General features: G+C 44.1%; 6 protein-coding genes across 8 annotated transcripts in view; 2 read left to right on the forward strand and 4 right to left on the reverse strand.

Annotated features, from left to right (window-relative positions):
* Positions 1 to 6081: 6081 nt before the first annotated feature.
* gpr158a (G protein-coupled receptor 158a) lies at positions 6082 to 67394 on the reverse strand. Of its 2 annotated transcripts, XM_069696462.1 has the most exons (12): positions 66007 to 67394; positions 53181 to 53286; positions 36703 to 36805; positions 34006 to 34232; positions 31759 to 31827; positions 16923 to 17032; positions 15314 to 15552; positions 13602 to 13740; positions 10669 to 10774; positions 10001 to 10147; positions 9797 to 9880; positions 6082 to 9355 (listed from the first exon to the last, which is right to left on the reverse strand). In XM_069696462.1, the coding sequence occupies exons 1-12, from the start codon at positions 66882 to 66884 to the stop codon at positions 7493 to 7495; spliced, it is 4071 nt and encodes a 1356-aa protein (XP_069552563.1). In that variant the 5' UTR covers positions 66885 to 67394; the 3' UTR covers positions 6082 to 7492. The 2 variants fall into 2 exon arrangements, with proteins under 2 accessions (XP_069552563.1, XP_069552564.1); XM_069696463.1 differs by lacking the exon at positions 9797 to 9880.
* A 3176-nt stretch (positions 67395 to 70570) lies between these two features.
* Positions 70571 to 75624, reverse strand: LOC138619756 (patched domain-containing protein 3-like). Its single transcript, XM_069696483.1, has 4 exons — positions 74905 to 75624; positions 73739 to 73860; positions 72386 to 72531; positions 70571 to 72235 (listed from the first exon to the last, which is right to left on the reverse strand). The coding sequence occupies exons 1-4, from the start codon at positions 75622 to 75624 to the stop codon at positions 70665 to 70667; spliced, it is 2559 nt and encodes an 852-aa protein (XP_069552584.1). The 3' UTR covers positions 70571 to 70664.
* Positions 75625 to 79687: 4063 nt separating this feature from the next.
* Positions 79688 to 84125, reverse strand: LOC138619758 (threonine synthase-like 1). Its single transcript, XM_069696485.1, has 3 exons — positions 84101 to 84125; positions 81776 to 83182; positions 79688 to 81454 (listed from the first exon to the last, which is right to left on the reverse strand). The coding sequence occupies exons 2-3, from the start codon at positions 83147 to 83149 to the stop codon at positions 80651 to 80653; spliced, it is 2178 nt and encodes a 725-aa protein (XP_069552586.1). The 5' UTR covers positions 83150 to 83182; positions 84101 to 84125; the 3' UTR covers positions 79688 to 80650.
* On the forward strand, positions 83877 to 87780 carry enkur (enkurin, TRPC channel interacting protein). 2 transcript variants are annotated; one of them, XM_069696555.1, is made up of 5 exons: positions 83877 to 83973; positions 85499 to 85644; positions 85740 to 85969; positions 86145 to 86291; positions 86859 to 87780. In XM_069696555.1, exons 2-5 carry the CDS (start codon positions 85566 to 85568, stop codon positions 87030 to 87032), a joined length of 630 nt encoding a protein of 209 aa, XP_069552656.1. In that variant the 5' UTR covers positions 83877 to 83973; positions 85499 to 85565; the 3' UTR covers positions 87033 to 87780. The 2 variants fall into 2 exon arrangements, with proteins under 2 accessions (XP_069552656.1, XP_069552655.1); XM_069696554.1 differs by lacking the exon at positions 83877 to 83973 and adding an exon at positions 84629 to 84841.
* Positions 87781 to 87886: 106 nt separating this feature from the next.
* On the forward strand, positions 87887 to 98176 carry prtfdc1a (phosphoribosyl transferase domain containing 1a). Its single transcript, XM_069696559.1, has 10 exons — positions 87887 to 87982; positions 88160 to 88264; positions 89298 to 89404; positions 89497 to 89680; positions 91672 to 91737; positions 94705 to 94722; positions 95372 to 95454; positions 95837 to 95883; positions 96491 to 96567; positions 97848 to 98176. Exons 2-10 carry the CDS (start codon positions 88232 to 88234, stop codon positions 97893 to 97895), a joined length of 663 nt encoding a protein of 220 aa, XP_069552660.1. The 5' UTR covers positions 87887 to 87982; positions 88160 to 88231; the 3' UTR covers positions 97896 to 98176.
* A 2267-nt stretch (positions 98177 to 100443) lies between these two features.
* The window catches only part of cops9 (COP9 signalosome subunit 9), a 202300-nt gene continuing 200822 nt past the window's right edge, over positions 100444 to 101921 (reverse strand). Inside the window, exon 4 of the mRNA XM_069696567.1 lies at positions 100444 to 100457. The gene's annotated coding sequence lies outside the window, so the exon portion shown is untranslated. The remainder of the gene's footprint in view (positions 100458 to 101921) is intronic.

A 101921-nucleotide genomic window follows, 5' to 3' on the forward strand; every position in this document is an offset into this window, starting at 1 on the left:
GAAAAGAAGTAAATGGAATTTTACGTAAGAAAAAAAACAGGCATTAAATTGTTAAACCGGAGAAATTGTTGTGTCTTTCGTTTTCCGGGCAAACTGGAACCAGATGTAAAAACCTGCAAATTGAACCAGAACCACCAACAAGTTTTTAAATCTGAAAAACGCGTCCTTTTTGTCAGCAGCGTGTGAACGTTTCCTCAAACCGAACGCTCAAAACGATCCCTGTTACCGTTTTCTGATCTGCTGCCTCTGCTTCGGTGTTTTAAACGAAATGACTCAGTCTGACGTCACCTGAACTTTAAGAAGTTCGTATGTTAACGTCAGCGTTCGACACCGTTTGAACTTTTTAAAGAGTAACGGTTTGTGCGGTAAATTTGCAGAAATAATGAAAGCTGTTTCAATTTCATGTCTTCAACTGTGAAAGCCAAAAGCCGAGTAACACCACGCGTAAACTGGTGTCGAAGGGAAGTTTGTGTTTGAGTTTTGTCGACAGATTCTTAACTGTAGTCTGGAAAGAGTCAACATATCAGACGGATATCAGTCTGCAAATCAAGGTACCAGACTTTTGCTATTTTTCTTATTAACTTATCAAACAATCCTTTTTTTCCCTTCAAAACGATTAAAACGTCCCGAAATTGACGTGAGACGTTGGGTGCGGTGAAAGATAAATCGAAAGCTTTTCGGCATAAAAGAAAACGACAGGACTTCTGGGTATTAAAGGTTCCTTCGGTGGTTTTCAGGGACGATGGAAGGAACCCGAATGGAAGTTAATGATGTCGTCGTGAACGCGTGCGTCGGCTCGCGTCTCCCACTCTGTTCACCCCCACACATCTCTGTGAGTCACGGGTCCACCACGACACATGAGACATCCTCACCCCTCTCTCCCCCCCTCCCCCTCCACCACCACCACCACCACCCCTCCCCTCCCGCATCAGAAAGACAGATGAGTCAGCGGCGGAGCATGCCGGCGATCAGCTTCCTCTCATCTTCCCCCGTCCCTCCTCCTCCTCCTCCTCCTCCTCCTCGCGGCCGCCGTCCACCTCTACCCACCCGGCTCCTGCCATAAAAAAAAAAAAAAAAAAAAGGCTGTGATTCTTTCGCCGATCACCGTCTGAGGTATTAAAAAAAAAAAAAAAAAAAAGTCCTGCCGAGCCGGACCGCGCGTCCCGCTGTCCCGTGAAGACAGCCAAAAGAGACACGGCGCCGTCCGGGTGTGATTCTCACGAGCGCCGCGGGACGTCCCACTGGGTCGTCCCACTGGGTCGTCGGCGTGTTTTGCGGCCGCGGCAAAAAGCAGCAACATCTGAACATAATGGAGGTTCAGTTGAAACGAAGTGACTGGACGTGAAAAGCTTTGTTTTTTTTCTTTATTTGGTACGAATGAAAACTTGAGGGAAGGGTTTCAGATTGACTTCACGGCGATAACAAACCAGAGATGCGGTAAAGTCTGCCTACGACGGAGGTGAAACGAAAGGAGAAATTCACCGGTGGTTTTTAATAGGATTTAAAAGCTTCTCCAGTTTAGTGAAACTTCACATCAGATCAATAAGTAGCGACGAAACACAGTCGTCCAATTAGAAAGGATTCGATTTGCAGGAGTTCAGTCAATGAGTCTTTTCTTTAGTATATTTTTTGAGGGCCAAATTTGATTTTAAAGTAGCATCAGTTGATTTTTTGGGGGGTTTTTTTGGGGGCCACTTGGGGGCAGTTGAGACATGTTAGCAAATACTCGCCTGTTTCATCCAGCAGCCACTTTAGCATTGACAAACTTTAGAGGAAAAAAAGTAGCGAAATGCTAAATAGTATTTTTTTCATTCGTTTTTTTAATTTAATTTAATTTTTTTGATGCGAGCCTCGTGTTACCGTGCGTCTGTGGAAACTCCACAGGGAATTGCCCCCTACTGGGCTCACACGTCAGGTTTACTGAAAAAAAAACGATCGGAGGCAGCTTCAACCGATCGGTTGTTTGCCGAAACTCTACGACCGCTGCAGCCGCATTCAGAAAAAAAGAAAATCACTAGACTTCGGCGTCGAAGCGGCTGAGCGACCGTTAATGCGGGCGGCGTTTCCAGAGTAAATTCACGGCGAAGAAAAAGTGCCAAACTGCCTCGTCATCATTATTAATATCATTATATTATTCGTGCACTACATTTCTACACGTTTGATGTACGACTTATTATCATTATTATTATTATTTTACCGTCAAACCTACTTTCTCCAGCCCCTCGGAAACCTCCCGCCTTTCCCCATTTTTCTCCGTCGCTCATGAACGCACCACATGGTCACCAGCCGCTTTGCTGAACTCTTGCCTTCATTTTTGGATGACGCTGAATCAGCGGACCTTGGACTCCCACACGGAGCGCATCCGTCGCAACACTCCACGTTACCCATCGCGGGTAAACTGTTTTCCGCTCTAACGTTTCTCTATTTTAGTTCGCTGCAGCGGTATCGATCTTCTATTTATTAGAAAGGCTCGGAAAGTGCTCCGTAAACAGGGATCGATGCTAATACGTTGGCTTTACCCTTTTCTGCGCTGCTGTTCGGCTGCATCTCCGCCTCCGCGTTCAGAGACGCGTCGGTGACGTTTTATCGCGCGAACGCTCGCCGTGCGGGACTTATGGGGGCCGAAGTGGTATTAATAGCGCAGGTAACAATCTTCCCTCTGGCTCAGGAAAGACATAATTTCACCTTGGCCGATGATTATTTTGGAATCGGAGATTTAACGGCGCTTGGAGTTTTTTGGTTGTTTTTTTTTTTTCCCCGCAGGGGTCCGGAGTCAGCATTTGATACCGTCTTCTACCTCCGGCTTCCTGCGGAGCGTCCATCGATCTCGGCCCAAAACACCGCAACGTCGCCGGGGAAGCGTTTCAGGACGGTCGCCAAGACTGTTCCAAAGTGGCGGTGACGCACGAGGCCGGCGGAGGCCGGCGGAGGCCGGCGGGTTCGCTCCCGGCTGCGCGGCTGCACGAGCAGAAAAAAGGGAAATAAACCCGAGACGGCACAAAATGCATCACGGGAGCGTCTCGCATCGCCTTCCCGCGGGATCGTGGTTGAAGCGGGGCAACAAAAAACAACAAACCACTTGCGGCGTCTTCGTTTCCAGGAGGCGACGTCTTTCAGTCGGAGCAAAAAACAAACAAACAGTGAACGCGGTTAGTTTTCATATAAATATTTATTGCAGAGGAGGTATCTTTTATGTACATGCTATCACAATATAACACAATATAAATCTACCAAATATTCCCATATATTGATGCTATAAGCTTGTCATAGAGCAATAGTTATAACAAGCACATAATACAGTGGGTTAGGGACAGTAGCACTCACTATACAACTCGTAACAGTCCATTAAAAGATCCATTTTTTTAAATTTTTTGTTCTATCAAGGGCAGTGAAACATCGGTCCTACTAATTTCTTGAATTCATGCAGAAGCCACAAGAGCAAGATTTACGACGTTACAGCATTGAATAGTAGTAGTAGTAGCGATATTAGTGGTATTTTGCCACGGCGTGGCTCGGTTCGGTCACAAGAGACGAGGGTTGAAAAAAATGAAACGCACCGATGGTGAAGACGCGATTTTGGTGGACAGGAAGTCACGGGGACACGTTTTTTGTTTTTTTGTTTTTTTCTATCTAGATGTCAAAGATGGTACGCGAAACAACGGTCTCGATTTTTTTTTTTTTGCTTGAGGTTTAAACTTCCACCGATTCTTTGGATGGTCGGGATAAATTACAATGATCATCTCCAGAGAAACAAGACGGTTATGTGTCACACGATTTTAATACACGGACGAGCTGCGGACTGACTGAACTGGGAGATCCTACAAGCAAGCGCGTTATCTGACATGAAACGGCGACAGTAGATTCACTGTTCGTTTAATGGCGAGCTGTTGCGCTGATGCTATGTTCGTTTGAAATATTTCTTTAAATCCGGAAATGGGCCGAGTATTTTTAAAAGTTTAAAATGAATAAAAAAATGTCTTTTTGACACCAGAAAAATACCTTCTTTGCTTGAAAATGCCATAAAATATTTCTTCTTTTTTTTAACAAATGACTTCAAATTTACCCCCCCCCCCAAAAAAAAAAAAAAAAAAAAAAAATCTTTGAGCCTGGGTGAGAAACATTTCCACTTTCAAAACGAATGAAACAAACATATCCTTGTTTTTCAAAATAGGTTTCCTACAAGGACGAGAGGCAGCGTGTGATTCATCAGCCAGGGCAGTAAAATCTGATGCGGCAGTGACTCCGGACACTAAAGTCAGTTTTAAAATAGAAAGGGGGGGGCCTTTGAAATGTCGCCGTTCTCATATACCAAAAGGGAGGTGGTGTGGGGGTGGGTTGGGGGGGAGTCAGGATTCCCCGTATAATAAGACCCTGCATCCCAGATGCAGATGATGGATGACGCCCAACATCTGGCTCACAAATGATCGCATAGATCCAACGAAGAATTACAATCAGTCCGCGCGCGGCGACAGCTCCTCTGACCGATTTCTAAAGGAGCTCACGAAAAGCAGAGGTGACGACAAATCTGAACACCGCAAGGCAAACACTCCACGTCTTAAATATTTCAGACGAGCGGAGCTAATTTCTCGGCAGGTTGGGAGGACAAATAGAAGATCGCGCGGAACCGTGCGGGAGCGTGGAACGAAAAGACAAGAAAATAGTTTGAAAAAAAAAAAATGAAATCAGACACAGGTGTTTGTTTGGGTTGTTTTCATTTGAGGCTGAAATTGTGTTCAATCAAAGGAGGAAGAAAAAATGTCACCGACAAGCACTGGTTTCAATCACGATTAGTAAAGGACCCCTACGGAGCTCGGATATTTTGCCATGAGGAATTTGATTACATCGATTACAGAGAGTTACAATCAGTGACGACATTCAGGAATTCTCACGAGATACCATAAAGCACTGCAGATGCAATATTGATACAGGTTTCCTCACATATTGTTTAAGGTGTTCAACAGTTACTAGTTTAAATATAAGTGGGTGAGTCTCTTTTTTTGTCTTTTTTGTCTTTAACTTTTAAGTCCAGGACGGATAGTGCAAGATGGATATTTTGATACAAAACACAGAACAACTCAAAGCCTTCAAAAGGTTAAGTCAGAATATTAACCGACGACCACAACAAGGAAACTGACTTGTGAAAGGATCATCTTGACGAATCGATTGGGCTTCAGCCTACTTTGAATTAAACTGGGAAGAACTTTTAGTACAGAGTCCCGAAGGGAAAAAAAAAAAAAATGACGGCAGCAGTAGAGAGCCCAACCTTTGATAGTTCAACACATCGAAGACCATAAAATGGACAAGTCGTGATTGTTATTTCAAAATACCAAAAGATAAGACTTGGTCAATAAATAATTGGGTTTCATTTTTGCAGCTATAAACCGCCGTTGACTGACTACGATTAAAAAGAGTCACCGCAAAAGTAAACGCAAAGATCTGAGAACAAGGCGACATCGAAACACGACCGGTCACGTGATCGCACAGGTTGGAAACAAACCAGCTGACTTTACGACGGACTGCCGACGTCACGCTACTGCTGCTTTTGTTTTGGGCGAACTCTCGCCGTGAAAGGGTCGGCGTGTCGGAGGGAGACGGGCGGGCGCAGAGAGAAGCAACTTTTTAATGTTTAAAAATGGACGACGCAGCTGCAGCTGCAACTGCTCCTCCTCCTCCAATCACGGAAGAGAATCCATGCGGCGCAACCTGGTGGCAAGAGGCCCCGCCCCCTACGTAGATATGAATGGCTCGTTCTAACGTCACCAAAAACAACAACTCTTAGTTCGAGGTGATTTTACATGCATGAAAACATAATTGTATTCCGTTTCTGCCAATGCATCCTCCTAAATCCTAAACACCGGCCGAACCATTCATTTCTGAGATCACTGTGTGTAAATGGTTCGACCCGACTTCCCCCGAGTAACCCACCTGGAGGTTTGTTCAAAACCTGCGTGTCCAGAGTCTGATGGTCACAACTATGGAATAAAACCCAATTATTGTTTTAGTTGTTATTAAATAGAATTATTAACCTGCTCGATATACATATATATATATATATTTGTTGTTGTTGTTGTTGTTGTTGCATTTATTGAGGCAGTGGGACTGTAAACAGGAAGGCAGGACTTGTTCGTACGTTTTTTGTTGTTGTTGTTGTTTTTTGTTTTGTTACTGCATCACATTTATCCTTTAAATTGATGATACCGTGTCCGAAGACACACACACACACACACACACACACACACACACACACACACACACACACACACACACACACACACACACACACACACTTAGTGCAACACAAAATATCCATGCTGGACTCATAAACAAAGCTGGTGCAAAAATGTATTTCCCCCTCCGTCATATTTCCTTTTCCTACTTTTGTTACACTCGTGAACATATTCGCGTTCAACGCTGACGCGGCTCTCGTGTCGTCTTCGCCACCCTGTCGCGCTTTTGGAAACACAAACGCACGGGGGGGGCGTGAGCGTCTCTGGTATTAAACTTAAAAGCACATTTATACACCTGTCAACATGCTTCAGTTGACAAACCGGTGGGGTCCAACGACTCTCGACACCCGGCTCCGCATGCCGTTTGTAACAATTTACCGTCACGAAATGCCGAAAGAAGAAGCCACTCGCTTTCCCTTCAGACCGATACAAGACAACGCTATTTAAGTTAGGCACATACAGTACATCTCCGCAGACTTGGAAGCGTTTTAATCTGCCGAGAACTACAATTAAATAGATCTAGGCGGAAGTAAAAAAAAAAAAAAAAGGTCTGAGTTTGGTTGGAGTGTGGTATCCTGTGTGATATCATGCCATGGAGTTGAAAATAAAGAGGACAACGTGTACAAGAAGGACAGAGTCTGTCCTCAGTTGGGTCATTTATGGAGTTGGCTAAAGTGCTACAGACTGATTTTCTTCCCTCTGTGCCAAGGACACAAACTAATAAATGAAAGTTTACAGCCTCAAGACCGACATCCCTCTGTTTTTGCGAATGTTGCCTTATTCTTTGGCTTTCACTTTTGCTGTTTCATACTCCAACCATAATTTCATACTTCCGTATTCAAATGCGCCGGTATTTTTCTCGACGTCGTGTTGCGTTGCATCCAAAGAGTCAGAGAACTGACGACGAACACAGTTGACGCAATACAGAACCCGATGAACGCGGATGTTCAACATTGCTCGTGAAGTGAGAAGGCTGAATCAAAAGTTGCATAATTAGACGACGATTAATCTTCAGGATTTTCCTGTAATAATCTGGAATGCTCATCATGACTTCGTTTTTTTTTTTTTTATTTTATTTTTTACATTTTACTTATTTCAAAAAAAGGTAAAACAGGAACAGAAACCTCGGAAAGGAAGGCAACTTGTGGATCAACTTTGCTTCCAAGTCACCATACTAATAGTAAAAGGTAATATTGAACGATCTCAGAGTGAAAAAAAAGTATACATCAATAACTATAATTTCAGTGGTCCATTAAGGTTGAGTGTCATGCCTTCTTGCTCGATGTGCTATCCTCGAAGTCCCAGGGACAAACGTTTGCCTTTTTAGCAGCGCTTACAGGCTCACCTTTAGAATTCGGGCTGCTCTGTTTCACTACAGGAGCACTTTTGTCTGCAGCTTTTTTATCCGACGTATCCTCAAAATCCCACGGGCACACTTCAGCCGGCTTTGCTTTGGCCGCCCCAACGTTAGCGCTTTTCCTTTTTTCTACCGGCGGCACCTCCTGCTGACCCTCCACATCCCACGGGCAAACCTCCGTCAGTTTTTGCTGACTAGCGTGTTCCTCCGAAGATTTACTCTTGTCCTTAGCTTTCGTTCTACTTTTCTCATCGTCTTTCGATTTCTCCTTTTCAACTGTTCTTGCGGGAGGCGTTCCTTTCTTTTTCGTGGGGGACTCCTTGGTTTTGGACGCTGGCGAGGGACTAGGTGATGTCTCGGAGTTCGGAGACACTGCGGTGCTCTCGTAGTCCCAGGGACACACATCAACTTTGGATGTTGGTGGCTGGAGTGACGCTCCTACTTTGGGCGCATCTGAAAGGGTGCTTCTTCCTCTCCCATCCACGGGGGAAGTGCCCTTTTTCTGCTTTGTCACATCTGTGGAGCGAGCCGACTCTGTCGTCTCTTGTGCCTCTTCAAAGTCCCAGGGACAAACATCTGCCTGCTGTGTTTTGGAGCTTTCTACTGCAGAGTGATGCTGCTGGGCCTTAGACTGACTGGATGTTTGTTGCTTTGACCCTTCACCTTGACTGGCTTGACTCTCACCTACCTCCTCCCACGGACATATCTCAGCTTGAACAGCCATCGTCTTCTGAAGCTCCTTTGAGTGCCGGCCACCGGATGGAGACTGATCCGAAGCCTTCTGCTTCTGCTGCTGAGATTTGCCTCCTTTGGTGCTTCCTCCGTGGACTGTTGTCGTTTCGTTTGGCGCTATGGATACGTGCTTTTGGATCTTGTTTTCAGACGGAGTTGGGAGATCTTCCACTTCCCAGGGACACACCTCTGAGAGATCGTAGAGATCTTTTCCTTTGACTGGATCGGAGCAGATTGTTGGCTGGCTGCCACTCACCGGCTGTTTCATGATCCGGCCTTTGGTCGTGCTTTGTTTGTACTCGACCGACTGGCTGATGATCATCTTGGGTTGGCAATCGTTCTCCAGGTCTGCATTCGCCTTTGTGTCTTTGCTCTTTGGCTGACTCTTCTTATTGCTGTCCTCCGTGCTCTGGGTCTTTCCCGTCAAGCCCAAAGTCTTCTCTTTGGCACTGGCGATGACGCTGAGGGACTTCTGCAGCATGGAGGCCCGAGGATGAATCGGTTTCTTGTCTGCCGTGAGGTTGTGGGCACTCGCCGACTTGCAGACCAAAGGAACTGATTCTGTGGATTCACTGGGGACGCTTATATTATCACTGGACTTCTTCTTGACCAGTTTCTTGCCCATCAGTGTATCCAGGAGGGACCCTTCAGCTGAGGTCACCTCCATCTTGTCTGTCGCCGAGCTGTTGGAGTCTTCACTCTGGTCACGGACGTGGTCATAGCTGCTGTGGGACTTCTTCAAGGAGAAAACCTTGTTCTTCAGCGTCTCCTCCTTTGCTGGTTTTACTGTGTGAGTTGGCTCTAAGGGGATCTTCCTCAACATGCAGATGCTGTTACGATTGCTCCCGTGCTCTCCCGCCTCCTTGTCCTCGCGGCTGCACTGCCGATGCACGGACTCGGGGATCTCCGTGATGCGCCTCATCAGCGAGCGCCCCAGCCCTTTCTTAGAGCTGCGCTTTTTCTGCAGATGGGGGTTATTCGCCAGCATCTTCTTCCTCTTGTAAATCTCCAGCTGGGAGTACAGTTTCTTCAGCTCTTCCTACACATGAATGAAAAGCACAAGATGCAAAGTGATAAGTCTTGTTAGTGACAGCAAACTGCTTCAAAGAAAAGGAACTTTGCGATCAACGCAGTGTTACGAAAAGAAAAGCAGACGTTCTACTGCACAGAGAACATGCAATACGACTTCATGACACGTGACTACGAACAGCTGTTGCACTACGGAAGATCACATGCGTGCTGAAAACAAAGCAAAGACAGGACAGTCTTGGACAGCATCAACTAAGGAAACGGAGTGTGCTTTAGTGTTAGGGCTGAAACAGCCTCTAAGCTCAGGTCCTGAATTAGTTGTATCCATCTGAGACAATGAAGCAAGTGTCTTCATAAAACCCTCTTTCCTCTCGACAATAGCCACGAGGTACCCAAATCTTTTGGTAGAGACTTCTTCAGCTCTAACAGACAAACAGAAATCTCTGCTCACGTTGGTACGTTTTTCCCAAAGATTGTCGCAAGACCTTACGCCACAGCCATTAATAGAACTGATATGGCCCATTTCGTCTGGTGTCTGAAATAAAAAACTGCCATGGCTCAGTATGTTTGGGGGATTCAGAAGGTGTCACCAGGTTATGCAAAAAAAAAAAAAAAAAAAAAAGAGGCAGAGAGGTGCGTGGAAAACACTGCTCACCCGGATATCCTCGGGGTCCAGGCTGTGTTCGCTCCACGCCGATGTGATGCTGCTGTTGAGGTATGACCCAGACCGACCCATGTCCAGCTCGTCCTCGTAGGCCTCGGAGGCGATGTCGTCTCTCATGTGGGTGCCGGCGAACAGGAACTGATAGAAGGGCAAAAAAACTTTCCTAGCAATGGAATTTCTCAAGTTTATTGTAGTACAGCTCTCAGTGACTACATCTCCCAATATAGTAACATGATATAAATAATAACAACAAGATTATAATCTTCATCAAATATCTTATAAGTTGTGTCAATGTTTCTCTCTAACTTCCCCGATCTGTCTGTGCTATTTGACTGCTTAAACAAAACTCACAAATATACGCTGAAGCTTTGATTTTCTTTTTTTAAAGGATATATGCATTTCTTAAACAACTGAATACCCGAGGTGGGACTAACATTATTCAAAAAGAGGTAAATATCAAATAGTGAATTTGTGACAGGCTATTTTCAGTATTAAGTATTTATAGAGCACAAATAAAGCTTTAAGATCCATATATTGGATAAAAGATTTGTCTGAAAATTGACAAATAAAACCAAATTTTGCATTTTTAAACTCCAGCGGAGTACTTATTCTTAATTTTTTTTTTTAGAAACCTGTAACGCAAGAATTGCGACGTTTACCTTGGGAATGAGGAGCAGACCCAACGTTACAGTTACGGTGAGGTGCGTGTGGGTGAAGAACAGCAACAGCATCCAGTCCGGATGGAGCTCGGGAGCGAGAGTGAACCTGTGAAACGACACAAAGGGGAGATAAAGAAAAACGAAGCGGGAAAGAGAAAAGAAGAGCCTGAATCCACAGAGAACAAAACACAAGAGCCCCGCCGACATCCAGATGTCGGGCTGACGTTAATGGAAAATATTTTCCTGGCGGCAGAAAGCGTGACTGCATCGCCGCACTGTGGAATATCTGTAATTTTATGCGGCGTCGTTTGTCGAGCCGCACGGCGAGAAAGTATTTAAACACATCTTTAACATCTTGTGATACCTGATTATCACATTCAAAAATGTACATTCGGTAACTGCAGTGAAGTGTGATTAAATGATCATGTTGTGATATTCATACGCGCGCGCGCACACGCACACACACACACACACACACACGGCTCCGTCTGCACTAAAACCTCTTCGGTGCAGACGGAGAGACGGAGACCAGCGACCAAAGCAGATTTATACACTCGTCTGTCTCGTCGTCGATCCCACCGCCTCGTATATATACACACCGTTCCACTCGGGTGATCCTTTTGCCAGCAAGGACACAATATTTTCCTCATTCTTTCAATTGAATTTGCAATAAAAAAAAAAAAAAAAATGTAAAAAAAGGGGGAGGGGGGGAGTGACCCTGATCTAGCCAATAGACTTGGGTCTATTAATACATCCTGGGCAGTTGGTAGAAAATGAGATAATTACTGGCAGAAACAACAGTGGAGTAGCTTCAGCCTTTTTTTTTTTTTTTTTTTTTTTTTAAATGAACCAGCAGGCTTTCAGCACAGCGAGACCTCGCGCGCGCCGAGGACATGAAGGCATGTCCCTATCAGATGCTAATTCAACCGCTGGACAGCCTCTATCCAAGCAAATGTCATCTCGCAGCCTCATTACGTCGTTGAAGCTGGCAAATGGCTAATTAACGGAACGGTTAGTGTGGTGATAGCTCAGAGGCACCAATGAAGGCAAAGGTCCAGCATATGAAATGTCCCAAAGCTTTGAAGTCTTCCCTCTTTCATGTTTTGTGAGGAGTTTTCTGTGCAGATGAGGATTTAATAACCTTGGCATGCCAACCTCCCTGCATTTTTTTTTTTTTTTTGCTCGCACCTGGACCCGACGACGATCCCAGCCAACGTTGGAAGTTCGCTTCTTAACTGGTCAACGTGGGATCAAATAGGATTTTCTGCGAGCAACACAATAGGAACGCTGGATGCCTCTCTAACAAGCCCCAGCGTACACAAACGCGAGGCCCCAAGCGGCAGCCGGTCAGAATCAAACCGCCACGCCAGGTAACTGTCCAATTTATTAGAGGGGAGGGGGGGTCTCGTCTGGCCATTTTTTGCAGAGAAAAGCCTCACAAACAAGGCTTAAGAGGCCCATTAAAGGAGTTGGCAGAGCAATCGAAAGAAGCCAGATGTTCAGAAAGCATTAAAAAAAAAAAAACTTTTTCTTCCAAGAAACTATCAATGATACACTATTTATTGGAAATGGATGTTAATTTCTAACTAGAATATGGCTGCCAATAATTCCAGCTATTTATTCTGACTTGGGGAGAAAAAAAAAAACATAAATCATTCTGACATGGTTCATTAGTAAATAATGTGATGGAGCTGAGCTCTCAATTAGGGGGACTCCAGCTAGGAATGGCTGAAACATCTCATTTAGAAAACTGCACGGTGCAGCTATATGACATGCAGACCCGAGGGAGGGGTGGGGGGGGGGGTGGGGCGATTTCACGTCAAATAAAAGAAAAAAACCAACAAAATAACGACTCCCACATGAACGGAGCGGTTGAGCTTCGTGCTTTCGGGCCTACGTGTGAAAGAAAGGAGACAATAGGCTTTAAAAAATGACAACGGAGAGAGAAATCAGCATGAAACTAAATGGTGGACATTCTGCGAATCTGCACTCCAAATACAAGGTATTTGTTTTTTTTTTTTCTCCTCGGAGCGCCAAATGGATGGTGCCATGAAATTATATTTAAACATTTCCTGAAAGGTCAGGTCAAACAAAAAGCATACAGCCATATAGATGTTTTTTTTTTTTTTCTTATGTATTTATTTATTTCTGCAGAGCTCTGGAAATACTTGTCTCTGAGATTTCTGCTTCGACTGTAACACAATGAAGATCAATGGAATCTAATTTATGGTGCTCGCAGCACAGAAAGATGATAAACCGTCTGTGGATCTTCCAGAATAAACCTGGACACTGTTTGTGGAAGTGCCTCAAACTGTTTTCACCGTTACAATCCAACAAACAAAGCGCTTCAGTTTTTTTGTTTTTGTTGTCTTTGTTCGTAAAACACGGACTTGAATTTGAACCAATTTAAAGGCAATCTGTTTTAAACCTTTACTGAGCCATTGTATGAAATAAGGAGGGTAATCGGCGACTGTGACAGTGAAGGACACTTGAGTGAAGACTGCGTCCTGGAATAACGGAAAAAAAACAAAACACCGACAACATCCAGTCAGTGCAGCTGACGTCAGTACTGAGATGAATTTTATGTCATTTCCAATGTAACTTTTTAATGTGAGCGCCACAAACAAAACTCCGTTGAGCTCCAGAAATCTCAGCGGCGACGCATCCATCTCAAAATACAGACAAATGGAAGCAGCGAGACCGGTGGGTCGCAACCTTTTTAGTCGTGATCATTTCAACTGCAGTGATTTTTCTGAGCTGTAAAAAAAAAAAAGGGCCTCGAAGCCGCTCGGTTCTTCACATCGTGAATGAATGATAAACCGTCATTTTTAATTCACACACACACACACACACACACACACACACACACACACACACACACACACACACACACACCGAGGAAGGCTGACGAGCGGGAGCGGGGGAGGCGTTACCTGATGACGTAGAATATCGCCGTCAGGACGAGCTCGTTGTGAACGGCGATGGCCATGTAGCGAGGCTCGTGGTAGGCCGACGGCACGTTCCTCACGGCGTAAACCAGGTACACCGCCCACAGCAGGAAGAGGAACTCGGCTGGGAACGAGACGGAAATGGTGAACGCACTCACGGGCCCGACGGGTCATTTCTGCGGCTCCACAGGCCGAGGAGTCATTTCTGTGCCACCGGGCAGCCGCCGCACAGTTCAGCGCCCTCGTGCAGCCGCGGGAAAACGCACCGCTCGACAACATCGTGTATAACAGCTGGGGGTTGTAATTCTCAGGACAATAAATGCGCCTCCGTGGCCGTTTCCACGGTATCCGGCTCGGCGGCAGTAAACAGGCCTGCTGTCGCCCGCGCGAGCGGCGCGGCTGAATCACATCGTCCTCGCGACAGGAACAGCAGTCAGCGCGCATCAGTAGAAACGTCTATCTGTGTCAGGCCGTTTCTATAATCAGACCTCAAAACCTCGCGTTTCTATATATCAGCCAGTTTGAAACAGAAATGAACTCTCTTATGTGTCTGTAGCTCGAAAAAGAAAAAGGGAAAATCAAAAAGCTTTCTTAATGGTTTATGGACTGATTCAGAGAGCATTAGTGAATTAATTTGTTATCCATTATGTCATGAGTTACTGCAAACCTTCACAACAGGCACCATAATTAAAAAATTTTTTTTTAAAAAGAGACACAAAATATTGTTAGAAGTTCATCGGGATTCTTTGAAATGGAGGTTTTTACAGCGACAAACTAAAAGTCACGCGACGGTCCAGCAGCTTGGGTAAAAATTCCGCTGGATCAGCAACAAAGTGAAATACGATGAAATCAAACGCACCGTTTGGGATGAAATGAGCACATGGTTGCACTGCTGAAAGCGCAGTTTCACTGTGCATATGTACAGTTAATTTTTTATTTGCTGGGTGGGTGATATATATATATATATATATATATAAAAAAGCAAAGCAAACTGTGTTTTTTATTTGAAAGATTTATTGGATCTTTGTGTCTAAATTATGACCTGTATGTCCACACATCCTATTTTCACCTCCTGATAACCAGAATGAAAGTCAGTCGTCTCTGCTGGGAGTCCGTCTGTTTCCCTAGAAGTCATAAAAAGGGCTGCGTCTCTCTCTCTCTCTCTCTCTCTCTCTCATGAAGCCTGAGTCAGCAGACATAAAACCAGCATGCAGATTTGCTCGACGCGAGATGCCGCTTTCCCCCCCTCCGAGCATCCTTTGATTCCTCGTCTGCCTTCATCTGCCCTCTCCTACACGTGCGACACGGGAAGGAAAGAAAACGTCCACAAAAAAAAAAAGCGAAGCAGCAACCAGCGAAAGAGGAAATAATGTCTTCTTTCGGGAAAACTTGAGGGCAACGGCCCAAAAATGTACACGGAGGCAAACCCGTCTTACTCATCACTCAAATCTTCGTCCCTCATCTGTCTCGCTCCCCTTTTCGTCTGCCGGTTGCATCACGCCTGACAAATCACTTCTTGATTTTATGCCACGAATCCATTAACTAACCCTTGTTTTTTTTTTTTGTCCTCACCGTTGGCGTTCGCAGGCACGCCGAGTGCTCGAAACGTATTCACGGCTCCCTTTGCGGAGGCGGAGGGCGGCGCGGGAGGGGAGGGAATGGGGGAGAGGGGAGGGAGGGAGGGGGGGTGAGCTTACCGACAGCCATCATGTAGTCCCAGCGATCCAGGAGGCACATGCTGAACTGCAGCCCGTCGGGCGTGTAGCCCACGTCGATGAGCGCCAACTTCCTGTCCGGGTTCTGACAGACGGCAGATGTCCACGCCACCAGGAACCAGCAGACGATGAGCAGGATGATGCCCAGCAGACGCAACACTCGCCAGCTGGTCATGTAGGGGATCCTCTGGGCGGTGCGGGACAGGAACACCTTCAGCACCCTGCGGCGAGAAAAAAATAAAACGTCACCGCTGCAGATCATCACCGATAAGAGATTTATGATTTAATTCTTTATTCAACACAATTTCCCTTCAGCCTGCCTTAAGAGTGTTTCTCTTTCCATTTCACAGAATTTCCGTTCCCGTACCTCGAACCCTGTAACTGTATTTTTATATTTTGACTCTGATTGTGTTATGGTTTTATGTATTTTATCTATTCTCGTGGATTATATTTCTTTTCTACAGTTTCCAAATGTTCCTTTATATCTGTTCTCGTGTGAAACACTGCGTTTCATTTTCTTGCCGTGAAGCACTGTGAGCTGCATTTTCTTGAATGAAATGGTGCTGCACAAACAAAGTTGATCGTTATTTATTATTATTATTATCATCATTACATCTGGAAAACGCTTCATAAACATAACTGTCGCTCGTACGGAATAAAACGGTAAAACGGACGACCAATTACGTCATTTAGTTTTGAGGTCTTGGAAAAGTCTTTGATAAACGTGTACACATCCTACTTGGATCGACTTTCACCCTGTTAGCTCCTGTGTTTTTTACACAGTGGGCCCAGAAGTCCAGGTCACGTGACATTTTTCTGTGTAACAGGAATTAAACCGCTCAAACAAATGACCAGGGCATCGCTATTATTAGGCTCTGCCCTTCACGCACATTGATGAAGTGTCCACTGCGCTCTCCACTAATGAGCCGCCCCCCCCCCCACCTATCAAAAATTGATCTGTGTAATATGTTAACGTGAGCCTCGAAGGCATTACTCGGTTGCCGTTCGCCATTCGCCACATCCTCTTAATCAGTATCTCCATTAGGGCATTTTGACAGATTCGCCCGACAGAAAAAAGGCCCACAGATGAACAATTTGAAGAGCATCACTTTAAATACATCAGCCCCCCCCCCCCTATCCCATTAACAGCTATTCACTGCTGGATAACCCCCACCACCACCTCGCTGCATCCTGCGGCAGTCAATTCTCTTCCTCGCACATTCATCTCTCACGTTACCTCCGGGCCCGCCATCATTCGTTACACATGTAGATCATCCGGGGACCAAAGTATCCCGTGTTTTTCTTAATTACTTTTAAGTCTCCTCCACTTAACGAAGCGGCGGATCCAACTCCTAAACACGTACGGCAGCGACGGAGTAGCTGAGAACCAAAAACAAAAGTGCTGCCTCGACACTTCATAAGGCTCCGGCATTTACAGGGAATTAAGACGCAAGACGCAGCGTAATTGCACTTCGAGAGGTCGATGTAATTCAATAGCCCTGCCCCCCCCCCCTCCCCCTCTCCTCCCTCAACCCCTCACCCACCTCCCAGGATGGATAACGATGTCGGGGGAGCGTGCGAGGTGCAGTACCTGTACAGCTTGAGGGTCAGCGTCCCGTAGACGGTAGCGAAGCCCAGCAGTCGAACCCAGCGCAGCAGGATGCAGCGGAAAACGCTGGGCTGGAAGTAGAGAATCCCGACCTGGAAGAGGACAGAAGAGGCCTTCAGATGACGAAAGGTTTGCGACAAAACAGGAAACGAAAGGAAGCATAAAGCGAGCGAGCCACCCGACTGAGAGTGTTTTTCCATCTAAATGATAATGGGCCCCGTGTCCGCGGGAAATTAAATTCGAAGTCATGGGAAGTGTGTTGCCTCGTCGTGCTGTGGGCGGACGGCTCTATAAACAGTGGAGTGATCTTATTTAAATTTTGCCTCGTTTCCAACTGTTATCTTTGAGCATCTTTCCAGCGCATTGAGTGGCTTCACACTGTTTCGTCCTATATCCCTCATTACCTGCTTCGTTACTCGTGTGTATTTTTATGCTCTTCCTCGAAGCCTGCTTAGAAAGCAGTTTCTCCCGCAGATTATATAAACATTTTTACTTTCCGTGCCGAGTTTTACCAATCAAACAGAATATTTTAAACATGTTCTTGACCTTGGGGTAAAAAACAAAAACGGTTTGCCTATCAAACTAAATATCTTTTTGGGGCTTTCAACTTCATCAAACAGTCTTTATCAGCAGATGGAGTTTGCTCAGCTTACATGGATCCTGTTGACATGCAATATCAATAACTATAATATTAACAATTCTAGGATCTTTTCCTTTCTGTTGGCCCAAATTTTTTTTTCCCAATCCCAGAAACAACAGCTCAACCCCCCCCACCCCTCCCGAAGACGACCACATAAAATGGTTGAAATTTCTGAGCAGGGCTTCTGGCCGCTTGAGTTTGGTTTACTTGTCAGGCTGCTGCGGTCCAGCCGACTATTTGCTCACATTGAGGTTCACTCAGCCGCTCTGAAGAGGCCGACCAATCAGCGACCAGTTTATGTGTCTGACACGAAGACGACGGAGGAGTTACAACAATGCCGGAGACGCACAGAAAACGGTATTTGGTGGTCGGTGTAGGTTGGGTATAAGCTGCTCCAGTAGTTCTACGCCCAGTGGGACGCAACGACTGCCAACGATGTCGAACAGAGCGACAGTAGACCCATTCACGCAGCAAATTTGGAGCCTCGGGTACCAGGCCAGCAGGACAAAAAGTGCCGTGGATACCCAGTAACTGAGCGTGCCTGTCATCAAAACTGAAAAAAAAAAAAGTTTGCAGTTTTAATATTTTTAAGGGAAACAATACAGCTTACACTTTACTGCAGTTCTTATTATCCATCCGATGGGGCTGGAAGAAATCATCCACCATCTATATCAACATACACCATCTTATTTATCTCAACACCGATAAATGCAACGATTAGTATTGGTAGTATATTTCTTTCCTTAGTTTTTGTCTATGTCTGGATTATTATAAATGAAGAAACTTGAAAAAAACCCAGTACATTTAGGCCAGTAGGAAATTCACTGTGTAGATTTGACAAAATCGGTTTAGTCTTCCAGTCACTCCAGGTAAACAGAATCAGACCCATCCGGGACACCCGAGGATTATAAATCAGCAGTTCATCAAGTCAAGCATGAAGGTGCACAGTTGCATTGCACGGTTCGTTTTCTGAACTCAAACGTGCAGCGACACACAGCTCCAAACAAATCTGTCGCACAAACTTACTGTTAACAGACAGAGTGATGACGTACTGCCGCTCACCGCTGCTCTGCTAAACTCACTCAGACACATCGCCTAGGTCCAGCCAGTGCTTTGATGTCCTCGCAAGCACACACGATTGCATAATGCAGCACTGTACTGTGACATCTCAGACGTGAAGTCCAAAAAAAGAAACGGATGAAGATTTCTCTTTATTTGCATGAATTGTATTCATGCTCCTACTATTAAAATCGTTACTGTATTCCCTTTAAGGCAACAGATACTGCTGTTAGTACTGCATATATTACAACTATGACAACCATGAATGCTGGTAAAACTCTTTGTGGAGCCATTTTCTCCAAGAAATTCGCCCCTGAAACCTCAGAGAAAATTTGTGAACTGCATTAGTCAACACAGTTCAAACGAGATATGACAGTGAAGTGCAGTGACATTTTCGAGCCATCCTTGGCATTACTCAAATAATAATAATAAAAAAAAAAGTACATCTGAGCCTGCTAACATCACAGAAAGCTTGCCCTTGAGACAAGGAAGAGGGCATCCACCCATGTTTGCTCCAAAGCCCCGGGAACACGCTGAAGCGGCGCCCGTCCGTGTCGCCAAAAAAACCTTGATGGTCTTCCAAAGACATAAAAAAAAAGAGCCAGAAACAAACACACACCAAAAAAATAAAAAGGAAACAAACAAACATCTGAGGCAACGTAGTAATCTGTCCGTTGCAGATGTGCAGCGATTTCCCCTGTGGGATTGTTAATGTTAATCGGATTAGCTGAGGCATTAATACGTTCCCTCAGGCGAGCAGCGAAGACGCAGGCATGTGGATATTTTCGCCCACTAGGTTGGAGATAGTTGAGGGACACGGAGGACCCCCACGGGAGAAGACGGTGGCCCACATCCTCATCTGCTCGCAGTCGCCGGCCCGCCGACCGAACGGAGGAACTTCTGACTGGAACAAAGAGCGCTCCGGTTGACTCAGCTCTGCGAAGGGGAACGCGGTGCAGAGCCGGCAATGAACAGAAGAGTGCTGAGTTGTTCATCCACATTTGTACTCTTGGCAAGGAAGGAAAAGAGCTTCTAGACCATAACCGGGGGAAAAACGAAAACTCACCTCAAATGGGGGCAGGTTTAAGGTAAATATCGAAATAACAACGTGTCGCTGCTGTTTTTGTTGTTTTGTTTTTTTTGAACGAATGAAGAGCAGACGCACGGGAGCTGATTAAAAGATAGCAGGCCGAACGGACGCTGAGCAACTGGCTGACGCACATTTGGGTCCACGGGGACCGAAGAGGGCGCAGGAAGATGAGTTAAAAATGCACCGGGGGGGAAAACACAGCTCACGACTCCTTTTGAGATAAACTGGTAAATAGCAACTGGATCTTGATCACGTGCCCGTTTAAGGCTGGTGTTGTTATCAGCGGCGTTCCTCCCTCGAGGCCCGACTCCGAATGATCCGAGTGAGACAGCAAAAGTTGTTGTTGTTTTTTTTTTATCACGTTTAGCAGTTTGAGCTTCTCTTTTAATGGTGCGATCTCACCTGCTGCTTATTTTAACTGGACAAAACCACAGTGGAAAAGTTTCATATTCATTTATTTGAGGTTCACATTTGCCAACAAACAAGCCCAGCGAGGGTCAGTAAAAGTTGGTTATTACAAAAAGTTTTGTTTATCATCCCAAAAGAAACATTTAGACTTTTTTGTCAGAATTCGATATCTAGCAGTGTCACTTTTTGTTCCTTCTTTTTAACATTTCTGAGCTGAGCTTTTTGGCAAACTAAGGATTAATCCTGATGTCCTCAGGTGATCCTCTGACTTTATCTCTAACACAAGCGCAAGGTTTCTACTTTTGGGTTCCAAGTGACACTATTAGGTAGATTACCATGACAGCAGGCAGCCTTCAGGAAATGCAACTTAATCTATACCTACCAAATGTTAGCATGGGAATTGAAAGATGGTGAACGTTAAACCTGCTGAATGCCAGTGAGTTGGCAATGCCATCGGGAGCATGTCAAAACGCTGCCTAAACATTTGTACTCAACAATTGGTAAGTTGTTTGGGGTCTTTTGAAACTCCTGAAATTATGTGTGATGTTTCACTAGTCAATAGTTTGGACACAAACTAATACTGTTAGATAAAGTCTGCCCTGTGATTCAGAACCACCTCAAAATTTACAGGGTCTATCTTTGACCTATGCTACAGCCTTCCACCAAATTTGATGAAAATTGATCAAACAGTTTTTCTGTAAACCGCACTGACATCTGACCTGCTTGGCGGAGGTAAATATCGGACAACAAATGATTGAGAAACGCTGCTACACCCTTAACAATGATATAATATAACTGAAACAACAGAAAAGTTCACTTGGAAGGAATTTTGACTGTGTTTCCAATTTGCCACGAAGCAAACCAAACATTCTCTGTTGTCCGTGCAGCTCGCGACACCGGCAAAGTCTCTGGTGAGCTTTTACTTTTTGTCAATGAATATTACAGAATATGACGAGGCTCGAATCCTATTTCCAGCGTTCACTGCAACACAAAACCAACAATCCGTTCCCCCCACTGGACTCTCAGCTCTCGCCAGTTCATCTGATACAACGAGGTGCACCCCCCCCCCCCGCTTCCTCACCGACTCTCTCGCCACAATATCAATACTTCAGAGCAAAAATAAGCAAAGTCATTGTCCTCAAACACGGCCGTGACCCTCGTATCTCGCGACGCTGAGCAGAAATACATGACGCGAGCCACTCGCTCTCCGCCAGCGGAGGTTTCTGGGAAGCGTCTGGCCCTCGATCCTCAGATAGGTTTCTCTTAACGCCGGCGTGCATAAAGGGTAAGATCAGTTCCTGCCCTCCGTCCCTTCTGAAACCTTCCATTAATAATCAATGTTAAGTGCTGGGAATCTTGGATTCAGCACTGTGGGAAAGGAAGGGGATCGAGTGTTGCCCGCCAGTGTGTGCGTACGCGCACGCCAGAGTGCACGTGAAGGGATTGAGAGGATCTGGGTTGCGTATACCTATCTAATGGACATCAATATCCAAGGAGACAATAATCAACTAATCTCGAGCCGCCACCCCCTCCGAGCCTGTTTGTCTCGTCTCAGTTACAGCATAGTAAAGGCTTCTGGAAACGCAGAGTGCAGCCCTCTCACCACCTCATATTTAAAATGTTGATTCGTTCGGGTTTTTATCAACAGCTGCGATTTCGATGACGCTCCAGATTTCAAATCTGCTCGTGAGGACCTTTTTCAGGAGATATTGTAGGGTTATATTTTGGTTTCAGGTAGTCAGGTGAACACGTCCCAGCTGCATTCTACCTTAATGATGAAGTTTCCTCTGCTGGCCAAGTCTCCAGGCTCTCCAGACAACCTGACTCAACACAACCTGGCTCTGCATCTGCCCTCTGGAAAAAAAAAAAGGAAAGAAGTCCTATCGTATCGAACAACAGAACAGAGCGCGATGTTCTACGGACACGCTCCCGATGAGAGTAATACTGAGCTGATTAAACTTTTGGAAGTTTTAGAAGTGCGCAATGGCACATTTAGAGGAGGGCTGGATGGTTAAGTGGCTGACGGAAGCACTCCTTTATGGCTTATTTCACCCTTGAGTCTTTGGTTTTTTTTATTAATATGAAATTATTTATCCCCAACCTTCTTCTCAGGGCAAACTTCTCCCTACTTGTCTCAAAGGAGAGAAAATTAAAACCACATGTTTGCAGCAAGTCCTTTAAACCTATAAAAGAAGAAATTTAAATACGCTTTAAATACCTGCAGCCAGTTAGCTTAACATTAAGCCCGAAAACAAGAGTAAAGGGAAGAAAATACTCTCACAAGCACCTCTAAAGCTTTCTAATTAACACTATAACTATTTTTTTTCTTCTTCTTCAACTGAAAACCAAAGTTTGCCATTTTACAAGATATTATGTGTCAAAATCAGTTGCCAGGAAGTGACGAAACCAGTATGGAATAACAATACAATTAAATATAACATGTTCATTTAGTGAGCTTGTAAGTAGTGGTTAGGCAGAGTCTGCTTCTTTCTAGATGCTCTTTATGCTAAGCTATGCTAATCTTCTCCTGGCTGAAGCTGTATATTTACTGCTGAAATAAGACAGTAGTATCTATATTTTCAGTTTTGGCAAGAAACCAAATAAGTATATTATCCAATTAAAAGCAATATATAGTTTCTTTCGCTTTATCAGGTGGAGGATCATTGCGAAGGCATTATTGGATTTTTACCAAGCAAACACCAAAAGAGCAATAACATAATGGTGACTAGATATTTAAAATGATCCCCTTTTATATGAGCATTTAGTGGTTCTTGCATAGGATGAGTTTTCAAAAAACTGTTAACGGGGTAACTGTGTGTGTTGTCAGGATACTTTGTGCAGGGTGATATATATTCACATTAAGGTTCTCGTTATCTAAACTGGCATTAACGGGACGCATTAGTTTGTGTTTTGTTTTATCCGAGTTGCCATTTTGTTGAGGACGCACGCGTCCGGAGATATTAAACCTGACAGGAGATGTTATAACACATTATTATTGCCTTTGCTAATGCTCTTATCGAGGGTGACTCGCCGGGCCGTGAGTAAGCAGGTGGGGGAAATCAGTGACATGACATGCAGGGCGTTGATGGGAATAACAGATGTTGTCGGGGTTTTTAAATCCTGTGACAGTTGAACATATTTTCTACTGGGATGTTGCTTCTCTACTCAAGTAATAAAAATTTTTTTAAAAAGGAGAGAAAGAAAGAAAAAAAGAGAGGGCGTGAGTGAGTGAGTGTGTGTCTGAGAGAGCTATTTGAATCTTATTTACTCAAAGCAAATGCTTTAATTCTGTGACATTTAGCACATGTCACCAAACAGCTTATTTAAATAACAAGGATTAAACAGGAAAATGCTGAAGGGCTGAGAATAACAACAGGTATAGTGCTAAAATCTCAGAACATTTACATATTAACACGCCGCAGATTAATCTTTTTTTAAAATATATATATATATATGTCTGAGGATATTTAACGACGATCGAGGCGAAAAAACGAGGAGTGACGGGAGCCCGAAAATGGCGGTCAAACGCGTCGAGATTCACTCGCTCACCCAATTACTCATTCAATCAACACTCAGTCTCTTAATTTGCGGTTATCTCTCATTCCTAATCATCTCTTATTTCAGCACCCACCAGCTGGCTCCGCACGCGCAGATTCAGCGGGTTGGTTACCCACTAGAAAGTGTCCCTGTTGGTAATGACGGTGACGCAGGCCAGACAGCTGTGGTGCGAGGAAGCGAGCAGGGAGCTGTCGTGAAGCCGGCCGCCTCGACGTCCGCAAAGTTTCGTAGTCGGTCGAACATTTTGACAAAGACTGTGCACGGTCAGCTCCACTCATTGCTACTTTTTTTTTTTTTTTTACACTGTAGATGAAGACGAAAACACTGAAAGAACCTGACGCACCAGCGTGTGAAGCCAATACCGTATTAGTTAGCTTCATATCGAACAGTTTGTTTCAAGACTGAAATATAAAGCAACCCATGCAACACTTTTTGGAAAAAAAAAACCCCTCATAGAACTGCGGTTACGTTCAGTAACTACTTTCTGTTCATGTAGTTCCTGTGCAGTCGCTTCATTTCAGCTGCGTGTGAGAGTTGCGTGTGCATTTTTTTACTCGAGTAACTAAAGTACTAAAATTAAGCTTTCATCGGACAAAACTTCGAGCTCAAGCTGCAAGAAAAAACAGATGATCAGCTTCTTTCTTTTTTTTTAAACGCACCCTACCTGTATCTGAGGAAACTATACAGCACCGGGCAGCATTGCCCCCATCCAGCCCCCCAAAACTGTCTACCTATAGGGGAAACACTGGAGACCTTAAGTGTGACCTCAGCCGGTTTTGAAACAGAGCCAGCGATAGCAACTACAAACTGTACGGTCCCCGAAGGCTTCATGTTGAGGACGGTAACACGCCCACAACCCAAATATCACAGCCAACTGGATGCGCCACGGAGCATATCCCAAATCATTTAGTGCTAGGACGCTCTCGATAATTAGCTCTCGCTGTAGGGCAACAAGGAGACATTCAACGAATACTTTTTTTTTTATAATAAAAGTCAGAAAAGGAAGTGGGTGGATTCTTTTATTAGAATAATGCAGTTAGCAGGAGAGCACCAACAAGCGGCAGTGTGTAATTAACTTGTAATGTGTAGACAGTAGAGATGCCAATGTGTAAGTGCAGGGGGGCTGGTGGGGGGTTCAATGCAAAGTGTAAAGGCTTCAGGGATTGATCCCACGTCCCATGAAGGTCAGGAACCTTACAGGATACTGATCACATGGGTTGTCAGAGCTCTCTCAGAGTATACGGCTCTCAGGAGAAAGTAGAAATACTAAACTGTGTTCTGTTTTCTTGCGTATTTAAATGTTTAACTGCTGGCCGGTTAAATGTTAAAGCTTTGACCGTCTCCCAAACCTAAGACCCGCGTGTATTTAATGCCTTTTCTACCCTGGAAGTCCCTGCACACCAGATCGGATACATTTTTTTTTATGGTTTCCGAGCGTAGTGCTACGATGTGATTCCTTTCTGTTGCTTTAGATTTGGTAGAGTTGGACTAGGTGGATGTAAAAAAAAAGAAAATGTCAATTCCACATCAAATCAAACAGCCTTGGGCTTAAGGATTTAAATTGTGCCAGCAGAAATTCGAAATGATTCGAATGGTGAATTATATTCAGGGTTGGCAGCAATGACAGGTAGAAGAGCAACTTCATACTAATGGAGCACTTACTGAAATGAAAATGCCACAATAAAACATCACATATTAGTCATCTGTTAATGATGCAGTATAAACACATCACTTTTTTAGACTCCAAAAAAATAAAATAAATAAAAGTGGTGAAAAACGTTAGCCAGCTCCACTCAAAAGAACAGACCGTGCTGAATTTCAGCCTTTTGTTAATCACGGTTTCTTTGGAGACTGCTACCAGCTAAAAGGGAGAAAAATGACTTTCGGCCATTTAGTGTCTGTCTCCATCTGAGTAGAGAGGTGCAGCCTCGGGAATCATTCTGTCACAACAAAGCTCTCGAGCTACTTTTAATGTTTTGACATGAAATAGCGGCGACCATCCGGTCCGCCCATGCCCCACTTTTTATTTTTCTGGTCATCATTTTTTGTCTTTTTTTCTAATCTACGAAACACCTTCGGTATGAGAGAGTGGGGAGGGAGCGGCGGAGGGAGGCGGGGTGTTGTAATGCCGATGGATCCATTTTTATATGAAAGCCGACACTCACTGCCACACGGGAAGGGCGGCTTTCTGGAGGGAGGTAATGGTTTTCTTCTCCTCCCGGCTGCTCCCCGAGGTGGGCCGAGTGTAAATTACATCCAGCTTCGGCCTCCGCGCAGTCAAGACCGGAGACGACTGGCGACCCCGCCTCCCACAATTCCCTCACCTCCTCCCTCCCTCACCAGTTAGATCTTGGGAGATATTCCCAGCTTGCCGGGGCGCACGGAGACGTGTCGGAGGGAACAGGCCTGCCGACACGTGCTTTTCCTTTCACCGGTCTGCTCACACCGCTGAAAACAGAAAACCCTCCAGCTGCGGCGGTGCGTCCTTGACTCGGTGGCTGTATGTTTTGGGAGGCTCCTTAAGATTTATTTTTTTTCGCAGAGGGAGGTAAAAAAAAGAAAAGAAAAAAGGGCAAAGCAGAGTGCGAAGGGGGGGCACGTGAATGCACACAGCAACTCTCCAAGATCCACTTAAGTCAGATTGAAAGTGTCGGAGCAGCTTCGGGATGGAAGGCAAGAGAAACGGCTGGCAGACCGTGTTTCATGGCCTGTCAGGTCAGGATACATTATCCCCCGGCCATACTGTTTCTAATTAGCCCCCCGATGTGCTGTGAAGCCCTGCCTGCCATGCACTGCAAAGTCCCCCCCCCCCCACCCCACCCCCCCGCCCCGCCCCCCGAGTCAGGCTGAGGTGGCACCTTGGCCCAGCTTGGCACCGAGACAGTTCTGAGATTGGACAGGTGGAGAGACAGGGACTGAGGGCAATAACACCCAGAAGACCATGTGGTTGGAAAGCCACTAACGTTTTTATTGAATCCTTTACCCTGCTCCCAACAGAGGGATCGGTTTCCCGGCAGAAGAAGGAATTTTAGGCAGCTCCGAATCCATCTTACGTGTCGAAGAAGAAATGACCTGTGTGGAATACGCGCGGTTGTAAACAGTCGACACCTCGGCAACAAGGGTCGTGGGTTGGACGGTTGTGTCGTGAAAAGCCTCCGACCTCGACGGTGCCGTTCACGTCCTGCTTCCCACCGGCAGCTGAACTCAGTTTCATAACCACGTTTCCTCGCCCTCAACCACGTGGTTTCACTCGCGTCGACAGAAACCAAAACCGACGTTGACAAATGACCTTGTGCGAGAAAATCGGTAAAAGTAAATAAATATTAGGGCGAATCTTTTAACTGCTGTTAACGTGAATATTAGAAGCTGCGTGCATTGACAAACCAAGACAAACACTTGGTTTCACGGATTATCCAGTCAAGCGCGACGGTACTCCGCAGTTACGTTCGTGACTACTATTTATTTACTTTGTTCCTGTGCACCCGTTTCATTTCAGCTCAGTCTGAGATTCAAACCTGCTTCGTCGCACGTCTTGCACATTTTTTGCAATATTTTGACTTAAATTTCAGTTGTTTCCACTCGAGTTTTTTTTTTTTTAAATGCAAATTGAAAATAGGCCCAAAAACAGATGGATAGAAATGTGGATAGAAAATAAATGTATTATTTTCATAGCATCGCAAAACCTGTTAGCTGGGAGTCCTGCCAGCAGTTGGCGTTGGTTTCTTTGAACCATAACCAAGTCATTTTAACTAAATCATGAGTGTAGCAGGTGGTGGTTACAAAAAACAAAAAAAAAAAAAAAACAGTTATATGAAATTATAGTTGTCATGTCAGTTTTGGAAAGTAGAAACAATATTTCCCTGCCGATAGATGCATCAGATCAGCAAACACGGGTCATTTATAGAGGCCCTAACAGGCCATGCAATTTGTAGTTTTAGATTTTGTAGGAGGGCTCGTGATGTACCAGCAGTTCGGTGTAAATCAAATGTAACATCAGTGAGACCCGTGCTCTACTATTGCTCTAGATTTAGACCACTCGCTCAAACTAAGACTTGTACTGCATTTTTCACTCTTATATGACCGTTATATCCAATTGATATAACACGAAATTTAGTTTGAAATACAAACAAAGAAGATCTGGGCAGTTAACATGACCAGCGACATCATCAGAGAAGCCGAAGCAACTCGTCGTTCAATCAGAGGAAAATCGGATCTTTTATGCTCGGCACAAAAGGCGTCATCCAAATTTAAAATAGTCGATGGCACATTATCACATTTACATACGCGTTAACATTCATGAGTGCGCAAGCAGCAGAGCAGGAGGCGTGACACGTTCCACAGGGGAGAGTGTGCGGGAGGAGGGCGACAGCGCGGCGAGCGTCTCTGGTGCTCGGCACAGATGGGCTGGGAAAAGTCTCGTATGATGCGCTTCACGTGCGGTTAAAGTAACCTGGGCGTTTTCTGGCTCCCTGCACTCACTTGGATTGTTTAAACATCCTGTAAATGACAACCTCGGTTTTTCCTTAAAGCCGAAGCGGTATTAGAGGTTAATCAGGATTCGGTGGGATGAGATCTCTGATGTGGTTTGTATCTTTATGATTGTTTTGCGACAGCTAAATTAAAGGAAGTACTGATTAAACGAACTGCACGGGAGGCTTTAAACTATTCCAATCTATGCGTACACATCGGCGACTCTTCAAGCTGCAGTGTCGTAAAGGTGAATTAAAAGAAGACACGGCTTCATGTTTCCTAGTGAGTGTGCAGCTTCGCTCTCTTAGGTTAGATATTCTAGGTCTCTGGAAGACTACGACGGGGATGAACATCACTAATCCACAAGATATCTCCTCATTTGGGGGTTTTGATTGATGGCGGTGTCAAGGTTAAAATGTTGAGCTGAAGTCTGATGGACTTGAAGGCCAGAGACCACGACTGACATCGCTTCTCCCTCGCGTGGAAGTATCTGCATTTATTACGTTAACTCAATGCACTTGACGGATGTCACTTGTCTAACTATGAGGGACGGTTAAGTACGACTCAATAATCGCTGGGAACTATTCAACTAATAGTCGAAGAATAACAGTTGCTCTCGCCTGACTGTTGATAGCTGCGGTAGACTAATAAGCGAATAAACTGTCCGAGTTTGCTACGATAAGTGAAATCGTGTTTACTCGATCGGCTATTTTGCATCTCTGTCGTTATAGTCAAAGCGCCTATCGGCGATCCAGTGTCTCGTCTGGATGTACGCCCGGTTTGATCGTAGGAGCCGGTGGTAACTCTCCTCCTCCCTCATCTCCACGGCCAGACGGAAATAGTGGGCTTTGGCACTGAGATAATCCCCCACCCCCCCCGTTCCTCCATCCTCCCCCTTTTCATTTCCAAGCCGGGGGGGGGGGGGGGGGGGGGGAACTGAAGTTGTTGCATGTGATACACTCAGGAGAAGAAAAAAAATGCATTACTCCACAAAGCAGAACGCCATGGGAACAGGATGAGGTGTAGCTCCTGCCGCTTCAATAACAGTGGAATTATTTAAAATAGAAGCAGCAGCAGCAGCAGCGGCGGTGGAATATTTCTGAATCTATATTTAGATTGGGAGTGATGCGTCTCACCCTCGCAGCCTTGTGGGGAGAGACATGGAAATGCATCAGGGTGGAGATCAATCTGGCGTAGCTGCGCCGTGCCATCAAAGCAAGAGCAGTCGCGGTGAACGTTTCAGCGTGACAGAAAAGAAGCTGAATTTTAGTTCTACGTTTATTTCACAAGAATATTTCAAAACCAAGCGAAATTATTAAATCTCCAAATGAGGCAGGATTTATAGAGTAGAAGCTGCGAAGTCACGGTTCCCTTGTGCAACCTTTTCACAAGCCGTCTATTTTTAGCATCCTCCGCCATCACCAGCACCAGCTGGATACAGGAATACCATCCGCCGTCCACTCGTTCACCAACCAATAACCTGACTCACTTTTCACTCGGGCAGATTTGCAAACCTTATTACTTTCCAGGACCTTGTCGCAGCAAATTGCATTGATTAGCCGGCTCTAAATCAGTTGGTCTTAATTACATTTACCTTGTATTGCTTGGCTAAGCATATAGCTCTGCATGATTGCAACTAAATTGCAATTAGCCGATGCCCCGAGTTCCCCGAGAGGAAGACATAACGGTGGTTTCATGTAAATCGATGGCAATGCAGTGGTTTGGACGGAGTCTAATCATCAGCAAAAATAATGAGGTGCTACAGAAGCTGGCGAACAATGTCACTGTTCAACGTGGATTGATTTTCACCGGCTCAGGTTACGTATCACTGTCACACTTTATATTTCTGATAATAGATATTATACGATAGAGTTGGGCTTACGAGTGTTTTTATTCCATTCGTTGTATCCGGTCGAAGGAATCAGAAATTATTACCAAAAATCAAAGATGGCTTCTTTTATTGATTTCTTCTCCTATATTAACATCCACGATATTACTTTGATACCTTTCTTGCCTACAGGACACGATCACAACTTTAAAAAGACTGAGTATGAAAACTTTTCTGACCATAAGTATGTAAGTGGGTAAGTAAGTATTTTGTATATCACCTTTCACACATATAAAATTACAAAGTGCTTCACAATAATAAAACAGCCCACAAACAGCATGATTTTGAACATTTAAAAATCCCTGTTAAAATCACAATAACAACAAACAAGCGAGGACACTAGTGCAGAGATAAGCCAGTAAGAGGATAATAAATAAAATGTAGAATAGTCTGTTTTGATTAAGAAGATTCTCGTCTTTTCGGTCATTGTCATTTTATTACCTTTAAGTCTGGCAGTACAAGTCCTTAAAATATTTGTCTAAATTAATTTAATGATAAAAAAAGTAACACGGCTGCAAATAACCATAATTCCAATTATCAATAATGTCATGATTATTTCCTAAATTAATTATTTGTTAAATTTTTTTTTTTTAAATCCCATTACAAATTTCCAAAGCGTAAGTTGATGTGTTCGGTCTCTCTTTCAGATGATTAAAGTTAAAAATCCAGATCTTTCTATTTGTATTCGCATTAAAATTGTCATTTGTGAGAAGCTGGAAGATACAGACGCCGACATTCCAGCTTGAAAAATAACAAACGACTAATTGATTCATTGATTAACTGATCCACCGCCGACCATCAAAAGGAGTGAGTGTTAAATAGTTAATGGCCGGGTGTGGCTGGCATAGCCGAGGCTCATGAATGAAATCATGAATTTAAAAATAAATGCACATGTTGAATTAAAGAGGCCGCTGTTTGATTCCATTGAGAAATTAAAAGAAAAAGTCCCCAAATGTAAAAAGTCAAACGGCATTTTAGTTTATTCTGTGTGTGCCGGTCTGAATGAGCGCGAGTGGCCGGTCAACAGATGGTGGTGTTGACGGGCTGCTGGGTTCATTGGCCGGCTCTGCGTACAGTTAGCAGGGGGTCACCAACAAGCCCTGGGGTGTTTGTCTCTGCCAGTCCCGTTTTATCACACACACACACACACACACACACACACACACACACACACACACACACACACACACACACACACACATACGCACACACGCAGTTGGGCTGTAAAAACCCTGCTTATCACAGCTCCAATCAGCTGTCAAAAACAACAACAACAAAAAAGAATAACCTACCTGAACGGTATGATTTATAGACTGAGGTTCGTACTATCCGACAAGTAAAACAATCCCGCTCGGTGCCGCCGCCGCGGATACGAAACTTTGTTCTGAAGCTCTGATTCGGTTTTAGATGAATGAGCGACAGCGCGAACGGAAGGTCAAACCGAATGCCAACTTTCAGTCAAGGAGAACATTTTTTGTTTTGTTTTCAGCTCAAAGGAGCATGGCATGAAGGTTATCAGCAAACACGTCAAAAAAAAAAAAAATAACAAAGAAATAAAAGAAACGAACGTGCAAAAAGGATGCGAGCCTTCATGTGAGTGAACACACACACACACACGCACGCACACACACACACACACACACACACACGCACACACACGCACACATGCACACAAACACAAACGTGGCAGGTGTCTCAGACTTACCGGGAAGTAGAGAAGCAGAGCTCCGCAGAGGATGGCCTCGAGCAGGACGAGACCTGATGCTCGGATACTCTGCCAAGACAGAAATACACACCAATTAATAATCTTCTCATTTCTAAGTCAAATGAGTGTTGTTGTTGTTGTTTTTTAGCCACTTACGGGCATCAAAACAAGCTCCAACACAACACTGACATACAATCAGAGTGTTTATTTGGAGCTGTTCTTCTTGGGATCCTGTTGAATTTAAAATCAAGAAACTCACTCCTCTTTCAGCTCTGCTCTTGTGTTTGCCACCTTCGAAGGAAAATATTTGCGCCTCTCGGAGTTAAATTCTCTTCTGCATCTGCTGGCTAACTTTGCCTTTTTTTTTTTTATTTTGGGGAGGAAGCCTACAGTGGGTTTATTTGAGCTTTTCCAGTGAAAGCAGCTTCCTGCCGCTGCTGGAAACAATCAATCCCGACGAGGGCGGCGGGATTAAATCAAAGCCGCTGACGCCAGAAGCTGCAAAAACCCAAAACAATGTGCTGAAAGAGGCTAAAACGTAAAGCTAAGAGTAACTGCAGGATAATTCTCTGTGGGTTTGTCACCGCAAAAGACTCCAACTAAATTACAAAGCTGCCTTTGCGGGAGTCAATAGTGATCCTTTCATTTTCATGAGTATGTGTTATTATCATTCAGAAAAAACAAAGTGACATGTCTAGTTTTACTGCATATTGCGTACATTTTTGTCACCTTTTTAAAAAAATAAAAAAAAAAAAAAAATCTTATAAAACAAGATCATTTATGTTCTTGGTCTGCAGAAATGTAAAAATGATGTTCTTCTCTTCTGTTAAATGTGTTTACTGGCGAAAACTCTGAAAACACCGGTCACATTGCAGGTTCAAACAAGTTCAAAACAGCAGGATATTGTAATATTTCAGGCACACTTCAAGTGGGGCTTTCTTCTTTGTTGGTTGAGAGAGAACAAAGCGTAGTGAAAGCTCCTCCCTCGAGGACTTTTAATAGAAGAGTCGGCCATTTGAGACGCTTTCTGTGCACCTCTTGTGCAAGACATTTAGCAACATATCGTCCTCTAACTGACAAGACGCTTGAGGGCGCTTTCAAAGAGAATAAGACAGCTGTGCCACCCATTTTTAAAAATACATACAAAAGAAAACAGAAGCTCTGTCTCTTTACGCCAGATGACTGATGTTTATCTCGTTTCAAATCAAACAAATCTGAAACCCAAAACGGACTCATTTGCTTTGCGAAAATGAGCCATTTTTAATTCTACAGAAAGTCTGTGAAGAAGCTGGAAAATGAACTAGATCAACGCAGAAGACACGAGTGGTTCTTTAAATTAGCTCATCTGCTTCATTGGTGAGAGTGATCTCTTTACTATAATAGCAGAGCGCTCAGGTAGATATTCAGAAATGCGTGTCTAATGCTTACAACAAAGCCATTAACTAAGGCAATTAAACAATAGACAAAAACAGGACGTTTCGGAGGATTTCACACGTTCGCTCCAAAGTTGACTTATTTTTTATTTTTCAATACTTCGAAGCTGCCTGAACGCAGAATAATACGTGTGTAGAAGTATTCGAAACACACTCCTTGACCCTAGATTGTTAGCACCGTATTACACTGACGCATCTATAAAGACTTGATACCTGACCATTGATGTACGTACAATCTTTTTCTTACTTTGTGTTTTGTATTCATGGAGTCATGCTTTCACAGTGCACCTTTCAAGGTAATGCGGCGAATATATTCCTCTGTAAAATCATCCAATTAGACGACAGTGACATCGTCAGCCAGGTGTCAACATTTTACATTTCTCCCTGCCGCATTTCACAATAAAAAAAAATATATTAGACCTGATTAATGTACATATACAGCATAATATGAATGAAATACAAGGTCTCAACTGTGAAAGAAAGAGGCGATCAGCTATGATGTATAAATCAGAGTGCACAAGCTTTTGTGCTGCCGTTCGCGAACACCGGTCGCTGTCCAAGGTGCTGATTTGGAGTTGATCTAAAGTGTCTGAGGCGTTTGAAAATGATTTCAAAGCTTTATTGTGACCACCAACATATGGATATTACTGGTTTATTCATCCGAAGGGCTTTTGATGACCATATGTCCCAGAAAACATCAAACACCTGGCGGATGTCATGTTGTAATTGTGAAATAAATTAGTGTCGTTCTCTCTTCTCCACCGTTGAGTTTCCAAACACGCACTATAACACATCAGTACGTCGTGATGCCCACCTTACTCCTGCGAAAGTGGTATATGAGCACCATGCTGATGAAGACGATCAGCATGCAGAGGCACTGGAAGGAGACCACGGCCATGCGAAGAGCGCCGTCCTCTCTCGCCACGCAGGGGGTGTCGTCTTTACAGTAGGCGCAGCCCTGCTGGCACGGCAGGCAGTCGCTGGCGGACCCCTCGTCTGCGTTGGGACCGCTGTCCGCTGCTTTTCCCTTTTTCCCCATCCCTGTCAAAGACGAGTAAAAAATTTTTTTTTAAAAGTGTTGACGAGTGAAAAAAACCCAGTTCCAAACGTTCAAGTATCAGGAGGAAGAAACACACCCGGTTGTTTTCCTGTCATTTGGCTGATCAGTATCACATTTGGACAAGCAGGTTTTTGTCTTTCCGTTTTCTTCGTTTTACATTTTGTCCATAATATTTCACGATGTAAAAGAGGACAGAAGCACACTGCGTCGCAGCAATGATCATTTTTAAGTTTCCTAGTTATTGAATTTTCCAGTGGATCTGCTGAGATGAAGTCCTTTTATTGGCAGAGCGAAGTGTCCCGAGTACATACCTACGCTCGTCCCTCTCTGACCTTACAGGGAGTCATCGACGTTGTGCCAACGTGAGAAAGATGGATCTATATGTGTGAACATGAAAAGTCAACACTGCTGCACCTTGTTCAGTCGCTGGCATATCATACGAGGCTGATGACTGCGGCCCCCTGGTAGAAAGCACACAGAGACATCGCCAGCGCTTTGTTATCTAATCTTGGCAAGGACCGGGACGATTGGCGAGTCCGTGCTTTTTTTTTTTTCTTTTTTTTTGTCGAAGCTTGGCTCGAGACCTGGCCGCGGAATTGCCACTCGAGGTCGAGGTACAAACCGACCAGTATGACTGCTTTCTGCAGACCAAAAAACTGAAAGAGCACACAGGGCGGCAGAGCGAGCGCTAAAAAAGAAACTAAACTAAGGTAAGAACCAAACAAACCCAGGGGGACAACAAAAAGCAAGTGGACTTGTTATTGGTTCGCGTAGAAATCCCTTGAGAGATGCCCATATGGTTGGACAGATAACGCATTTTGGACTTAAAGAGCTTTTATAGGGGCTTTATAGAAAACATCCATTGTCTCAGAGATTTGCAGGGATTTCGCCTTTAAAAAGAAACTGGCCTATTTTTCAAAGCTATGACTCTGCACATCATTGATCCCTTCAAAAAGGACTACTTATCTCCGTAGCAATGAGTCATATTCCTTTAGCTCATTTCTTATTGGTTTGTTGCTGCTACATTTGCGTGGCACGTAGAGGGAGCTCGGCTACGGGAACTTCTCTCCCGTATTTATATGCAAGATCCACAGTGGAAGATCACTGTGAGACAAAAGGAAAGTGAGCTGCGCAGGCTTCCTCTGCAAAGGAGTGTCAAGGATGTCCCCTTGTGGATTAACAGGCTTGTTATTGGCCCCATGGTGGGCCAGACTGCAGCACTACGCCTCGCTAACAGGCTTGCCTTTCCTCTCTATTGTTGTGTTCTCAAACACACACACGCGCGCGCACACACACACACACACACACACACACACACACACACACACACACACACACACACACACACGCGCGCGAACACGCGAGTTTGTGTGCAAGCACAGCACAAGCAGGCAGAAGCAGACAGCACGGTTATGAAGCTTTCTCTCTTTTTTACTTTTCTGTGCACGAAGGAAGGAGTTAGGAGTTAAAAAAAAAAAAATGGGTGCAATAAAATGGTGCAAAGACTGAGGGAAGGAAAAGGAAGGAAGGAAGGAAGGGAGGAAGGAAGGAGGGAGGGAGGGGGAAAAAAATGGATGGAGAAAGGTGGTAAAATTGAGACGGGCAGAGGAACACCGCTGCATGAGGTTCGAGTGGGTTGAAATTAAAAGTATGGCAGAGAAAGTGATGGAGGGCAGGTGAGCTCCACCGGGGTTCTGTGTCTGCAAAAGCCTTTCTTTTTTTTAAATTAACTCGCAGCAGACGGAGTAAACTGGAGAAAGTAACTACCATTAAAAAGATATTCCCCCATCTCAAACCAGATTAGCCTCTCCAGGTACCGGGGGCCGCTTCAATTTTCCGACAGGGCGGACACGATTCTTCCAAATACGTTTCTAAACCATATCTGACTCATGGTTTTATTTTTAGCTCCAAAATTCACTTAACCCCTTTTTTTTTTTTTTAACTCCTATTTTATGCTTAATTAACTATATTCACCAAAATGTAATGGTGGAAGTTGCATACCAAAACAAAACAGGTGGGGATTGACTCAATTTTGAAGTCAGCCTCAAGTGGCCATTCAAGGAACTGCCGCTTGATTACCCGCCTGCTAACGTGCTAAATTATCAGCTTCTAGATGCTGACGACGAGGAGTCTTTTGGCACCTGTTTCTGGCAGTTGCCCAGCGGCGTTCCTCAAACTTAACCACTCGAACGCCGAAGCATAGCGGACACACGACTTCCCGTGTCGTAATCGCGAGGTCAATTTCAAGGATTCCCAAAAATGGACATTTAAGCTGGTTCTGACTGGGCCCCTTTAAAAAAGTTTTTAAAGATGTCATGTGACAGGACGACGTTTCCAATTCGGCTTTCGGGCTCGCGGAAACTTGTGCTGACTTAATCACGTGTCGAACACCTTCGCCAAGAAAACACACTCCTCTGGGAGTCTTCCGGTGATCGATTTGTCGTGACTTACTTGTGAAGCCGCTGACGGCCACCCTGTCGGGATGGTAGAATCCTTTCTTGCAGTGGCACGTGTACTTGTCCAGGACAAATCCTTGACCGCGGGTCGGCAAACACTGCGAAGAGAAGAACACGTAGACGTCAGTCCACACGGAGGGTAAATGTTCTGATGAGGCGCCAACGTAAAAAGCAATTAAAATATGTCATTGCAAAACCAAAAAGTCAAGTCTGCAGATGATGTTCAGTAAATGGGCCGTGCGGATCAAACGTCTAAGCGGGAGGGACATCGGTCTAATTATTTAAGTTGTGAGATTCCCCTCTCTATCTGACTGTGCCTTCTCCCTGCTCAATATTAAATTAGTGAAGCGTCCTCCGTTTGATTGAAAAGTCTGATAGGAAACAGACTGAGGGCTGCTGAGAAAAACACGAGGGGCGTCAGGGGGCATTCTTGGCAGACTTTGTGTGCTGTTTGCCAAATTACAAGATATAATTAATAGCTAAATTAAGACCAGACTTATTTGCCTGATTAGAGGAGAAGCATTAATTCCATTTCTTGTGGGAACGAGATTCCATCTCCTCTTCTGTACGAGCACGTTCGGGTCACCGACATAAGCCTCCATTTCTTCCTCACTTTTTTGCCCCCCCCCCCCCAACAATAACAATAACTCTTATTTTCACACAACGCGAACGTGTCTTTTCTTAGCCGAGATGATAATGCCTTACGAGTCCCAGGAAACGACGAAGGGATGGAGGCCCCAGAATAGCAACGGGCACTTCAGCTGACACTTGACACGCCGTGAAGTGTTTGTGACCTGACTGAGAGATCTCGAGGCAAGGCCGGTGGTAGCGTCTAAATGAAGGACCAGTCACTGCGATGCTCTTCACAACGGACTGGACTCGGCGCGTCTTAAGAGGCAGCTATTTGTGACTCCCGCTCTCTCAAGGTCCTTGGTGAGGTCTGAATGTTTTGGTTTTTTTTCTTCTCAGTCTGAGAGAGTCGGCCGCACGGTCGGAGCCTTGAGAGGCCGGCCGAGACTCGAAAGCACAAGGTAATTACCGGGTTACTATTCAGCGGACAAGTTCCTCAAATAAATTCCACTGAAGAGACCAAAAGTGTTCGAAGTGGCACTACAGTAATCTGTTGAAGACGCCTTGCCTCTTTTCAGCGGTGACAGCCTCGAAAAAGAGGGCTTTTGATCTTAAAATCGTAAACCTGTGTACGGCACTTTGCCACCGCGGCATCTTGACGGTATATCATACCCGCATGGTCTGATTTCTAGACAGCTTGCTTTGTATTTAACATAATTGTTTACATATTAGCCCCCAGATGTTTTGAACCTATACCACACCGCCACTTATTTTTTTACTGGTCGATAAAAACGTCCCAGACAGCATTCAAAAATTGAATTCATGATGTTTTACTCAAAAAAAAAAAAAAAAAAAAAAACAGACAGAAAAGTTCTGTCGATTCTGGTTTGTGGTTGTACTTCGGACAGCACATTACAAAGCTTCACTTGAAATGAATGAGTTTACATCAACAAATGGGGAAATTTATTTTCGTTTCCATCCTATGGGGGCGTAAACCTCGGGTTAATGTCCAAACTTGGTGAAGTCTTCGTCATTTACTACTATATAACGTACGTTTGGCGCTGAAACTCGCCGCTATCGTCAACGTCTTTCGCACTCAGCCACCGCCATCCGGTTTCCGATTGGTCGAACTGTTCAGAGCGGCCACGCCAACCTTAACGCAAACAGGGACCGAAGCTGTTTGCGACTAGTTTGCCGATCGTTGTGGTGCATTTTAATTTAAAGAGCCTGATGTTCCTCTCGGGAGGTGGTGAAGATCAAACCAGAGCTAAAAAAAAAAAGAAAAGAAGAATACAAAATTGGACTTCAATTCTTCTCGTCTCCAGAAAAATGACTCCAAATGAATGTTTATTTTTGCTAAAATTGTAAATAGGCACATGTCCAGTATCCGACTCCTCCTAAATGGAAGAAAGCAAACCAGCAGGAGTAAAGATTCTCTTTTAATGACTGTTTTTAATGTTTCAATCAATGTTCTTAATTGTTTTAAAATGTCCTTTTCTTTTGCCCTCTGTTTTGATGCTTTTAATGGTTTTATGTGAAGCACTTTGAATTGTCTTGTTGAAATGTGCTCTACAAATAAATTTACCTTGCCTTGCCTAGAGAACAAAATTATAGATAATATAGTGTGTTATTATGAAATTATTACAAAAAAAAGCTTTTTTAGCAGAGTGAAGTACAGAAACAAATTGCAGGATACTTTCTTCGATCTAATGCATTTCACTGTGATTGCACTGCTAGTTTTAACCAGATTCCTTGTTTTAAAATAAATCAAATCTTGGATTTTTCTTGTTTCGGGTCAGATTGTTTTATGGACAGCAACAGAAACAGCACACATTGGTTAACCCAACTTGACCAGTCTGAGATACTTAAATTGAAGAGCCCACTCACTGCTTATAGGAAGCAGTTTGCATTTCAGCAGTTAGTTTAATCTAATGCATCCCGCGGCCACCGAAGCCACCGGATGAATCTGCAGGATAGATGGTGCGCCGGACTGGCGTCTCTCACTTTGATTTAGGCTGCTGAGTTGTGCTCTCCTTCGTCAGAATCCGCCTGGCGTGGCTTTAAATTAGGACTGCGGTGAAAAATGACTCAGGTAACCGATTTCAACTCTGATTCCCCAACAGCCGTCTCCTCGGGACAGCTGGAGCGTGCTGCAGCTACCGCCTGCCACTGTTAATATGCCCACCTCACGGAGACGCCAGGAGAAACAGCCAGAGACAGGTGTGTGTGTGTGTGTGTGTGTTTGTGTGCGTGTGTGTGACTACGCATATTTTCAGTGTGTATGTGTGTGTGTGTGTGTGTGACAGGGAGAGCCAGGAATAGCCCTGGCAGTGCATCCCACTCCTGCCCCGCTGCGGTGACTGATGCAGGCACTTGGACGCGAAGTACGTTGAACGAAGGGGAAGCAGCTACCCGCCATCAGTCCCACGTGAGCTCAGCCAGAGACAAGAGGCATTTCAACAGGCCAGAAAACGCATGGGTTCGGACCCGATTTGTAAAAGGTCGCCACTCAGGCTGAGACACCTTGGACAAATGTCAGGTGCGATGTAAGGTTATATCGAGATTTCTGCTCCAAGATGAAACCCTCTTCATTTCAAAAGCATCGCATCTGTTCGTACATAAGAAAAAAAAAAAACAAGAAATGACATTAAGCAGCAACTTAAAAGGTGCCCCGTTAGTTTCTGACCGCTCGTAACTGCGCTGTGAGCCAAATCCCTGTTTCGGCACGCAGGTGATGTAATGCACATTCCTGCCAGATGTTTTACGCCATGCCGGCGGTCAACGGGTGGCAATCATGCACCAGCGAGAAGCCGAAAAAGTAGACCGCAAGTTTCCCAACAATGATGAATGTGTGGAAGGTTTTGAAGAGGGAAAATAAATTCGGCCAATTTTTTAAGGCCTCACAGATAGACACGGTGACATTGTCTGAAAACCATCGAATGTAACGTGGACCTTTTACGTCCCTTTAGTGTCTGAGATCCCTGGTGTCTGAGTAACGAATCTGAAGTAACAATCAGGGGGATCTTCGCTTTGGTTTTTTTGGTGGCACCTGTGGTGATAAGTGGCGATTGCCGATGTGGTAATTACAGCTTTTGAACTTCCCTTCCAAGAGATCCAAACAGTGTCCCCTGTTCGAACGTCAGTCAGTCGGCGGTTGAAGAGCGAGATTGTAGTGTTAAGCTCCGCCCACCCACCCTCTCTGGGGGAACACCGCTGGGTGGTGGAAAAGGCGCCACTAACTGCTCGTTGAGTTTGAGCTTTCATCAAAGGGCCGCAGACTCAATCACCATTGTTATCTCATTCAGTAACAGATAATAACTTCATTGACATTTACGTCAATGAAAATCTTTGAGATTATTAATTTTAATATAAGAATTTAAACATTTAGTCAGTTGAAAGATCGTCGGCAGTAATTTTTTGCCTCATTTTACCATTATATCTTCGAGCAAAATGCCAAAGTGACATTGGTTGAAATGTTTGTTGTTGTTTGTTCTTTTCCCCTATTTTGATGATATATTTTTCACTATGTTTTGTAATGTGACTAAACAATGTATTAATTATTACAAGAAATAATACGCAGATTATTCAATAACGAAAAGATGAAGTTACATTTTTAAAATCAATATACTAGTGTAAATAACATGCGTAAAATACTGTCATATTCTGTAGCATTATATTATGATAAAAAAAATTACAGCTATTTTCTTTCTGCTTATAAAACATGCTGTTATAATATTTCAAATCAAGCACACACAAGCAATGACCTACTTCTATATGCATGACATCTGCCATTAATTATAGCTGAAGTTCTGTTGACAGAAAGCAACTCAAGCTGACATGTTGTTCTTTCTCTAATAAGCTGAAGGCACTAAACTGCGTTGGCAGAGAGCAGAAGTCACTCGAAATTGCCGACAATTCATTCGGTCTAAAGTAGAAGATTAAAAAAAAAATATTGCGTTTGATTGTACAGAAGCTTAAAGAATATTAAAGATGTGAATCTATTTCTTCTGCACAAGAGACGATGGCAAATAAAATAAGAAATAGTGTCTGTTACAGTTCTGTCACCAGCATGACCTGCAGAGATCAGTAAACACGATCCACCTCATTTATTCTTTATGACAGTCACGTGTGAGAGAGACACCCGGAGCTCGTACTGTATGCCTCCAGCACCCGCGGGTTCCCCCCACCAGCACTGCTCATTCTTGCTTACATCCCAGCTGTGGCAGCTGTCAATCCCGCACACTTTGACATGCTAATTGCCATGGTGACATGTGTGTGACCGCGAGCGAGGGCCTTTTTAATCGGAGTGCGTCACGCTGTGAGGCCACCGCGGTCCGCCTGCAACAGAGCACTCAGAACGGGCCGTAGGAAATAGAAAGAGACGCGGTTTTTTGGTGGTTTGTGTGATATTTCTTACTTTAGTTGTTGTTTCTAACATGACAGATTTGAACCATTAATGTATTTTAATATCTTGGCTTCATCAGTTTGGGATCTACAGCATCTGCTGGGGTGGTGGCGCCATCTTGTTAGTTTCCAAGCGGTTTGGAGCCAGAAGTGACCATATTTGTACGAGCTGTGGGGGGAGCGAGGGGATCTGACTAATTGGAAACCCGCCGATACTAAGTCCCGCCTACCAATAACTGTAACCTGACTGCGCCGCTGGCCTGTCAATCAAACAGACACACCTCCAAGAACAAGTTTTTTTTTTTTTTTAATCTTATTTTCTAATTAATGACGGGATTATTTTCAGATGGACCCCCAGAAAATGAATAATAATCTCTGGGTGGAATTTTTTTTAAAGGAATATAATGAAAATAATGTTCAATGCCTGAGCCAGACACGTTTTGAAACTGAGCTAAATTTAAGGTGTGGTTTGTGCATGACTGTTCACTCCTTCTATATATATATGTATACACACTTTCTCCAGACATCAAACACAGCCGTTCTCCTCCATCACCTCTCCGTGGCATGAAGCGGGGGAATAAACCCAACTCCAAGCACTAATTGATGCGGAGGCCAGGCATCTTCCACCTGACCAGGAAAGCAGGAACTATTTTAATTCTGCTGGCTAATTAGCGCCTGCCGAGGCCTCTTCCTCTCTTTGAAATAAGCCCACGCTCTTCCGGTCCAGCGTAGTGCCTAATCAACCGCTAATAGGCCTCTGTAGATATTTGTAATGATCCTACAGAGTGCAACATAAACCCTGAGGAAAGCTTATCATCCTATAATTACAGATTGAACTATAGCATACACAGAGAGGAGGTTAGAAGGAGGAGGAGGAAGAGGAAAAGGAAGAGGAAGAGGAAGAGGAAGGCAATTTATCCTGCACATACAGAACAGAGTCTGTTTGCATGCAGCCTGTTGTAAATCACCAGCTCAAGATTTGTATGAAGGCACGAGGGAAATTAGAAGATGCAGGAAGTTTGTGTTTGTTTTGAAGGGGGGGAAAAAAACAAAAACAAAAAAAAACAACACGAGTTGTACATGGTCTGTTAAACACTGGAACATCCTGCTGAAATTCAGCTCACGACTCTGAGCCTAATGAGATCCTTACAATGAAATAAATGCACGCACGTGTTCGTTTATTTTACTAATTAGGATAAAGTGACGGCTCGTGGTGGTGGTGGTGGTGGCGGGGGTGGGGGAGGGGGAGGTATTATTCAGCAAGTGCAAAAAGTTGTATTATAGAGAGAATCACCATGGTGATATCACCGGGGTCGTCTCGCTTTGGGATTGCAAACTGCATATTTTAACAGAAAAGAGTGATCAGTGATTCTGAACTGGAAAGCATGCAATCTAAAAAAAACAACAACCTACCAGGTCTTGACAAAAAGTTGCATTATGAAAAGAGATTATTCTAATTATCCCGGTGGGTTTGAAAAGGGTTGGGCTCTGCGCTGCGGTGGATAAACAAACTGTGGTTTCAGACGTTATTGTGTAGTTTATTATATCGCCTCCAACTCATACGGCATTTAAAGTTGTTCAATATAGATCTTCTATTTTTAACACTAACGTAAGGAATATACTCACAAATATAGTTCCTACTGGACAGTCACACATCCTGCACGTACTGAATACATTAAAAAGAAGGAAAAATCAGTCCTATGTTAAGTAAACGTTCACAGAGCCCTCTGAGTAATTGACCATCATGGAGAACACCACGGGTGCAGTCGGCTTCATGTTTAACGGACCCTCGGAGCGGCAAGGCTGAACGTACAATCGCGATTCCCGTGTTCGTGTGCGTTTGCGTATGAGAGCGAGTGGACGAAACACTGCTGGACGGGCCGCGGCCCGGGCGCTCAGAGGGACAAGCGAGACGGCCAGCCAGGCCTTTAAACGAGGTCAACTGGCGGGAGTTAACCGGGGCAGAGCTGCACGGACGGCGGGGGCCTCGCTTTGGGCGGCGTCCAAAGACCAGAGCCTAAACACCAGCGAGATAAACACTCTGGCCCTGAGGGAGCTCCACGCTGCCATCGGGCCGGGCCGGGCAAACGCATGCAGCTCCTCGGCGCGCGCAACGGACTCTTGCAAGTTCTGCGATTAGATTAGAAACAACAAATGAGCACAATTATGCACAAACGAGGATCATGATCGCTGGAAAAGAGCATCAGGAATAAAAAATAAAAAATAAAAAGCCTTCTGGATACTCCATGGCAGCCTGGTGGGGGCACATATAGGGTCGAAGGTGACGGAGGTCTGGGACCGTCTGCTGCTGTGGCCCACTGCTACCATGACATGAAATCCAGATAACTGATGTAAAGTGGGTGGATGGTTCAAAACCTCTAGTGGGAAAAGCATCTCTGGTAGATGGCAGGTTTCCTCGAGGCAACACAGGCTTGAAAATACCTTCGTAAGACCTAAACTGAAGACTGGTTAACGTCTTCAATCTTTCCATCCGCGTCCGTCACTCTATCTTTGCCGAGTTTTATCCTTTGTAAGCATGCAGCTGTACTTCACTTCCCATCCAATCTCATGGGGCCCTAGACAAATGTTTTACTGCTACATTCGTCTCTTCATCTCGTCCTCCCTGGGCCGACTGTTTGCTTTGCGCCTCGGCTTTGCGGTGTGCTGCCGAGGCTGGGCGAAGAGCGTATGTAAGACTTTGCCCGGTGGGGGGAGGGAGAGGGGGGATGCAAGTGTACTCAAGTCTTCAAAGTGTTTCCATGTAAATTCGGAGTTCCAGCATTATCCACACAGCCAATTAGCGGGACGGCGGTTAGGGAAAGGGACAGCGCTGTTAAAAACCAGAGGTGTCCTGTGATCTGTCGTCCCTCTGTGTTACGGCCATCAGCCCTCTACGTCGATGTGTCCATCTCCAACCCCCCACCCCCCACCCCCCACACACACTCTGAACAGACAGGGCTGCGGGGACACAGAGCATTTTACCTGTGTCCAATGTGGGATGGATTTTTTTGTTCATCAGTGGCCTCATTTAACCTTAGATGACAGTATTACTCAATATTTTTGCATTATTTTGGTTTGAAATGTTGGAAAAGTTGCATTCTTTTCCAAAAATACTGAAACGGGAACTCTACCATGTGTCACGTGGAGACGTACCGCTTATGTGACGAGGCTCCATAAAGCTTCTTTTTTTTTAAGCAGGAAGCTGCACAAAACACTACAAACGGACTTAAGTGGCATCACCTGGGTTTTATTGTGAGAAATGTAGGCGCCAGGTTTTGACACTGAAGAAATATAAAAGGCATTGATGTCTGTAGTTCTGATGATTTGATTTTAAAGTGAAAATCAGACCCCAGCAGCGTAACACACCACAAGGCTAGTTTATCAGAGCGCTCTTTCAACTTATATTCACATGTTTTGAACCAGACTGTGGTGGCATGACGTTGGTAATGCATATTCAATGTTCTAGCACCTACGAGGACTTTAACAAACTGCTTCCAAGACGTTACACTCCATCTGCAGAGCTACAGACGGATCTACATCTGCGTTCATTCCTTAATCTTTCTGTCTCCAGCGAAAAAGATAATCACACTATATTTTTTTTGGTCCTTTTTTTTTTTTTTTTAGGACCTAATATCCTAGCCTCTCTCTACTCCTTTACCACGACGCTGCGTAATTCGCCGGCACAAAAGGATTTGCTCAAATTGAAGGCTGAGTTTAAATCTGTTTGTGCACAGCGGTATTCTGTTTCCTTTTCTGTCACAGACCCTTATCAACTCCGAAGCATAATCACAGCTTTGGTGAGATCACTGTAGATAATTAGCAATTACCCTATTTATAGGCTCCTGAACAAAATCTTAACAGGCAACATAGCAAGGAATGCCATTAATTAGGACGCTTCAAGACGCTTCTCTTCCCCCCAAATTCGCTTCAAGACGCTTCTCTTCCCCCCAAATTGCTGAAATGGGATTTAGCGGGCTGAAAGGGGCCGTGGCCTGGTGTGACACTATTCTTGACACAAGTCCCTTGAGGGATTCCCCCCCCACACACACACACACACCTCCGAACCACAACGCTGCCGTGTATCTAACAACCGGCGTGGGGGTGGGATTCCCAAGATAGTAAAAAAAAAAACTTGCTATTTTTGTCTCACAATGCGCATCGGGGCCCGCAGATGAACCGATAAGCACTTTTGTTGAATGAGTGCAGAGGGAACACTTGGATGGGAAATCTGTCAGAGAAACAAGCAGATAAACGTTACTCACCGTTGCTCAGCTAATGTGTATCACTTTCACACGGGGGCTCTGGGAGGTTTCTGAGTTAACGGCATGTCGAGTGAAAGATGAAGATCCAGTGAAGAATGACATATTTGGATGTGACATACAAGCGCGCTGGACCTGAGGTAACCGGTAACCGTGCCCGGAAGAAGACTCCATAATTCAGCTTTTAGGCTCTGATTTGTACCTCTTTATGTAGTTAGCCTGCATTAAACCTGATTCTTTTTTTTTTTTAATTTTTTTTTTAAAGTAATGTCATAATATAGGCAATATGTCTGGCCGGCAATAATTGCACCATAAAATCTTTCTTAATTTTGGAGTAAAAACCCTCAAAAAAAATTAGGAACTGGATAACAAGACTATTAAATTACACAAATGACACATAAAGTTACATCTAATTGCATGTTTAATTGCTTTCGGTATTGTGTTCTGAGGGCATTTTAGCAGGGGAATAGTAGTACAACCCCAGACTTTCAATTACAGTGTATTTGCCATTTAGAAAAGAAAAGAAAGAAAAAAAAAAAGCCTATTTCTCATCGTCTTGTATTTTTCTCAAATGATTGCTGGTGCAAAAGACAAGTCATTACGGGACAGAATGAGGTCTAAAACCTTCGCATGCGACCGAGGCTTAAAATCCATCTCATTTGTGACCCAACTGATTAAATGAATGTCGGTGTTTCAAAAAATGAATCCCATCAGTTTAACCTGTCATATGTCCTTAAATGCTAAATGAATAAATTAACCAAATTAAGGAAATCACATTGTGTTATCCGAAAGATGTGCCGGCAGCTGTACGTCACAGCCTCGAAATACATGTTCTCCCGCAGATAAAGTGCTCGTTGTCGAAGCTACCGACGCGATTGCGTGGCCATTTGTCAGATCTCTAAGTTATAGGCGAGGCTGCAAGTGAAGATTGCAGGACAAGAAACAATGAGACGTAAATCACACAAACAATGCGTGACGTGAACGGCTTGTGTCGCAGGTCACCGCTGAGGTTCATGCCAATCAGCTGGTTTTCCTTTCTTTCTTTTTTTTTTAAAAATCCAACCACGGGCTCGATCGATGTGAAAGTTCACCGGTACTGGACGAGTAGGACGGATTCTTTTATTCCCTACGGCTGAGTGCATCCGTTCCAACGTGAGGGCCAAAATGTGGGGATCAAAATATGTTTACATATTCACTGTTGGGACAAAAAGTGTAAATCTGTTCAGTAAAATTGTGAGGACTAAAAAAAAAAAATCTGTTTGCGCAAACAAGACTGAAAGGGACTAAATCGTGCACACAGAAAACGTTGCAGGGACAAAAATCTGTTGTCACGGTGTAGATGAAATTAATTAAAAACTCAAATAAATATTTACCCCTTTTCCTTTTGGGTATGAAAGTCAGATTGCACACAGTTACCTCTTGGAGACAAAAAAAAAAAAAAAAAAATCTGATCACAGACATAATTAGGAGACAAAACTCAAATTTGGAGGGAAAAAGGTTAACAAATTCAGATCGGGAAGACAAATATGAACACACTCGTTATTTTTGAATTAAAACAACAAGAAGGTGGCGGGAAAATAATGTTCATACAGTCACGATATAGAGAGAAAGGCAATCGAATCTGGTCGCCACACGGTTTATCATTCATCTTAACACGATGACTTTTGGTGGAAATTGAAATTATGTCGCGTTGCTAAAAGTGTTGAAACTGAGGTCCGGGGCGAGACTGAGGACAACAAGTGCGTACGTAAGGGAGAGAGGCAGAAGGTGGGCGCGGGCACAGCGGGAGGGCAGCAGCAGTTGTTCAACACTGATGGCGTTATTAATTCAGCAGCACAGCGTACACGGGCGGAGAAATCAGCATGTGATTGAGATGACAGCAGGCTGGGCCGGGACGACCTTGTGAAGCAAGGTCAAGATGTAACAGTGAGTCAACAGACACAGCCCGAATATCCACTTCAGCCTCTCGAACGACAGAGGGAGGAAGAGAGAGCACCGCAGCGAGGCATTAAAATAAACCACACATGCAGTTCAGTGTACGAGAAACACAAGTACCAGTCTCCCCTGTGCCCGGTCGGCCGCGGCGACGTGAATGACTGACGCTTCGACTGTCGTATTTCAACTCCAGAAAAGAGTTTGAACTCAACACAGAGTTTTCACTGCATTAATTTTACATGCTGGATTTCTACTACAGACAATATAGACAAAATTCAAAACATCACGATGCTTTTGAGCAAATACCTCCATATTAATATTGAAAAAAATATATTGTAGGGATGCCCATTGGTGCTTTCACAAAATATTTACAACGATACAACGATAAAGTGGGTAAAAGCCAATAACAGAAGAGCTGGAAGAGTTTGACCTATTAAGTCGCTTTACTGTAATGCAGCCTTTAAAACCAGGACAACATTTCACTTATGCCCGCTATCACAATATTACAATATCCAAACTCTAAGACAACATCTTGTCTCATCTCGTATCACGACATCGGTATGCCGTACTTTTCCGCCTCATCCCAAAACACACAATGACAACATTAACTCCTAACCAACACAAGAACATTAAAGCACGTATACATATATATATATATATATATATATATATATATTTGATGGATATTTTGTGATAAAGTGCTGGATAAACTGTAAAGCTGAGCAGGTGACAATGTGAGATAAAAGTCAGGCTATCGCAAACGTTACACTTCAACCTTGGAGCTGGATGTGATAACATGTACCACATGTCACACGGTGACAACTCATTTAATAGCTGTCAGACCACTTCATTCAAAAAGCACAAGTGAGAAACCTCACGAGAGCGCCAAAACCTCCAAAGCCATTACGATGCATCCTCCGGAGACCGTGAAAACCCAATCTCGTAGCTATTGACGTCTCGAGTCCGGACCCAAAGAGGCGGACCGACAGACGGCCGTCCCCGAGAGCCACGCCGGCTAAAAAAGACCAGATCCGGCTCCCGAGCAGCGGCGGCTCGTCTACAGATGCGAAACCGCGATTCTGTTTACAGCAAATGACATTTTAAAAAGAATGTGTTTTTCACACTCTCTGCCTCGTACGTGTCGCCGCAGCTCGACGTTTCATTCTCAGTTAATAAAACGCGGCGTCCCTCGAACACAGGAAACACAGCGCCGAGTCAGGAGTCCTCGTCGGGGGCGGGCGGAGCAATCACTCAGGTTGCGTGTCACCGCCTTTCACGGGCTGCCGTCCCCGAGGGGGCCCCCGCCGCTTGTTCTGAGCAATAAGCTAATTGATTGAAACATTCATCATCATCCGCGGTTCTCCGACGTACGGTGCCCCGAGGGCGGCGAAGTCCCGGACTTTTGAAGAACGGCGGAGCGCGCTGATGGAAGTGCCATTAGTGAGAGATGAGTGGTATAAAAATTAAGATTGTGGTTGATAATCTTTGGGCTTTGTTGTTTTTGCTGTGATTCATGGAGTTTCACAATGATTGGTTTAAGCAAAGAAAATGGGACGTTTGCTCCTGGTCTAAATAAATGCAGTGACCGGTCTGTAGTCGGAGTCCAGAAGATTGATCGCTATATATATTGCTTTTGACAGCAGCATTTTGACAAGCGAGCTCCTGTAAATTGATGGTTATGTATATGAATTCAGAATATTTAACTCGTTCCCAATATCAGAGCACCTTGATCCAAGAATTTGTATAGTCAACTGTCATTTCGCTTGATTTGAATGTAATCTTAGTGATTTGTATTATTTCCAGAGAACTCTTGACAATTTTTTTTTTGTTTCCAGTCTTGTGGATTTTGACGTGAAAAAATAATGTCACAGCACTGGCAGCGTAAATTTCCATTTGTCGCGAGGGGAAAAAAAAAAGACAAAGTGCTCAATTATTCAGAAACAACACAAAGGACTAAAATGTTGAAGCCTATCTGTCTAAAAAAAAAAAAAAAAAAAAAAAAGTGGGGGCTCTGAGAAAATGATGCGTGAATAAAGAATCAAAGAAAACTTTGAACAATCGTTGGATTTCTTTTTTTAAAAATAGCACTGCTTTCAAACAACCGTGGCTTTCTGTCGCTGTTGGGTTACTGCATTTTTCTTGTCAATAGTCTGAGCCTCATTTTGTTTTGCCTTTCGCCTGCTTGCCTGGTGGATCAGTCATCCGTGGCATCTGCCTCCATCTGAGTTTGGGCTGGCTGCATGCTCGGCCGGGCAAACAGCAGCGGCCGGCCGGCCGGCTGGCTGGCAGGCAGGCCGGCTGGAAACAACTGCATTTTGTGAAATTCAATTGCTGGAATGGCCACACTTAAACCGCTGTTAAGACGAAAATGAACAGCAGTCACAGCTGCACGGAAAAAAACAACGACTCAGCGCGCTGTTATGAAGAGCATCCGAGCGAGGAGAAGGAAGGCGAATAACGTAAATAAATGGAAGTGCTCGGTAAATAAGCTGCTCCAACACCCACGAAACACTTCGTTCCCAATAAAAAAAACAAAAATTACTCCAGACGTGGATATTTTAATGGCCCCAAAGAAACCCATTAGACAACAAATTGCTGCACATGCAGAGGGGAATACCCACATGGTAAAAAACCAAAAGCCCCACAAAAAAAAAAAAAAAAAAAAAAAGTCAATAAAACAAAATGAATGCCAGTTTGCAAATACAGGGCTTCCCTCCCTCCCTGTGCCGTTTTTATCTAATTACCACACACAGGCAGCTCGGCGAGACTCGATTACACCGCAGTCGTGCTTTTCTATTCATAGCTGCAGAGACATCCGCCTCCCATATCAGCCTCTGGTCGGGCACTTTAAGAACCGGGGGAAGGAAGGAAGGAAGGGAGGGAGGAAGGAAGGAAGGAAGGAAGGAAGGAAGGAAGGAAGGAAGGAAGGAAGGAAGGAAGGAAGAAGAGAGGGAGGAAGGGAGGAAAGAAGGAAGGAAGGAAGGAAGGAGGGAGAGAGGGAGGGAGGGAGGGAAGGAGGGAGGGGGGAAAGGAAAGAAGGAGGGAGGTAGGGAGGGAGGGAGGGAGGGAGGGAGGGAGGAAGGAGGGAGGGGAGAAGGAAGGAAGGAGGGAGGGAGGGGGAAAAGAAGGAAGGAGGGAGGGAAGGAAGGAAGGAAGGAAGGAAGGAAGGACGTCAGCTGTAAACAGATATAAAGACGGCTCAGCTGTACTTGCACCAAATCTGCGTCTCAATTCACGAAACACGATGCGAACTCTTGGGATTTACGAGAGAAAAGGGAAGGAGGCTTAAAATCACCGCTGATGTTGCTCGACACGCTTCCACGCGCCGCAATCCGTGTTGTTTATTGAGCAGCGACGACACTTCCTGCGTGATAAAGCTGTCACGAAAGACGCTCAGCTGCGAGCGAGAGCGTTTGTGCGTCCCGACGACGCTTCCTGGCGGCGAGCACACGGAGATCATCACTGTGCAAACCCAGCTAAAATCCATACCATTAACGATGCAGTTCCCTCCTTGCAGTCACCCGGCACACACACACACAAACACACACACACACACACACACATGAACACACACACACACACGCATACACACAGGCACTATGTCAAATGTCTCTGGCATTGACTGTCCACGAAGAGGTTGGAAGTACTCAAACAAAGAGAGTTATTAATTATTCAGAGGCTCGCTGCAATCCATTACATCACATGCATTATGAAGCAGTCTGATCTACGCGCTCCTCTCCCGGATCTATCGGCTGATATCGCTGATGTGAAGTATGTTTTATTTCCAGGAGGACGTCTGTTAAAGGCTGAACAATCAATATCTTTACATTAACAATCAGTTATAAAATAGTCCTCGTATTGACAAACCCATCGATCTACGGAGCATCTTTCAGCTCATCATTTGGTTTTTCCCACCCTTTTTGGGGTTTTTTTTTGTTTAATTGTTGTTGTTTTTTTAGTGACAACACAACAAAACAAAACAAAAAAAAAAGCATCGTTACACGACCTGCTCGGCACCAAACAGCCGGCACACACAACGTCAGCTCGCCAAATATTTCCTTTCAGGAGTTTTGGTTGAGACCAAAACGAGCCGAAGAAAGCGAATATTTGACCACTCGTGTGACTCCAACTTAAATGATAACGGATCCTCTTAAAAAAAAAAAAAAATAACAGACAGAGAGTTTTATCGATGATGTCCCGAGGCCTTGAGACGGGATATTATTCGTCGGTATAACAAACGGCTATTTTCCCTCCTCCGCCGATGAGGAACGTGTTTTCTAACCCCCGCTTGAATTTCAAGTTAAATATATTTCCCGACCCTGAAAAAAAGAAAAAAAAAGACCCCCAGAGATTCGAGGCGATGTCCGTCGACCGTCTCTCCGTCCGACGCCTGACGACTACTAAACGACTCGGCCTCCGTCCCGTCGGACCAGTTTCACGCAAAGCTGCGCGTTCAGTGTCAACAGACAAAACGCATCATATTTCATGACGGCGTAACCTCGATGGCGGTAATAACTGAGACGAGGTGCTTTAACCGAGCTCCATGTGTGACCGGAGCATAATCCTTCATGGCAGCTTTGACACATGAATTTCTAACAATAAATATCAAGTGATTTTTTTTTTTTTTAATTTTTGTATTTATAGTATCATATAAAACTGTGGTTATATGTTCAAGCAAAGCATTACATGTAACAACGTGTACATTTTTGCTTTTGTCTGATGCATGTCTCTGGTCTGTGATTGTCTGCCCCCACCAACAACTTCATATTTTGGATCTCTATGCTGTCCTTTTCTCTCTCCGCTCTCCTCTCACCCCACTTCCTGTTACGACAGAGTTTTTCCTTCCGTCTGTTGGAGTTTTTTTTTTTTTTTTTCTCCCCTCCCTGCTTCTGTGGGAATTGTTGGGTTTCTCTGCATGAAGCTGTAAAGTTTCTGCTGTAAAGGACTTTAATGTGTTAAAAGTGCCGTGAAATAACCCGCGTTGTGATTTGGCGCCATAGAAATAAAGTTGAATCTGGTTTTGAAGCAAGTTCAACAAATATATATATATATATTTATAACTACGCTTAAAAATCACACAGAATATAGCCCTGCGGTGTTTAGTTAGGCAGCAGCTGGCTGTAACGGCACGTTTAAGGGGGAAAGGGGAGGAATCACATCGCCATCCGTTTGTCACAAAGACAAAAGATTTACTGCTTTTCCATTTGGTGCCTTCGCAGAGATGTGACCGAGCGGGTGTACGTTACAGTTCAGTTTTACGGAGCGGATCAATCTTCCGTCTAATCCACACGTTCGGCACACTCACCTCCATCGTGGTCAGGTTGCATCGATGGGTTCCAGCAAACCAGCCGTCGGCGGAGCACTGGTCGATATCAACATCCTGTAGATTGATGTCCACTCGCACCACGCCCCTGAGAAAGACAAAGAGGACACCATTAACCCGGCTGCTGAGGGATTAAGAGTGTCAGTGCAAAGCGAGGTTGTTGTTTTGTTTTTTTTCACATGCGGGAGCCTCTAAAAGTAAAAGAAAAAGAAAAAAGAAAAAAAAATTCAGGTTTATTGTTGTTGTTTTTTTTTATACATTTTGGGGAATTAATGTTTCAGAAAATTCATGAAAACTAGTGATGTACAGTGAAAAATAAAAACTAATTTCCCTGCAAATTTTTTTTTTAATAGTGCTAGTTTGTCATAAATGTAAGCGAAATTGAAACTACACTAAAAAAAAAGCTAAAGTTATAGCCCACGGCAACGTTATACTTCCTGTTTACCGGCAAAATGTCGGAAATCATAAAAATATATATATATACTGTTGAAAACAAAACGTAGAAATTAGTCCACATTTTAATTTTCCTCTCCTCGTATTCAAACGGACGTCGGTGCAGAGAGACGATAACCTGCCGATAAACAGTTGAGCAACAGCAGCTGGAAAAAGGCCGAAACGTCTTCGTTTCCGCTTCGGTCAGCAGAGCCCGGCGGGAAACCTCTCGACACTCACTTATAGCTTCCTAAAGCTCCATGAAGAGAAGGTCAGCGTCTGCGACTGAAGGCCGTCTCTCTGATTCTGACACTTTTCCCCGGCGTGGTCCACGTCGTACACAATAGGCCGTACGTGTATGAAAAAAAACAACAACAAAAAACAAGCGTCTTTAGTCTGCCTGTTCGACCTCCTGAACTGGCTCTCGGTTCTCGGCACCCGTCAGCCTATACAGACAGGATCTCCCTCCCGCTAGACTTAAAAAACTAAAAAAATAAAACGTAAGCAAAGCCTGAGGCGAGTGTCGTTTTAAAACAAAAAAAAACATACCGACTTCAAACTTTGCGGAAGAAACCGTGTCGGGAGTTACAGCTCGGGGCAGGACCGAGCGTCACGACGCCGACGTGAAAAGAGACATCCCTCTGAATCCTGAAAAGTTCTTGTGTAAGTTTTCAACACCAAAAAAATAATTTAAAAAACCCGCCGTTCACGGTCATCAGGATGAATACAACACACGGCCGAATCAGCGCCCGGTAATCTGTTTAATCAGACAAAACCTGCAGCCGCTTCACTGCAAATAAATCAGCGGCCGACTTTGTACTGACCTTTCGCTCCTTTGATGCTTGTTTGAACGCTGACGTTTCGCAATGTTTTTTTATTTTTTTATTATTTTATTTTTGTTAGAGGATTAACAGATAAGTCTGGTCTTCCAATTTCCAGGATTTGTGTCTGAAAAAGCGCCGGCGGTGACTTTTGTTTCAGACCTCGAGGCCGAGCTGTCGTGACGTTGGTGTGTGTTACTGCTGTCTCAGGGTTGATTTCCCCTTCACACGGTTACAAGTGTCAACCGGCTGGCTCATAAAGCTTCAATTACATTGCAATGATTTATATTATTAATGCATTTTTGTCTTTGTTAAAGAGCCCTCGGCGGTAATTAAAGAAATACTAATGAAGAACATTGTTACCTGGGATATGTACATCTCATTCATGACATAATAAGAGAATTTTAGACGTGGGAAAAGTGTCCTATGGACTATTTCTCCTCATCCGACTGCTATAATCTTATAGTTTTCTGATCAAAAGTTTTATTTGAACTTAACAAACAGTTTGTTTGTCTCTGGTTTCACGTGCAAGCCATTTGTGGAGGTCAAACGTTGTGTCACGTCGTAATTGTTCGTCGCCTTATTCTGTAGCTCGTTGCCTGTTTTTGAAATTGGAGTTGATGAATGCAAAATTGCATAATCTTTCAAAATGAACTCCATAATCATCCTCTGCTTGCAAATGACAACATTTTGTTCATATTTCCTCAGTTTTGGTCCAACTTGAGATTGTTTTTTTTAAACTTTTTTTCCTCCCAATATAAAGTCTCAGCCAAATATCTATGTCGTGTCGTGACTTAGTTACTCAAAATACAGTCATAGTAAGAGATAAAAAAAAAAAAAAATTAAAACTTTAAAAAAAACAACTTCACACAGCAAAGCGCTGAAGAAACAAGATTTTCTCACAACTCTGATTTGGGACACGTAACAAATCCCACAAAATATCCCCGAGCTGTCAGCTGACAGCCGGGAAAACGCGATGCTCACATGATGCCGGGACTCATACCAACACCTCGTCCCGTCTACTGCTGGCATTTTTTTTTTTTTTTTTTTTTTTTTGAGAGAGAGAGAGAGAGAGAAAGGCACTTTGCCGGTTTCCATAGCAACGCCTTTCGTCGAAACCATCTCTGGTGGTAACCGGGCTAAAGCAACACAGAAAAACAGACAGCGGCAGAAGATGCCGTGTCACTTTTGGGAAGAAGAATAATAATAATAATAAAAAAAATGTTTTAAAAAGACGACGAGAGTTTGCGGTTTCTGTCATCAAGGAAGTGAGACGCCAGAGAGAGCAGCGAGAAAGGCCTTTTTTTTTTTTTTTTTTTTTTTTTTAAACAGCTGATATTTTACAGCAGATGTAATTAATAACATGAATCGCAGCGCCCGGCTCTGTAAATGGCAACGGGAACACTAAAATAGACCAGGGGACTTTAATTAGGAGTTGTTCATTACATGTGTGCGATTCCTCAACTTGATCGTGAAGTCTTTTTCTTTCAATACCTGTTTTTTTTTTTACATGAGTTGATTAAAACTGTATAACAGCACACCTCCAACACGCGTATAAAAAAAACAAAAACAAAAAACGTGTCTTTGCTGCGGCCGTATTGCAGCAGGTCTGTGGCTAGTTGAAATAAGAGACTTTTTGTTGTTGTTGTTGCTGTTTTTGAATGCTCTAATAAAAGCAAACAACGTAGAGTAACACCGCACGCATGTGAAGTTACACGACAATGTTTTACTCTCGCTGAATTTAATATATCAAAGCCAATAAGAGTGAATGAAAGCTCGGCTAAGCTAACTGCCAAATAATTTTTTTTTTTAAATAAAGACGCTTTAGAGCACAGCGTCGCGACGTGAGCCGAGCAAGTAATAATAATAATAATAATAAACTCGATTTGTACAGCACTTTTCTAAACTCCAGTTACAAAGTGCGTCGCGTAAAATAAGCCAGTAAAACAAAACAACGCGTGAATTCTAACAAACCTTTATCGTATAAAAACAACATTAAAAACAAAATAAAACAGGAGCATAAAAGAAACAAGAGTTGATCACTGAAATCAACTCAAATCAGTAAAAGGCTCTCTCTGAAATGTTATTAATAACAGCTGCTCCGTTTCTGCCTTTGGGGCAAACTGACCTCGGTGGTTGTTGTTTTTTTTATTCTTCTCTCGCTGGTCGTTTCGCTGAGAAATTACCTCCAATTTCTCCGTTACTTAATAAAAACGTGGAAGCGGCGCATCGGGCGCAAGAATACGAACCGTTTGTTTACGACGGAGGGAATTCATCAAAATGTCCCGAGTGTTAACATTTGCTCGGGTTTTTGCCATTTAAAAGTGCGAGTCTATAATTTTTTTTTTTAAAAAAAATCAGTTTTCTCCATTTTTGTTTTTTTGGGCCTCCTTTTTTTTTTTTTTCTTCCTGCCTCCAACTCTGCAGGCGGTCTTTAGTATCCCAGCCGACGTGGACATATGGTGCATAAAATAGCTTGTGAGAGGAAGAGGTGGGGGGGAGGAGGAAGAAAAAGAAGAAGTGTGCAGGGGTCTGAGACGGAGGTGGAGACTTTGTGCGACACAAAAGACTGGAGATTTGTTTTTTCTTTTTTTTTGTAATTTGAGAGTGGAAACGAGGAGCCCGGGCACGAGGCATCGCGGCGGCCATCCGGGCCCTCGGGCATAAAGACGGGATTATCACAGAGAGAGCAGGAGATAGTGACACGCACACACACACACACACACACACACACACACACACACACACACACACACACACACACACACACACACACACAGGAAACAGAGTGCTCTCTCTCCCCCTTTCATCCTCCATTCTTTGCGGGGTCTAAAGGCCAAAGCCGGCGAAGAGAGAGGCAGCGTCCCACCAGCAGGGCTTCTGGTCTTTCTGACAGACCGGTCCGGCCCGCGCTAATGTTACGAGGTCGACTGCGGATATAGCTGCTTGAAAGGCCAGAAAAAAAAGGATATTCATGAAAAACATGCTCGCAATAATAGCACGGTGTCAGTTACAGTCTGCGGTCGGCCGGGCGAACACCAAAAAAAAAATTCGGCGTCGCGTTATTTTGTTCGAGCGCATACCTGTGAGGCGTGAACGTGAGCGCGCACACGGCAAGTTTACACACAACAGTCAATCGTGTTTATTCCCATCGCTTTATTTTGATAGGGTCAACGACACGATCCTGCTAATTTTGCAACACTTCTTCCCAAATTACTCGTCAAGCTGCAAATGTTTCACAATAAAAGCCCGGGTGAGATTTTTTTTTTTTTTTTTTTTCCTGTCTGCTGAAACAACGAGAGGGGATTTTACTTTGAAACAGATACAGGAAGTGTTGAGTTGATAACGTCAAATTACCTCTAAACACACGTTCTCCTTCCTTTCCGTTTCCCGCGACAGGAAAACAAGCTAGAGCTTTTCAAAATAAGAGCGTCGAACTAAAAGGGGGAAAAAAAATGTGCGGAGTGTTGCCGCTTGTAAACGCCCACTCAAACGTGGCGCTTTCTGATTGGTTCCCCCCCCTCACCCCCCGGTTATAACCCGTCATCTGGGATCAATGTTCAACTTGTCAGCGCTTGTTTGTGGGAAGTCAGCAGCTGTCAGTCCCGGAAGAAGAAGAAGCTCCAGGAAAACCCGGACCGGATTATTGGGCTGACGTGAGTAAGGATTTCTTTGCCTGTTTTGTTTGTGAAAGCTCTGTGGGTTGTTGTTGTTGTTGTTGTTGTTGTGCTGAAACAGATCAAACTGGACTGATATGTTTTGTGGACTTTGATTAATGAACTGATTGTGTTTTTTTGTTGGAAAAAAACAAACATCTAAACTAGATTGTTTGGATTGAAGGGAAAACTGGAGTTTTGTTTTATTTGATGGGCTTTTTTCTCTCAATAATATTGGTCTAATTTTGAAATGATGAAGAAAACTCAAATCCTAGTAATGACAAACTAGTTGAAATAATGCCATCATGTAGAGTACGCATCGTAAGATACGTATAACTTATATAACGCACTGGGCAACGTATTCATATTATATTAATATTGCGATACGAGCGGGGTTTTCACGGGAGACCATCAAAACGAAATGACTTTTCTCACATCGAATGGTTGTTGTTCCCCCGGTGGGTTTCTTTAGCAATTTTTGCCATTCAGCTTTTTGGGTGTTTTTAAAAAATTATTTATCTACTCTAGCTTTTCAAAAAAAAAATTTTTAATTTAAATTAAAAAAAAAATTTTTTTTTTTTTTTTTTTGCATAGCTATTGTAATACTTATAGTTACATTTATTTGAAAATGCGTAACATTTTCTTTGGGGGATGGATCCCCCAAACGACCCACCAAATATGTGCACATAAAGTCCTCCGCATAGACGGGAAAAATGATATACTGGTATCGTCTCATATCGTGATATAACGTGTTTTCCTGGTTTTAAAGACAGCGTTACCTTAAAGTGATTTTATTTACTAAACTCATCAGACTCATAGCGGTTCCATTATTTGTCTTATATCTACATGACCGGTGATGATTTAACAAAAAAATCTCAAGTCTGTAAATATTTTCTGAATATTTTCACCAATATTGTCAAGAATATTGGGATATTTTATTTTGTCCATGTTGTCCAGCCTTATGAACAACAACAAAAAGCACATTGGTGGAGTTAGAAAAGCTCAGACGTAACATGATACTTGGTAATTTAGTTCGTTTTGACCAAATATTTGAAGTCAAACTGTTTAAGATGTTTATGCTGGCACATTAAACTATAACACTTTTTTTTTTTTTTAGATGTAGGAATGAATGTAGTTTGTGCAGAAACACCCTGAAATATCTTGGTTATATTTTAGGTCCATATCACCCACCTCGAGTGTTGTGTTCCTTTTTTTTTTTTTTTTTTTTAGCTTGCTTCCTTTGTTGATTGTTTCTTGGTATTTAGAAAAAAAAAGACTAACACAAACTGCCTACTGAGGGAGTCTTGAATGCCAGGAGAGAGAGACCTGGCTGGCACCCCAAATAAAACAAAGAATAAATCCAAAATGAATACCAAGTCGCAAAAAAATAAAATAAAAAAATCCCACTTTCAAACAGGCGTTCAGTTGTATTCTCCCATTTCCGAGGTTACAGCTTTGTTACTTCCCACTTGTTCATGAACACGCCATAACTCGGAGAATGTCCCAGGATGTTCTCCTGATGAATTTCAACCACCTGCCGTTGTTTCTGCCCTCCGCATCGTGGGTCAACAATGTAAAATAGTCATTTTTGTTAAAAATCCTGCTTCGAGTTAAAGTGTGGACGTTGGACAGAGTTAAAACATCTCATTCATACCACAATACATCTTTTCTTCTCGAGATTTTCTGCTCCTTTCTGTGAGTGCCGTGACATTTACAGTAAATTAATGACAAATTGAAATATAGAATCGGCCGCAACGCTTTAAAGACTTCGGGTTCCCTCGACGGTTTTCATGTTTATATTTTATATAAGGACAAAGAAGAAGCAGAGGAACAAGCCCCGGGACTTCTCCAACTCCACCGCCGATGTCCAGATACACCAGAAAGACAACGCCATGGAGAGGGTAAAAAAAAAAAAAAAAACACGAGCTCAAACGTTATCCTTTTGACTTCTCGGTGTGGCCGAGAGGACAAATGAAGCTGCATGGATGTCGCTCCTGATCCGGTACAAGGAACACACGACGCTGTCCTTTTCAGAAGGGCACAGTTTGTGCATTATGTCTCTGAAAAGCAATCACAATGCAAGAAACCCGCCGCGGCCTTCCTCCGAAGGGGAAAATGTCTCCGACGTGATGGAAATGCATTAAGCCGACAGGACGCGCACAAGCTAATGCGAGTCAAGCCGCCGGGCACGACGCTGCTTGTCGACCGGCATCTCAGCGCAACCTGGGTCATTTTATTGAGCGCTGTCGCTGGTCATCAGAAAAGACACGGCGCCCGTGGCCAAGTGGCTGTGGCACAAAGTGAATAAAGACTGCTTCCATGTTTTTTTTGGAGAGCCGGCACTTTTCTGGCACAGCTCTTTCCACTCAGGAAGGTTTTTTTTTTTGATAGCTGATGGTCGAAATACATCGGACTTAAACAGTTCTCGTCTAATTGTGAGGGTCGAGGTTGAAATAATCTGCACTTGAGTGATACAAAAGATGTCGTAAACATCAGCATCCAACCATCTGCAAACAAGGGTTGCAACTAATTTACCATTTTCAAAATCCCACATTTGGTCGAATCCTTTTCGCCTTTCCCTGAATCTAAGATTTGTCTGACGTTGCTGGTAGTTTCACGACACAACAGGGATAATGTGAAGCTGTAATGATCCCTCCTGTGGAAATATTATACGGAGATACACTGAGGGAACAAAAAAGGGGGATGGGATTTCTGTCTGAAGATATATTTTTCAATATCCAGTATTAATCATCTTAAGTCCTTTTCAACTTGTCATTTTTCTTTTAGGTTTATTTCCCCCATTCTAGTTGTCATAATGTTTATTATGACCACTTACAGACAGGGATGTTATGAGAACGGATACTTCGGTACCAAGTCGGTATCCTTCAAACTTATTTGAGAAGCCTTCCCCAAAAATGTCACTTTTTGAAGCCTGATATCGAATTAATGATGCGATTATTTTTGGACCGCCAGAAAAATCAACAAGAAGAAGGGACTTTAGTGAACGACACCATGAGGACTTGTGGAAATAATGTACCGACTTTGTATTTCATCAGAGAAGTTGAGTCTGTGGAGCCTGAGGGCTTTTTTTTGGAGCCGCCCCCCCCCCCCTAGTGGTGCGCGGTGGTATTGCAGTTTAAGGCAGTTTGGCCTCATTTTACGTACGAGCTGTGTTTATAGCGAATGCTGCCATAACGAGTTGAGTGAGTCGTATAATGCGTAATTCTTTATTTTAAATGCTTAAAGCCTACAAGCGACTGTTTTTGAAATATTAATATTGTTTCTTGTTATCCATTACACTTCAGTTGTTTATTATTTACATGCTATTTTCTTTTTGAGCAGCTGGGCTTTGCAGTACTTTTATTTATTTTTTTGTCGCAGTGTTGCTCGGTTTGACTTGACAGTAAAGTCTCATTACTTGAATTCTCCATGCTGCTCTTCTTCCTGCGATGCTCTTTTCAAAATAAGAGTCCCGGTTGCAGCGTAACTCATTTAATTTAGTTTTTTTTTTGCCGTGGTATCGAAATTGAATCGAGAATTGTGGATTTTTAGGTGGTGCTCGTATCAACTACCAAAATTGTGGAATATTTGGAAATCTGAAAATTGATAAATTCTCTTTCAACTGTTATACAACAACAACAACAACAACAACAAAGCACTCTGTTTGCTTCTCCGAGGCCGCCTCTGTAATACTGCAGCTCTAGTCCCCCTCTCACCGGATTACCAACGGATAAACCTACAGTCGCAAAATGACCAATTTATCAGTGTAATGCGACCGAAACCAGCTGAGATTATTCCCGTCATCAGCAGTATCATCACAGCATCCTGGCTAGTTGGATTTTAGTTTTGTTTTTTAGGTTTTTTTTTTCTGTAACGGTGACATTTACTGGCTGAAGGCATCGTATTGACAGGCCGCCTTACTGAGCAGCGGAGTCCCACTCACGTCAGCAGAGAGAGAAGGAGCACCTCGGGGATCTTTAACCCCGCCTTCCCACCGAGTCGAGGTTGCGCTCTCGGCTTCGGCGCTCCGTCTCATTTCAGCATTCTTACATCTTCATCTTCAATCTTCTCAATTTTCCCTCTTGGATGCCTTTTTTTTTTTTTTAACTCCTATCCTCTTTCATCTCCCTTAAAACATGTCCAGCCTCGGGAATCGTGTTTTTGTTTTTTTGTTTTTTCTTCCTGTTTGTTTCTGGACGGTGTCCATCGAAGCAGATGCTGCTGGCGCACCCCGGAGCTCCGAGGCCTCCTGCTCTGAGACGGCCGGGCGTCCCCTGGCACTCGGGCCGTCCAGACTTTTAGCTGCTTAGTGCAGCAAAATTGGACGGCAAAGCGGAGGTGTTAATGAAGAGGATTCTGCTGTCTAATTAGAACCTATTTGGCCTTTGGAGAAAAATGCTGAAAATACATGTATATATATATATATATATATATATATATATATATATATTTTTTTTTTTTTTTATATACCAACTTTTAAGGTAGTTTCAATTAGTTTGCCTTATTATTCCTCTGCTGCTGCCTGAGCTTCAGCCTCAAAGCAATTAAGGCCTGTGTTGTGAAAGGTGAGCTTAAAGTACAGTGTGTGTGTGTGTGTGTGTGTGTGTGTGTGTGTGTGTGTGTGTGTGTGTGAGTGTGCGTGTGTGTGCGTGAGTGTGTAAAGCCTCAGCTTCCCCTTCCTGTGTCTTCTCACTTTGTTTCCAACCAGTTTTTGCATTTGTGCGTCGTGAGTTTGTGTCTGAAGTTGGAGTTATCTGCCAATTAGGACAGCGCAGCATCATCCTGAAGGATGTATGAGCCTGCAACCGTGGCGGGCGCACACACACACACACACACACACACACACACACACACACACACACACACACACACACACACACAAAAACACACACACACAGAGATACACACTGCACGCTTGAAAACAGCCAGTCCTCTCTGTGCGGTCGGAGCTGCCTCCCCTGTCCCTCGAGTGCAGCCGAAGAGACAGACGGGAGGAGAAGTGCCGAGAGGTGCGATTTCTTACACCTTCGCGAAAACAACAGGTCGATCTATCGCAAACACATGTCCACACACTCCTCCTCTGACAAAGTCGCACTAGTTGTTTAGCACCTGCGTGTTCGACAAACAAAACCAAAAAAAAAGGAGGGGCGGGGGGGGGGACAAATCGGCCTCGATCTGGTTTTTGTTGTTGTTGTTTTTTATTTCCATACGCCGAACAAGTCACCTTGCTTCCTGCAACATCATCACCCCAAACAGGAAGTTTGACCGAAGCAATAAAAAAAATAAAAAATAAAAAAAATAAAAAAGGGGGGGGGGGGAAGCTGGAACTAAAAAGGGGCCCGTGCAAGTGTTGTTCTTCTACATCTTTCATTATTAATTCATCGTCGTATCGATCGCGTTATTCATCTGGAGGAGAAGATGATGTTCTGAGGAAGCTGTATTCGCCAGCGTTTCCCTTCCTCTCCCATTTCCTATCCGGCAAGCGAGCTGAGGCGCTTGCGAGGATGCAGGACTTTGATACGAGCATCTGAAAGATGGCTGTCGAGAAAGAAATGAAGAGGCAAACGAGGCCCAGCTTTGTGTGCGCGCGCGCGTGTGTGTGTGTGTGTGTGTGTGTGTGTGTGTGCGTGTGCGTGTGTGTGCGTGTGTGTGTGTGTGTGTGTGTGTGTGTGTGTGTGTGTGTGTGTGTGTGTGGCCTGAAATACTTGACTATTTGGAGAGGACTTTAAGAGCTGTTGAGAAAAAGCATCATTTGAATTTCAAAGCCACATAAATGCAGTTATGACAATACGTTTTTTGTTTTTTGTTTTTTTTGTGAAGGACACGGAAACATGATAATCTACGCCAGTGATTAAAGAGAACGACGTGTTCTTCGTTAGGAATTAAAATACATTTCTAACAGTTTGGAGGGTTCATAGTTATAAATGTTATAAATCGTTACGATACCGTTATTCACCGATTTACATCCGCCTTCGTTTATCCTCCTCTATTTTAGTCCTGTTGTTACTTTAAAGCTCTTTTTTGCACGTAGTTTGGTTACGATATATCTTCATTTTTGACATCATGAATATGAGAGTTGTGACCATCTTCTTATCTATTTCTCGGGAGGGAAAGAAACACCTCTTAAGCTTATTATTTAGCAGGTTTCCTCCTTTTTATCAACCAAATCTGTGTCAAACTGTCTCCAGTCTTTATGCTAAGCTAAGCTAAACATCTCCCAGTTATACCATCATTTTTGACGTCGGGAGTTTTGAGAGTATCTTCTTGTCCTATTCTCGGGCAAAGGGAAAACAGCATATTTAGTGACATACTGGCATCGGTCTCATGTGCAGAGCTTCCGTTTCCATATTCTGTTGGCAATGGTTTCGTATCCATCCCTATTATTTACATTAAAGTCAGCAGGAGAGGTGATACGGTGCGATCGTGTCGACCTTTTAAAACTCGACTGCTCTCCTACACTCCTTGAATTACACATCGGGATGTTTCTCTTGAACGGGCCGCTCTCCAGGGACTCTGAACAATACAAAAAAAACACCCATGCGTGTCACGAGCTCGATCTCGTGGAGGAAGCCTCGGTCAAAAGGGAGAAACAAAAAACAAAACAAAAAAAACATGAAGCAAAACTGCTCCTTTTGGCATTACTAAACCTTCTGTTAAAAAAAAAAAAAAAAAAGAATTCACACAATCTGCAAGCAAATATGAGATCTGGCTTTTTAAAAATAGACTGGTGCTGCAGCAGCGAGGCAGGTTTGACTATTCATCAGATGAGTGCACAGGATACTATCAGATTGCTTTTTAGTGGGAGTCTGAGCCGAAGTGTGTGAAGCTGCTCTGAGAGGCTTTAGTCTGGGAGAACACCAGGTAGCTGATAGCCTATTACGGCGTAATCACTGCAGGTTTTGACTCATTTGCAATCCGTGCCTGCCTGTGAGCGACTTGAGTGTATCAATTAAAGATTCATTGAAGGCAGCACACACACACACACATACACAACCAGTGAGCCGGATTAAATATTCATTGAGAAGATGTTGGTCAGGATCCTATGGAGCCTGAACACTTGGACTTTACTCCCAGTGCAATCGCTGCCATAGACGTTGACACATCACACCAGCGAGCCATCGCAGCCGGGGGTGGCTTTAGGACGAGGATTGTGCAAAAACAACCCAGCATCCTTCATCTACTGATGATGTGCTGCTGTGATTTTTTTTTTTTTTTTTATTAAAGCTGGTTGTCTGTCAACTCAAGGATGGGGGGGGGAGAGGGGGAGAAAAAAAAAACAGGCTCACGATGCTTCCCAGAGTAAAAAGCATGCGGCCGAGTGAGTTTTGAAAAAAAAAAAAACATGAATTAGGGGCCTGTAGCCAGAGGTTTCCACCGCTGCTACATCCACTAACATCCAGGGTTATTTTTAGCATCCCCGCCGCCTCGTCGGACTGGAGGAGAGAAAGAAAACCCCCCTCTTACTAAAACAGGAGGAGGCCGGTGGGGAAGCTGCGGTATGTTTTGGGGGGAGGAAAGAGAGGCAGGTGTGATCATTGCGAGGGCCCTGTATGGAGGTTTGGAAGTTTGAGTGGTGGTCAAACCAACCTCAACTCCTTTAGTTTTCTTCCTCCACATGGTTTCAATAGGCAAGTGAGGGTGTGTGTGTGTGTGTGTGTGTGTGTGTGTGTGTGTGTGTGTGTGTGTGTGTGTGTGTGTGTGTGTGTGTGTGTGTGTGTGTGTGTGTGTGTGTGTGTGTGTGTGTGTGTGGCAAGCTTCACAATAACAGGTTGGTTTTTTTATTGGTAAAAAGGCTAAATTAATGATTTTTTTTTTTTTTTTTTTTTTTTTTAAGCTTGTTTTTATTCATTTTTCCATCCCACATCACTGCTCAGATTTGAAACCTTTAGTGTGCCTTACCTGAATTCAGGAGCCAGGTTGGACTTGAGGCCATAGAAGGCAGCCGATAAGGTCAAAAGCCAACGGGGAACAAAATTCCCATTTTCACACTCCAGGTAGGGCGCAGACCATTTGACGTGTGTCTTGTCTGCGATAAAACTCTCCCCGCTTTTTAAAGAATTGTCAACCGATCTAAAATCTTGGCTCAGCACCCTCTTATGGAAGCCGGGGTTCTTCCGGTCCTTCAGTTCGTGGTACCACTCCGTGTCCGCCGTGCGGTTGTGCAGATGGTGGTGGGCCATGCTGGACAGGTCTTGGAGGACTATCTCTGCGCCGGCCCTGGTGGCTTGGAGAAGCACCCAGGGCCCCGCGATCGACGAATCCCCGTTAAAAGTGACCACTGCCCGGTGAATCTTGGCGTCTCCCTCCAGTATGCTCCTCACTAAGGCATGGTACCACTCGATGTCTCGCCGGAGACTCTGCTCCCTGGACCTGTTGGCTTGCAGGATCATGTTGAGGAAGTTTGTGGCGTGCAGCACCGTATCCAGCACGCCGCTCATGGAGTAATGCGGGGTGGCGTGTGACCTTCCCCGCAGAGAGGTGAGCTCGTACCTCCGCGAGCAGTTGGCGTGCTTTAAGGTGCTCGAGTCCCCCGTGTGTAAGAAAGCCGCGACCACCCTGGGGAGGTGCTCCTCTATCTTCTGCGGCAGCTCCGCCGTCTCCCCGGGAGCGTGATGAGGCGCGCGGAGATGCGCCAGCTGCCGACGGTGCGTCTGAGCGCCGCGAATCGCCTCCGGTGCTCCGATATCTTCCCCACGCGCTGACCATTCCGCGTATTTGAGGTTTGATCCGATCACAAATCCCACTTGCAGCAGCAACGACAGCCGGAAAACAGCCATCTCCCTCCCAGAGAGCGTCCACAGATGTTTGCTGCTCGGAATTACAGTGTCGTCGGGCGGGCGGGCTGTAAAAACAAAAACAAAAAAAAAAAAATCGACCAAATTGCACCTTTAAACCATCGCTTCACCACTTGTGGGATATTCTTGCAAGCTCCACGCCTCTGTTCTTAAAATCAAAGAAGACGGAGGGGGGAAACCGCCAGGAATCCTTCTCGCCGTCCTCGCCAAACCCCTTCTTCTTTACATATGCCTCATACAGCTTGTTGATGTTGAGTATCCGCTTGCAGCTGTTTCCCCCCCACCTCTCTCTCTTTCTCTTTCACACACACGCACACACGCGCACACACACACACACACACACACACACACACACACACACACACACGCTGTAGACAAGACTGTCTTGGCTTTGCCGTGCAGCGGACGATCTCCTCTTGCGCGTAGGCTGCATAGACTGAATCAAAACGAGGAGGAGGGAGGGGTAAGGGGGCCGGTTATTAGTATATTTATATATTTCTGTGAGGAGGCACCGAGTCACAGAGCTTCTCACTTGGTCGACAAACGCACTCCGCCCTCTTCCGACCACAGCGAGCATTAAGTAAGCCTATAAAAGCCACGAAAGAGACACATCAGGATCCGTGCGCTCTCAGGGCCCGTCTTCTTCATCATCTCATAGGGCTCCAGAAGCGCCATTGATCCGGCGTATGGCCGCTTCTTCTGTCAATCACCGGGCTGCGTTCGGTGGAGCGGCGAGGGAGCTGTCCGGTGCTGAAACACATGAAGCCGTTAAGGAGCTGTCCGGTGCTGAAACACAAAAAAAGCACTTAAAGAACTGTCTGGTGCTGAAGCAGACAAAGGACAAGCGGCGGCTGATTTATCTGAATTAAGCACTTCATTTAGATCAATTGGTTGAGATCGAGGTTCCAGTTTTTCTGCTTATCAGTGTGGAAGGAAAGCTTAATTGCATCTTTGAGTGAAAGTTGTATGACAATATTTATTGAATATATTCTGTGCTTCTATATTCCCAAATGTTTGATTATCCCTGTCCACATACTTTTGTTTTTATGGGCAGTTTTTAAAAGTTTAAACTCAGTTGCAGTCCCTTAAAATTTGTCTTCAAATCTGAGTATTTCATATACATGAGAAACAGTTGAACATGTTTAGTTTTTATTTAATGTAAACATGTTTGTTTTGTTGTTTTTTTTAAAGCGCTTTACCATGAATAGTTTGGTTCTGTTTGATCGCATTTGATCAACAAATAACCAAATAACCTACAGACTGTCATCAAAGTCCCTTTGAAATGTCGCTGAATCCTGGTTGGTTACACGCAACCATGTGACATCATCACACTTTCAGCAAGCTGGAAAGAGCCCAGAGAGAAACGAACATACAGATATATATTCTGTGAGAAACAACATATCTCAAATTACATGTTGATGTACGAGCCCATTCCTCTGCTAAATGAAAACATGTGTTCAGAAGTGTGCGGAGATAGTTTGGGGAAGGCTCTTTCTTGTTTTAATAAGATAATGCCCCCACGTACAGCTTCGTAAAGAAATGTTTTTCCTCAGTCTTGAGGAAAAACATTTCTTGTTGAGGAACGTGACTCGACTGCAGAGACCTCAATTCTATCTGAAAATCTTTGTCATGAAACTGGAGAGTCAGACTGCAAGCCAACATCAGCACTGGGCCTCTTGTAACTGAAACCAGGTCCAAAACATCTACAGAAGAGAAGGAAAAAAAAGTGATTTTCGGGTGTCCACATACTTTTGGTCACATACAATTAATCTGTCCAAACCTGCAGGGGCTTGTTGGCACAGTGGAACTCCCGTCATGCCTACCCTTCAACCGGAACATGTTTCTAAATCAATAATGTGAGTGCTTCATGTGTTCATCAGCTAAACTGCACCAAAGCATCTGCAGCAGAGGAACGTGATCCGTTTCTTTACTTTTCTCAGTGGTCTCTCTTCCTATAACCTCCTACATCCTCTCTCTCTCTCTCTTATCTGTCTGCCTCCTGAGTGTAGGGGCATGTCACGTCACGCTGTGTGGGCCGAAAGCGCCTCGTCCTGGAAACGGGGCGATGGGGGGAGGGGGGGGGACAGGCGTGACGGAGGGTGACAGAGCTCGGGAGCCATGAAGGATGCTCAGAGCGAGAACCTGAAAGACCTCTCTTGAACCGGGCCTGTGTGTACACGGCTGCATTCCTCGTGTTGAGATCTGGATATCGAGCGGCCCCCCCCGCCACGCGACAACCGGCGGCTGCCGACGACGCACCGCTGCACAGTAAGTCATTGATCTTAAACAGCTGCACGGCACGCGTCAAACCGAAACCTGCTTTTCTAGTCGTTTCAATCCGTTCGCTCATTCAGGAACACAATTTAAAGATGGACTGTCAAAGGAAAGTTAATTTAGTTCATCTACTTTTCAAGTCCAAAAGTCGGTGTCTCTCTTTGTAGCCTTTTCAGAAGCAGATCTTATCATCAATAAAATATGCTTGTACGGATTTAAAATGCAGCTTTTTGTTCTCAACTTCCCAAACTAAGAACACTTTAAGGACTCTTTATGTCCTATTAATCAAGATTTGTGTTCAAAGTTAATGTCATATGGCTTTCCATTGATATGACCAAGCTCAACGTGAACGTACTGTGTATTCCCTATGTATTTAATTTTTTTCCTATTTTGTACCCACTGGGGCATTTATAAAAAAAATTGTTTCTAAAAATTACACAATTTCTCTCTTCTTTCTTTACTTTTTTTTTTTTTAATAATTTTTTATCTCCAGTAGATTATAATTAAGTGCAGATCAAAATGTTCCAAAGAACACAAATTTAGAAAAAAAAAACACAATACAAAGAGAAACTCATAAAACATCAGTCATGATGATAATGGTGGCGTCGATGGACATAACACCTTCCTTTTGAGGTGTGAGCCATCTGCATGGGTTCTTAACGCGCTGCCAGTTGGAGACCACGATGAATATGCAGCCGACACCGTTTTTCCAGAATTTGAGAGAAATTGTTGAGCAGCTTAATTATGTACGGCTCGAGAATAATGTGACATTTGAATGGCGTGCAAATGAAGTAAGAAAAAGAAAAGAGAGAGAGAGAGAAAGAGAGAGAGAGAGAGATTGTGGCAGATCTGAGATTGAGAGATGTTCAAAACTCCCACTGCATCTGAACTCTGCCTCGCAGTATCTCAAGGCAACAATCACAGCCGCATACTATTATTATTTGGAGCTAAGATGAGATAATAATATAACTAAAATACAAAAACCAAAGTCATGTTTTCTTTGAGTTGAGCGGTAATGACATCAATAATAAATTCAATTGCATTTATACAGCAAATCACAACAAAAGATTTCCGCTATAGGATTTCCTAAGTTTCAACACTCTGCGATGAGACTCGCGTTACTTTCATCAACACCAAAATAAAATGGGGAAGATTGTGTCATTTGTCACTTTATTGTCAAGTAAAAAAAAACTGAAAATAGTACACGGCTCCAATTAACTGTGATTGAATTATGAACATAAAAAAGAGGATGATGATAAAATGACTGGAAATCGTGACCCATTAAGCAAATTGATTAAGTTAACAAGTATACAGTAACAAACAATTTGTTTTGATATTTAGATCAATTTCAATGATCAGAAACCTTAAAATAGTAGCATTAAGAAACTGCTTCTACTGACTTCTCATTCTTTCAAAGGAAATGTTGTTTTTGTGGCATCCGGAATTCGAAGCAATCCCCTTTAAAATGTTGAACTTTGCCCGCGGCGGTCACAATTTGCTCACTTTCAAACTCTCCTCTTTGGGTTTGTCTTTTTCCGAGCTGCCCGTGAATGTCGTCAGCATCACGGGGATGAAAACGAGGCCGTGCAACATGCCGATGATCATGACGAGGAAAAAGATCTTGAAAAAGGTTCTGAAGGTGTGAAACTCGGACGTGGCCAACACCGTCACCCCTAAAATGGTGGACAGGGCGCCTTGAAGGATGGGGTAACCCAGCCGGGTGAGGGCGTCCACGGCCTTGTCGCCGGCACGCGGCTCCTCGCTGGAGACGAAGGCGTAGGCCACGTGAGCGGAGAAGTCCACCGTGAAGCCGATGCAGACGGTGAAGATGATCATGGATATGGAGTCCAGGCTGACGTCCCAGAGCGCCATGAGGCCGTTCACCCCCGCCGTCACGGAGCCGATCGAGCAAGCCACCCACAGCGAGCAGAGAGGGTTCGGAATCAGCAGGAGGGACACGAGCAGCATCACGCCGGTGATCACGCCCACGTTTTTGATCGTGCTGCTCACGACCACGCCGTACTGGTCGTAGAAGATGAAGGCCCGGTTGTAGACCGATAGAGAAGCCGCGCGGCATCCGCCCGCGGTGGACGTCAGTCCGTTGAGCATGAGAATTTCCGTGCTGGCGTTGGCGAGGTCAACGGTCTGTACGAAGAACCGGGATGCAGAGATGACGTCTCCGGTGAGGTTCACGTCCTGCCGGAAAAAGGGAAATAAATGGAAAAACTCTGGTAGATTTCTGAGGAAGACGTCTTTATCGTCGAGGTTTAAACGTTTCTCTCGTCCGAACGACAAATAAAAATCCAGCCAGGACGTGTAGATGTCCTCGTCTACAAACGGAGACCTTTTAAAGTCGTCCATGCAGGCCTGAAGTTGAGTCCTCTCCGCCTTATCCCAAAATGGGAACGCCTCATTTACAATAACCATCACAGATGGACCGTAGTCAGAGAAATACTGCCTTTCCTTCCTGTTGAACCTCGTAACGTGGGAGTTGTCGGCAGCCAGGTCGTGCAGCTCAATCCCCTGCTGAATGTGGAAACATCCATAAATACTCGCAGCTAGATATGCCACGTAAAGGAAGATCACCACTCCCTTGACCCAGGGCTTGATCAAAAACGGGCCGTAGTAATCTTTAAAGAAATTACTCGCCGGTTGTTTTTTCTCCGCTCCAGTGCTCTCGTCGTAGTCGCCCCCCACGCAGCAGATGTTGTACACGTCAAGGCGGCGGTCGGCTTTGTCCGAGGGTACTTTCACGCAGGTCAGCCAGTGCCTGTTGGCAGCCTCCCGCCTCCCGTTCAGAGCCAGAAAGCCGCCGAAGAAAGTGACGGTGTAGACGTAGCAGAATATGACGGAGGTGGCGGTGTAGAGGCAGAAGCTTTGCACCGACGGGAAGTCGGACGTGACGCCCAGGAAGAACTTGAGGACGTCGGTCAGGGCGGTGATGGTGATGGGCATGACGGCTTCTTCGTAACAGTGAGCCAGCCGCTTGGGCACCGGGTCTTTCACGTGGGTGTGCTGCCAGTCGGACACCATTACAAACATGTTGTTGAGTCCAATTCCTGGACACAAAAAAAAAAATTGGCAGACGTTTAACATCTTGCATCAAAAATCTTTAAAAAATGCCATCCTCGTGCTTATATAAAGCGTGATGGACTACTTGTCAAACAGAGGAAGCCAAGAGTGCTTTATTTTATTTTTTTTGCCCTCACCGAGTATCAGGAAAGGAGAGTTTGCGACGGTAATTACAAATGGCACTCCGATGTAAAGCAACAAGCCAAACGAGGAGAGAACTGCCAGACCGGAGGAGAGGACGCCGAAGACGGCCACCCACACCTTGTTCCTCACATTGTCCCATCTGCCAAGGAGGTACAGATAGACACGGTGATGCAACCAAATTCAAGCAGCTAATAAAGATAATACACTGTAAGATAGGGACAATATTTCCAAACATTTTATCTCGACAAAACCGCAGCAGCCACAAAATAATCCCTCTTATTGGTGGGTAACTAAATGCAGACTTTATTTTTGTTGTGGAACTAAAAAAAAAACTAAAACAAAGATCATTATTTACAGCCAAAACCAGGTTCAAACGTTTCGATTTAAAGTAGTTAATGAGATATTATATTAAACTACACTGAAGTATACTTTTATACACGAGAGACTCATTAAAAGTCAACAAAAACAATATTATTTTTTAGGAAAGGAACAATTTGAGCTTCGGGAAATATATGAATGTATTCATCTCATTAAGGGGAATAGTATGAAGCTGGAACCAGCAGCGGCGTGGCTTAGCTTAGTTTAGCATACTGAGACGTTATATTTTTTTTGGTCTTAAATTGGTACAAAAAAACAAAAACAAAGTGCAGCAACAAGTATTACAAGTACAAAAGGTTTCAGTGCCTGCCAGACTGTTAGCAGTAGTTAGCACGATGCTAACATATCGCTGCAGCTTCAGTTTTAATGGACAAATGTGAGTGTTTATAAAAAAAAAAATGAAAAAATAATGACAAATTAATTAAAACAAATTCTGGTTGGTTTGTAAAATTCGCCAAATTCTAAACTTACTTTTTTTTTTTCTTCTTCTTTAATAAAGCCTTTTGGGACCAAATAAATGAAATTGTTAACAAGGTCAAAATATAGTAAACAAAGACCTGAATTATCTATATTATGGGACACTGAAGGTTCAGTTATTGAACAGCTCTCAATTTTTTTTTAATTATATAACTTCTGATGGTTCTTTCATTGGTCTGTATTAAATTATCAGGTGTTCCTATTATTTTGTCCACTTCCGGTGCATTTACAATCCAGCTGTCTAAGACAAATAAGAAGTCCCTATACTTTAAAGTACAACTTATAGAAGCCAAACATAAACTAAAAAAAATAACAGATCAAGTAACTAAAACAAGACTTAATTGTTATTTGCGACACGCCACTCCAGACAAACCTGGCGTGTGTCTTTGCGGCATCCCTCACATTGATAAAACAACAAGCTCTCCGTGTCCAGGACTTGGCCCGCAGTCAGGAAATCGCTCACCGTGTGACACTCGCTGATCACCTCTTACCTGAGGCAGGATATCACCGAGAGGGTGATGGCACAGGTGTAAGTGATGAGGAACAAAGGGAAGCCGTCTGTGGTGTGACTGTTGATCTCCTCCTGCTTAGACTTGGAGGTGTAGTAGGACACCTACAACCGAAGCACAGCAAGAAAGATGCCGACGTGAGCGACGACGGCAATTAGACCAGTCCGACAGCTCTGCTTGTATTTTCACTCGAAAGGAAGTGTAGAAAAACCCTACTGGAACTGTAAAGATGTGCGTAGCTTTAATCACACATTACCTGCACTTGTTTTAGAGGCTAACGTTTTCAAAATCACAGTACAACAGTTCAACAGTCTGATAATCCATCATCATTGACAGTTTTTTTTTTTATATATATCATCCGTTTTGTAGTATTAAGTGTAACCAAAGTGTTATTTTTTTTATAATCGCGTGTTACAATTTATGTCTCAACCTGCCTCAGGTATACTTCAGTTGTTGATTTCCTGCTATTCCCTGGCAGACTTTCAAAATGCCTTGATGCAGAGTGTTTGGATAAATGGGTGCATATATTTGTAGAGAACACTCCTCGGGTGGTTAAAAAAAAAAGAAACAATAGAGAGGAATTCAACTTGGTCAGTGGCAGCTCTTTAGATATTAGTGGCATGAGATGGAATAAACTATTTTTTTTTTTTTAGTTCCTGTAAAAGTAAATGCATGCTTTCTTAATAGTTCTTTGTCCACTACGATGTCTGGAAAGAAAGTCTTGATTACTCACACTTGAACTGACTTTTAGAAATTTAAACCTAATTATTGCAAACAATTTTGAAGTGTTTGAATGGTTTCAAGGTGTAATTTATCCCCGAAGACGTCTCTGAATGAGGAGTCCCAACACTGTTCTGTAAAACTGTTGTTTTTTTTCTGGTAGTTTCTGTAACTCGTTCTGTTTGTCATAAAGAGTTTCTTAAATTACAGGTTGTAGTGACTCTCGTTAGAGACTGATTAAGATTGTGTAATCTTCTATTGTCTTTTGGTCATTTTTTCTTTTAATAAATTTTGTGTCTTGGTCGTCATTTAGCATCTCTTTGCCATTATTTTCCATCTCTTTTGTGTCTCTTTGCGGTCGTTTTGAGTCTCTGCAGTTGTTTTTAAGCCTCATTATAATGAAACATGAGTAGCCGTGTGATACATACATCGATGTGTTTGCTGTCCGTCTCCTCTGATACGAGCGCTTTAAATCTTCTCAGCCATAACTTTGAGGCTTCGGCTGTCCTTTCCTGCTTCTCCAAGTAGTAGAAGAGCTTCACAGCGCGAACACTTTTGACCGTGCTGTTGGCATCCGTAACGACACCGCCCAGAACAGAACCCAGGAAGACCGAGCTGGACCTGTGCAGATGTTCTGGGTAGGTGATGCCAGTCCGATCGGTGCCGTTAGAGCTCATAATTTCCAGGATGGCGTTGGAGACACATTCTCCATTGGCTTTGGCGCACAAATCACTGAATCCCAGCCTCCCGTTGTCCACAGTGATATTCAGGATCTTATTGTTGAGTCTCATGATGTCCTCGAAGGCAGGATCTTCGAGCACATTGTAGTTATTAGTCGACGCGGCAATGAGGGATGCAAAGTTCCCATTGTCGTACATCCTCTCCTCGGAAAACATGGAGTCATTGTTGGGGAAGTTGTCCGTGACGAAAGCTCTCGTTACCTTCGAGGGTCCTTTCCTGGGTGTGAATTGACGCTCGAGATCATTGTCCTCGCTGTCCTTGAGAAAAACAAAGCCTCCGCCAAGTGCCGCCGAGAGGAAAAGAGGAATGATGAAAAAATACAACGGCCAGGAGCCCACCGCCGAGCCAAGTTTTTTAAAAAGGCCCGACAGAGGCTTGGCGATGCAGTCTGTCCGTCTGCAGCCCATCTTCAGACTCCGTTGGCACGGATGTGGAGGAATTGCATCCTTATAAAGGGTGCGACAATTATCATGCCACTCCAAACACGCCTTCAACCAGGAAATCAAACGACAGGGTATTTAGGGCCATTGGTTATCTAGTGCTTTTCCATTACTATAAAATGATAAGGCGGGATCTTTCAAATGATAAAGTAGGAATTAGAACAACTCTCAAACAGAGCACAAGATTTCCCAGAACACAGCGTGACCTTGTTACAAGTTACAGAAAGTCGCCTGCAAAGACGCCCCACTTTATTACTTTACGATGTTAAAATGCCACCGGTTTCATTACTAAGTAACTATTTGAGTAAATTAGTGTGTATTTCGTCATTGGTGATGTTTGTAGAGATATGATTCCATGCTTGCATATTGCAGGCAATAAAAATCCAGAGAAGTACACCTCAAGCTGTTTCATTCGTTGAAGGTTAAAGTTCAACTACTATGACTCGTGTAGCCAAACAGTGACAACAGTAAATCTATTGTGTAATCAAGTTCTCCACGATTAAAGCTAGACATTCTTGCACGTAGGAATTTTAGGAAGACCTTGGAAAGTAAACCAAAACCATTCCCTTTAACACATTCTCACATAGCAATTGGTAAAAGTTTTATACCTAATAATAACCATCAAAAGACATCAGTATGAAGCGTGGCCAGGATTTGTTGGACCAGTTTTTTCAACCTTTGACTGAAATCAGAAGAGCTGTTGCTTCAACAAATACTTCATATTTCAAGTGGTACATCTGCTACTTATACCACTGTAAAATGCATAAATACCGTACGGCGTTGCAATTGTGAAGGGGTCAAGAAGCTTTTGGTGATTTACAGGACTACGTTGGGAACTAAGCTTACAACTGCCCTCCATGTATCAACGCCCCCAATCGTCATGTAGCATTTTAACCTTTCGAGACTCTGAATATTTGAAGCGAGAAGTCCGAGAGGGTCCGTTTTTACACCTCCAGGCCAGCCAGCCTTCCTGTCAGTTAACCCCTGTCAGTCAACTGTCAGTCCGACTCCTGCGAGGCGAGGCTCATATCTCATTTCACACGGAGCCGTCTCGGGGGGTCATTGATTTCTCATTCTCCGAGTGATGGATTCTCTTTCCTTCATCACAAAGAGAAGAGAGAAGATCTCTGGCAGATGGTCGCCAGGAGCCTGATGGAGGCATCGGTTAAAAGCAATCTGTTTCAGCCCCCCCCGCCCCCTTCTCCCTTCAGTTATTTTGTTCACCTTGGATTGAATCATTGCTTTCCGTCTGTGGGCTTATCAAAGACCGTTAACGGTAGATAGGCGCCGATGTGTATTGTTCAGCCCCTGAGTTTGCATCAAAATGCAAATGAGTTCAATCCCTTCCTCCAATTACAATTATCTTCGGGTAGTGAGCTCCTGTTGACACCTTCATTAGCTCTCCTATTCTCTCCCTCCTCTTCCTCACACTTTGTAGAGGTACGTTGGGGTGCGAATCAATGTCTTGGGTAATTAGCTGGGAAGCCTTCGGGTGAACACGATGTTGAGATGTTGAGTGCTGATTGTTTCCGCTCTTGCTTCCAGAAAGAAACCATTGATCATGGAGGGGGGGGACATCTCACTACGCTCTCGTGATAACAGTGCTGGAAAAAAACAAAAGAAGCAACTGAGATCAGAACGGCCGTCTCGTTTCGGCGCAGAACAATCGGCTTCTTTTAGTCGAGCTCATTTCAAGCTTTACAAGAAATCATGACGACGTTTTCTTTAACGGAACATGAAATAAATATAAATTAAATATAAACATGTACGATGTAATAAGACTTTTTTCTCCCAATACATGGGAAACAAAGAGAAACGGTCTGTTAAACATCCGTTATGACTGGTTTCCAACCCGAACGCTGATGATTGTGTCCGTTAAAGCGCTCGGCGAGCTGCCAGGAATTTCGCGTCTTTGCAGCGGTGGGCGAGTGTTTTACCTCGACTTCAGTCGCAATAATTTAGCGCCGATACTTTTATGCCAGCATTTGTTTTTGTTTTTTTTACATCTTCTAATTTTTCGTGCCAAGACGGACGAGGATTAACTGTTTCCCCCTGTGGGTTTCATTCTTGGCAGAGTGGAGGAGCCTCAGTAATGGCATTTATTTAAACCATGAGGGGACAGTAGAATTACACTGAAGCAGTGCTAATGACTTTCTTCTGGGGACGGTTTGAAGCTCAATGGATCCAATTCATTTAGGAAAGTAACTTACAGAACAAATGACTACCTTTTTTTTTTTTTTTTTAATTCACATTTTTATCGAAAATTTGACTTAACTATAAGAAGGCAGGAATCTTAATTGTACTGGTAGAAAATAATATGTCTGCCAAACATCTAAATTCAACCCAATATATACTTAAATTCGTTAAAGAAACTATAAGATTGTGAAATCTGCAGCAATAAAAGAAAACTGTTTGAGGTCCTATTTTTTTTTCTGGGAATTTGGGTGTAAAAAACGATAACTTGAAGGATTCACAATTTCCAAGCAGAACTTGGTCCTGAAGCATTCAGAGCGTTGTGATGATACTTTTTATTCATGATTGACCATTTGACTACATACAAAAAAAAAAAGTAAATATTTGATGAATTGCCATCATTCTTACAAGTTAAGGACTTTTAATGAGATTTGAAATATGTCCATTTACAGCGATTGTGGTTCGGAGGATCTGGCAGTTCCTGTTTGTCAGCTGCATCTAAATCTCAACTCGTGATAACAAGGTGGATTTCAACAGAAAGAGGCGGGAAACTTGTATGAGCAGAACCTTTAAATCAACGCCGGTTCACCAGATCTTCTTTCCAAACTCCTCCGATGCGTTAATTTCCTCCTCTCCCTTTTCTATTTCCCTCCACTGTGAACAGAGCAGTTTCCATTATGCCACAGGTTCACATTAAGGAGATGGGAACAGGCTGGTACCTGCAATTATCCTTGCTCACCCAGCCATGGGTCACTTGGTGCCGAGCAACAGCTGGCTCCCCCCCCCCCTCCGCTCGCACACATCCGTGCAACTGCACACCACCACCTTTCCTCCGCCTCCCGACTCCTAACCCACCCATTCTTCACATCCACCTACCACGCTGCTTGATTAATAAGGCCGACGCTCTCGCCGAAGAAAAAAACAACAAAAAAAAACAACACAGACACGGAGAGGGCAGGAAGGGGGAGAAAGAACGAGCACAGAAGTCGGTACAAAGAAGCCGACAAGTATGTGACGGTGTACTATGTAATATATTCATGCAGAGCAGAAGAAGTGATCAGTCATCGCGTAAGCACGGAAGAATGAACACACTCGGGTGTAGCCGGAGGTGTGACACGGCGACGGTTAAAGCACGAAAGACTTGGTTACCTTTAAGGAAACATGGTGGTCTGGGATGAAAAAAAAAAGAGGGTTTACAGATTATTTTGGTCACTTGGGAACACAACATTTACATATCACCAGTTTTTTAAATTTGAAACCGTATTTTTCATAAAGAACTTTACTTGATTTTAGTCCGTCTTTAATCTAAAGTCTCATGTCCACATGCCAATTTAATGTAGCTATGTATAAATTAACAATTATAATTTTTTTTTTAAAAAGACCAAAAACTTGAAGGAACCACTTTTCTTGTCACTACTCGCAAAGAGCAACAGCGATCCAGATCAGAGGGCGTGCCGGCAGAGTGCTTCGTCAAATCTGGCCTGACTCTCTCCATCTATTTTCACAACTGCAGTCATAAGCAATCCTGGAGATCTATGAAAACGTATCTGCCCCCCCCTCCCCCCCCTCCCCCTCCCCCCTCCCCACCTCGCGTGGCTGCTGAGGCAGCACCTGGATTTAAATGACTCCACTGATGGCCGCTGAGACAGGATTAATTTCTGAACGCTCCCGTTACGGATGGTGTTGACGTTGGAGGTTGCACAATCCCCCCCCACCACCACCACCACCCAGACCCCCGAGACATGTAAGCTTAAAAAAAAAGAGCAACGTGGTTTTCTAACTACCCTTCAGATGAATTCACATCAGCAGAGGAAAGTGCAAAGTCATCACAAAAGAATGAGGTAAAATAAAACAGTGCTTTATTGCTGTCAACATTTATTATTGTATTAACGTGTTGATCAAGGACACGATGAACCTGTACAGATATTGAGGAAAATATCACACAAAAATAAACTCTCACAGTTCAAGTATGAAATTTAAGATAATCGTCTCGTCTCTTTGACCTTCCCCGTAACAGGAATACCCACATGCTGTTACGAAAAAGTCTTTCCCTTGCAGTAGTGGCCCAAGGGCTAGACGTCTCCATCTAGTGGGCCAGGACTTCAGATAATCATTTTAAGAAATGTTGCATAATCAATAACTTGAGTAATAAAACAGGATAATGCTCTATTACAGTATAATCACAGTGAACATGTTCATTTTTCCCGATCCCGAAGGTTCAGGCAGGATATGGCCTCTTGAATTATGGCAATTTCACGATGAAGCCAGCTTTTAGCCGGCACTTTTCATTTATCATTTTTAAAAGGGATAGTTGGGATTGTTAGAAATGGGGTTGAATGAGGTACTTATCTGTCTCTAGTACCGGCACGGAAGCCAAGTCGTGTACTGCTGTGGATGGGGTCATGTAAAAATAAATCACTATCATTTTAAGTGTTCACTATATTTAGAGTCCTTTACGTTACTGTCAGACGGGGAGCTCCAGACGTTATATCTTTTCAAAGAGGGCGGGGCTGTAGCTGAGATTGCAGCACGGTTTTGACGACTGATCGTAAGGTCGGCGGGTTGACACCCCCCCCCCCCGGTTCCTCCCGTCCACGTGCCGAAGTGTCCTCGGGCAAGACGCTGAACCACAAGTTGCTCCCCGATCTGTTGTCATTGTGTGAAAAAAGGCGCTACATAAAGTGCAGGTCGTTTTGCTTGAAATGTTTTCCATGTATTGGAATTCATGACAAATTGCGATCAATTCTGATTTCAATTCATGTTAATTTCAGGCGAATTTAACAAAACAGCTGGCGTAACTCTACATGACTTTCAAGAAGGAGTCGTGTATCATGCTCTCCACCTCTTCGACCAACGCACCGTAATCCGCTTGACAAACCGCGTGTCGCCTCCTGCCACTTCCCTTCAAGCGCTTCATCATCTCCGTGTGCATTTCTGGCCGCGGCGCGGCGAGCTCCAGCTTCTCCAGCTGCTCAACGGGATCCTCTGGAATATTTTGGATTTGCAGAGCTTTGAACACAGCGGGAGCGAATTTCCCGCAGTGAGCCGTGGCACAGAGCACCGCGGGGCACGAGCCGTCCTGCAGCCCGTCGGCCACGACTTTCGCCACGGCGGTGTGCGTGTCCATGACGTAGCCCGTCTGTGCGCGGACGCCCCGGATGGCGGCCAGGCAGTCGTCCTCGGAGCACCAGCCGGCCAGCGCTTCCTGCCGTATCCTGCCGAGGAGAGGCTCGGGGACCCGGAAGCGCCGCTGCCCGTCCAAGCGGGCGAAAAGGTCCCCGACGAGACGGCCGTCTCCGCCCGAGACGTGGTGGATGAACCTCTCGAGGTTGGAGGATTTCAGGATATCTATAGCCGGGGAGCGGGAGGGCTTCAGAGGGCGTCCCCGCAGGTCGTACTCACCCGTGGCGAAAAAGTCCGCCACGACGCGGTTGTGGTTGGACGCGCAGATGACTTTCCGTATCGGGACGCCCATTTGCTTGGCGTACAAGGCCGACATGGCGTTGCCGAAGTTGCCGGTAGGGATGCAAACGTCGATGGGCTCCCCGAACTCGATAACTCCGTCTCTGCACAGATCCAGATAGGCCGAGGAATGGTAGACCACCTGCGAGAGGAGGACACGGTTAAAAAAAAAAAATTAAAATAAATAGTGCTGCTGCCTGGCGAAGACTTCAAAGCTTTTTAAGTGGCAAAAATCAACGTGTCTCAGTCGTGTTGTGAATCACTGCGATCGGGTCCTCTGTAGGACCACTCGGTGTTCTTTAAATGCCTCACTTCCAATGTGGTGCATTTAATGACCTCCAAATTTGACAATATTTGATAATATAAGTTAAAATCTCTGTTGCTAAAAAAAAAAAAAAAAAGAAGCCCGTTATAAAATAAAATACTCTTTTCTTGCAGCACCGCTCGGCGATCGTCGACCCACCTGTGGCAGCAGCCGAGCCCAGTTGATGGAGTTGGCGGTGCTGAGCACCGTCCCGTACTCCACCGCGAGGTGCCCGGTCAGCCCCGACTCTCCAAACATCCTCTTTATGCTCCTCTGACAGAAGTCGAAGTCCGACAGGACGCCGACCGTCCGGGCGTTGTCCTCCGTGTAGCTCGTCATCTGGATCCTCTGGATCTCGCTCACGCCTTCCTCGGGGAAAAACACCAGCACGCCCGTCCTGTGTCTGTCGGCGCCGCTCAGCCTGCCGAATCCGCTGAGCACCGCGCTGCCCGTGTCTCCGGACGTGGCCACCAGGACGAGGTAGTTGCACATCGGCGGGAGGCAGTGGGCGAAGAGCTGAGGCATCAGCTGCAACGCGAGATCCTTGAACGAGGCGGTGGGGCCGTGAAACAGCTCCTGAACGTACTGGTTGCGGACGAGGTGCCTCACGGGGGCCACGGCCTCGCTGGAGAAGTTTGACCCGTACGCGTTGAACACCATCGTCCTCAGGTCCAAAGCGGAGACGTCCAGCGGGTGGATGCACTTTTCGAGTAAAACTAAAGCTCGTTCGGGGTAAGACATGGCCACTAGTCGCAGCCACTCGCGTGCGTCCATCTTCGGGAAGCCGTTTTTGGGAACGTAGAGGCCTCCGTCCGCGGCCAGACCCTCGACGACCACGTCGCCGAAGTACGTTTTCCGATGGGGCGGCGCTGCGCCGTCACACCTGGTCGACACGTAGGTTTCCTCGTCGTGGTTCTGATATCGCTCCACGGCCTTCAGCACCTTCTCCGCCACTTCCTCCGCCGTGTCTCCGGTTCCGCACAGCACCCGCACGTCCAGCCACTTCTCGTAAAAGCGCTTCCTGTGAAGCAGAATGTCCCTCACGGGCACCCCTTCCTCCTGCCCCACTATCCGGTTCACCTCCATCGCGGCGAGCCTCCGCACGATGTCCTCGCCGTCCACGTCCAGGTAGACGACCAGGCCGCTCTCTTTGACGTGCCGCATGGCCTCGGCGTGCAGAGGGTTCGAGCCGGTCAGGGAAACGACGCACCCGGAGGCGGAGAAGTTGCGCAAAGCCTGACCTTCCTCCTCCAGGAAACGCTTTCCACCGACTGACGCCAGCTTGGCGGCCACGGGCATCTTCCACGTCGTCTCCAAGACGTCATCGTCGACGTCTACGACAGGCAGGCCCAGTTTGTGAGCCACTATCCTCCCCACTGTGGTTTTCCCTGCTCCGGGAGGGCCCATCAACAGGATGTTCTTGTCCCCCGGGAGGGCGGTTTTGATGGAAAGCCATGATTTGGGTGTTGAAAGTGGACTCGGGCAGCATCTGGCAGCTCCGACTGCACGCCGACTTGCATTCAGTAAACCCATTCAGGACTGGGAAAATGACAGCAGCCTCGTCTCCTGTGAAAAAGAAAATATAATTTCAGTTCAACTCCAACGGCTCCGGAAAATGTGGTTTTTTTTGTGTGTGTGTTTTTTTAAACAGATAGAAAAGTAAGTATTCAACAACAAACACGCATCTATTACTCTCATTTGCTTTATTTTTTTAATGTCTAAATCCATAATGTGAACAAACCAATCCTAAATGTTTTAAAGAGCAGCACTACATGAATGCATTTAAAATACATCAACAAATTTAAGGGAAAAAAAGAAATCCCAATTTTACTAGGTTTTGTCTGAAGAGTAAACCAGAAAAAAACAAAAACAGGAATCTCACAAGGAACAATTTATAACGTACTTGTTTTATGAGTTATATGATTAAAAACCAATAAAATAATAAGGACGAGTCGGATTTTGGTCTATTGCATACGTGTAAAAATGTCCTTTAAAGGCAGAAAATAGGCTGCATTTTCGTGCCATGCACTTTGGACACAGTGTTGGCAAAATTCATTCTGTTAAAAGTTCCAACGTGTTTTTTTTATTATTATTATTATTTGTTTTTGAAACGCTGTTATAAAAAAAAGGTTGCGACAACTTTCACGTGTTTTGCAGCCAGAACATTTAACAAGCTGTCGTTTTGTTTTGTTTTTTAAATTTTATGGGCACGACACTCACGTGAAATGGTACTTCAAACCCGTTAATGAATGTCTTAGTCGAGTCTGTGTTTATAACGTTTGTATACATACACGTAGTGTAAACAAGAAAGCTCCGCACGCTCGACCGAAGCTACCCAGCAGCCAGAAATAACTACGGTGAGCCTGAAGGGACAATTTTATTTTATTTATTTATTTTTTTTACGCGACGAATGATAAGAGTTTGCTACGAAAATAAACCGTGATAAATATGACCCGAGTAGTCTAACTCAAGAAAGTAGGCAACCTTCGTTAACCTGTGCAGTAATTTGAAACGATGGGTGTTTGTTTTCTTTTTCTTTTTCGCGATGTCGGTTTGTATTTGGTTTGTACGAGTGGCCCTGTGCTGCTTTCAAGTGCACGTAAGACCTTTGTACTTCGGTGCTCGGAAATCTCTTTGACGGACGTTGATATCGAAACAGCGAATAAAACCTTGCAGTCATCAGACAAAAAGATACGCGCAAAAAGATTCGGCCATAAACAATTTTTTTTTATGGCAGCTGATCTATAAAAATAAAAAAAAAATCAAGCGACAGATATGCTTATAAAAAAATAATAATACACCATAAAGAAGCACTTTTTTATTTTTATTTTTTTAGTAGGATAAATGAAATGAGGTGTATGAAGAAGACTGAGTTCAACAGAATTTAAGGCTTAAGCATGTGAACTTTACATGTGCGCGGTTCAGATGTGAAACGGAAGACGGAATTGCAGAAAAGTCGCAGATTTCCGACTGTACGCGAGTGCAACGTTTGCGTCACTGGTTGCCCAGCAACTTGCCAGCAGTCGTATTTGGCCTGGTCAGAGTGCATTTTCTTTTTCTTTTTCTTTTTCTTTTCTGTTTTTTTTTTTATTGGAGCTACCGCGTCGTTTTGAACATTTATTCAAAAGACTGAAGAAGTTCAAACATGCCTAAAGCTTTTCATCCACGAGAGAGCGTCTACAACCTCATTCCCAAAGAAGAGAGTGAATGTGAACAACCGCCACGGTTGGTTACTTTACGTTATCTCAGCTAGTTAGCCTAACTAACTAAACCCAAATAATATTATTATTATTATTTTTTTTTTTACCCTGAATTTGACAACTCAAACCAGATAGGATATCAGGTATTTGGCTAATATAAAAGTTGGCGTTTTTTTTTTTGCAATGCAATTAGTAGTTTTACTGGTTTTCTGCTCTTAACCGTCATCTTATTTGACTTTATTTTGATATAAACTAAATATAAGAGATATCTAAACAACCTTTTTTTTTGTTCTCTCTCCTATGATTTGTGATGGCTTAAACTTGATCCCTCTCAAAACCTAATTTACTTAGTGTTTAAAATCCTGTGTAGGTAGATGAACTAACCCCAAATTGAGAAATTCTTGGAAAAGGTGTTTTCCTTTTTGTAATATGTGTTTTCTTTTCAATATCCAATGTGTTTCACCCGTCTTTAGTGTTATGACAGATAAGGTTTTCATTTGTATGCCTCACTTAAGTCCCAAGAGGGGGAGTTTCCGCCGAAGGGTGTGCACAGGTGTGTTTGCACACTGCCAGTAATTACAATGGGATCTGCTCTTCCTGTGTGTTTTATTTAGGTATGAAAAATACACGACGACAACGTTTTATTTAATTCACAAAAGTCTGAAATGTGCTCTCTCCGAAGGTACGTGTCCAGGTTCCACTCGGCGGCCGTTCTCGAGAGCAAGGTGAACAAGGATGCGAGGAGAGGGATGGGACCGGCTAAAGTGGAGGTGCCGTCCCCGGATAAATACCTGAAGAAGCATTCGAAGGAGCCCAAACTGCCCGAGCGTGAGTCCCTCTGTCTGTTTTGTCATTAAGTGCCTTTTGAAAGGGTAAAAAGTGAGATGCTTGCCTTCATATTTTTGTGTTTTTTTTTGTTTCAGAATCAATGCGCGCAGAAGATTTTCAAAAGACCTGCACTTGCCGAGGCAGCAAACCGCCGGTGCCCAGGAGGTCAGACAACCCGCCGATGGGACTTCAAACCACGAGGGACTTTACAAAGACCAACATCCCGGGGCCGATGAAGCCGCGGCCTGCGTGTGTCGATAGCAGCAACGGACACAAGCAGCCGCTTGAGAACTCTGGACTCGTCCCCAAATACATCATGAAAAAGGTTGTTGTTGTTGTTGTTTTTTCAACAATACAACTCACAATATTTCCTTCAGTCAGTTTAGGGAAAAAAAAAAAAAAGTTAAATATCACTAAGACAGTATTGAAATGGGAGGGAAAAAGTCAAACCTTTAGGAAAAAGTTCCTTTTCATATTTATTGATAAACAATCACCTGCAGGATTACGGGGAAGTTCCCGCGTACCTGCAGCAGCGCAGCGAGGAAGAGCGCCGGGCTCTGGAGGAGTACGACGACTTCTTAAAAGAACAACGAGAGCAGGTCGCCATGAAGCAAATGTCGGACGAGGAGCGACAAGCCATCCTGGGGGTACTCACACACACACACACACACACACACACACACACGCACGCACACGCACATGCACATGCACACGCACACGGCTGCCCAATGGCAGCTCTTTCCCTAAAACAGTAGGGGGGAGATTGGGGGGGATCATGCAGACTTCTTGAACGACCGGAGGAGCACGTGGATTTTGAAGATTTCATGTATTTAAAGTCTTTAGAAAGATTCGTCTCTCGGTACCAATAACTTGATTTTAATAGCTGATCATTGCTTGTACTGTATGTATTTAAAAAGAGGGCGGGCAGAGTACGCGAAGCCCAATAAGAGATGTTTTACCTTTTTGGGAGTGCACTGCTTGTAAGAGTGTGACTGCACAAACATGTCCCCACTTGAAAATGAAAATATTTCTCATCAGCACTCGACAATTACCACAATAGTTTCCCTCGATTACAGACGGCACCTCTGATTGATGTCCCGTTTACTGGAAACAAATCTTCTTCTTTTTTTTTTTAAAGTGCTGACTATCACGTTGACGTGTTTGCTGTCTTGTGACATGCCCCCCCCTCACCCCCGTGAATCCACATTTTCCAGAAGCTGAAGGAGAAGTGGGACCGGCTGCATCAGGAGTACCAGGGCCTGTCTCTCTTCATCGACACGCTGTCCAAGAAAGCCCGCAAGCAGAGACTCGAGGAATCCATGAAGCAGCTGGAGAAGGACATCACCTTCTTCGAGAGGTTCAAAACTCTCTACAAGCCCAACGTTTAGGACGTTTAGAAAAAAAACAACCTCGGAGGTCACCGGAAGTTACGGCACTGAATGTCTTTACGCTCCTCCTTACATTTGAAAAATCACATGATAGAAATTAAAACGAAGGACATTTCTGCAGGTTTTCCTGTTTTCTGTGAATCTACTGAAGTGCAATTTCTCGTGAATTACGTAAAGATAATCCACTCATTGTATTTTGAGGCCTGAACCCTTAACTTAGTCTATTTAGCCTGTGTGTGTTTTTAATTCTAAATCAGATCCGACACTTCAACTTCAAAATAATATGATTATTGTAAAATGATATAACTTTGAGTCATTTGACATTTTAGTGATGTAACTCCGGTATTCTGTGCGTCAACCAGACCGTAGTGACAAATGAAGTACTGTAGGATCACTGAAATCTTTCTGAATTGTCTTCTGTATCGTGTAAATCTAAACCAGATGTGACGTCAGCGTGCGGCCGGTAGCTTCGATATTTCACGGACATCCTCATGTCGGCGGCGGGAAATAATTTGTACTTTCTCCGCAGTATTACTGAATATTTGAAGGAAAATCTGAAATTTCTTTGAGCGATGTTACAATTTGAGCTTCACATTTTCGTAGAAATTTATGTTGCAAAATTAATGTCAGCATGTCAGTATCCTTTAAAAAAAAAAAAAAATCCGTTCCAGTCTGACTTTAATAAAAAAATTGACTGCATTAGAACCAGACTAGAGATTATGTCCTCCCCCCCTCCTCCGCAGTGGCCTGTGATGCGGCCACTAGCCGGCCCAGCATCACATGAAGCTGATTATCTAAAACAACGCTTTCCTCTTACGCAAATGACTCGAGCGTGACTTCGGCGGCGACGCGCGTGGCCGGCCACGAGTCTTCTGGATATCTCTTTTTTTATTTTTGCCATCTTTTTCTCCGGCGCCAACGAGAAGAAGGCAACAACAACAACAAAAACAGTAAGTGATGATGTGGAGCTGGTTGTTGTAGTTTATATGCACAGGCAGTAGTGGGAATATTTAATCATCTTGTCTTATATCTTCTTCGTGTGTCACTCGGAGGAAGATTTTTAAAAAATGTGAAAAAAAGCCATGATTTGTACAGTCAGCTCTTTCTGTGCGTGTTTCCTACTGAAGGTTGTTGATCCTGAAGACTAAAACTTGACCCCAGTGAGGACTGTAGTTTTCACCTTCTCGGCGCTTCTGCAGATGGACAACACCGGAGGGAAAAGAGGAATTGTGGTATGCAAGTCAAAATATCTAATTCAGAATTTTGAAAAAAACAAAACAAATTAAGTACAAGTATTTTTGGACACAACATCAACACAATGATTTACTTTTGCTAATTATTTGCTCTTCTGTTAGAAGTGTTGTTTTTCCTCAATGAATTCCTTGAAGTCATGATTTATTCATGTCACTGGAGGCAGCTTTTAAGAACAAACAAACAAAAAAAGGTTTAATTTGTTTACAAGCCCGAATAATTTTATTTCGTTAAAAGTCAACAAAAGCTGTAATAAGAATTTTTACATTTTAAGTGCCTGCATGACTTTGTATCCTCATTTCTTGGACAATTTAAATCAGTCAATCAATCAGGCTGTATTTGTATACCTGCCATGCCCCCCCCCCTCCCTAACACACACACACACACACTCCCGTTTCCCTTCCCGTCCACACATGAAGCAAGAAATGACTAACTTATAGATAAAACAAGAACAGAGGAACTCAAGATACGCTATCTGTCACTCTGATGTGTAATAAGGAAACACCAGAGGCAGAATTAAAAGTTAAATAACAATTTATAAATCAATGGACAAGTAAATGAATAATTCAATAATATTCTAATAAAAGATAAATAATATACTAAAATGGAGAAGAATGATATTCCAAGAAGTAAAACCAACTACAAACGTATAGAGGGACAATAAAAAAAAAGAATAAAATACATTTAAAAATCACATAAAATACTAAAACATGATGTACCAAAAGGTAAAACTTGTTGCACTTTTAATCTCAGTCGAACATGTGAAACATTTTTATTTAGGTTGAAGGTTGTTTACTTAAAAAAAAGCAAACGTCATCATGAGTTAACACTGTGGCTTCGTTTAAAGTCCACTGACACGTCAAAGTTTTCATACTCGTTACAATTTAAAACGCAAAACAAACAGCTCAGTTTTCAGCTGCTTCACGTTTTCGTTTTTAGAATTCCTCTACATGAGCTCCTAGAACAACAATGTTCAAAGTGATGCGGATGATAACAATAATCTGTCCATCCTAGATTAAGGATGACTGGCCGGGCTACAGTCTGGACCTGTTCACCTACCCCGAGCACTACCACGAAGACATCGAGAGCGTTTACATCCCACACGGGGTAGTCATGAACAGGTGAGAGAACACACACACACACACACACACACACACACACGTGCGGATTGGGTCTTGGATGGATTCTGAGACGCCGTGGTTTTGTCCTGCAGGACGGAGCGTCTGGCCCGCTACATCATGGATGACTTCGGGGACAGCAACATCATGGTGCTCTGCGTCCTGAAGGGAGGCTACAAGTTCTGCGCCGATCTGGTGGAGTTCATCAAGGTCCTGGGACGCAACTCCGGCGGTTACCTGGAGACGCGGGTGGAGTTCATCCGGCTGAAGAGCTACCTGGTAAGTAAAAGTACTTTTTTGTTTTCAGAGGCCAAAAAAACACACCAAAAAAAAAACACCCTGCATGACACAAAGGAGGTTTTTAAGTCGGCACGTTACGGTTCTTGGAGATCAGACATCGAGCCACCTGACCTGCGACGAAGTGTGACTTATCACGTTACCATTTGTTTCAGCAGCGCCCTCATGCTCCGGGCATTTAGGGGACTGTAAAGTCCCTCGTTTGAGTCAAGCTGGAAACCTTTGTTACAAGTAATCCCCTCTTTCTTTCCATTTTTTTTTTTCTGCCAGCTCTCACACAGAGTAAAACAAAAAGTCCCCAAAATGTACATTTAAAGTGGAAAATGATTGATTTATTGAGTGAAAATGCCAATTATTGACTGGTTTTAAATACTAAAATAAAAGAGAATTAAATAAGTGATCAAAATATATAGAATTCAAAACTTATATCTTATATATTGCATCTTTTAATCTTGAATTTCTCCGTTTTATAAGACGGTGAACTGAATTTATTTGGGGTTTTAACTGTTGGAAGGGACACAACCAGCGATGTGAGGATGTCTGGAAATTTAAAGAGCATTTTCCCCATATTTATTTATTTATTTATTTTCTCCACATCATAGAGATGAATTGGATCAAAACAATTCTGTTAAACAAACCTTAATGCAGAGTCTGGGATGGATCAGATTGTTTCTGCTGTAAGCCACCAGATGTCGCCGGTGTTCATGTTTAGGGAGGAACGATCCCACTCGGGCGGGACACCTCAAGCGCGATTAATTACGGACCGACTGCAGAGCTCGGCCCGTGAAAAAAAAATACCAGACCGCTAATTGTCGCGGCCGCCGCTGCCAAGAGAAACAGCTCACAACGCTTAACACCTGGAAAGTATAAAACGGAGGAGTTTAACTCTGGGAGGGAAATGTTTACAATGATATCACGCCTGCGGTCGTCAGCAACAGTCACTTGTTATACTGTGGTGTGTTTTGGCACTGAGAGGATCGGACTTATATTTCTCTGCATGTGGTCACATTTCTTCACTCCGTATCCAAACGCACTGGAGGAGTGGGGGACTGGAGATTTTTTTTTTTTCTTATTTATTTTATTTTCTAGGACCCGCTTTCACTGAGGTTGAAGTAGCTTCGGGACAGACTTAGTTGAGTTAAAGCGTGTTAAACCACGGCGAGGCCTCGTTGTGACGTTACGTGACTTCTTAAAAGGCAAACACGCCAAGGGTTTTTACCTCCCGACGGGATAAAATGACCAAAACATGTCAGTTTACACGGACAGAGCAATTCAAATGAATTACGATTGTATGCAGCAGCTCGCCGTAGAAAAAGGAAAAATACAAAAGTGACAACAATCAAAACTGTAAGCCCAAAAAAATGTATATGTTGAATTGCTAAAAAAAATTAAAAAAAAGTTGATAAATAAATATAAAAAAGTTATAAAGTATGAAAACGTCATCATTTCCATTTTCCATGTCAACAAACAACATGGCGTGAAGCTGCAGTCGCTCACACTGGGAGGGACACGGTGCCTGGAGTGATGATGCCCGTTCGTCAATCTGGCTGGTCATGATGGAGTCATGTGACTTTCCCCCCCCCACCCACCCAGGGGCTGGGATCTATTTATTTTGCTGCTCTTATCCGAGTCATACATCTGCAGCCGACCCGAAGCCGACTTCAAAGCGGCCGATCTTTAAAAAGCTGCGGGGCTTCCCCGCAGGGACAGACGACGCGTGTTGACGTTGGAGATATTTGACCACGTAGTCGTTGTGAAATGTGTTTTTGTTGCATTAATGCTGCACATACTTCTGTCTTCAGTGTTGGACACAGAATATACACCATTTAAAAAAAAATAATAATAATTTACGTGAAAGGTCATTTATTGTGACTTATTGAAACAGGAGTCAGCTGTACAGTCACAAAAGTACATTTTCAACTGCTGCACTTCTAAAATATGTCTCATCACCCTCGTTGTCCTCGTCTCCCCAGAACGACCAATCAACAGAGGACCTGCACATCGTAGGAAGCAGAGATCTGTCTTTTCTCCGTGGAAAGGTGTGTGTTTGTGCGTTTGTGCGCGCGCGTGTGTGTGTGTGTGTGTGTGTGTGTGTGTGTGTGTGTGTGTGTGTGTGTGTGTGTGTGTGTGTGTGTGTGTGTGTGTGTGTGTGTGTGTGTGTGTGTGTGTGTGTGTGTGTGTGTGTGTGTGTGTGTGTGTGTGTGTGTGTGTGTGTAACCATGCAGGGCTTCAAATATCGCCTACTTTTTCTTTTCCCTTTCAGGCCGTACTGCAGCCAGCCTCACAAAGTACGTACTGTTTCACGTAGTGTGCACACAATTCGGACAAACTTCTCCGTCGTGAACTCTGACCCCTCTCGGTCATACGTGTCGTGCCATTTGCTGTGCGTTCCGACGCTCACGTTACCGTGCCGGTACGTGTGCCGGAAAAAAAAGATTTATGTACGTGAAATGCAGTATGCAGGAAGTACCGGGATGTCCTGCTGCAGCCGGGTCGCATTTTTGGCAAGTTTTGCGGAAGACGCGTCGACCGAGCCGCTGAGAGGGTCGGTGGCGCTGACGCTCCGCCCACAAAAGGAAGAAGGAGAAGAAGAAAGACGAAGAGGCGTTAAAAGGAAGCGTCCTCGTTCCGAATCGCATCCTTTTCCTTTTTTATAACAAACTTCAAAATGTCGCGCTACGAGTTGCGAGGGATTTGACCCGGAAGGTCAAAGGTCAAGTACGCTTCCTGTGAATTCTTCTTCTTCTTCTTCTTCTTCTTCTTCTTCTTCTTCTTCTTCTTCTTCTTCTTCTCTTTCTTCTTCTCTTTCTTCTTCTTCTTCTTCTTCTTCTTCTTCTCCTTCTTCTTCTTCTTCTTCTTCTCCTTCTTCTTCTTCTTCTTCTTCTTCTTCTTCTTCTTCTTCTTCTTCTTCTTCTTCTTCTTCTTCTTCTTCTTCTCCTTCTTCTTCTTCTTCTTCTTCTTCTTCTCCTCCTTCTTCTTCTTCTTCTTCTTCTTCTCCTTCTTCTTCTTCTTGGGAGTTGCCACCGAGTCTCTCGGCAACTCCGCCGATGTGACGGCCAGAGAAGCTCGCCGTCCTGCATTTACTGCAAAATATGACGGGACGCGGTGGTAATTTTGACATACTGCATTTCACGCGCTAAATCTTCTCCTCGCATGCTAAATAGTATGTTAGTAGATTATCAGGTTCAGTATTTCATTTACTTCTCAAGAGAATAACCTCATGTTGCTTACATGTTACAGATCCATTTTCTTTTTGCACTCGGTTAACATTGGACACTGTTGCAAATAGACCTTTTCCTGCCCCAGATTTACCCCCGGCCGCACCCAGACGCTCCAACTTTGGAATTTTTCCTCCTCACAATCATCCTCCTTGTGCATATCTCATGAGTGTCACTTTTGTTAAAGTGGTTTTGCCCTTCGGCGCGGCCCGGCCATGAATCAGACATTTTCAGGCAAATGAACACAGATTTCTACTGACTGTTCATCCCCGTTTAACTCCCGGGCAAGGGAGCGTCTGTAAAAGGGAGACACGGACGAATTAACCCCCAGTCTCAACATTAGTTTTTTGTTTTTGTTTTCTGAGAAAGGCAGGCGACTGAAACGTTACCAAGTCGGCTCGACCGGGCGCACAAAAATATGCTCACACGCTTAAAAGGAACAAAAAAAAACACGTGGAAATATTTGAACTGAGCTGTCGAAGAAATTTGCTTCAGCTCGGGTGCATTTTTACGCTGAAAACATGAATCACCGAAGTCAACGCTTTCATTACCTCCTACGAGTCTCAAATATTATTAAAAACAAAACCAGATTATTAGTCATCGGTCTTCGTACGCTTCACGGAGAAAATGCCGAGTCACAGCTGAATCACGGCTCCGGCAGATGATGAGTGTCTGTTGCTTTTGACACTGCGCCGTTAAAATCTGTTCATCCGAGCTGCGACGATGACGGCAGCTTCATTACAGCTCGGGAAAAATAAATGTTGACTGGAATCGGTGGCACAAGCAGGTTTTTGTTTTTTTGTGCCGGCCGACAGCGTTCGTCCGATCTGTCGGAAGCTCGTCGCGAATTTTTAACTCGCTTGTCAGTTTCTACCCGGGTGACATTATATTGCATTATGTGGATGAAATATTTGTACTTGTTTTGGAGACGATACAGTTAGTGTTAAATGCTGCTTTCAGGCTGCTGGAGTTCATAGTGCAAGTATCCATTTAACGGTACATTAACAAAGAAGTGAAAAGTGGACGTAGCTTCCGGGTCTAAAAAACAAAAACAAAATGAAGGCTGCAGTACCACCGAGTGCCACCAGAGGTCGGCTCCAAAAAGCCTCCAGCTCCATAGACTCCCGTTCAACTTCTCTCATCAAATACGAAGTCAATAAGTTGTCCGTTTGATTGACAGACCTGTGGTGTCGTGGGATTTCCAATCGGATCTACCGCTTTCCCTTCGACTCCGTTCGCTGTGTCTGGGTGTTGCGCAACAGTGTTCAGGTGGAGAACAGGAGCATTATTGGCCGGCTGCCTGCATTCTCTCCGATCACTCTCCCCGAACCATAGATACTCTCGGGCCTGTGTGCTCACAAAGAAGACACACACACACACACACACACACACACACACACACACACACACACACACACACACACACACACACACACACACACACACACACACACACAGAGCCGGCCGAGGGGAACAAGAATTCATTTGAAAATCCAGCAGCAGAAAAAGTGTGCAACACCCCGGACGCTTAGAAGTGACTTTTTTTTTTCTTTTTCTTCTCTCTCTCACTGTAGACACGGATGTTCATGACTCTGGAGAACAGAATGACTCGCCTGTGTTTTTTGTTAACATAGTGCCAACATTGTTGCTATAGATACCATCTTAAAAGAAATGCCAGGAAACAACTCAGTCTTTGTTTTGTTTTGACTTTACTGGAACAAATTCAAAGGTGATGTTTCACTAATGTGTTTCTTTTTCTTTCTTTCTTTCTTTTTACATGCTACAAAGTGCGTGCTCATCGTTGAGGTGAGCGTTTATTTTTTTATTTTTTTTGTCCTTTTCAAATTCCTTCAAATAACCACCTTTATTGACGCCTTTGTGATCATTTCTTTGCACGTTGCTTCTTTTATTTCTGGTCCACAAAAGGACAAAAAGAACAAGTTTCTTTTTCCTTGAGATCACGTTTCAGGTTTAAAAGTTTCTGGACTCGAGTAAAAAAAAAAAAAAAAAAACCAGATAGGCACATTTTTACAAAGGCTGTTTACGATAAGAGAGAAAAAAAATAAATAAAAATTTGTAACACTTGTAGATCGTCTGGAGCAGCTGCTTTAGTGTACACTAATCTCTGGGAGCAAATACATCTCGAAGTTTATGTCACAGAAAAACCTTCAGTGGTCCTTCTTATATAAACTGGAAATTTCCTGTTTATGGAAACGCCACCCGAGACATGATAAAACAAAAAAAAGAAGCATACGTTTAGAAGTGAGCTGGGCAGCGTGTGGAAGATGTTCCTGCGTCCACTCATTAGTCGCTCAAAATGTAAAAATAAAGAAATAGAAAACGTGTAAAAAAAAACAACCCAAAAAACTCAGCGATCTGTACAGCTCACTGTCTTTTTATCCCCCCCCCCCCCCTCACCGTCTCCTCCTTGTCCTTTGCTCTTCCCTTCCCTCAGGCCATCGTCGACACAGGAAAGACCATGAAGGCCCTTCTGAAGCATGTGGAGACCTTTGAACCCGAGATGGTCAAGGTCGCGGGGTGAGCCAAGTGTTGCAGCCGCCTGTGTGTGTGTCGTCCCCCCCCACACACACACACACACACACACACACACACACAAATACACACACACACACACACCGGGAAATGCCAAGCGTGTGACGAGTGCGCGAGGAGAGGATATCGCTGGAGGTTTGCGGTCGGTATCTCATTTCTGTTCCGGTCCGCACATCCCAGGATCACAGCGACAAGATAAACATCTTCCCCCTCAGGCACGTTGAAAGTTTGGATTGTGACGACACTGCAGAAATCGAATCAGTGACTTTTACTTGCCGTTTGTCACGATAAAGATCTTCAGCTTTAATCATAAATAAAAAATAAATAAATTTAAAAAAAGGACAGGTTCTTGTTTCTTGTGTTTCAGGCTGCTGGTGAAGAGGGTCCCAAACATGGCTGAAAGCTTGACGGACTGTAAGTATCTCCTGTTTTTGAACTGCTGTTGTTTAGCCCCAACATTTCACTCCAGCTCTTCAGGGATGTTTTCCTCGACCTGATAAAGCTTCTCCAGTAAATCTCAGACGATACGAGTCGGAGAATGAAAATGGGAACATAAAAGCCGTGTGCAGTGTGTTGTGGAGGGTCCTCCGTGGTTGGACCCGACAGAGGAGAGACATCAGTCAGAAGTAGTTTAAGCTCCAGTTGCTCCAACAGCAACTTCATGCTACTGCAGCTACAAACATTTTTAGCTTTGAATTACATGGAAGAAAAAAAAAAAAAAAATCCCAACTTCTGGGATGCCTAATGGTTCAAGCGATTACCTTTCGAAACTGAGTCCATGATTTTCATTTTCATTCGATTTTTCTTTGTTACTTCTTCAGCTAAAGAAACGTCTTGTTTTCAGGCGAGGCTGTTTAATTAGCACGGGTACAGTCAGCCATCACGCTTGCCATTTATTGACTTGTTTTAACGCCACCTCGCACCCTCACCCTAAATACAGGCCGTCAAACCTCCGGTCTGTCGGTCTGATGTTGAGATTTACAGCCATCGTAACGTTCACGTCCACGTTTGCTTTCGACAGACGTCGGATTTGAGATTCCCAACCGCTTCGTCGTCGGCTACGCCCTGGACTACAACGAGCACTTCCGCGACCTGAATGTGAGTTCGCTGTCGCCGCTGCAACATGACCTTTAAAAAAAAAAAAAAAAAAAAAAAAAAAAAGGGCCGAGAGAAAAAGGGATGAAAGAGACGAGGTGGGTGGGGGAGGGGGAGGGGGAGAGAGGGAGGGGGTAAACGCAGTAAATCAAAGACATGCACTCCCTCTCCCTGAAACTTTAAACCCACCTGACAGGTATCCTCCCCGCCTGAGGAGCACTTTGCATGTAGGCAAAGAGGCTCTCGCGTCCGCGCAGGTGGTTTCGTAAGATTTCTACCTGCGACCGGATCAAACTATAAAACCTTTTTAAGTTTTTACGTTTTAAGCATTTTCATCTGTCTGGGATCGAATGGGTGGGAGAGGGGGGGGGGGGGGGGGCAAAAAACACTTGCACCAGAATTTACAATCACCAAAGTATGTCGTCTTAAGTCCTGACGAACCGCGACAGCACGAGTTCACCGCGTAGGATGGTCGTATTTGGTAGCCATGACAACCACATCTGACATAGTAACATAAATGTCCGATTCCAGCTTATCGGTCGCCGCCTGGAGTCGACGTTCGATCCCGTCGTAGCATCGGTTTTAACCTCCTTTTTTTTTTGGTCTGCAGTCACGCACGTCGTGATTTCTGACTCTTAAGGGCCGATTCTGTTGCTCCATTTTTCTTTTTTTTTTTTTTTATCAACGTTCCCACTGTGGCCAAAACGAATCAAACCCCTCTTTTATATCTGAAAGGCATGTTTGGAATTTCTTCTGTTTTTTTTTGTTGTTGTTGTTTTTTTTCTTCTGACTTTTTCGCTGCTGGTTTAAAAAAAAAAAAAACACACACACAAAAAACGACCTCCCGCGTCTGTAAAGCTTTGATTCAGGAGCGCAGCATTTTCACGAGTCCTCTTCTTTACTGTTCGGTTGCCGCGTGGTTGTGTGTGGGGAGGGCGGAGGGGTGGGAGTGGGGTGGGTGGGGGGATGGTATCCATCACGAAAAGTCTGCAGGACCGTGACCTGTGGAATGCGGAGGTTACGGCTCTCATTATCAGTGGCGAGTCAAAGCTTCCTCGTCTTATCAGAAATACGAGTCGAAGCCCCGGCGGTCGTCCAACGTTAAGATTGATGAACGCGTCATCGTCGTAGATTAAAGCGTCAGACGCTAAAGTTATTATTATTATTATTTATTTATTTTCTCGACAAAGGTCGAAAATCACACCGCGGGGGAATCAGTCAATTTATCATGGCAGTGGCCCCGAGAGCTAATTCTCTCCTTCTCCCGCCTCTTCTGCTTTCAGCATATCTGTGTCATCAGCAAGACCGGGAAGATGAAGTACAAGATTTAAAGAGGAATTCAAACCACAGTTTTACAAGAGCAGCACACACTTTTTTAAAAACAATTTTTTTTTTACAGAAACATAAAGTGAAGATTTCAGTTTAATTTCCCATTTCTATAACAAGGAGTCTTTACATAACTTTAAAATGTGTTTCAAAAAACACGACGTATGTACGCAGATGTTTATTGTTTTTAAGCGCTCTGAATGAAAAGAACTTCAATTCAGTCCAAAATATCCCTGAAAGGACACTGCAAGAATGTCTTTTAAATTAAAATGTTTTTGATTATGAAGCGATTACCGCCTCGTCCTCTTTTTCTCTCTCCCCCCCCCTCCCCGAGATGCACGCAGGAACAAAGAAAAGGATAAATAAAAGAGAGGATGCTCACCGGGAGAGAGAGGGAGATAGAGAGGGGGACGTTGGTGACAGATGGAGGGAGCTTATGGACACTGGCGTCCTCGTGGCACCGGATGACGCCCACTCTGACTCATGGAAAACACACAGCGGGGACAGAGTCTCCACGGGACACTGTATCGTCTCCCAACTTCAAGCAGGAAATTACAGCTCAAATACACGAGGATTGGACAGTCGATAAGAAAAACAAAAAACGCGAGCCTCTGAAAAACAAAAAAAAAGTCACCCCCCCCCCTCCAAAAGATGGACTGATGATGTCACACAATAAATGAATCCTGACACTCTTGTGATTTCTCCACAGGTTACATAAACTCATGAAGAGGAGACTCCTACCTGCAGTCTGGAGTCTCCGAGCCACAAACAAACATACCCCCCCCCCACCCACCCCACAAAAAATGGTATGTTTCATATGATCTGCTGCCATCGTCGGGGGCGACCGAGAAGGTCGACTGTGCGTGTCGACAGACGGACCGGAGAGAACGTCACGGCCTGCAGTCGGGGAGCGTTATCGCACGACCACGCACTCTTGGTTTTCAGTCACCTGAAACTCCACACACACACACACACACACACACACACACACACACACACACACACACACACACACACACACACACACACACACACACATTATCCTAAAGAACTGAAATGTAAAACAAAGAAGTGCATGTGATTGTCCTGATGGTCTTTACGCAGTAATTTCAAAGTCAAATTACACTGTGTGTGTTTTTTTTTGTTTTTTTTCCTCCCATTTTTACAAACATGTTTTTTGGAAGTCAGAGGTTAATGGTCCGGCTCCGGCTCCGAGGCCTCGCCAGCTCAAAACGACCCGATAAGCTCGAGCCGCTCAGATCCCGCGTTTGTCGACGCGATCTCGAGGTTTCACGTCCGTGGCGGAAAAACGGCACCTTCGTTTTAGGAACTCTAAATTCAGTCGGGTTTTAGTTTTTTGTTTTTAATCACTTGTTCGTGGAGCTCCGAGGGGCAGAGATAAGAAAGATGGGGGAGGGCGGGGTGGGAGGGGGGGGGGGGGGCAACTTGGTAAAATTACACAGCTGTCTGGTTTTCAGCCATCATGTGCAGCTTTTGGCCACACAGACCTCCCATTGTACCTCCGGCTGCAACCCGATGTACCCTTATCATAGAACATCAGCACTTGGCAGTAGTGGTTAACTTATCCCAGCACTAATCCACCCCCCCACCCCACACACACACCCTCACCCCTCATCCCCTCACCCCCTCACCCCATCCCAGCTCAGCCATGGGAACTCACGGGGCCATTGTCTCACACCTTGATGCTGGGTTTTGGTGAAAGCCGAGAAAGGGACAGAAAGCCCTTCCAGGTTTCGCAAGCTTTTGTGGCGCTCCGTCGAGGGAACGGAGGTTCGGGATGGGGGGTGGAGGGGTGAGTGGGAGGGGGGGTGGAGGGGGGGTTAGGCTGCAGGTAAACTGCCGTCAGCACAAAAGGAACAAAACGGGAATTGTGCAACTTGAATGGCCCCCACGTCCCCTGCGTTTGACATCCGAACCCGGCGGCTCGGAGACGGAGCGGTCGGATTGATTTCACCTCCGACCGGCACACAAAAACAAGACAGCAGAGCGGATTTAAATCCCCCGAAAAAACATCATTTGGTTGGTTCCAAAGTTTAAGGAGAAAGTTTGACATCTTGGAGCAGCCGATTAGCGTAGCTTAGCATAATCTTCGTATCAGAGTCTCTAAAGCTCACTTGGTAAAAAAAATAAATAAGGTGAGAGTTGGTACCACTCTTGTGTTTGTACACTGAAAAAAATGATTCTTTGGACCAATTAAAAACAAAATGACGAATTTGTTACGGCTAAATTTATTCGTTCTTCTCAAATTATATTTATGGTTTCGGTAAAACTTTAAATTTTGTATTTAATATCGACCAAAAATCAAAATGATAACACATTTACTTTCATACAAAGTCAAAAAAAGATGATTTAGTATAAAGACCCCCTACACCATTTTTAAATTTTAATTTTTTTTTAACTCTTTTCATTTAATTTCAAAATAAAAGATTACACTCGTCGCTCCCGCGTTGGATCGTATGAAAAACACCTCCTTCGCTGACGTATCCCGGGACACGAATAGAAAGAACATCCTCTCCGGTGCTCGTAGCCTTCCGGTCGGTCGGTCGGTAGATTGACCGCCGCTGGGCCTCGTCCAGTCGTCGAACTCCGTGCCAGATCTCTACTTACACAACCTGGAGTCAGTCGGGAGCGAGTCTCATCCTCTTAATCTCTCAAACTTAACTGCAGCTTAAAATAAATAAATAAATCCTCAACGAATGAAGTCGTTTATGTTTTTGCTTCTATATGTCGAGCGTTCGTGCACGATGGAGGGGTGGGGGGCGTTTGGGAAAATCCCCGTTTGAGGTCGCCCGTGCTGCCGAGTCGTTTCCACCCGTCCTAATCCACAACACTTGCTCGGGCTTTGAACTTGGCCTTCATGTGATGTCCTATAATCCAGCCAAACATTCTGCTGCCACGAGAGAGCTCGTAATCTCTCGTCTGCTCAGCGTCTCGAGTCTCTCCGACTTCCGCAGCTGCACGTAAAGAGGAGTCGAGCTTAAAACCAACCCTTTTTAAGACTTTACGGGAACTCTTGGGGGGGAATTTTTCGACGGATGTAGAAATGCAAGATTAAATTTTTTTTTTTTTTTAAATGGCAAAACTTTACGGCTCAATTTGGTCTCTTGATGTTATCACAGTAATAATGTCCCTGCAGGTTTTTCAGAAACAAAACTGCATTAAACGAGCGTGAACCTCACGTTTACCGTCACATAATGCCGAGTTCCCACTTCCATCAGTTTTAAGTTCTCCCATTGTCTCGGCGAAGGGTGCACCGACTCTTTAGACAATAGCTCCTCTCTGAAAAACGGAGGGAAGCCTCGCCACAGTGTGGGTCAAAGGAGTCCCATTGTCCCGTCTTCTATTGTGCCGGCTGGAGAACACTGTCACTCTTTGTCTTTGTCTGGATCAGCTGTGCAGTATTATTTACTTATATGAAAAATGCTTTCTGATTGGTAAAAGTCTGCTCATCGTGCAGGAGAGTAAAGGAAACAATATGTTTACAAAATGACGTAAAAATGAAGCATCAAAGTAAGTTTCAAAATTGCACGGTGCAATTATTACGTCATCCTTTCTGACTTTTTGACACGGCTTCAGATCAATAGATAAATTACTTTGTTAATCAGCAGTTCACATAAATCACTAAACTTACATAACTTGCACAAAAGAAACGTGTGGAGTGCAGACATGTGTGTACTCGCTTTTATAAGCAAAGCTTATGAATACATAAAAATGTATTGAAATACAACAGCAACATATATGACATATATTCAATATGAAATGAAATGCATTCAAATCTTAGGTAAATATATATGCCATATACTTAAGGTGAATACATATTAACAGCAAAATACACTTAAAGGAAGAGTACTTAAAGTGCATCATGGTCCCTTTTAGAGGCTTATACTATATTATTGGATTATTGTTTTTTATTCAAGGATTAATATTAAGCAGCATTTTAATGAAAAGTTTGAGTAAACAAGGTGAAATGCACCTTGTGGTATTTTTTCAATCTGCAAAGAAACTTTTAA

This window comes from Brachyistius frenatus, unplaced genomic scaffold (genome assembly GCF_029030835.1).
Source record: "Brachyistius frenatus isolate BFR_SWC_R1_liver_20210118 unplaced genomic scaffold, ASM2903083v1 Contig_21, whole genome shotgun sequence".
NCBI lineage: Eukaryota > Metazoa > Chordata > Actinopteri > Embiotocidae > Brachyistius > Brachyistius frenatus.

Bases quoted from the DNA above. Each gene is read 5' to 3' on its own strand.
- enkur (XM_069696554.1), top strand. From the start codon at position 84,762: ATGCCTAAAGCTTTTCATCCACGAGAGAGCGTCTACAACCTCATTCCC. The intron at 84,842-85,498 runs GTTGGTTACTTT...CTCTCTCCGAAG, and splicing joins GAATGTGAACAACCGCCACG to GTACGTGTCCAGGTTCCACT. The intron at 85,645-85,739 runs GTGAGTCCCTCT...TTTTTGTTTCAG, and splicing joins GGAGCCCAAACTGCCCGAGC to AATCAATGCGCGCAGAAGAT.
- prtfdc1a (XM_069696559.1), top strand. From the start codon at position 88,232: ATGGACAACACCGGAGGGAAAAGAGGAATTGTG. The intron at 89,681-91,671 runs GTAAGTAAAAGT...TCGTCTCCCCAG, and splicing joins TCCGGCTGAAGAGCTACCTG to AACGACCAATCAACAGAGGA. The intron at 95,455-95,836 runs GTGAGCCAAGTG...CTTGTGTTTCAG, and splicing joins GAGATGGTCAAGGTCGCGGG to GCTGCTGGTGAAGAGGGTCC.
- LOC138619756 (XM_069696483.1), bottom strand. From the start codon at position 75,624: ATGGGCTGCAGACGGACAGACTGCATCGCCAAGCCTCTGTCGGGCCTT. The intron at 73,861-74,904 runs GTATGTATCACA...CTTCGGTTGTAG, and splicing joins CGGACAGCAAACACATCGAT to GTGTCCTACTACACCTCCAA. The intron at 72,532-73,738 runs GTAAGAGGTGAT...CCTCCTTGGCAG, and splicing joins TCGGTGATATCCTGCCTCAG to ATGGGACAATGTGAGGAACA.
- LOC138619758 (XM_069696485.1), bottom strand. From the start codon at position 83,149: ATGGGTTTACTGAATGCAAGTCGGCGTGCAGTCGGAGCTGCCAGATGC. The intron at 81,455-81,775 runs GTGGGTCGACGA...CTCCTCTCGCAG, and splicing joins GGGCTCGGCTGCTGCCACAG to GTGGTCTACCATTCCTCGGC.
- gpr158a (XM_069696462.1), bottom strand. From the start codon at position 66,884: ATGGCTGTTTTCCGGCTGTCGTTGCTGCTGCAAGTGGGATTTGTGATC. The intron at 31,828-34,005 runs GTGGGCATCACG...CTGTCTTGGCAG, and splicing joins ACCACTTTCGCAGGAGTAAG to AGTATCCGAGCATCAGGTCT. The intron at 10,775-13,601 runs GTAACGCCTCCC...GTCGTTTCACAG, and splicing joins GCGATATTCTACGTCATCAG to GTTCACTCTCGCTCCCGAGC.